At 41.0% G+C, this 107985-nt stretch overlaps 11 protein-coding genes across 14 annotated transcripts; 2 read left to right on the top strand and 9 right to left on the bottom strand.

Annotated features, from left to right (window-relative positions):
* Nucleotides 1–2780: 2780 nt before the first annotated feature.
* LOC117736516 (E3 ubiquitin-protein ligase NEURL3) lies at nucleotides 2781–5777 on the bottom strand. Its single transcript, XM_034541904.1, has 4 exons — nucleotides 5410–5777; nucleotides 4001–4513; nucleotides 3697–3855; nucleotides 2781–3576 (listed from the first exon to the last, which is right to left on the bottom strand). The coding sequence occupies exons 1-4, from the start codon at nucleotides 5438–5440 to the stop codon at nucleotides 3404–3406; spliced, it is 876 nt and encodes a 291-aa protein (XP_034397795.1). The 5' UTR covers nucleotides 5441–5777; the 3' UTR covers nucleotides 2781–3403.
* Nucleotides 5778–7464: 1687 nt separating this feature from the next.
* On the top strand, nucleotides 7465–9100 carry nkx6.3 (NK6 homeobox 3). Its single transcript, XM_034540827.1, has 3 exons — nucleotides 7465–7879; nucleotides 8558–8727; nucleotides 8873–9100. The coding sequence occupies exons 1-3, from the start codon at nucleotides 7465–7467 to the stop codon at nucleotides 9098–9100; spliced, it is 813 nt and encodes a 270-aa protein (XP_034396718.1).
* Nucleotides 9101–11372: 2272 nt separating this feature from the next.
* On the bottom strand, nucleotides 11373–28385 carry inpp5l (inositol polyphosphate-5-phosphatase L). Its single transcript, XM_034542304.1, has 16 exons — nucleotides 27577–28385; nucleotides 23400–23441; nucleotides 23015–23115; nucleotides 22496–22583; nucleotides 19814–19877; nucleotides 17869–17972; nucleotides 17583–17635; nucleotides 16330–16449; nucleotides 15858–15942; nucleotides 15657–15752; nucleotides 15500–15574; nucleotides 15095–15168; nucleotides 14890–15001; nucleotides 13795–13863; nucleotides 13659–13718; nucleotides 11373–12664 (listed from the first exon to the last, which is right to left on the bottom strand). Exons 1-15 carry the CDS (start codon nucleotides 27634–27636, stop codon nucleotides 13677–13679), a joined length of 1185 nt encoding a protein of 394 aa, XP_034398195.1. The 5' UTR covers nucleotides 27637–28385; the 3' UTR covers nucleotides 11373–12664; nucleotides 13659–13676.
* A 1595-nt stretch (nucleotides 28386–29980) lies between these two features.
* Nucleotides 29981–49436, bottom strand: LOC117736762 (glycerol-3-phosphate acyltransferase 4-like). Its single transcript, XM_034542303.1, has 13 exons — nucleotides 49259–49436; nucleotides 47922–48559; nucleotides 45016–45085; nucleotides 44625–44925; nucleotides 38581–38655; nucleotides 38401–38490; nucleotides 34198–34291; nucleotides 33975–34090; nucleotides 33646–33701; nucleotides 33466–33551; nucleotides 33201–33329; nucleotides 32929–33008; nucleotides 29981–31393 (listed from the first exon to the last, which is right to left on the bottom strand). The coding sequence occupies exons 2-13, from the start codon at nucleotides 48087–48089 to the stop codon at nucleotides 31285–31287; spliced, it is 1374 nt and encodes a 457-aa protein (XP_034398194.1). The 5' UTR covers nucleotides 48090–48559; nucleotides 49259–49436; the 3' UTR covers nucleotides 29981–31284.
* A 513-nt stretch (nucleotides 49437–49949) lies between these two features.
* On the bottom strand, nucleotides 49950–53486 carry polr3d (polymerase (RNA) III (DNA directed) polypeptide D). Its single transcript, XM_034541501.1, has 9 exons — nucleotides 53356–53486; nucleotides 52487–52649; nucleotides 52346–52389; nucleotides 52087–52241; nucleotides 51849–51973; nucleotides 51212–51407; nucleotides 50836–51083; nucleotides 50603–50755; nucleotides 49950–50413 (listed from the first exon to the last, which is right to left on the bottom strand). Exons 2-9 carry the CDS (start codon nucleotides 52646–52648, stop codon nucleotides 50297–50299), a joined length of 1200 nt encoding a protein of 399 aa, XP_034397392.1. The 5' UTR covers nucleotide 52649; nucleotides 53356–53486; the 3' UTR covers nucleotides 49950–50296.
* A 4577-nt stretch (nucleotides 53487–58063) lies between these two features.
* On the top strand, nucleotides 58064–61576 carry LOC117736501 (phytanoyl-CoA hydroxylase-interacting protein). Its single transcript, XM_034541876.1, has 4 exons — nucleotides 58064–58234; nucleotides 59850–60024; nucleotides 60118–60235; nucleotides 61030–61576. The coding sequence occupies exons 1-4, from the start codon at nucleotides 58067–58069 to the stop codon at nucleotides 61574–61576; spliced, it is 1008 nt and encodes a 335-aa protein (XP_034397767.1). The 5' UTR covers nucleotides 58064–58066.
* Nucleotides 61577–62650: 1074 nt separating this feature from the next.
* Nucleotides 62651–64131, bottom strand: zgc:77112 (uncharacterized protein LOC406459 homolog). The gene is made up of 3 exons (XM_034541875.1): nucleotides 64025–64131; nucleotides 63871–63924; nucleotides 62651–63634 (listed from the first exon to the last, which is right to left on the bottom strand). Exons 2-3 carry the CDS (start codon nucleotides 63891–63893, stop codon nucleotides 62698–62700), a joined length of 960 nt encoding a protein of 319 aa, XP_034397766.1. The 5' UTR covers nucleotides 63894–63924; nucleotides 64025–64131; the 3' UTR covers nucleotides 62651–62697.
* Nucleotides 64132–65078: 947 nt separating this feature from the next.
* On the bottom strand, nucleotides 65079–68236 carry gins4 (GINS complex subunit 4 (Sld5 homolog)). The gene is made up of 8 exons (XM_034542646.1): nucleotides 67957–68236; nucleotides 67758–67844; nucleotides 67260–67373; nucleotides 67064–67161; nucleotides 66900–66988; nucleotides 66649–66739; nucleotides 66414–66518; nucleotides 65079–66121 (listed from the first exon to the last, which is right to left on the bottom strand). Exons 1-7 carry the CDS (start codon nucleotides 68053–68055, stop codon nucleotides 66422–66424), a joined length of 675 nt encoding a protein of 224 aa, XP_034398537.1. The 5' UTR covers nucleotides 68056–68236; the 3' UTR covers nucleotides 65079–66121; nucleotides 66414–66421.
* A 5609-nt stretch (nucleotides 68237–73845) lies between these two features.
* arid5a (AT rich interactive domain 5A (MRF1-like)) lies at nucleotides 73846–80531 on the bottom strand. The gene is made up of 7 exons (XM_034542395.1): nucleotides 80411–80531; nucleotides 79173–79243; nucleotides 76863–77091; nucleotides 76716–76768; nucleotides 76047–76144; nucleotides 75798–75963; nucleotides 73846–75704 (listed from the first exon to the last, which is right to left on the bottom strand). Exons 1-7 carry the CDS (start codon nucleotides 80478–80480, stop codon nucleotides 74493–74495), a joined length of 1899 nt encoding a protein of 632 aa, XP_034398286.1. The 5' UTR covers nucleotides 80481–80531; the 3' UTR covers nucleotides 73846–74492.
* A 2589-nt stretch (nucleotides 80532–83120) lies between these two features.
* Nucleotides 83121–90916, bottom strand: dbnlb (drebrin-like b). 4 transcript variants are annotated; one of them, XM_034541590.1, is made up of 15 exons: nucleotides 90729–90916; nucleotides 89440–89495; nucleotides 89118–89230; nucleotides 88955–89029; nucleotides 88573–88722; nucleotides 87858–87935; nucleotides 87266–87417; nucleotides 87101–87152; nucleotides 86784–86855; nucleotides 86378–86498; nucleotides 85930–86046; nucleotides 85474–85548; nucleotides 85223–85281; nucleotides 84715–84814; nucleotides 83121–84378 (listed from the first exon to the last, which is right to left on the bottom strand). In XM_034541590.1, exons 1-15 carry the CDS (start codon nucleotides 90809–90811, stop codon nucleotides 84242–84244), a joined length of 1440 nt encoding a protein of 479 aa, XP_034397481.1. In that variant the 5' UTR covers nucleotides 90812–90916; the 3' UTR covers nucleotides 83121–84241. The 4 variants fall into 4 exon arrangements, with proteins under 4 accessions (XP_034397481.1, XP_034397480.1, XP_034397482.1 ...); XM_034541589.1 differs by having other exon boundaries at nucleotides 86378–86501; nucleotides 90729–90915; XM_034541591.1 differs by lacking the exon at nucleotides 85930–86046 and having other exon boundaries at nucleotides 86378–86501; nucleotides 90729–90913.
* A 403-nt stretch (nucleotides 90917–91319) lies between these two features.
* On the bottom strand, nucleotides 91320–98138 carry ube2d4 (ubiquitin-conjugating enzyme E2D 4 (putative)). The gene is made up of 7 exons (XM_034541453.1): nucleotides 97836–98138; nucleotides 96097–96160; nucleotides 95931–95962; nucleotides 95755–95832; nucleotides 95519–95624; nucleotides 94123–94216; nucleotides 91320–93981 (listed from the first exon to the last, which is right to left on the bottom strand). The coding sequence occupies exons 1-7, from the start codon at nucleotides 97857–97859 to the stop codon at nucleotides 93936–93938; spliced, it is 444 nt and encodes a 147-aa protein (XP_034397344.1). The 5' UTR covers nucleotides 97860–98138; the 3' UTR covers nucleotides 91320–93935.
* Nucleotides 98139–107985: the final 9847 nt, after the last annotated feature.

The following is a 107985-nucleotide window of genomic DNA, read 5'->3' as shown; positions in this document are numbered from 1 at the left end:
AGATTCCCATACAGGCACAGGCGCAGTGGGACCGCCCTCCAGTGTTTTACATGCAAGGGAAGAGGAGGCCATTTCCATCGCCATCACAATAAATAGGCCTGAGTGACACACAGATTATAATAGCATGGTCTATTCACTGAAGTTGACCTTTAAATGATTCAGATCAGACACAAAAGACAGTTTTGGGTGTGAGATCCAGGTGGTTCTATTGGCCACCTGACACTTTGTTAGATCCAGCTGCATTTAAGAAAGAGTATTTCTAAGTGTATTTCTCCGCACAAATGCATACACACATATGCGAAGCCCCCCACCCCCACACACACACACACACAAACGCACACACACACACACACACAAAGGGTTGAAGGCCTCAGAAAAGTCTCAGTGTTTCCATGTTCTGTTCCAGCACCAGACCTAATCACCCAGTATGAGGAAAGCCTTGCAGCAAAGCCAAGCAAAGTAGTGCTACTGCTCTCCTTTTACAGTCCACAGTGTCATCAGAAGATCAGTTGTATGTTCTGTAACTAGAGTGTAAAGCGTCTGTTGAGCTCCTGAGAGGTTTACCTTTCTGTTCCCACTCCCATTTCTCCTTGTCCTGCAGACGTCTGCTGGATTCCTGAGTCCCGAAGCAGAAGTCTCAGTTCTGCTATCCAAGATAAATATTTAACAGGTTGGCTGCAAGATCAGCAACCAAAGGTCATACCTCTCTCTTCCTCTGGAGTCCATCTCCACGTTGGACCCAGGAGATGACCGCGTCACACTCCACAGCGTCACCTTGAGCTACCTTCAGGGGGAATCACAGTCCAGATGAAAAACAAGCTTTAAATAGATTTGGAAAGAAACAATTAGCAGTTGCAATTGCAATTTTGATATTTTATTTGATAATGTATCTAATTTTAGTGAATGGATCCTTCCTTCTGGCTGATGTTGTTTGTTTGTATGTCAACATTAGAATCCATACCCTGTTTGCAAAAAGATGCACTCTGCAGTGGACATAATAAGCAGGAGCACACTGCCTCTTAGTGGGCCTGGAAAGAACTGTGTGGAGTTTATATTTTATCATGAATTCAGACAGATGTCGCCAAAGTCAAAGCAATGCCATCCATCTGTAGAAATAGTGTCAAGCACAAAACATCATCGGACTCACACTCAAAATGTGATTTCATCCCAAATTTTAACTGAAGAATCTTGATTGGCACTTAATCCAGGTTTATCATGGATACATTGTCGATACATATCAATAATACAAGTGGAATATTTAAACTGTTATGATTTATTATAGTAGTCTAAGAACAATGCATTATTTCATCATATTGAATTGAATAATAAATGCATCGCACAATTCCCTCCAACACACTAAGCAAAGTAATGCAATTTTAAAGAATTCTTCCATTTGACCTCTCCTCTTTGTTCTCATACTTATTTTTCCCAATCATGGAGATAATATCTGTAAAACAATATGTACAGGTCACACAAAAAAACCAAGCAAGCTGCAAAACAATCTCCTCCATTGTATGTGGCCACTAGGCATTAAATGTTATCTGAAACGTGTGTGCGTCTCATGAGACACATGTTAACAATATGCATTACTGGAATGTATGTCCTTAACAAGAAACCATGAGGGTCACGTTTAATAGAAGACAAACCCAGTGTTTGTATCGGAGATCTTTTTTTTTAACCCCTTCAGGATGATTGCATATGCAAAATAATCTGTGTGTGAAACAGGCGAGATCCAACATTAAGGTCCTTTAACCTAAACTGTCATCTTAATATGATTAAAGAGTAAATTAATTAATCTATTTGACATAGAGTGCACAAAAGGAAAGCCGAAGAAATATGAGTCCTGTGCCAATCAGACCCAATCGAGACATAATTATAGGGACTGCAGATGTTAATTAGTTTACCATAAATTACCATAAATCATAAATCCTCGCTTTTCATTCTGAGATTAATGTTTTAAATGGGAAGTGATGCCATGAACTGTACATAAATAGACAGTAGTGAAGGGGTGGAAAGCAATGCTGAAGATCTGAATGTGATATGAAGTGGAACTTCAGATGAGCTCAGAAGCACCAACTGGGAAGACTGGTTGAGTTAAGACCAAAAGAGAATGGGGTGGAGGAGGATTGTGTCGATCTGAGACCAACATAATAACTACCAGCAAAAAATAAAAGCACAGTTTCCAAATTTGACAGCAAGAACATGATATTGTGGCAAAAGACAGGTGTAACTGAAGAGTGGACTCCCTCAATCAGCTGGTTGAGAAGGATATTATTATATGAAGAATGTGGTCTTTCTGATTGAACTTTTCTTTCAAAACATTTAGTGCTGATGGTGCTAATTTCTTGCACCATCTGTCATTTTGGAAAGCGGGCTGCAGGGAAAGGACACAAACACTGATTCCACTTTCACATTTGAGGAACCATTTGAGGAACATATTGAAGATTTGCTACATGATTTATGCAAATTATATTAATTCTAAATAAAGAGTGTATTCCTAAGTGTGGAGACAGCAGTTTTCTTTATTTATTAACTCGTATTTTAATAATCTTTGTTAAGGCACCTGTTGCAACCCGAGCAATAATTAGTGACTGTATACTTTCAACAGCGTGTTTTATGTTATGTGCTAGTTTTTTCTTTGCAACTTTAATAATGTGCACTTATCTGACAATATGCTCTTATTTTGAACTTGGCAGTTAATTGTTGGCAAAACAGTCTGTACTCAAGGTCAACTTGTTTTATCAAATTGTCTCTTAAATGAAAATCTCATTGAATAACAGTTAACAGTTGTATCAATTTAATAAGCAAATAGACACCGAACATTTATATCAAATATCATAACAAGTTTGAAAATAAGGATAGAAAATACAATTGTGTGATAGACATAATACATTGTATTGATAGTCATATTTTTACAATCAAATAATATGAAAAGATATATATTATTATTTTTCTTTTTACAAAAATAGAGAATATTTCAAGATTTACAACACCAGGGAAGCAAATTACCCTGTGCTGTGCCTGTGACTGTAAATTACATTACACTTTGTGCTCAACTGAGTGCAGATCATTATTTGCCATTGATTGTCTTTGCCAAAAAGTCACATGCTGGCTGGCCTTCATCCATATCTAACAATCACAATAAAAGTGCAGTAAAGTGTCCCACATTCTTTCACACGAGGAGCTCATATAAGCACCTCAACATCCCAGTACATCTCAGTTTACACATGCTGTACAACATTTGCGTATGACGGACGATGGAGTTGAATGGCGTGTACCAAAGGTTGCTGGCTCAGCTTCGATCGGGCAACATTAAGTTGCTCCTCAGAGTTTTTTTTGTCACAGTCACTCAGCAGTTATCCTGCCTGCTGTTTTGGACCTTCGAGCAGCACAGAGACACACCTCAAATACCGTCCACTGAGGGAGCGCTGATCTTGAATCGGCACAGCGGGCAGGAGCCCAACTGTCGGAAGACTCTTGGGGCGCACTGGGTACATAAACACTGGTGGCCGCAAGACAAAGTGACTCTGGCCTGCTTATCCATGCACACCACACACTCAATTACGCTGCCTCCACCTGCAATACAATCAAAGGAATCACAATTACAAGACTGACATTAGGGATAGGTACCGTCTGGTTAAACATGTGCAAAACACTGACATCTGGGAGCATTTGGTTGACCGGACTCTTTCTTACCTGCTGGGGCTTTCATGTCAAATGGGATGCGTTCATCACTGTTTCCAGAGCGCCTTGAGAAAGGAATGAAACTGTTGTGTTTGTCAGCATCAAGTGAGTTCAGTTGTTCAGGTGCAGGACAGGACCGTCTGGTCCTAAGTAGCTTGCTTTTCTTTGAGCCTGCAGCAAAGAGTAATACATCATTTAATTTTTCAATAACAATTCAACATTAACATGGCCTTATCAGCACATGTGAAAGAAATAAGAACAAGAAAAACAGGGGGCACAGCAAACAACACACCATTGTTATATGTAGTAAACATACCCAGGAGGGAAATGGCGCATGTGTGTCCGTAGATGTCTATCATGGCCCACAGCGGCCGGCTGAGATCCACTCCTGTCAGGAGCTTGTGCCGCTTGAGGTTGGTGCTTGTGACGAATACGGAGCCGTTATCAGAGATCCAGAACTCCAGCTCTGAACCTGCTAGGCAATGGGATTCATGCACTGGGGCAGCCCAGTGGCCTTGGACGCCAATGAGGTTGTGGATGGCCATGCTGGGCAGGGGCAGAGATCTGTGCGAGGGCGGCACGTTGGTGAAGCCCAGACGCAGAGCTCCATGCCATTTGAACATATCTTTCTCAACCCTCAGGCGAATCTTCTCCCGGATCTTTACCGGGCGGCTGCCGAACACCAGGCCGTCCTTGAACGTGGTCCTCGTCCTCTCTGCTAGTCGACACCCATGGCTCAAGGTGACCATGTCTCCCACAGCCAGAGGGTGGAAGGTCAAAGGACCGAGGCAGGACTTGCCACATCTGTGTGTCGTCTCTGACCCGACAACTGCAACAAAGGAGCAAAAACACAGTTATTAATCTTGATGTGCGATCCAGGTTTGCTTATTATTGTTTGATTATTTCCCATCATGTAGATTATATCTGTGTGACAACAAGCTGGACAATGTTGCAGTACCTGAATGCAGTGCAGTAAACAATAAACTATTCTGGATTGTAAGAAGTGAACAATAGCATGTCGACTTTTCCTCTCGTCAGTCTGTTATGGTGAGGTGACTTTATTCGATGAACCAATTTCATAATAAAAAATAATCTTTATCATTGAGATAACATTATGATCAAAATGTTTCTATATTCTAAAAGGATGTTATAGTTAATCATTCACTTTATTACAGTAATAAAGTGTATTCTGAATGAGATTATGAGCCTATCAAATTGAAAAACAGTCATTATGAAAGTAACACACACACGTGCTAGCAAGATGTGTCATTCAATACGAAAGTAAATGCTGTATCCTATCATAATTCATTTCAATTTGACAAAGGAGGAGTATATGATTAACGCAATAGAAGCAATATAAAGCCCTTCATTCACCGCTGAGCATTTCCAGTAAATCAGTGTTGGTTCTCACCTAATCCGATTTTTAGTTGTGACTTGAAAAATGCTTGGAAAATTGGGATGTTTTCATGATGCACTTATAAGTAAAAAATATATCGACTTGAACCTAGAACTATTTGTATACAAAAAAAAAAATGTTTTGTCATAAAAGAGTTTTAAAAAAGTTTGTAATAATATAAAATTAATATAAAACTGACTTTATATTAATTATGACTTCTAAAATGTAACTTGACAAAGTGTGTTTATAACAGAGGATCGTATTGACATTTAAAGCGGTATTATAAATACATATTAAGTCACGATAAAACACCAGAATAAAAATCTCACCAGAGGTCCCGTTGGCTCTCTCGTTCAGCATCTTGAAGAGGCAGACAGGACTTCTCTTTACGTCCTGGTAGAAGATGTGCTCTCGTCTGTATCTTTGTGCTCTCGTCTGTATCCTCGTGGGATTGTCATGAAGCGAAAGTGTGCTGGCTGCCTTTTAAACATGCTTAATGTTGAAAGTGAAAGGAGGAGGAGTCTATCAGGGATAGTACCTGCTATTGAAAGCAGGGCATGCAGATTGTAAACACTTTGTTTTCGTTTTTGATTAAATCTGTGTCTTTTAGTGCAGAAATACAAACATACGAGAACGAGATGAATCTGATATTATATTGATGACTATTAGTTTATATTCATATGAATGTAATATTGAAATGCCCTGAGCCCGATACTGCCATTTAAACAAACCCAGACAGCAGGAAATATGATGCAATATGAACTTCTTTAGGAAGGAACGCTGGAAGTCCCCTTTTTTTAAAGAATCATGGAAAATTCCACCAACATATTGGCAATCACTTCCCTGATTGGCTCAGAGGATTTGAGGGACGCACAGACGAGGCGTGCACAGCTTTGTCGCCCTCTACAGGACACGTGACGTGTCGTTTCTTTACTCCTCATTGGTTCGCAGTCACAACCACGTGTCAGGATGAGGCCGTGACTGGAACTCATCAGTGATATCATCCCTCTTGGAAACTTACTAGCTCTCCACTAACTATGACCAAGAAACACGTGAATGTCATCAGGAAATCCCAACATCCCGTCAGCTGATCCACACTGCATGCCACATCTAAAATATATGATCAGATGTAGGCATGTCAGATGTAACACGCCCACAGAAACATGTGAAACATGTTTTTATGAATGTGATGGGGAGATTACGTCCGGAAGTGTTTGAGTCTATGCATTTCTATTCTTATAATACAAGAAAATAATATTCTCTATACATCCGGCAGTTCAAATATGTTAAAAGTTACTACAAAAAGGTAAATAATGTACCCACCCCAATTCATAAAGCATAACAGTAACTCATATGTTATTAACATGTGTATGACTAACTTTGCCAATAGATTTCAAACAAGACATAGTAAAAGAATAACACCATTATTGTCGTTAATATGGTAGAAAATAAAATGTAATTGAGCACAATGAAACCTCAACTTCATAAGTAATGCTCGTGGATAGTCACAATGCTTCAGATTTAGATTTGATATGTGTTTGACGATATCTTTGCATTTACTGAATACATCCAAAGCATTGCATATTAGGGAAAAAACATGGATAACACTACCATAGAATAGTGTTTTACCTGACATGAAGTGGTACATTTGGGTTATTGTGTTCTGTTATGTACAATACAACAATATATATTATGTTTGTTCCCAGAAATAAACCTGGAAAAAGAGCTGCCCTCCTTCTTCTACTCCTCCTACTCCTCCAGGCTCAGCTGCCTCTGCTTCACCACACTTGGTCAGACATGGCAGGCCATCAAAAAATCAACTTGTTCCCACTCCACCTGTTCAAAACACTATTAATCTGCTGCCTTCCAATAAAAGGCTTGGCTCCCAGCGAGGAGCCAATAGAGAGGCATTAAAGCTGTGAGACCCAGGCCAATCCCAGGCTGCATTCTAATGTGGCCTATCTTTATCAAGGTGCCACTCCATTTCCAGATACTGCTTATTTATGACCTCTGAGGAGAGAGCCGGCAGGAGGCATGTGTCTTTAGGAGAACACTACAAATCGGTGACCGCAGGGCTCGCCTGAGACGTCAGATATGGGATTATCACAGACCACGCTTTGGCTGAGAAGAGGTGAAGGAAAAGAGTGAAGAGGGTATCTACTTTTTCTGATATGGAAGCAAGTTAAGCGAACGCTAGGGACTTTGTTAAAATTGCTATTAGTGTTCTTAAATATTTGAATATCTGGAGACGGCGAGTGTGATCCCAGATCCAAGACATCGGCCGTGGGTGAGCAAACTCCTTGTGGGCCCATCAGAGGTCTTTTCCTGTCTGGACCTTATTGGATGTGTTACTGAGACCTGCAGGCAGAGTAACAGTGCTTCCCATGGATCCAAACATCCAGGGGTCTTTTCTGTTTAACAACAACCTGAACCAATTCCCCTCGGAGCTCAAGGCCCCAGTGTGCCAGTACTCAGTGCCCAACTCTTTCTACAAGCTCAACCCGGCCCTGAACAGCCAGCTGCAGGCGGGGACGCCTCACGGCATCAGCGACATCCTGAGCCGCTCCATGATGGGGATGGGCTCCACCGGCACCACCACCCTGCTGTCCGGATACGCCACCATGGGGGGGTTCAGCCCCTCCGTCACCAGCACGTCCATGTACTATAACCGGGACTACAACCCTTCCCTGGGCGGCTTCTCCAAGCCTGGCGCCGAGTGCCCCATGAAGGGTCGCAGCGTGAACTGCTGGGCGGAGAGCGGCTGTGACTGGAGAGGAGGGAGGCAGCAGTGCACAAACAGTGAGTGTCAGTACTGCAGCATGGACTCCTCATCCAACACATTACAACTTCCCTGTGTGGGTCCCTGAGGAATCAACAAGATGTGTCACCTTGTGTTGCCAGTGTCTTTTTTTGACAAATTCAATGTAGTAATATACAGAAATATATAGAATATACCACATCAAATAGGATGTATAATGTAATCATTTGACCAATATCTTTAGTTTGTATCGTTTTGAAAACTGAATAATGCTTAGATTATGTAATATATTATTCAAAATGTAAAAAAAAAAAAACTGAATGTATACATGTAGTGTACATTTTTAAAGTAACTTGTTAAAGTAACAAGGACGTACAGGGCTTGATGAGCGTGCATTTCTAATGTCACATCAAACATCTAAAAAAGGTCCTTTTATATATATGTGGATGATGCTTCTTTTTATTGATCATATGAAATGTCTACAATACTATATCTATATTCAAACAAATAGTTTCTAATTAGGGGATGGACATGATTCAAAAACAGTAATTATGAACACAAATATGTGATAATTATCTTTTTACCAGCTATGCAGAGAACAATAATGTCCCACCCAAAGTATTTCAGTGGGTAAATTGGGTCACTTCTACGTAAAAGAACAAATCTAAAATCCAGCAGTGTTTTTTCTTGAGTATTGTTTTCTCCTTTGATATGTTTAGGTAGTGGTCCTCTGGGGGAGATGACAGGCAGGAAGAAACACACCAGACCAACATTTAGTGGACATCAGATATTTGCTCTGGAGAAAACATTCGAGCAGACAAAGTACTTGGCCGGGCCTGAGAGAGCGAGACTGGCTTATTCTCTGGGCATGACTGAATCTCAAGTCAAGGTAAAGACAACTAATACCAAGTTACAGCCTTACAATGTATATTTTTAAATTGTGTTTATATTAAACATATTACTCCACTGATTTGCACGAATATGGTTCATCGAGGATGACCATAACATGACCCCCCCCCCTCTGTTGTGTCCAGGTGTGGTTTCAGAACCGACGCACCAAGTGGAGGAAGAAGAGCGCCTCGGAGCCGAGCTCCACGCAGGCCGGCCTCGCGGGGCAGGGCGGCGAGGCCTCGGAGAACGAGGTGGAGGACGAAGAGTACAACAAGCCGCTGGACCCCGACTCTGACGACGATAAGATCCGACTGCTGCTGCGCAAACACCACCGGGCTTTCTCCGTGCTCCGCCTCGGGCCACACGTCTGACAGGCTTCCCGGAAGTCACACGCGCGACCGCTTCTCAGCAGACCCGCATGGTGCAATGAAAGTCATCCGTTTTGAATACAAAGTTGAATCATTCAAGCATGTTCAGAAGAGGTCATTTGTATTCATATCCAGCAGAGGGGCATCAAGTGTTTCAGTAGACAAACAGGCTGTACAAATTAAGCTATAGAGACGTTTACTTTTGTATGTTACTGTATCTCTGGCCTGTTCAATGTTACACCGGTATCTGTGTGTGTGTGTGTGTGTGTGTGTGTGTGTGTGTGTGTGTGTGTGTGTGTGTGTGTGTGTGTAGGGGGGCGGGGATTATGATTATGATATAAACCATCAAACACCATTTTGTAAAAATCTATGAAAATAACATTATAAAAACTGCATGATGCTATCGGTAATAATACTAATTAAAAAAAAGAGTAACCTGAAGTTTTTCATCTATTCTTTTTTCGAACAGTTAAAGTTATTATTTTGTGTTTATTTAAATTTGTTAAATAAAGCCACATAAAGTGCCATGGGGAAACAGCTTTACTAACCAAATATACATGCAACTATCCTGTGATATTGTAGGCAATATGGGTCTATGGCTTTAGCCCAGATGTTATTTATTATATAATATATTATTATGATTTTTCGTAATCGTATACCTGCTTTTGAAATACATTGTCTAAATATTTACAAAGCTGTGCAATAAAGTATTGAGAAACATTTATCAGGATTGAGCAATGGCTCAAGTTCCACCATTTGCCATCACGTGACAGTTAAAATGAAACTGCAAGCAAAAAGGCCCAAACGCTAAAGACAGGTGCAAAGGTCAAAGGTTAAATCCTGTGTGATTTACCAGCTGGTACGGCTTAATTGAAGACAATGACCCCCACAAACTGCTTCAAGATAAAATCAATACCAGCAGTCCTGCTCATTCCCCATAAAGGCTCAGTGGATTTAACCTCTGCATGGTACAGACAGCAATTTCTCTTTGATTGCTCAAATCAAATATATTCAAAGCCGTTCTTATCATACATTGCCAATTTGGTAATTATGTAAATGGGGCTCAAGTCCACATAGGAGCTATGGAAATACAAATAACCAAAATTGATCAAGCATTATATAATCTTTGTGATTTGTGAATTTTCAGAAGGCAGACCATGTTTTAGTCTCCATCCAACCTGCTGCTATCTAACCATTGAATCAACCAAAGCATGAAATGCAATAAAGGATAGAATCAGTCTCTTGATTTGTCGATGTTTGAAGACTTTCACTCTGAGCAAGATGTCCTAAAGTCAGCTCATTCCAGCTTTAGAGGGCAGGCTAAACACCTCCTCGTTTTATATGCCATTGTTCTTCTGCCACAAAATGAGCGCAGCTTAACTTCTGGTTGAATTCGATGGAAAATGGATGCCGAACACAGACATATAGTTTGCTTAGTGCAGGGTCAATGTCCATGTCGCATTACTCTGAGATATATTTTATAACATTGAATAACAAATAAACTGTAGAGCGACTACTGGGTTATTCCTAAGAGCCAAAGCTGCCAGTTTCAAAATGTGTTGCAACATATCTTGCATATGCAGTGCTGGTAAAGCCAATAACCAGTGAGACATTTATGGGGATAATATTTTATTTACAAAAATGAAATATGACATTGTAGTGTTTGACCAGAGTTAATCTAAATGTCATACTGGCCTTATAGTCCATTCCAACACTGAACTGCTACAAGTTTATTACTTTAAAAACTCTTGCACACACCACTGTATGTTATTGTTATGGTGAGTACACACATGACAGACAGTCCAAACCTCATCTTAATATCTGTGAATTTATGCATGTATTTTGTAAGTGTATAGAGAGTGGGCTGTTCCACCAAGATGTGTAGAACAAAATAAAACACACAAAATTCAGCTTGGATTGGCTCCAACTGAGGGATAAGAAAATATATAAGTAACAAACCCCAAACATATTTAAAATGTTCTAAATTAGTCATTATTAAAAACAGATCCAAAAAAGAAATCTAAATAATTCACAACTCAAAAATATTATATAGCACAAATATTACTATATATATTATTACATATTAATAAGTAGAGACTATGAATTAACAAAACAAAACAAATAAATTCAAAAGAAAGCCGTGCCTTCTGTGTTGTCTGTGGGTGCATACATGTGTATGAACTAACTATATATATATATATATATATATATATATATATATATATATATATATATATATATATATATATATATATATATATATATATATATATATATATACACATATATACACACATACATATACACACACACACACACACACACATACATATTATAGGTTATAGGTTGTGGAATAAAGCACTTTGTATTGACATACAGTTGGTACATAAGAATATAAAGCAGAAGAACGTTACTTCAGCTTCAACAGGATGAAACACGCTGCTGCCGTGTTATATGAATAAAGTAGTCTGTTTGTTGTTGTTTTTAAAATGTTACTGGCTGTTTGTCCAGTCTACTGTCATTGCTACATCATATACTGTACATTTATCTAAATCAATTCTGGAAGGGATTTTGTGATGTAATCAAGACATATGTGACCTAATTAAAGCCACTGTGAGAAAGTAGAGTAGCTACAAGTACAAGTACATAGAATACGTCATCAGCAAGATACAAAGTTGTGTTTTATCTATAAAATCTGACCAAACTGTGATGTGTAAAGCCCTCGGAGGCAAATTTGTATTGCAGGTAAAACTGGTTTCACAGCTTTCCTCAACAAAGTTTCCCTAGTAACCAACTTTAAAATCTAAAGATCTAAAAATGGCGTAAAATAAAAGCATACACACATAGTCAGTGGGACTGGTCCAATACTTGATATTAGAGATCCTGTATTTTTTTTCCCATTAATTTATAATATTGTTGTTCGTAATGTTTAGCTAAACGTTATCTACAGCAGTTTCATGATACTGGATTCTGATTGACTGAATTAAACTGCTAATTGAACCTCCTCAGTGGAAGGTATTCAGTCCAGTTGGTACAACAATGTCTGACTGACTGAGGACATTTACTCAAATATCTTGGGCCGATAGGGAATGAGTACATGTGTGGTGGGTTTGTCTGACAGTGCCTGTAACAAGAAGGCATTGTGAAGAAAAAAAAAACAATGCAACAATTACAATCAGGAAAAAGTAACAATGTGTTGCATACACTTTCATGTAAAGGGGCGCGTGCACAGTGACACACTTCAGTCTTTACATCAGTTCTTTGTCTCCATGGATACGGGTAGGAATAATGGGAACATCCTCAGTGATGCTGAGCTTTCTGGTAACAGGACTTAAGATCTGAGTGAGGAGATAATCTGGAAAACTGCACCAGAAATCCATACCAGCTGCTGATAAATCAGTGATCGTGTCACTTGCGGTCGACAGCATGTGGCAGTGAGACAGGCAGATGTGAGACACCAGGGATGTGAGGACGGGGGTATGGGGTGAATCCAGACTTGCTGCTGGCTGGGTGGGTAGGTGTGTGCCGGGTAACCATCATGCTGATTATCCTCTGGTACCGACCGAGCTGTAAGGATGGACACACACACACAGTGCTGGGGGTCTATTCAACCAGCGAGATAATGCTTCTTTCCTTTCCAAGTAATTCACAGTGCAGGTGCAGTGGGTGGGACAGAGTATGTTGCTGACAGGATTCTAAAGAGTCTACCCTATTATATGATTATTAATACCAAGCCAGAGCCAAACAAAAGCTATTAAAGCACCTCCCTAACCAAGGAGCTAACCAAACACATGTGATCACAAAATAATCTGTTATGTAACCCCTCTATTTAATTCACTTACTTTAAGATGTAAAATGTTTTAAACTGTAAGCATTGTATATCAAATGTAAGATCTTCTCATATCTTTACTAAAATGTAGCCTGAGAAATACAGAAATACTGCTGTACTAGAATTAACTTGTTCTGTGTCTCAAACACAAAAGGTCAAACACAAAAAGGAAAAGTGGGCTGGTTGCAGGATCTTCTAAGTCCCTTCATTGCATAGACTCATTATTTTTGAAGCCCCCTGAAAAAGGACACTCATGAAAAAGCAGTCAATCCCTAAAAAGACAAATTCAAACGGCAAGACAACAAAAATCATGGCCGTAAAAATGCCAATACGCTGTCCGGCACAATTCATGTCTCTCCGGCCGACTATCCAGATGGTAATTAATGAAAAGCGGGCCAGAAATGCACTTAGTGTGTCGCCACCAGAGTGACAGTGGAGAGGATTCGATAGACATAGATCAGTGAAAGGTGCTGATCGCTTGTGGTCCGACTACGCTGGACACAAAGGAGCGCTTGTGTCCCGCAGGCACTTCATCTTAGTTCATATCTAGACTCCAATGGGCTAGCCTGGGTTATGGCTCTCTGGGGACCTCAGCCAGATTACTGTGATCGCTCTCACACACTGAATCCCCCCCTCTGGAATCGCCACATAGACACACACACACACACACACACACACACACACTTCGACATGCTGGACAGTTTAAACAAACTCACTGGCACATGCTCTTACCATTGAGAAGCAGCCAAGTCAATGGCCATTTGTCTTCAGCAAGAAGAACAAGAAAACCGGCTGCAAGAAAAAGCCACCAGAGTTACGCTACATTGTTTGTTAGCCTGAACAATAGTGACGTTGTTTAAACCATTACCTTGTGGTCTCCCATACAGACATTAGGACCCACTGTGTTGTAGACAATGCTCTTCTCACCGTCGTCGCCCTGATAAGAAGAATAGTCCTTTAGTAACAAAGGAAATACAATGTGGCATCAAACATAAAAGCTTACATCTATAACTTATTTAAGTTGAGATTTGGCAATTGTATGTCATCTGCATGGCTGAGTGTTGTTAGATGTTGGACTACATGATAATATAACGACCAGGCCGAAACATTGGGTTTACTTCAGCCATATGGGATCTGTAGTGCATTCAGTATGCATACATACCTCAAGCTGTTTATTCTGTATATCCTCTCTTACTATTAGCATTACACACTCTGCACTATATCATATTTACAGTATAACTGCACTGCCTACCATGTTTATACTGTGTGTATATATATATATTTGATGTTTTCATTCATTCAATATTAGCAGTGAAAAGAAATACACTTCGATACAAGAACAGTACTGTTTTATAAATGTATTTCCTCAGTCTCACAGAAAACTTATTATATATGAAGCCATTTAGTGCAAATTTTACAACAAAGTCAGCTTGAAACATTAAAAAAAAAATCAGCATTTTCAGCCATTTCTTGAAACTATTGTTAGCTTCATTGGCTAGCTTGTTACAGCTGAAAATCAATGGTCACCGGCGATATTCAATCAATTTGTTGTGGTAAATCTGTCACAGTCATTATAACGTTCCCTGTGACAACAGTAATTATGGGGCGTAGGGATTAGGAAGATAAGGGACATAAAGATGTTGACGTTTCATTTGGATGGATAATGTACAAGCTAATAATACAACCTATGGTTAGCATTTAAGATAAATTACACTAATCTTAAAATGAAGTGGCTAGCCATGTGAGAATGTAAATAGTGTTTGAACAATGGTAGAAAGGTCCACCAGTCACTGAGGCTTATCTGACAACCAATAACCGTTTGGGAAATTGCAATCCTTCATTAAACTGTGTATATATAAGCCTTTTATCTGAGAATATGTTCTGCACTTTGTGTGAAAGCTAACCTGCAGAAAATGAATAATTTCAACTTTAAATACAACGATAGTAGCTTTGACTGACTGACCTTGTGGATGAATTCTTGGACGGTGTGCGACATGAGGACACGATCACACCAGGCAGGACAGCGAGTTTTCATGTACTGGGTCGGTTTTGTGTACTCCTCACTGTAGGGGTAGCTGAGAGAGGGAGACAGAGATTATTGTGTTGAAGGGATAGCAACGGAGGTGGAGAGTTTACACACAGTATGGTGCAGCATGTCGCTCTGTTACCTGGGTGGAAACGTGATGTCCTCTTCCTTAATAACATCATGAAAGGCTGCGACTTCTTCGTCATATTTCAAAAGCTGAGGGATTCAGGCCATTACTGATTAGCCCTACAGGAAATCTCAACACATTAAAAAACGACGTGATGTGAGTGAGTAGAACTTAAGCGCGGGTGAAAACCCAGTTTACTGTCAAAGTTATCACAGTTTTGTTTACCTCAGACTTCTTGTATTTACTCTACTGTCATTCATATGACTGTAATTACGCTGATAGGCCCTAATCTAAAATGTGTGAAGACATGCCAGATAGTTGCTAAGCAGCCTGTTGTATCGTAGGTTATAGTCACAGCACAGAGTTTCTCTGAGGCTGTGGTGTCGCTCATCAATGTGGGTGAAAGGTCAGTGTCCTCACCGCTCTGCCGTTGTCCTCCATGAAAACCGCCTGGTGCAGGTAGGCAAACAGCTTCTCCTCAATGTGGAGCACCACCTGTTGGTGAGGTGAAAGCAGGTGAAGTGAATGCAGCACCGAAAACCAATGTCAGTTGTCTTAACAGAACTGGTTTAATCACCTGGTGGTCATTGTCTTTTTCTTCGCAGATGATCTTCTCCACTTCATTACTGCATTCCTTCTTCACTGTCTGCACATCTGCAGCTATGGACAGATGCTGCTCACAGAATCACAAAAACAAGATAGGGTTGATGTCAATGTGCCAGGCTGATACACATCCTCATCATCTGAGCTTCAGTAAAAAGAAAAATGTGTTATATACCTGGACCAGACTAAGTGTGTCCAGACGGAAGTTGAAATCTCCAAACAGGATAAAAGGCATAGGAGAATAGCGGCTATCTGATATCCTGGAAGGAAAGAGGACTGTATTGCACAGATGTTTGGGTCCAAATGTGTATACAAATTCACATGAATATCATATTATCGTGAGAATATTCCATTCAAAGGTGAGAGTTGTTGTACAGTCCTGAAATACATGATGGTATTAGCAAGGCAAGGCAATGCAAGGCAAGGCAAGTTTATTTATATAGCACAATTCAGACACAAGGCCACTCAAAGTGCTTTACATTAGCCTAAAATGTTACAACATACTCCAATCATAGAGGTCATTCAGTCGAGCAAGGAGTCCTAATGATTGTTCTTTGGCTTGGACTCTGTGTGTGTTTGCCGTCATCTTGAACATTTTACAGTCATATTTTTCATTTTTCATAATTGTGTGCAGCTGGAAGTCTGACCTGTTGATGACATATCTGAGAGCGTGTTTGCGGTTGGCTGAGTAAATGGATGGACTGGAGTTGCAGGCAACGAGGTTGGAAGCATCGTGGAACAGGTGCACATTGACCAGGTCCAGACCTCTGAAGAACAGATACAGACACACAGACACCATATGGTGATATGTGGCAGTTGGAGAAGGAAACAGGAAACAATTAGATAACACCAAAGCCTTACATCTGATAGGTGAGTGTGACTGTCTGTATGTGTGCTAACACGGGTGTCACTCATGAGGAGCTTTCTTATCAGCGAGCGCGCCGGTGTTAAGGCTGAGTCCACAAACAAGCACATTTGCCTATTGTGCCGAGGGTTCGCTCTTTTTCTTTGGCTGTCACTGGAAAACAATTAATGTGCATCCAACAAAGGCTGACTGGGTTGACTCACAGCATGAACTTGTGGCACACAGATTGTGGGCTCCTTTTGTTATTACCCCCAGGTGGCAACTTAACAGAGCAAATAGTGACTACAGTTCCCAGGAAACACGACAGCTGGAGCAGCAGATTAATCCTGGTTCAATTCAGAGCCATATTTAGCTTAATTTACACCAATGGTTTCAAAACTGCTACTGTTCTTACACAAAAATGTGTTTGCAATCAATTCAGTGTCTGATCTGGGTTGGCAGCAGGGCACCATGCTGCATTGGCTATGCATATGAAATAGTTGATACATTTTAATTGAAGGCTTTAGTCGCCAAACAATGTAAATAATTTCAAAGTTGTTGAAACCTCCGTGGGTGACAACGCAGATGATTGAGGTGTTGTCAAAACAGACGCTGTGAGTTTGAACCACTGCAGCACTGAGAGCTCAGTAACAGCTTTAAAGACTGCTGTGTAGAGCTGATCTGAATGGCAGAAATGTGTGATCCACTGTTAATACAACATTATTAATAAAAAGCTGGTTTGAATAAAAAAAAGGTTTTGTAGAATAACAAAATTGATGAATCTCAAATTAAGGTATGACAATCATATTTTTTAAAGAATATCATGTATTGCCACCTGTATTGAAACATTTCCAAAAAAATACCTGGCCTTCCTCTGGTGTTGGAAACACAAAGGAAAACAGACTGTCCTTGGTCACAAGAGAGCTTATTTATCAGAACAGTTTTTACAATAACTGGATTTCCTCAAAGCCGACAAACAACCACATGTGAAAGTTAGTTGAGTCCACGTTTGACTTTTTAAATGAAATCAAGGTACGGTTAGTGCACAGTACGTACTGGTTGTGTATAATCCAGCGGGTCCTCATGAAGCCCTTTCTGGACCACTTGAACTGCAACAGAGACAAATGAGAGTGAGTCACTAAACAGCAGTAAGCCGTGTCTTTGAAGGGCCAAACTGATAATTATTGATTCTTTCACATAATTTGTCTCATAGACAGCCCCTACTGCCCCAGTAGACTCTTTTGTCCCAACATCTCCCTTTGGCCCTCACGTACCCCTTTTCTCTCTCTCTCTCTCTCTCACATGCACACACACACACACACACAGATGCATACATACTCACATCAGGCCAGAAATTCTTTGGGAATTTCTCTTTCTCCACTGTGGTGACCCCGTCCAGAGAGCCCACATGCTTGTTTTGTCCCGAAACTGCTTTAAAATCCTTAACTGTGTGGGTGTGTGGGGGGAGAGAGAGATAGATAGATAGATAGATAGATAGATAGATAGAGAGAGAGAGAGAGAGAGAGAGAGAGAGAGATGGGTGGGGGAGGGGGTATGACATGTAAAAGAGTGAGAAAGCATGCAAACAGAAATCAATAAACTGGTGTTAACCTCATCAGAGCGGCATACGTGATGAGAGGATCTATAAGCAAGCCATTAGACTGTGTTTGGTGAACAACAATCGGTTTGGGCCACACAGCGAGTGGCAGCTGCGGGATGTTTATGGTTCTTCCATAAGCTTTTCTGAGGAGCTTTTTCACGCCTAACGTGACTGGACTATGCAGCAGGAAAATAACAGCTCCACTTTAAATTCAGGTTCTTTGCAAATATAAGCCATTACCTAAACAGCACAGGATGCAAGAAGAATGGTTTATGTTGAGACTTAGAATTACCGTACAAATAAGACAATTATTAATAAATCATTGTAAGTGTCATGCATAAAGAGTAGAGATGCACCGATACTCATTTGTCCGATACTCACTCAAATAGTTGGATCAGGTATCGGTGACTATAGGCAGAGCTGGAATCGGATTCCATTATTTCAATAAATGACAATTCTGTACATTTATATCTGTGTCTTCATTTGTTACATTTTGTATGACAAAGTTTAGAAAGCAATGTTTAAGTCAAGCCTGATGTTGCCTTATACATAAAAAACATTATGCCAGTCACACAGGTTTAATATTCCATAGGGTTGCAAAGGGGCGGAAAGTTTCAGGTAAATTTCCAGAAAGTTTCCGGAAAGTTTCCACGGGAATTTTGGCTCGGGAATTTTGGGAATTTTGAAAAAAAAAGAAAAGTGCCTAAGTTTTTTTGCAAAAGCATATAACAGGGAACTTAAATGTAGTTGAGAACAAGACTATGCACGCCTAGCTCAGCTGGACCCTGAATGCAGCTGGTTGGGAACATTGTCTGCCAGAAACATAAACATAAAACGTTCTGTTGTTTTTGAACGTCTTTGTCATCAGTGTTGTCTGAACGTTTCAGCCCTATGCCTGGCAAGTGTGAGAGCGCCGAGTTGTGTAGAGGCCAAGAGCGGTATTGCAGACAGATAGAGATTTCAATTATAGCTCGCAACATATTGAAAAAAATAACTGAACTAGTTCATTTTTTGGAGCTGTGAACTTAGTTCAACATTTTGAATTATGAACTGAACTAGTTCATTTCAAAATGTGTGAACTATGAACTGAACTAGTTCATGTAGAAAGTGAACTTTCCCAACACTGTTTGTCATTACCTAGCATATTGATTACTTGGTAAACTGAAGCCATGTTCATTTTAATACCAAGTTTATTTGTATACAGTAGACTAACTTTTTACAGCAATGAGGAGGAAGTTGATGAGGTGCAGGAAGAAAGCATTTAGACCTGAAAGGATTCAGGGAAAAACACCCCAAAACCAATTTGGGTTGGGGGGGTCGTGATCATAGGGAATACACCTTTTTTATTCAACGTTCATGTTTTTGTTGTTCGATGAAAGAATAAAGTTCTACTCACAAAATGTCAAAAATGTCATTTTTAAAAATTGTATTAAAAATGTTTGCATGCATTTCTGCTTATGACAAGGTACATACAGTTAAATTACCCCAAAATTCCCAGTTTATTCCTGTTAATTCCCGTGGAAAGTTCCCAACTTTGAATATTCCCGGAATTTTGCAACCCTAATTCCACACAGGGAGTCATACTTTGCTTATTATGCAAACACAATACTCGCCATTGGCAGATACCCAGGTATCAGGACTGAACAAGTTGGATCGGTGCATGATTAATAAGGAGCAACGTTTTTACCATTAAAATCATATTGATAGATGTTTTTCAGTGCCTTGTGTATGAAGTACAAGCTCCCCAAAGCCTGCGGAGAGACAGAAATAAAGAACAGAAGCGTTACAACAACCAAAGAAGTTAAATTATGTGATGAGATTTCTACACGGTCCAAATAAAAGTGAAACTTACTCTTTTAATGTTGTTGCAGACATAAAACAGAAGAAAATCCCTTTAGTCCAACAAAGGTGCCAGGAATTGAGCCTTACATATTCCCATTTTCAATATGGCAGCATTAAACTTCATCAAACTATGGTATTTAATAGTTTTAACTGGAACATTTGAGTCTGATCCATTTAGAACGTTTCCACAACAGTGATCCACAATGAAACCTAAACATCATTTTCTCAACCTCTGAGATGATGAATTGAATTGTTCATTTCCCCATCATGTGAGCCTCGTATTGAACAATCCACAGTATATTGTTACTCTACCCAAGACACATGAAATTTTAAAGAATAGAGACGTTCAAAGTAAACACACACAACTGCACAACACATCCACATACTGCACCCCCCTCATACACACACTTCAGCACCCAATCATCCGTGACATGGGGCTGACAATTTTTAATGTACTAACTGCCTGCTCCACTGATCTGATTAATCATGCCCTGTGAGATCAATAAAGACAGAAAATTAAAACAATTTAAAAGGTATTAAGCAGTAGGCCTGCTGTCTGCCAGCGCTGCCACTGTGACTGGGGGCCGAAGAAAAATCAGCCAGCGCTCAGAGGGCTCAGGGCGTGACGGACCACTGTGCACTCACAAACATCTAGCCAGAGCATGAGAGATCTCTCCCTGAAGAGATCATTTATCATCAGTGCCAAAGTCATCCTCATTTAATAAAATGGAAGTGTCTCTGTGGTCGGCTCCAGTGAGCAGCAATTAGTGACCAACTTGTCCAACTAAGCTTGAGTCATGGAGTCTGATAGGGTTGGTAACTTAAAGCTCAAAGTAAAAGCTGAAAAAATAACGTTTCTGAAAAGCAAGTTAAAGAAATTATAATTTCAGTTAACAATCAAAATTATGATTTTTAGGAGGAGGAGTTAATTACTCTTTTCTGATAATTAGCTCAGGAGAACTGTTCTATATTTTTCCTCGTTTACGTTGGAACACACACACACACACACACACACACACACACACACACACCTATCTTCATCAATCAGGTTTGTGCACAGTTTAATAAAAAAAATATTGACTTACAAGTGATTTTTTATCAAAACACCATTTATACTGGGAATGCATGCAAGTCGGCCCCCTCTACTCCTGCAGCCCCTCTGAAAGGAGAACCCCCCCAAACTCTCTCTTGGCCATATAACTGATGATCCGCAGCCGGGGGGAAACAAATTGAAAATCAATGCGGGTGGCACCGACGAAATGAGAATGAGGCATTAGGAGGGGTGGGGGAGGCTGCAACCCTCTCAGGGCAAACAGTGGAGGGTGCGAACACTCCAGCGCATGGGGAAACTTAGTCCCGGCTGTCTTCCAACAACCCCCCTCACACTTTATTTATCGTCCACAAATAGGCTGGGATCAATAGTTTTAATCTAGAGTTAAATGTATTGACTTTGGCCTGTCTTGCCCCACACCTGGCCATTGACTTTCTCCTCTTTAGTTCACACACCTTCAGTCTACAGATGCAGCGATTGACCCCTACTGTCAGACGTCCAGTGTCAGGGTATCACATGGGAGGAGCAAGGGTTAATAGTTTATGAAATGCTCAGCCACTTTTCATAACCCGGGAGGTGTTGCTCCCAACCAGGGCAGAATTCCAGACAAACTAATACTGACAACCCCGTTAAGAGCAACTCATAACACAAGTTAAATTTGAGAGAAAAGACTAAAAAGTTACTTGTGCTTTGTGAGGTCACTAAAAGAAAAACAGTTGGAGGCAAGAATTGGCTTTTATGATTGAGGGTGAGCCCCAAGACCAGAGCACCACATCACACTTCTTCTCTCGAGACGGAGAAGACGACTATTACAACATTGTTTCATACTATATCCTTAAGATATATGGCCCCCCCCCTACATAGGCCTGTGTCTGAGATTGTGCAGTGCTGGATGAAACCCAACGCATAAACAAGAGCATCCTCTCACACACAACAAAACTGCACTGATACTTCCGATTGTGTAATATTATTATATAGAGTGTTTTTTCTCTTATCTTCATCGCAAATGTAACACAATTGAACATAGAGGACATTCTTGGTTTGATCAAAACATCCCATGATAGCTTTGCCACTCATTCTAAAAAGCAACTTCCTGATAATAATAATGTATTACACTGATGTCCTTTGTGATGGTATTAGAGATGTTTTATGATTTTATTTCATTGTACTCTAATCTCACCAACGATGTTTTTTCATGTCTGTTCTATTTTTATACTTTTCTTCTTTTGGAACTTTTCTGCTAAAATCTTATAACATACACAATCTAATAACTCATATGTATTAACACATTTTCTACTGAGGCCTACGCACACTTTTCTAAAGCGTTGACCAGCAACCAACTCCTACTTTTTACTCATCTGCATCAGCAGCTGAGTACAACACCTCCAACTACCTCTGAGCACTAACAAGGGAGAGGGCTCCATCTGGTGGAGCACATGTGAACTACTTTGACTACGACGTTAGTGTGTTTCTTACCGTGAATCTGTCTTCTGCTTGGAACTGGTTGTCCACATAGATGCAGACCCTGTCAAAGTCTTTCATTTCCTCACTGGACTCAATGTTCCTGGAAACAACAGAGCTATCATGAAGCAATAGAGCGAAAAAACTTTGTTCCCTTTGAGCGAGAGCTGAAGAGGTTCGTCACTTAATTGATTAGATTTAAGTGTATTTTGTTTAACTGATTCTAGCTTTTGAAATGTGAATGTTTGTTAGTTTTCTTAATCGTCTGTGAATATAAACTGAATATCTTTGAGTTTGGGAATTTTTTGTGGCCAAAACAAGCTATTGTTAATCTATAGATCAAAACAATTAAACAATGAATGGAGAAAATAATCAGGAAGATAAATCAATAATGAAAATAACTGCTGTAGCCTTATTTGTAAGCAAGACAAATTAAAAATAAAAAGACTATTTTTGAAAAGCTTGTGATTATATTAAACACATAGTGAACAACAAACTGAGCAACATGGATTATGAGTAGCACATAAGTCCTACCAAAAGAAGTTTTCGGCATGGCCCATGTTGACCATATAGTCCTTTCCTCCCACCTCCTGGAAGTGCAGGGCGATGAACTGCGGGTTGTGGCTGTGTATAGTCTGTAAGGAAGCAGCACAAACAGGTCGTAGTCTACAAGTTTTACGTTAGAGTGATAAGGTTTCAGGGGGGGGTCAACACTGTGTTACAGGATGAAAGGAACTATCCATTAGGGCTCATGTGGTGAGGCGTTGCTGTCGGTGACGGTGTTGATACAAAGATCCGTTTTCCAGAAGAACATGGAGCAGTTCTGTATGTTGGGAAGTCCCCAATGTAATGGGGCCAGAAGCCTAAAAAGAACCAACTGTAACATAGTTGTTATTTACCTGAACTCACGTCAACTTACCTTATACAATTCTTGTAACCACTCATTTTGAATTTCACCCACCTATAAAATGACAAAGAGAAAAAACAATCTAAGGCAGGCAATGTTTCTTGAAGAACTAGTCTAAAATCCAATACTAAATCTGCATTCACTGATTTTGTTTGGGCACCTGGGGGCATTGCAACAAGCTGTAAACACAGAACTGAAATAGTATCACATTGTTAGGATGTTATGGCTAATGTGTTAGCAAAATACATAGCTACAACAACAGCTATTGCACACTTTATCCATATAAACTGTATACTCCAGCAGTATACTGAATACTCCATCAGTATGCTGAATACTCCATCAGTATACTAAATACTCCATCAGTATGCTGAATACTCCATCAGTATACTAAATACTCCATCAGTATGCTGAATACTCCATCAGTATACTAAATACTCCATCAGTATGCTGAATACTCCATCAGTATGCTGAATACTCCAGCAGTATACTGAATACTCCATCAGTATGCTGAATACTCCATCAGTATGCTGAATACTCCAGCAGTATACTGAATACTCCATCAGTATGCTGAATACTCCATCGGTATACTAAATACTCCATCAGTATGCTGAATACTCCAGCAGTATACTAAATACTCCAGCAGTATGCTGAATACTCCAGCAGTATACTGAATACTCCAGCAGTATGCTGAATACTCCAGCAGTATGTATGCCACTGTGAGAGATATAATAATATACTGTATATCTTGTATAATATTTTGTTTTTTTAAGATAAAAATATTCCCGCTTCTTAAAAGTGAATATTTTAGAATATCTTTGAGTTGTGGACTTCATCTTGGCCTATGGAAAACACGGATAGATATTTTTCATAATTTTCTGACATTTAATAGATAAAACAACTTATCGATTAATCAAATATTGACAGCTTAATCGACAATGAAATTAATTGCTAGTTGCAGCCCGTACAGTACAATACTGTAAAAATATACTGGTTAAAGAAGCTTAAGCATTTTAGCTGACAAGCGAAAGTTAACTAGCTATGGCTACTGGTTAGTCAGCATGCTCTATTCCTCACATGATCTTCAAGTGCACTGAGTGACAAACCACCAAGAGCACAATGTGTCAATCTGAGCGCCTCCTTTCACTTTACACATATTCATGTTCCCCTTGTTAATACAAAACTATTGATTAGAGAAGCTTTAATATAATATATTATTATTTGTATGTCTTTATGGAATGATTTTATTTGCCTTTTTGTAATTTTATGTAGCTGTAAAGCACTTTGAATTGCCTTGTGCATGAATTGTGCTCTATAAATAAACTTGCCTTGCCTAATTATGGGGTCACACTTAAACTGCAAACAAATATCCCGTTATGATGTTTTATAGAATGTATATTCGTGAAATAATACATTTACATGTAATAATATACAACAACAATAATCATCATAGCTTCTGACTTTAACATTACAGCCGGTTAAATGGTATTCAGGAAGTCATCAATCATGGAAAGGAAACACTGAGCTATAATTAACTCTGAGCAGATGAAAAATAAAACAATAATTGTCTGGAAATATTATCCTGTGTGTTCCAGGATGTAGACTCATTCAAGTGGCTGCTCCTGTTATAATCTAGCCACCGTCCACACATCCTCTCTGACTGTCAGTTGTATAGTCCATGGCCACTTGACAGCTGGCTATATACTGTTAAACATGTATGACGAAAGCATGCAGATAAACCCTTAAACAAAGCAATCTGTCTAACAGGATTGGGGATGACCGTTTCCTGTTTGGAGCCACAGGTAGAAATCCATTTAGAGCAACACCATGTGGCCGTGTGTAGCTATAAACTGATAAATAACTGAATTTACTGAGCACCGAAAGCCCAAGTACACACTACACAGTGGGTGTGACGAACCCCCCCCCCCCACCCCCCCACCACCACCTGCTAAGTAAAATAATATATGTTAACCTTACAGTGACACTGACGTTAAACGCTTCTTGATTTTCATACCAGAAAACAATATTTTTCTCGAAAAGTGGCTTCTCTACACACCCGTTTCCGAATTTTTCCTGACGCAAAGTAATAGACAATCTTCTGCAGCGCCAGGTGCATTCATACTAGCTGAGAAATGGCTTTGCATAGTGTATTTGCATGGCAGTATGGCAGGGATAACTGCAGCTCAGCAATTATAACCAGAAGGACTCCTCTCACATCATTTTAGCTACGAACACAGTCAGGAACAACACCATTGACTCTGTCCACTGACCCTGATTCCTAAGTTTTAGAGATAAAGTTCATACATCAATTATACTTGTGATGCTTATTACGAGTCAGAGAAACATGTTAGAAACTAGAGGAGGAAAAGCTGAAACAATCAACCAACAAAACAAACAAACACCTCTCTGGTAAAGTCGTAGCACTGAGTCAGGCAGCAACAAGACCGGGTACAATGAACAAGAGCGATCTTAAGCAAGCTTCCCCACCAGCTCTGTTTAAAAGAAGCTGTTAGCTGTCATGAATCCAGCATGATGATAAGCTTAATGCTTTGTTGTTCTAGCTGTCGGATCATTTAAAAAAATGGCTGAAATGTGTATTTGCCAATAATGTGTCCCAACAAGTGATGCGATTTATTTGCATACAGGGAAGCTTTGTGTAACAATGTATTCAATGCATCTGGGTCTATAGACATTACGCAAGCGTACAACAAACAGATGTAATCTCCAGGATACTGCTATGGTGTGCCATTGAAATGTTGCTTGTGCAAGAGTAGCAGACTGTCTCACCGGCTAAACTGCTATGACAAGTCACTCGGCTGCTCACAGTTCTGTAAAGCAATAGGATTTACCCTGTGATGTGCTTAAGGTCTTGCTCTTATTCCAAAGGCCGGGTGAACATTAAGGAGTGTTTATGGAAATAGGGGACCTAAATTAGTAGAAAAGCTCAAATCCCCCGGGGACGATATTCATCTGTTTACATATCTCTCACAGTGGGATCCGACATGTTTAACTTTGAGCCAGATCTGGCAACAGGAAACATGGACCTTAGCCAAATTTCCATGAGTGTGAGAGCCCTCCCTGCAATGTCTAAAGGTTTGTGAACCCACCAGAGGCCAAAAAAGAAAATGTATTGTTTAGAATAGTTCAAATACAGTCTAATCTTTTTAATCCTTTAAAAAGTGGGTTTACATTATTTCTAAGATACAGACATTCAAGATTAGGCTATAAACTCAAACTTAGATTACATCATACATGTATATATGTATAATAGATAATACTATAAACTGACTATTGAGTGGCACGCCCTCCCTGTATTTCAACAGGGATTGATTGTACATGTGCAGTTGGTGAGGGCGGGTACACATAGAGAACTCCACACAGGACTAATTTATATAAAGCCACTGCTGTGGCACATACATGCCCAAATATACGGAATGACATGAGATGTCATGGATATCCAGGGCAACATAATAAATGAAGACAAACTTACAATCCGTCCACTGGGACAAGCACAACATTTGGTGAACATGGGAGGTTTGCTGTTACACCAAAAAGACAAGTCCAATAAGATTCATCGGGAAGATTGCTTTTTGTACTTCATTCACACAGTGACTTCATTTAATCAAATAATTACGAAAAGTGACTGGTCTTCGTTCTAAATAATGTGCATGTTTTTATTCTAACTTGTCAGTGTGTTAAACAAGTAAGCAATGACTTTAAACACGTTGCATATCGGTTCAAGTAGGTTTTCCTCGCTGGGCCTTCAGTGCCAAAGTTCTCTGACGGGTCACAGCTTTCATTACAGTCTCTCCTCTCCTCAGATCGCGGGCAGGTCACGTGGGCCCTGAAAGTTTCGCATCTCACGGGTAAATATTGTTGCCGAGGTCAACTCGTGCTTGTGGCTTTTCTTTAGCTCACATTAAGCGGGCGAACACTATTCAGCACGTGTTGCTGACAGCCGACTGAGAAATAACGCTGAGTAACTATAATATAAGATAGAAAAACGCAATTAAAGTGAGAGGTCACGAAGCGAGTGAAGATGTGCGCGAGGAGTCGACGTCAAGGTAACAACGTGCCTCTTGTTCACCCTCTTGACTAACTAAGTATGTCTCCGTCAGCCTAACGGCATTACGCATAATCCTCTGGCAGCGCTTCGCTCGGGTGTCGTTGTAATGCTCCCGGGTCTACTTACATTGTCAAAGAGTGACCCGACATTTGCGGTGACGAGCAGCACATCGGTGAACGCTTCCATGTTGACGAGTCACCTTCACCGCCGGGGTCCGAGGGAACTCCGAGGCGTCTCCGAGTGACGCGCGTGCAGGCCCTCGCGCCGACTCTCTCCAGGGGGGGTCTTACCACGGCTTACTGTGTTCGCTGCTACGACCGCTCTAAAGAATGCACCGGCGTATCATTGGCGGCGCCGTGTCGCTGCTGCTCCAACTTGTTTGGTGATGGCGGGCTGTCGTCGTATCGGGTCGTGGGCAGATGCCGCAGCGGCGCTCATATCCATCGTCCGGCCGAGGAGCAGCGAGTAAAGTTGAACAGCCCTCGCGCGTGGCTTTCCGACTCCTCCTCTGTTAATTGGACTAGTAGCTTCTTAGCGGACTTAAACCGGCATGGATCTGCTGCTGCCTCGACGAGCGAGCGGTTACACGGTCATCAGCTCCGGTGCTCCGCCTCCGCCCATTTAGCAGTCCGCACGGTCTTCCTTAGGCCAACTTGATCACCACTCACTCAGCCAACGTGTAACCTCTGAAGAGTGTCCATAATATTTGTTTGCCAAAGACACCTGTGCGTCGGGCCCGTATTGCATATTATCTACTCAGCTTGATTGTTATTTCCGCAACATAAACCCCTATTGAATACTGTTCTAATGCAATCATAATATGTAAGACTATATAAAAAGGCCACAATGAATAATGTAACTATACCAGAGCACATTCAACTGAACTGAACTGAAATGACTCAACTCACTACTCTCATTCTGTGTAATCTCAACAGGAAGTTATTCATTTTCTTCCAATGAAATATCCTTTAAGTTTGCTTTCACTTTAATTCTCCCTCCTTGCTGTTGTGCAACTGGGAAACCTCCAAACTACGTAACAAGAGGGGTCTTATCTATATCTGTGCCTTTGCCTCGGTGTGTGCTCATCAGTAATCACTGATATTACCGTTGCATACATTGCAAAGACTGTATTGTCCACGTACTGCTCTTGTGTAAAGCTATGTCAGTGGGACTATAGCTTTACGTGCATGACCTTCAGGGTAGTCATGTTCTCTATAGATTAGAACGACCTGCCTCCTGACAACTTCCAGTCATCACAACAGCAAAGTCAGCCCAATGTTACAACACAGCTACAATATCCGTCTCTACCCAGTGGAGCATAGAGCTTTAATGGTTTTATTTGGAGTCAATGGATCTGTGCCATCCAGCAGTCTGTCTTCCAGCCCAGGGCAAAGCAAAGCTCGCTGGGGGCCAAACACTGGCTCTCCATAGTGCTGTGAGTGAGCTGTTCAACCATGGCAGGGTTTTCACAGCCAACCTTTTGAGCTCTTCTCCCTGCTTCCTCTCACTCCTCCCCTGAGCACTGTGTGCTTTATTCTCTAACGACAACAGATCCATTTGAAACTATTGCAACAGAGCCGCAAAAGAATGCTGCAATGTCATCACCGGTTTTGCAACAAAGAGAGTTAAAGTGGAAACCTCTCTGAAAGGACGGAGGCAGTTTATTGCAGCCAGGAGGAGAGGCCGGGGTTTTGGATAAAGACACTGCAAAAGAATAAGCAGCATACATTCAAAGAAAGAAATATTATTTAGACTGGATCCTGAGTGCATTGTACATGAGGGAATAAATACAAAATATACAATGTTTAAAATAAAGTTTTCAATCCTCATGCAAGGCTGCGTTATAGCAGCTTGGTGCCTGCTGGACGATAAGTCAGACAGGAAGTGGTACCAGAGTCAAGGCCAATGCCAAGAACAGCACGGAAAAGCAGCAGCAATAAATTCTAAAAATACCAAATGAAAAATGCTTTGTTTATGGAAAACTTTTGCCAGTAAAAGAAAAACTGATACGAGGTATTTTTCTTATTTATGGAAACATTTGAACTGTGTTTGTATGTTTTTTTTAACCACAAGTGACTTTTTAACTGCAGTGATTGTACCCGTGTCCTCGAATTGTATTGTATTGTATTTGTTGCTTTATGGACTCATGAGTCTGGAATAAAAGAAATATATAAAAAGATCTTTCACAATTAAATTAGGTACTTAGGAGTGAATGGAATCTTTTAAGCAATGCATAACATATATTGAGTATTTGCAGGACATTGGACTTAAATGACAAATATTTAGCAGTGGGACATGAATTTCAATTGAATGCTTTATTAAATAAATATTTTATTCTACACAATTTATTTTCCTTCAAATACTTTTTAAGTTACTCAAGTGTATATAAATTATTCTACACATCCACCTGCAGCCATGTTATGGGACTTCTGGTTTCATATGCTGCTGTATATTTACCGTGTGCCTGTATCAGAGGAAAACAAACATAATAAACAGTGGAAGAAGCACAAAATAAAACTTAAGTCAAAGGTCGAGTCACATTCTTGAACATTTATTTTGATGAACAGATTTAACACAACCCAAATGACTTCCTGATAACAGTACACTAGAGGAACGAGGACCTCAGGGGGAAACCTCAACTCCAGCCTAATGGGGAGCCCAGACTACTGTACAGAAGCACTCTCCTTGAAGAGGCTGCCAGATGGGCGAAATATCACTGATGGAGAGGGTGGTAATAAAGACAATGGCTTTTAGGGTTCGCTTAAAATAAATAGGCAAGATGGTCTCTGCATGAGCAGGAAGCCAACTTAGAACATGATGGCTAGGGATGGTTAGGGATTGTATTAGTAGGAGTACGTATCAGCTAATTATCGTAACAATATTTTAGTCAGGAGACCCATTGTGATGGTCATAACGTCACTACCTGTGTGCAATGGGCTTTAAAAGGGGCAACGCTAAAAGCATCCCTACGTTCTTTCTGAATGCACTTTAAACCCTTTCACTTCAGTTATGCTTCATTATTTGCTTTAACATAGAGGAATATCTGCATCAATACACAAACCCCCATCCGAGTAAGTGTGGGTGCACTATTTCAATTTCACAATGTGAGAATTTCCACATTCCATGGAAGAAACAGACAACATATAAAGAGCTCATCTGAAATGTAACTCATACAGTGACCAATTATTTTGATACAAGTCTTAATGTAAAACAAAAAGCTTAAAATACAAGTTTTTTTCTCTTGGAAAAAGCCCATAAAAATATCTGAAATGTAACAAAATCTGGCATTGAGCCCCAAATCATGGGCACAACCCAGTCATGCAAAACTCCAACTCAGTCACGGTTTTAGCATTAGAACAAACTAGTTCTTATCTAAAATAACTCTGCTATGTCCCATGTATATTCAGCTCTGTAACTTTAAGACAGTGTGATACAAACATGACAGTTAAATGAAAATGAAAAAGCTGAAACTACCAAACAAAGACAGTAACTCAATGATAGATAATACTACACATTTTCCCACAAAAGACTGCTTACAAGGAAGACAACGCTCCTTTTCTGTGCGTACCTTATTTTCATTTTAATGCAAGCAGGGCTTCAGTCGAGTTATTCCAACAAAGGGAAGCAGACTCAGAATGACCCGCAACAAGAACGCTAACTGAACAAGCCTGGCTGAGGCAGTGACCAAGGAAGCCAAATGGAGTACTGTTGACATCAGAGAGAGATATTTTCCAGTCCCAAGAGCTTCTATAGCAAGGGAGCACTGCTGACTGCTTGTTTAGTCAGGAGGTGCCCAAGTGGGTCTCTGGTCCAGTCCACCTCCACACAGGTCCTTCAGGAGCGACTGCGGTCCTCTTGGGTGCCCACCAGCATTTTACTGTACAGCTTCTGCTGCTCTTCTTTAAAGGTATCTTTTACCTTTCCTCGCTTCAATCCTCCATCCCTACAAAAGAGTTGGAAATAAGTGACGACAATTAAACAATTCACCCATATTCTATTGCTTATTCTGCCTAAGCAGCGAAAGGCATTTCAAATGTTTTGACACAGTAACAGACATGATATGCAGTGTACATATATAAACTGCATAATTACTGCAAAAAATACAAAAAGCACAGGTGTGACCAGTAACGCTACATTAATGCAATAATGCTGATCGATTTAATTGCGGTATGTCAGCACACACAAAAGCAGGGCCTTGGAAACAGAACACTGAAACATTAATGCAGCCATAAACAATCTTATTAGATACAACTGTAAAAAGGCTCTATCATATTGTAAGTTGTTTCTAATTGTCATTGTCAGTGATTGGGACAAAAGATGAGGATATTAGACTGAATTAAAATATTTAAAAGGTTGTGATTAATACAATAACAGATAATAGCAGTGACTTGTCGCCTGCAATACCATATATTCTGAGAGAGCTTCAAATTATTGCAAACTGGTTGCAGTAACTTTTCATATAAAAGTGTCAAAGGAAAGGAATGATAACTTCGCTCAAACTGCTGAGTTGAAACTCCAGCAGAAATACTGCAGCAACCATTATTTAAAAACTGAATAGTCAACAAGATCTTGTATATTTCCAGCATTTTGCATTGATTTGTTTGAGGCACAAGTTTCAGGCTTGGGTCTGCAAGAATAGTAATAGCAAGATATTGACCTGTCTCATGGCAGGTATGTTAACTAGTCGTAGCAGGACACCCACAGGTGGAAACAATGTCATTAACGATGGCCGAGCTCCATTAAGAGGCCCGATAAGCCATCGCAGTGAATAAACACACATTATACTAGGGCTACTAGATTGGACTCTGTTGCTGATAATATTATTGACTACACCTGTGCAACTATCCATTCAACACACACCGCTGGTATGGGTTATCGCTGGGGAGACATGGCATCAAGTGCCGGAGCTTTTGCCGACCATCCTCGGCTTTTTGGAAAAATAGATGCCAGAAGTGAAATCTGGAAGTACATTGACTACATTGCAGACAGTGAAGGAAAGCCCACTGACATACAGAGACCCGTCTGCAAAAACACTTGTTTCAAAGCTACACAGACCAAGGTTTTTTTTTCACCTCAAACACACATCTGTAAAATGATGCAACTCCACAATTGCTCACACTTATGGAAGGAACTATGTAGTCATCTGATCAGATACGCACAATAGGCCTACATAGTCGTGTATAATCAATGCTATGATGACACCATGTAGTTTTCATTAATATCTTACAGTAGGCTAATACTAATATTAATGCCTTAATTAGGTGTTTAAAATGCTGCGCAGGAACAAGCTGGTAAAAAAGGGAACCATATAGAGGTTTTATTTATTACTAATATAGATAAATATATACCAGTATTGTATCGTATTTGTGGTATTATAGCGTAAGTATCGGGTATCATAATATTTATGGGATGTATCGTATCGAAGTTATAATTTTGGTATTGTGACAACCCTATTGAGCTGAATGGGTGTCCTCTTACCACAGGAGGTCGACCAGTCCGCCTTGCCTGGCTATGGCTGCCTTTACACGATTGGCAAACTGGCAAGCATCCTCCCCCTCCTGTTGGAGAAGATTTAAATAAATATAACAAAGGCAAACCAGTGGTCATAAGAAAAAACTTAAAAAACTTAAAAACAATTCATTGAATTGAATTGAATAAAACAAAACAATTGCGCTGTTAATATGTTTATTGATCATCAATCATAGAAAAATTATTTGTTGGGCAGCCTCGAGTTAACAATGGAGTCTCACCTCTCTCGACATGGGAGGAAGGTACCACACACTGCAGACGATGGCCCAGCTGCTCATCATACGCAAAAGGTAGTTGACCATTCCAAACTTGCTGCTATTCCAGAAGGCGTCTCCAAATCGGGGGTCATACTGTGAGGATCAAACACAGTAGAACGACTGATCGATAAGAGTGTAATTTTCAACAAACTGTTAAAAAAGAATGTTAACGGTTAAATTTAGATGTAGCCGGTAAAAGAACATATCACATAAGAAAATAAAGACTCACCTTAATGGCTACAGGGTAGACTGTGGCACCAATCTCAAAACTGCCCTTCTTAAACATCATAACTGATGTGTTGTTAATGCAGGTACCTGGGAATTTAGAATAGTCATAGAAAAATAAATAAGACTGGGCCATTTTTCAGAAAGGTCTTCATACATGTACCAGATAATTGAACAAACTCACCTTCTGGGAAAATGAGAATAGGCAGTTTAGATTTATCTTCAACATGGTCACTTAATCTGCAATACAAGTTGTATTTAGGTTATAATTAAAAATCTCTTTCAGATTCTGAAGACACAGAATTAGAAGTTACAAAAGAACCATTTAGCAACTATAACCAGAAAAGCTAGATTTTGGTTACACAAGTTATATTAAAGAAATTCCAACATTCCACAAATGTGTAACAACTCTTACTAAATGCAACAACAACAACAAATATATATATATATATATTCTGAGGGGTAAAAATGCAATAACAAAAGATGTAATACAAACAAAGGTTGTAATGCTACCTTTTGGCCACCAGATGTCTGTCTTTGACTTCTGAGCGTTCAAACCAAATGTGTGGGCAGGCCTTGACCATGGACCTCTGAATGACCCCCATCAAGCCACCGTGAATTTGGCCAACCTGACAACACAAACACAAACATTGTTTCAACAGACTGTCAGCTGCCATGGAAAAAGTGACCAGTGTCAATGTTTCTGTAGGTTCCTGCTAAGCAGCAATGTAATTACCATAGCATAGCAGCCATCGCTGGCCAGGATGATGACGTCAATAGGTGAAGTGTGGTTGGCGACACAGATACCTCCATTCTTGGGTTTATTCTCACTGTAACAGTTGCGACAGAAAGACTGTTAGGCTGTATCATGAATGCACTTCATGGAGGATTCATTGTCAAGAACTGCAACAATGTTAGCAAGTGTCAAAATACACAGATTGTGCACAAAATGACATTGAACAAAGCTACGTAATTGTTTTATATTCTCCATTAAAATATGTGTCTACATCATACTAGATATTATAAAGGGTTTGACCCCCAGAGCGTGCAGGACCTGACGCTACTGAGTCCATATTACAAAGATAGTTAAGATCTCAAAAAGAGAGAGCAACACTTCCTGTACACTTCCTTCCCGAGAGAAGAGAGGAATACATGTTATAACACGCCAGCCCTTGATGGCAGACATTCAGAAGGCCCCAAGAAATATTTACTATTAGTAACTTCTTTATAATGGTGTCTCTTGTGTGTGTAACATGGTAGTGACAATAAAATATCTTTATTATTTTAAGAGTGTCCATTACTTTTCTAATTTTAAATACTGCACATTAATGACAAGGAAAATCTAAATAATCATGCAATTTCACAATCAAATAAGTAACTAGTTTTATTTTTATAATCTCACTAACAAAAGTCATTTGATCTCAATCTCCAATGTAGTTATAACAAATGCAGTCAAGTCTGTCCTGCAGTTAGCAAAAACAACAGTTGTTATAAACTACAGTTGATTAGCAAATACATAACGCATCAACTTCCTCCTCCACATCCTGTTGTATGTGCCCATCCTCTCTATACAAGCTCCATTTACTATATCATCTGCAGTTCCTCTTAAATTCTGACTGCTAGTTTAAACACAATGTCACAGCCAACAACATGCACTTTGATCATAACACAGGTGCACGGTCTTAAATCCATTCATGATAGTGAAACGTGTGCTTGTAGAATAGATACTGTATGTGAATTCAGAGGCTCAAAGCATTGTGTTTTAAGTAAACAAGATGGCTGTAGTCCTAATCAGTACTGCTGAAAATAAATGGAGAAACACACACTTGACAGAAGTCTGAGTGCAATCAACCAATTACTTGAGGGAACAACCATCTTCAAGAACAATTTACGCTTCCAACTAATTACTTGTATAGGTATCGCCAACTAAGACACTGCATCACAAGTCATAAAGAAAGAGTTGGTCAGAAAAAACCAAATGAAATAAAAGACCACTTCATTAGTAAAGTAGAAAAAACTCTTTCCAAAAAAAAAAAAACAATGACTCATATATACAAAAGGTTTATAGCTCACAAAATACCTGGAACATCAAGAACAAGTGGGAATTGGAATTATACATTATAATTGAAGATCATTTATTTGTGTGTGAAACAACCTTCTGTGGCATTTCGTTGGAGAAACTTCGTAAAAATAGGAGACAGCGCATCTTTTGGGAGTAGGGTTGCAAAATTCCGGGAATATTCAAAGTTGGAAACTTTCCACGGGAATATATGGGAATTAATGGGAATTAACGGGAATAAACTGGGAATTTTGGGGTAATTTAACTGTATGTACCTTGTCATAAGCAGACATGCATGCAAACATTTATAATACAACTTTTAAAAATGACATTTTTGACATTTTGTGAGTAGAACTTTATTCTTTCGTCGAACAACAAAAACATGAACGTTGAATAAAAAAGGTGTATTCCCTGTGATCACCACCCCCCAACCCAAATTGGTTTTGGGGTGTTTTTCCCTGAATCCTTTCAGGTCTAAATGCTTTCTTCCTGGACCTTATCAACGTCCTTGTCACTGCTGTAAAAAGTTAGTTATTATACAAATAAACTTGGTATTAAAATGAACATGGCTTCAGTTTACCAAGTAATCAATATGCTAGGTAATGACAAACAGTGTTGGGAAAGTTCACTTTCTACATGAACTAGTTCAGTTCATAGTTCACACATTTTAAAATGAACTAGTTCAGTTCATAATTCAAAATGTTGAACTAAGTTCACAGCTCCAAAAAATGAACTAGTTCAGTTATTTTTTTCAATATGTTGCGAGCTATAATTGAAATCTCTGTCTGCAATACCGCTCTTGGCCTCTACACAACTCGGCGCTCTCACACTTGCCAGGCATAGGGCTGAAACGTTCAGACAACACTGATGACAAAGACGTTCAAAAACAACAGAACGTTTTATGTTTATGTTTCTGGCAGACAATGTTCCCAACCAGCTGCATTCAGGGTCCAGCTGAGCTAGGCGTGCATAGTCTTGTTCTCAACTACATTTAAGTTCCCTGTTATATGCTTTTGCAAAAGAACTTTTTTCTTTCAAAATTCCCGAGCAAACTTTCCGGAAACTTTCCGGAAATTTACCGGAAACTTTCCGCCCCTTTGCAACCCTATTTGGTAGTGCCCAATAATTCAAGGGTTAAAGAGGAAATTCATAAAATGTATGAGTGGCTGTCCCCTTTGATCAACTGTTAATTGTGTTAGGCTCTATACCATAAGTTATACGTGGCACAGATCGGAGGTTTATACTGCAGATACTTGTATTGATTGCCAAATGATATGAACTGTGAAATGGAAGGATGCAAAACCAGTAACTATAACTCAGTGTTTGCAGAGACTGAAACAGGTTGACACGATTGGACGAACGACAGCAAGTCTGCAAATGGAGACTTTTATACGAAGGTGGACTTTTGTTACATTGTACATCAGTGTTTAACCAAGTGAGATGGGTTGTTCTAACACAACTGTGATATTATTACACGCACATTATTAGTAGTAGAAGTATTATTCTAAGTCTTATTTTTGTGTAATGAGTGTAGCTTGACTGAGTGTGCCACAGCTGTGTGTATAGGAGAGTGTTACCGACGAGGGCTGTGTGCTTCACCTGGGTTCATGTGCCTGCTGCAATGAGGATGAATGTGTGGACAGTCTAACCTCAGGCTTCCTCCCTTTCATGCAGACACTCTGCGTGCTCACTAGCAAAGTGCTAACGCGGCCCGGTTTCTCTTCTCCAAAGATAACTCATTTGGCATTATGTAACATCACATAGACCCCTTTCCTGTCACAGCACGAGCATTGCTGCAGAAGAATGACTGGACCATGTGAAGAAGATGAGCAACGTCTGAGTGGCTTGGGTGTTTTTATATAAGATAAGATACTCCTTTATTAGTCCCACAGTGGGGACATCTACAGGATTACAGCAGCAAAGGGGTTATTATTGTATACAAATGTATGAGAAGTCTCAATCAAAAACAAAGTAGTTTAGAAGGTAACTTCAGCTCAAATGTCATGTCATTCGGAAAGCTACGAGTTGCAACATGCTTTCTCTTAAAAAAAATTGTTTCCTTGTGTAACATCTTTCTGGAAAAAGGATTTGCCAAAAGCAGAATTCTTTACAACATCCAATTTCAAGATAACATTTATACCATTGACTCTACTTTTTTTTGTTTGTTTGCGAAATGCATTTACTTCCAAAAGAGTGAACATGTGAGCATCAGTGCAGCGGCGTGTACAAATTAAACAGGATGTTTGTAACCGACTTTTAAACTTAACTAAGTGCTAGAAATGTGGCTACATGTGATAAGTTATTACGTAAAAGGAAAACAACAACAATAATAATAATTTCAGCGAGAACTTGAGACAAAAAGGCAGAAAAAAAGTAATTTACCAAAACGTTCAGCAACTGCAGGGAAACACTGAAGCAGCAGTGTTAAAAAACAAAAACAGAAGTGCAATCAACCAGCAGCACCTAACCTGCAAACCTTTATTAGACTGATCAACTGATGGCAAAGTCATCGAACTGGGTAGTGTAGGAACATTGCAAAGAACCTCTATGTTAGGAGGAAAACATTGCATATTATTGTGGCTTATAAGCCACAATGAAATTAAATATATACAAGTACGTGTGTCCCAATGGTTTAGTGTGTATGGTTTAAGGAAACCAGTCTCGCTCCTATGAATGTCTTGTGTGTTTGTATAAAGTATTTCAGAGCCTATCAAAGCAACTCCCACATGTGCTCCATCTTCCCTTTTACACAATATGTCTGATACAGACTGTTTGCTAGGAAGTCCACTACTGCAGTGTTCAAATAATACAGTTAATAATACAGTGTGAATCGGGGTTTATACCCGATTAAAGTTACTCGTCGGAGCGAAGGTCCCTTACCTGTCATGGTAGGTTATGATGGCAGTCAGAGCTCTTACACAGATTCTGTAGCACATCAAATGAACTTTCTGACTGAGGAAGTTTTTTAACCTGCAAGAAGGGGCATACGAAAGCATGATGTACTTTGAGTGCCAAATCTATTTATTTTTGATGAATAAAAAAACACACCAGCAGTCTTACCTTCCATTTGGCAGCAGCCCAATAACACATGTGAGGAACACAAGGAGGCCGACACCAGTGAAGGCAAGCGTTACCCTGAAAGACAAACAGGTCGGTCACACTTCTGTAAAAGACAGATTGGAGCATTCCACTTTTTGGGTTTCAAAGTTAAACTAATTAGTATTTTACATTACATTTAGCTGACGCTTTTATCCAAAGCGACTTACAATCATGTTACATTCATACATCGTAGACACAGTTACAGGGAACAATTCAGGGTTAAGTGTCTTGCTCAAGGACACATCGACTAGGGCAGGGTTTGAACTGCTAACCCCCTGATTGAAAGACGGACCTGCTAACACCCCCCCCCCCTCACTGAGACTTGCAGGAAGGCATATTAGGAGATGATTAAAACAGGCCAACAGGCTGACTTAATCTGGATGAACCAATCATCCAGGTTGGAGAAGGTGATGATTAAATTGGACATGGATTAGACCAAATCTAGGGAGGTGATGGTTTCAAGACAAGAATGAGAAAATCTATTAACTGAATGGAAGACTAGAATGATGTCTGTCTGTGCAACGGTGGCCTGTTTGGTTTTCCCACTGGCAATTGGAAGTGAGCCAGTCAGGCTTGGTACTGAGTTACTGTCCCTGTGACCCTGAATGAGGAACTCCCTCTTCAACTCACTGCATGTGGCAACACTTAGTGTTACTGTTGTGTTCCGTAGCAGACACAAACCATACGCAGCCGGTGATAATCTTAAGGTTTATTAATCAAAACCAAAAGCAGAATTTAGTTCAACACAAAAATCATCCTCCTCCTATGAATCGCCACCTTAACGTGGTGGAGGAGTTTGAGTGGCTCAGTGATCCTGGGAGCTATGTTGTCCGGGGCGTCAGCCCCTGGTAGGGTCTCCCAAGGCAAACAGGTCTCGGGGGAGAGCCCAGACTAAGAGCGGTTCAACAAACCCTGATGATAAGCAGCCCACGGATTGTAGCCACCTTGCCCGGACAAGGGAAACCGGGGCACCCTCCCGGAGCCAGACCCAGGAGGGGAGCTCGTCGGCGAGCGTCTGGTGGCCGGGCTTTCGCCCATGGGGCCCGGTCGGGCTCAGCCCGAAAGAACAACATGGAGCAGCAGTCACCCTGTGGACCCACCACCCGCAGGGAGAATTATCGGGGTCGGGTGCTATGTAGACCGGGCGGCGGGCCAGGCGGGAGACCTGGGTGGGCCGATCGCCGGCAGCATAGACTAGCTCTAGGGACGTGGAACGTCACCTCACTAGCGGGGAAAGAGCCGGAGCTGGTGCAGGAGGTGGAGCGGTACCAGCTAGATATAGTTGGGCTCACCTCCACGCACAGCATGGGCTCTGGAACCAAGCTCCTGGAGAAGGGTTGGACTTTGTCCTTTTCTGGAGTTGCCCAGGGTGAGAGGCGCCGGGCGGGAGTGGGGATACTCACGAGCCCCCGGCTGAGCGCCGCTGTGTTGGAGTTTTCCCCGGGGAACGAGAGGGTCGCCTCCCTGCGCCTACGGGTTGCGGGGAGTAAGGCTCTGACTGTTGTTTGTGCTTATGCACCGAACAGCATTTCGGAGTATCCGGCCTTCTTGGAGTCGGTGGGAGGGGTCCTGGAAAGGGCGCCGCCTGCCGACTCCATAGTTCTCCTGGGAGACTTCAACGCTCACGTGGGCAATGACAGAGAAACCTGGCGGGGCGTGATTGGAAGGAACGGCTTGCCCGATCTGAACCCGAATGGTGTTTTGTTGTTGGACTTCTGTGCTAGCCACAGTTTGTCCATAACGAACACCATGTTCGAACATAAGGTGGCTCATAAGTGTACCTGGTACCAGAACACCTTAGGCCGGAGATCAATGATCGACTTTGTAATCGTATCATCTGATCTGCGGCCGTATGTCTTGGACACTCGGGTGAAGAGAGGAGCAGAGCTGTCAACTGATCACCACCTGGTGGTGAGTTGGATCAGATGGCGGGGGACTCGGCTAGAGAGACCTGGCAAGCCCAAACGTGTAGTGAGGGTGAACTGGGAACGTCTGGCAGAGGATCCTGTCCGGGAGGTCTTCAACTCCCACCTCCGGAAGAACTTCTCACAAATCCCGAGGGAGGCTGGGGACATGGAATCCGAGTGGACCTTGTTCAAAGCCTCTATTGTGGACGCGGCTGCTCGGGGCTGTGGCCGGAAGGTCATCGGTGCCTGTCGTGGCGGCAACCCTAGAACCCGGTGGTGGACACCGGGGGTGAGGGTAGCCGTCAAACTGAAGAAGGAGGCCTTTCGGGCCTGGCTGGCCCAGGGGTCTCTTGAAGCAGCTGACGGGTACCGGCGGGCCAAAAGGGCTGCAGCGACGATGGTCGCGGAGGCTAAAACTCGGGCATGGGAGGAGTTCGGGGAGGCCATGGAGAAGGACTTTCGGTTGGCCTCAAGGAAGTTCTGGCAAACCATCCGACGGCTCAGGAAGGGAAAGCAGGGTCTACCCCAGGCTGTTCTCAGCAGGGGGGGGGGAACTGCTGACCCGGACTGGGGACATCGTCGGGCGGTGGAAAGAGCACTTTGAGGAACTCCTAAACCCGGCCAACATGTCCCCCGGAGAGGGGGCAGCGCCGGAAGACTTTGGGGTGGATTCACCCATATCCCTGGCAGAGGTGGCTAAGGTAGTCAAAAAGCTCCTTGGTGGCAAGGCGCCAGGGGTGGATGAGATCCGCCCTGAGATGCTGAAAGTGCTGGACATTGTTGGGCTGTCTTGGTTGACACGCCTTTTCAGTGTCGCATGGGGGTCGGGAACAGTGCCCATGGACTGGCAGACCGGGGTGGTGGTTCCCATCTTCAAGAAGGGGGACCGGAGAGTGTGCTCGAACTATCGTGGTATCACACTGCTCAGCCTCCCGGGAAAAGCTTATGCCAGGGTGCTGGAGAGGAGGCTCCGACCGCTTGTCGAACCTCAGATTCAGGACGAACAGTGCGGATTCCGTCCCGGTCGTGGAACAGTGGACCAGCTCTTTACCCTCGCAAGATTACTGGAGGGGTCCTGGGAGTTTGCCCAACCAGTTTACATGTGCTTTGTAGACCTGGAGAAGGCTTTCGACCGGGTCCCTCGGGGGTTTTTGTGGGGGGTGCTGCGGGAGTATGGGGTGCCGGACCCGTTGGCACGGGCCATCCGGTCTCTGTACGCCTGCAGTAGGAGCTGTGTTCGTCTCCTCGGTAGTAAGTCAGACACGTTCCCGGTGGGTGTTGGCCTCCGCCAGGGCTGCCCTTTATCACCGGTCCTGTTCGTGACCTTCATGGACAGGATATCTAGCCGCAGCCAGGGGCGGAGAGGATCCGGTTCGGGAGTCTCGGGATAGCCTCTCTGCTGTTTGCGGATGATGTGGTCCTGTTTGCCTCCTCGGACCGTGACCTCCAGCATTCACTGGGGCGTTTTGCAGCCGAGTGCGAAGCGGCAGGGATGAGAGTTAGCACCTCCAAATCTGAGGCCATGGTGCTCTGCCGGAAACCGGCGGATTGCTCCCTCCAGGTGGGGGCAAACTGCCTACCCCAAGCGAAGGAGTTCAAGTATCTCGGGGTCTTGTTCACGAGTGAGGGTAAGGTGGAGCGGGAGATCGATAGGCGGATCGGTGCGGCTGCAGCAGTAAAACAGGCGCTGTACCGGTCCGTCTTAGTGAAGAGGGAGCTGAGCCGGAAGGCAAAGCTCTCCATTTACTGGTCGGTCTACGTTCCAACCCTCACCTATGGTCACGAACTCTGGGTCGTGACCGAAAGAACGAGATCTCGGATACAAGCGGCCGAAATGAGCTTCCTCCGTAGGGTGGCCGGGCTCAGCCTTAGAGATAGGGTAAGGAGCTCGGACATCAGGGGGGAGCTTGGAGTCGAGTCGCTGCTCCTTCGTGTCGAAAGGAGTCAGCTGAGGTGGTTCGGGCATCTAGTTAGGATGCCTCCTGGACGCCTCCCATTAGAGGTTTTCCGGGCACGTCCAACTGGTGGGAGGCCCCGGGGAAGACCGAGGACACGCTGGAGGGATTATATCTCCCGGCTGGCCTTGGAACGCCTCGGGATCCCCCAGAATGAGCTGGAAAGTGCTGCGGGTGAGAGGGAAGCCTGGGTCGGCCTGCTGAACCTGCTGCCACCGCGACCTGACCCCGGATAAGCGGGTGATAATGGATGGACAAAAATCATCAAACATTGATGTGGAGGACACGCATTCTCTGCTGCTCATGTATTCAATTCATTGAGTTGGAGCACGCACATCGAACGGGAACGCCGGGTGCAGACGGCAACAAACCGCGGCCGGTAGTCGCCAAGTTCCTTCGATACAAGGACAAAGTAGCTGCTCTTCAAAATGCTAGACACCTAAAAGGAACTAACATTTTGATCAACGAGGACTTTACGGAGGCTGTCTGCAAGAAGAGGAGCGATCTCATGCCAGTCATGAGGGCAGCGTGTGAGAGAGGGGACATTGCTCATCTCTGGCATGACAGACTGATAACACATCCTCCTACAAGACAACGACGCAGTGAGAATACCACCAATCCTGTGAGTGAGTTGGGTCATTAAGCCATCTAACTTTTTACTGCTTGGTGTCATTTTTACTATGGGCTCCAAAAATCTTAATATCCCAGGCAAAGGCCTGCTGATAGTTCACGTAAACATGTGTAGCTTAAGAAATAAGATCCATGAAGTTGTATGATGTAACTAAACAACATCCACATACTTGCCGAGACATATTTGGATCCCTCTTTTGAAAACACAGAATATGGGGTTGATGGATACACCCTGTTCAGGAAAGACCGGAACAGATATGGGCGAGGCGTTGCTTTTTATGACCAGAATAACATTCCAGTAAAAGTACAAGGTGATTTAATGATGTGTGACATTGAGGCACTGTGGTTACAAGTTCACCTGCCACAAACCAAACCTATACGTGTGGGTTGCTGCTATAGGCCGCCTAGTGCGAATATGTCATGCTTAGACTCAATTTGTGAAATGTTGGATAAATCTAGTGATGAAAACCATGTAGTGTTTTTTGTGGGTGATTTAAATATTGATTGGTTATCTACCTGTCCGTTAAAGAAGAAGCTTCTTGCAGTAGCCAGTGCTTGTAACCTAACACAAACTATTACACTACCAACAAGGACGAGTACAAATAAAAATGGGCTAAGATCATCTAAATGTATTGATAAAGATAATAAAGATAAAAGAAAGTGCTTTGCTTATTTAACACTATTATTTGTCAGGTAGTACAGTCCTTGGTCTTTATTCACCTGCTATACAGTCCATTCATATGGTCAGCAGTGGCTAAGAAGGACATAAATAAACGGCAACTGGTTCAAAACCGAGCTGCCAGATTAGCACTCCAGTGTTCAATAAGAACTAATACAGCATACAGTATCTGCACTCTCGCCTGTCATGGTTCTCAGTGGAAATTAAACTTCACCTTGCCTTCTCATGTTTTTCAGAAAGGTAGTATTTAAATCAGACACCTGAATATTTCTTCAATCAGTTTCAATATACTTGTAACAAACATAACCATCACACAAGGAACGCTAATTTAGGTCACTTGATACCTCCTACCTCAAGAACAAAACCTCCTCAAATGTAGTTATTTGTTGTGCAATTACTGCTTGGAATTTACTACATCATCATATATCTCATACAGGTAATAATTTGTCATTTAAAAAACAAGTAAAAGGCGCACCTCAGGCCATTAACCACTTGACATTTTAACATTACTACTTGACTGATGTACTGCACAATATACATCCTACTCCTCGACTGTACTTTCTTTCTTTATTTTTTATTGTTCTGTTTGTACTATTTTTTGACTGTTTGTTTCACGTCATGTTTTGCATGTTTGTATGTATTACGTTTTGTCCTTTCTGTGGACCCCAGGAAGATTAGCGGCCGCTAAGGCGTCAGCTAATGGGGATCCAGTTTAGTTTATTAACTAAACTACTTGTACAAGTGTGAAGTATCCATCGGCTCTGTCTCAATGTGTGTGTAGAGGTTACCTAATATAATATAAAACAACATCCATGTTGGAGGTACGGCTAATACCTGAGAGGCAGCAGGAAGCTGTAGCGGATCAGCAGGCCCAGCCCCCATAGGACGGTCAGCCTCAGGCTGATGTAGTGGAAGTTGTTGTTGCTGCGGGTCAGCAGATTCCAGGACTCCAACTCCTCAGCAGAGAACCGCTTGGTCACCTCATCGTCCATGATGCTCGCCACTCCTCGGCGAGCGAAATAGAAGATGTCAGACATCTCAAACTCAGGGGCTGAGTTCAGGTCTCTGTTGCTGCCGCTCCGCCGGATCTCCTTGATCTCCTCCTCCAAGGAGGTGGGCTCCTTGGCAATGATGGCTGGAACAGTTCAGAGAGAAAGGATATCAGAAATACTAGTCTCTAAAGCAATTACACCGATTGAACATGCACACAGTTAGCACATCTTACCATTTGAGTAGGGTTTGTACAAGAGGTGATTATTTTCTTTTGCTCCTCTCTCTATCCTTAGTGTGGCCCACTATAATGAAGACAGAAATGTGTGTAAGAATACATGAAAATTCAGGATGCTCAACTTACTTTATTAACAAATTAAACAATAACAATTGCTCACACATCAGACTGTTGTTTATTGTGAATTTAAAAACACACCGACATAAAACATTTAGAAAAGGAAGCACAGCCACAAAGTTTCTGTAGCAACCAGCTGACGCTATAAGCAACCTGTTGTGATATCGATCTTTTTCAAATCGAACATACTAGAAACTCACAGCAAATCCTTGATAATGTCCCCGCTGTTTCAGCTCACTTTTTCTCACGGTTATCTCTCTATTCTGAGTGTAGTTGTTAATGTTGTAAACCATCATTGAGCAAAACTTCCACAAAGTTGAGGAAACTAGATTCTGAATTCTCAGAAGTTGACCTCAGTCAATAATATGCATGTCTTCTCTGTGACCACAGCCTTGTTCTAAGACCACATAGGAAATGGCCACTTCTCACTGTACAATATGGAGCTAACGGTGTCCGATGACAGTAGGGATGCCCTGATATCGGTCCAATATGGATTCTATGGCTATATACTTTATATATCAGAATGTTTATTCCTGTTAACAGTTTTGACCAATTTGTTGTTGCATTCAAAAAAGGTTAATTAAAAGTTAACGGTACATTTTGATGGTTTTCTACCAAGTTGCTGGTGTACGTTTTACTCTAATTATAATATAATAATAATAATAATAATAATAAATAAAAATGTAGTAAATTGATCTATGTATGCATTTGTTGCAATTATTTATTTATTTTTATTTTACTTTTGAGAACCAGTTCTCAATTTGGTTTTATTAAGTTGGGAAAGCAAAGTTTAAGTCAAGCCTGATGTGGCCTTGATCCCAGTTGCTTCACACAGTGAGGCAAACAGCTTATTAATTAATAACTGGTATTTGATCAGTACTCAGTATCTGCCGATACCCAAAGCTCAACTCTCTGTATTGGTGCATCCCTAACTGAGAGGCATGAAAAGGACACAGTGTTCTAGCTGTAAGACAAGGATAGAGAGATATCAGGAAACTATGGACTGGGAGGTGTTTCCCTCTCAGAATATAGTTCATAGCACAGCACATGGTTACTTCCAAGATTTAAGTGCACCAAACAATAATAGGGTAAAGTTAAACAAAGCTGAAAGCATGATTGTAAGTATTCTCAAACACAGTAATGGTAGGCATGCAGGCAAGTTGAAAACACTGGAATTGGCCTGAAGCACTTGCAAAAGAAAAAAAAGTTACATTGCTTGCAGAAGTCATGCTGTTCAAAACCTGTATCTCTAAATCAGATTATTTTCAAATGTATGTAGACACACAACTTTTATGAATTTGGGCCACTTGAAACCAATTTTGTGAGCAACTATGTTTCAGAGATACACAATGACAGCCAACGGTCTGAAAAGCAGACTATTTGATGACTAACGACATTAAGCGTTATTAGCATATCAACCATTCGTTTTGCTTTCTTTTACAGCTAGGATACCTTTAAATCGTGTTGTGACAAGTTGAAATACTAAATCAACGTATTCACAAGCAGCTGCAGATGACAAGATCCTTTGACTGGAGAGAGAAGGAGCACCGAGAGCTGCTCCGGGAGCAGGAACAAAACAAAGCAAATCCATCATGATAGCATGAGGCTCCAGAGCTGCATGCCAACAAGGTTTTTACCTTGTTTCATACATTACACGTGTGGGATTGCACCACAAATAACTTAAGCTTAAGTGAGCAGAAGTACTTTGTCAAGCCGATGGGCTCGCAGCAACACAACTAATTGCAAAAAACAAAAATTCCACTGTAGGTGAGGTCTTGGTTGTACACCTAATCAAGCCATAGACACACTTTGTATTGTTTTAGTTCAACAAGCCTGCAATTGAGACCGTTGCAAGCAATGACACATTAAAATAGTACAAACCAAAAAACATTGCTCCAGGTTCGCAGTCTTTACTGCATCTGTCCTTTGACCTTTTCTCTGTGTCTCTTGGTCGTTTCGGCAATCATGAGCTAAGAACATCTCTTATATCTCCCACTGGTCCATTTATTTCTGGCACAAGACCTACTCTCAGGGGGCAGAATGGAAAGTGATGACCGCTTTACTTGTGAAGATACACGAGAGAAACCAGAAGAAGGGAAACTGGATAACCGTCTGAAGTCAAATGGTAAATCTTAAACTGGGCCTCATTGTACAATGCAGCTGATGCATTACTGCCATCACTGGGGATTCAAACTCATTTCTAGAAAGTAAAAACTGCATGTCAGTAATATTACAGGTCTGGTCTACCGTTTTCATCAGTTACATAACAAGGGGAGAATGGCCCTGCGGCTGTTGTGTTAATCTGTATCGGACTGATACAATGGCCACTGGTCGGATGCTAAAGACGAGCTTCAAGCCTGAAGCTGACCAATGTCCTGAAATTCACATGTGAGGCCGTCAAATTTCTAAAAAAATGTTCTCAACCAATTACAGCCATAAAAAGTTGTATTGTATATAGGTAACTGCTTTCCAGAGCAAAAAGGACAGTTGAACTGTAAATACACCTTCGGGGCGGACAGAACGAAAAGCAAATACAGCTCATCCTTGAAGAACAGATATGACATTTTTACTATAAATGTTTTTTTGAACCACAGGGTGTTTGAAACTGTGCAAGAAAATACACACTCCTGGAGACAGACTTCATTGTGTGTATACAGTGCTTGCACTCCACCTCAGCTTTAAAAGTAATCAAATGATGAAAAAACCAAACTACAGTTAAAACTGTACGTTTCCTAATTTCTTCAAATAAACAGACAGTAGTGAGCCATGATGCAGCAAGCGCTTACCTCAAAGAGCTTTAATAAGGTTTTCATGTAAAGACGTCGGATGCCAAAGGACACCCCAAAGATGGCCGGCACGATAATGAAGACCAACAGCAGGGTGAACCACACAGTGAAGGAGATGCCCAGCAGGATACACACCAAGTTGTCGAAAGGGTTGAAGAAGAGCTCCATCTTGAAGTTTTTTTGGGGGGCGATGAAATCTATTAAACTGTTCAAATCAGAGGGCACAGCAGAGGGCAGCGGACCGACAGCACTTCACCTCCTGGCCCCAAGTGGCCCTTATCTTTTGTCAGAAAAAGGCCTTCATCAAGATAACTAGGGGATGGAGCTCCTCAAATTTAACAGAGAATCGATACAAGTAGAAGTGACCAGTGTGTCATTGCCCTCTTGGGCAATATCAATGAATTTCATCATTTTCACCATCAATCACTGTTTTGAAACTCAGTTGAATTCAATCCCAGGAAAGGGAATGTGAAGTCTTTAACAGCGACTGCGCTGCAATAAAGTTGGGTCCTTTTTCGCAGATGTCCTTTGCTTTTTGAGCAAAACCTCCCGCTGGTGACAGCAATGTAAACAATGAACTGGGCACAGCAGGTGGTTCCCTTGTGGTGAAGATCCGGGGGCTCGGCAGCAACACGGACCTGCAAAGATGGACAAAACAAACGATCAGGGTGATCCATCCCACAGCAACGTGACCCCCGTGACCAGAGTACACGCCGTGAGAGTCATTCAAATCACAAAAGCGTGTCCATTCGTCGCCATCCTCTGAACGTAAGGGGTTTTAAATACCAGTATGCGAAGTTAGCACGAGCCTCTAGCTTCTCCGAGAAGAAATGGACACCCCCAATCTTCGGAACAGGGTGACACTTGTAATGTATACCACGGGACAGATAAGTTAATAAGATGACTTTACTGTTATCAGCCACAAAGCAGACACCGTTAGAGGCCTGATGGTGCTAACGAGAGGAACACCACCCTGGGTTAGCTCGGCTCACCGCCACCAGCAGTTAACGGGGATCACTTGGCAGCAACAAAGGCAGTTAGCATACAAGCACGACCGCAGCCCGTCTCGAGACTTCTTTACCCACGCGGGTGATTTAGCGTCTACAGTTAGCTTCTGGCCTCCGAGCTAACGCCCTGCCACCCCCACCGCTGTGCTCCACTTCGTCCAGCTAGCTCGCGCCCAGCCCTCGAGCGCACCGTCCCGGTGTAACGTTACACGAAGTGCTGAGTTAACCGTTTTGTCACAAGCTTGGCTTGGCTGCGTGTACTAACGTCAAGTGTCTCCGACAGATCACATGTAACGCTCCGTGGTTTAATTTGGATAATAGCGAACTAACCTGTCGTCCCGTTACGTCCCTGCGCCGGTACAGTAAGGCTTCACTGGTGACTCACTTGTCTTTGTCTTGCGGACTGTAGCCAAACTCCACCCGGAGAACAACATGGGCAGACAACGGACGGCTCGCTGCTGGCTACGTATTAGAAACGACCGGCCCTCGGCTCGCCATACTCGGTTCTACCACGACACCTACCGGACGAAATGATGTACTGCAGGAACATTTAACTACGTGTACAATGTGTGACCACTGGGAGCGCAATATTCTGATGAGCCGGTGTGCATATGAGGAACTTTGTCACGACTGATAATGCACGTATTACGCTGCAAAGGATACATTCAAATGAAACGGGTGAAAAAGAGAAATTACACAGTAATTAGGATTAAAGCTATTGTGCAATGGACTGCAGATTGTGAAATCAGGATCCAGCATTTTTTCAAGAAGAGAAGAGCATTAGGGTGGGCAATAAGGTGTCCCCTTGTTAAGTAAAAAATACATTTAAAAAAAAAAGTAATTCTTCAATGCTTCCATCAGTAAAAACAAAAGTCCACAGTGTGGATAGCCATCTTACATATCTAAAACCTAAGCAAATAAAAAAAATGTATCTGCTGCATGGTCACAAGAGGTACGTGATAATTAAGTTTTGCTTGTAATTTGAATTGAACAAATACTTTAAAGAATTTGACACAAATACTGGAATAACAAAAACTTTATTTGCACATTTACATCCATGTACAATCTTGTCAAGTCATCTCAGATAAAGATAAATGAAAACGGTACTGAAATTTGGCACACCATTCAACCTTCAAATCATGAATTAACATGTCTAGTCCAATAGAAGAAAGGGAAACCTCAGTTATGTTTCATATTTATATATAGTGTATTTCAATACAATATGATAGTCACTATGAAAACACAAACGCATTCAACATCCATTATACTTGTACTGGATGTCAAGTTCCAACCGTGAACATTTTGTCAACATCACGACCTACCACAAGTGCTTCCAGGAGATTCAGTCTTCCACTGCTCTGACAAACCTCAAGCATTGCTCTCCAGTAGAGACTCAAAGTCTGGGGAGCAAACCATTTTGTGTTTGATATTCCCCAATACAGTCAAGTTGCCTGTTCTTCCCTCTGAATTAATAGACACCAACTCCTGAGAAGACATGGGGGTTCGAAGGGGGAAAAAAGCATGTCAGAAATGTTATTAATTGATATAAAATACATATTTATTCTATTGTAAAATAACAGAAGTGGCCTGTAAAAATGATACTGGAAAACACCAGTTGCGCTGTATCGAGAAAGATACAGTATGACGACATACGCATCAATACTGGGATCACACCTGAAGAAAAGCGCACGATGCTCCGAGAGACACATCGAGTGTCACTTGTCCGAGTATTAGCTGGACCCGGCCAGACTTCCGCACCAGCATCTTTCCCACAAGACCCTCCCGCAGGTCTTTCAGATTGCAGTGGTTGTCTTCAGCTTCCTCCTCCTGTAAGTCAGAACATGGCTTACAAACACATTACCAGAAGATCATCATGTATTTGACATGTGGACGACAACTATATTCACCTGAGATTCTGTTTTCAGAAGCACAGACTGTCCATCCTCCGACTGCACCTCTGTTTTCACCGGCCTGTGCTCCTGAGTTGGAGGCTGGCCGGGCAGCGTGTCAGGCATCTGCATGAAGAACAGCTCCTCCCCTTTGCTCAGACTCCATCGATGCAGCAGCTCAGGAAGAACTTCAGGCTCAGGGAGAGGAGGGGGCCTGAAAGCTCCTTCAGACTTCTTTATTTCGGTTTCCTCTTGCTCCTGTTTTACTGAAGAGGAGATAAAGTGTATTTTGAGAGAGCAGTTGTGTGGACGACATGCTTATTATTTATTTCCTGCTTTCACAAACTAACATACATAATGTAAGCTGCCGACTTGGAAACTGTAGATACAACACCTTCTAGTTTTATCTTGTTACTATCCACTGCATGTTCCATGGGTTCACCACCCTCCTCTTCTTCCTCCTCCTCCTCCTTCTCAATTTTAAGAGTATCGTTACTAAATTCCTCTGTGAATCCCCATCCCGATACAGCAAGAGGAAGCTGAACAGGGCAGCTCCTCCGCTCACTCCTCAGGAGGGGGTCATCTATAAACTGAAAGAATGCAATGGAGAAGAAAAGGTGAGTTCAAGCAAAATGCGAAATAAGGTACCACGAGGAACTTTAATTTTGTGACGATTTTGGCGGTCCCTATGGACAAAAGCGGTAGTATTTCAGATACTAGAGTTCCGACTGCAGGTTCAAGGCGGCAGCAAAGCCGGTTTTGTGTCCGCCTGGTTGGATGTTTGCTGCCACAGGCCCCAGCTGGAGTCTGAGCTGAAGGAGTTTCTGATAAACATGCATGATTTTGTCTAAATTTGTGTGCAGAATCCAGTGACACAGATGAAAAGCACTGAGAATTACTATATAGATAGACAATCTTCTCGCTGATGGTAAGCAGCAAATAGAAGCATCCATATTAAACTGAGACCATTTCATAACCAATTGAGAGTTCCTCACAGTAACTTTAATAAAGATGACAACCAAGGGACTTACAGTATCTCGCTCCAGCTTGGCAAGTATCTCTTTGGTCTCTTCCTCTGTCTCTCTCTTTTCCTTTTTAATATTGATGATGGGTGAAGGTCCCACGCTGGGAGCTTCTCTCTCATTTTCATAACCACCTGTGTATGATAGACGGAGGCAATTCAACAAAGACAAGACACAATCAAGCGTGTGTAATATAGACTATAACTACAGCAGCATAGAGTGAGTGGTCATCCAGCTAAACGCCTACCTTTCTTTTTTACCATCAGCTCTGCCGGCCCCTGCTCAAAAATAGAGTGAGACTGGATGACCTCTGGGCGACCTCGGCCCCTGCCTCTATCTCTCGGACCCCGACCTCGGCCTAGATCCCTCCTGTTTCTCCTCTGCCCGCCTTCTGTTTTTGTTCTGTCATGAGAAAATAACGTTATTAGCCAACAGTCAAAACGATATTTGAATCCATGTTTCTTTTCAGACATCAATTTTTTCCTTTTGAACAGTTGAGAACTTACTCGTCTTTAACTTTCCTGCCAATAATGTTGGGTGTAAAGGTTTTCTAAAAAAGAAAATACAAAAATCATACTTAAGAACGGGAAAAAGGAGAAGCAATCCTGAACAATAATTATTCCTAACACTGAGATATAGCACCGTACCTTCTTCACTCCTCCCAGGGTGAGGTCTCTTGACCGCATTGAGGGGAGACGGCCAGTGGAGATGGCAGTGGGGGGGCGACGGCCCATCAGCATCCCTACACCGCTCCCTCCAGGGGTCGGCACACGTTGACCACTGGCATCGCCAGAGCTTGAATCAGCCATCCTAGAATGGACACGCATGACAAATAAATAAAGACCGTGGACATGATTATTAATATGAATCAAGTTCAGTGGTTCTTTACTGAATTATTGTTTTAGTGTGGATAGAAGAACAGACAGAGATATACTGACTTATTTTGTATTGAAAAGTATTCCTTTACTCAACTAATGGACAGCAGGGATGATGTATTTAATTTGTCTTGTAATTTGTGTTTTTTCTGAGCAGCTTATTTCATTGCACTAGATTGAATACATAAAGTTTCTTAACAGTTAAGCATAGATGAGATTGACTTCAGAGTGCTATACTTAAGTAACGTGCATGTGCTGGGAAATGAATCTGTTGAGAAAAAAACTAAATACCTTATCATATTATTCATATTGTAGTTTCATTTACAGCATTTATATTGATCAGTGTTATTCTGAACGAAGACAGAAGCTATTTCTCAGAAATGGGTTATTTTACAACAGTTTCGGTTTTAATTCAGTGGCACAAACAACTGACAGCTATTTTAACTAATAAAGTCAATGATCACTTTAAACATTTTTATATCTCGCAATATTGAATGATACGATATTACATCAACAACGACAAAAATGCAGTAACACGTGGCCACATTAAAACACGAATACAAGGACACAACACAAGTAACATTGCACTTTAACGTTGTCAATAATAACTTTTGACACGATATGCTTCCCCGGATACTTACGTTATGATTTACTCGGATGTCCAAATTCAAAATCACGTCCTAACGTGTGAGAGAAGAGTCATTACAAGTTGTTTTATGCTAGAGCTGGTTCTGACTCGGCATGACGCACGGCGCCATGACACTTCCGCAGTGTCATCACCCTGTGAGTTCACGTGGATCAGGTCTGCGCAGAAAAACCCGCATGAACATCAAACTTGAAATCCATTAAATTCTCGTATGAATAATTATTATAATGATCTCGGCTTTGGAGCATTTCTTCCTTTTTTCTTTTTTTTACTCGGCTAATATATTCTGAGTTTCATTACGCAGTCAGTGTAATACAAATAATGTAGGCTGATGCTCACGGCTCAATATTTAATGCACTGAATACACGCTTTGAGATGAATTATTCTTCAGCTACGAGCCATATACACATAGGCAACTGTATAAAAGGCTACATAATTGGCCAATATAATGTGAATATGCCCCATTAAAAACACAGTGCCATTAGATTAGATAATAATATACAGTACAGTAATAACATACACATTGCCAATATCAATGTATAAAGAACTCTAGGCAGAGGTCCTGCAGTTTGGTGAGGAATGAGCAGAGTAGGGTAGTACTTTATTATTTTCACTATATCTGTGTTTTTATAGGTTCAATATTTATTTATAGTGGTCTGAGCTCACTTGAGACTAACAACAACATTGTATTCATAAGCTAAATTCACACAATTTCGTAAATGAATTATTCTCTTTAAACTGGTTGTCCATGCAGGTTTTGATTAAAGTTAAAGAACACAATTGGGTTTGGGCCAAATGTATGTGTGACTATTGGTGCTATTGGCAGCACACATGAAACATTTTAGTCATGTACTTATGATGCAGAATTATTAATGTGTGACCTATATAATATTGGTCATTTTGACGAATGGACACCACGTTTGTTCAGTGTATATCACAAAAAAAATATAGTAATGCAAAGCCCTATGTATCAAAATAAATGAATAAGTTGCTCATGTTATGCTCATAAATATTACACCAGCATACTTGTTCAATTTGTGCATGATTTGATGCAAATAAATGCAAATATTATGCTTGTACGTCTGTAAAGTGCAAGTTTTTTAGGATCGAGGATCTCCTGCCAAAGGAACAACAAAGAGAGATAAATCCCAGCTCCAGGGTGGTTCTGAGTTTTGTTCAATGCTCCAGGTCACTCCAAACCGGTTTGTCTGGTCCTGCTGATAATGCATGGACCTTGGGGTTTGTATCCTGATGTGCAGGGGGCAGGTTGTGATGAATACATCCACAAAACTTTAACAGCAATCTACATGTTTAGGCATCATTGAAATACAAAGATTATCTTCCTCTTTAAGGACATTACAAATGATTTATGGAAATGTATGGAGCCAAATTCTCTTCTGAACAGACACGCAGCCCTTAACAAACCGGCTATTCCCACCTCTGGAGCTCAGAGGGTCATTTGGGCCATGGCAGACTGTCATGGCATGACTAATGATGGATGATTGCAGATTAATTACACTCTCAGGGTATCACTTTTATCTGGCTGGCTGGAAATAAATGAAGCTTTTCAATACTGCACAGTCTGTGGAATTATAAATATCTTTAAAACTCAAATATTAAGTGTTTGTGAAAGGGCTGCACTCACACTATGAGTTTATCCTTTTGTTATTTGTCTTTATTATACACCCATATCCATTGTTTAGCAGCAGATTATAGCCATTAATCTGGGAAGGGTCTCTTTAATCTTTCTGAATGAATGAAGTTGTCCCCATGAGGTTGAACCATGGGGTTAAACCAAAAACATCCCTCCGAAAATGAAGGGAAATCTGCTTACTTTGGATTTACACAGTGGCATCCCTGGCCTCCGGTTGTCCTGTGGAGTTAGTCCATATGGCATAACAGTTGGCCCATGTATATTTTTGAGGTCTTGATGGAGCTCCATGTAATTTACTAGGACATCACTGAGTATAATCTCTTTTGCATGCGCAGCAGCCAGTGGAGTGTGTAAACAAATGGTTCACGTTTTTCCCTCGCAGCCCTCATGTCAATAATGTCTCCATATCTGAGAGGTGACATTTATGCAAGTGGTCAGTCTACATTAGTGTGTGTGGATTTAATGCTTCAGGGTTTGGCTTACTGGCAACTGATGTGTTGTGTATGGCTGCCGAGAGCATGATGCTGACGAACTCACTTATGTGAGTGCTCACTGTGGTCACACTCCAGTTTCAACATTCTCATGTCTTGATTCATTTAGGGTTTAATTCACCTGGTGTGGCTGCATATAGGAGTCAAGTAAACATCATCCTGAAGAGCCCAGGGCAAAAATCAGACTGGGAGGGTGGGGGAGGGGGGAGTGAAATGGATGGGGGAGGTTAGAGTGTTTGTGTGACACAGAGAGTGAGAGAGAAACAGACTGAGAGGAGCCTGTGTGTTCGTTTCACCTCCTATTCAGTTTTTCTGGTGGGATATATCATCGACTGCAGCAGACGAGGCAAGTAGGAAATCGGAAAAAAAAGATAGTAGAATTCTACCCGGCTGTTATTTTCTCCCATCAACATCTAACAATTTGAGCCTCAAACGAGTAAGTATCAGCTTACTTATCGATGATTGCAGTGCTCAGAAAATAGATCTATTATATTGTACTCCCAGTGTATGAAGCTGTGGAGATCAGACAATCTTATAACGCGTTTCATTTGTGCATTTCTCAAGTAGGAGACACAAAGTCAGACGAATTCAGTAGTCGGGGTGTTAAGACATAAGTTTTATTTACACGTTGATATGAACGAGCATGTGTGATGACATTTACTGCCAACTTTGGACATTTATTACAACCCACCAAATTTAACACGAGACTGCGAGGATATTGACTGCTTCATGTCATGCTCATTTTCCTAAATGTTAATGGTTGGTTTAATTGTGCAAGGGGATTGTTGTTTCAAATGCACAATATCTCTGTTTAACAGCGTATTAACTGAACTTTGAATATTATAGTTTTTCATTCTGTGCTGTGGCCATTTCAACCTCTTTAGTTGAAAACATGTATGAGAAATTCAGCCTTTTTTCCTCCCTCGTGCAACATCTAAATGTGTAAAGTGTTCTCCTCGGAGGAAAATATGACTTTGAAGCACAGAGTTGCTTTCTGTGCCCTGCTCCATGTGCATGAACGCAGCAGCTGCTTTCATGATGCTGCATCACAGAGATAACAGCTAGATTTATGAAAGAAATGAACTGGGTCTAATTACTAGACCCAGTTGATTGATTTGGAGCAATCGCTATCAAAGATGGTTCTGCAGTAGAGCTAATTGGCTCACATTTCTTTTTAACAGGCTGATATCAGGGATTGTGTGTCTGGTACAGAAAACTGCATTTGAACTGTGTTCACATGTGTGCGATCCCAAAGTGGAACACATACACACAGAGAGACATGGGGGGCTTTGGCCACTCGTCCTGTGAGAATCTCTTCTTGCCCCACTTTCTATCTCTGAAACAGACACTGTGTTTAAAAAACGAGAACGGCAGCTGGAAAATGGACGTGTGGAAACACACGTGCGTGATGCAACAGCCCTCTCCCCGGGCCTCCGCATGAACGAGCTACCGCGCAAATTTCACAGTTCGCAGGCTTTAATGAGCTGCTGCAGCCTGTCCATCACACTGACTGGAGAACACCTTAACAGACCTCTCAGTCAGACGATGACACTGCAGCAGCACATGTAAGGAGCACACTAGCAACAACGTGAGCGTGCTGTGATTGTTTGGACTATTGCTTGAGTTATTTTTAGGCACATATGTGATTTAGCACATGCTCATGTGTGGGAGTGATTTGAATAAAGCTGGTGTTGAGATGCTGCAGAAATAAGGAGAACATGCTTTTTTACTAGATCCGCAATCAACACAGGAGGAGATGATTGCAATTTAAGATGGGTTGAACATTACAAGCAAACTATGGAGACAAACAGGGATGACCGTTGTGCACATGCTGCAGAGACTTACCATCAGTTTATGACAGGGATGGTGACAGTTAATCAAACACTGACACAGGCTCGCCAATAGATTGCAGCCGGCCCGACACTCAAGGCTGTGTGCAGTGGTCCGGATCGAATCACTGATGGGCAACTAAAGGAAATATGATCATACATCACCTGTGGCTGATAGCTACTTAAATCTCCTCTGTTTCTGGCAAAACAGTGTAAAATCTGCTGCAAGATTTCCCTCGAGCTGCAACGAGTTCACTCAGCTCAGGTGTTTTGAAGAGAGTTGCCCTTCAGTCAGGAGGCAAAAGTGTTTAAAAAGTTACATTCGGTTTAAATTGTTGCTAACGGGTGCAGCACGTTTTGGTTTGTGACCCCCTTCACTGAGAATCAGAAGAGGGAGGCTGCAGACGTGGGGGTTGCTGGGAGACTGCTGTCGGTGGATTATGAAATGCATGTATCGAGTTGTGTAATGATGGGAAATGTCAGTTGGGGGCGAGGAAAGGGGGGTAGGAGGCAGAGCAGGACAGTGAAACACAATTTAAAAAAAGGTTAATTGGATTCTGTCTGGGCTAAATTCAGACGTGGTGTTTCTGCTGCACAGTGTCCACTTTGTATCTCAAAATTATATAATCTCTCTATAGCGTATGTTGCCTCCTTTACAAGCACCGTATTACTGTGATTGCACTCTGGTCTAATTATCCTCCTTTACCTCTCGGTTTAATGGCAGTGACAGAAATGGACGCCCCTCTTGCCACCCCCTGCAACATCCAGATTTGTGAGGTCACTTGTGACTCCTTCCGCATCATGTGGGACATGAGCCCCGAGGACAGTGCCAGAGCAACACACTTCTTCATTGACCTGAGCCGCAAAGAGAGCAGGGACCCCAACCGCTTCAAACACAGGGTCTGACAATCTGAAACTGCTGTCCCACCCTATGTACCTTCTTCTATCTTTCCCCAGTTGTATCTGTCTATGCCGTCTGTGTTCATACTCTAGATTCACAACAATCAACTTTCAACATAGGGTTGGTGAAGAAGTCCACCTTTTACTGTATGCTTTTCTTAAATTATAGCAGACAGCATAAATGAGCATTTTATTGAGGTCAAGCTGGTTTAACAGATGGGTCTAACTGCTTATGATATTCGGCATTACTCTGGACACAGAAAACAGTGGTTGCGTCCTTTCAGTCACTTCTAATACAGTCGAATGAGAAAAATGAGTGCAGTCAACAGCTTCAGGCCAGTGACTCACTTGTTCATTGCTTCCTCTTAAAATGGACAAAAGCTGACAAAATGCATCTGCAGCACAGAACAGTTTTTATTTTAACAAATTGCATTCACCACAAATATCGGGCAGCAATGTAGCGTAAAGGTTGACCTTTTCTTTTGGAGTAAATGCGTTTGTCAGGGACTATTCATATCAAGCAGTGAAAAGAGATGCTTTGTATAGCATTTAGCTACTAGCTACTTCCCATCTGCAGTCCATAGATCTCTAGCATGTATAACATATATTGTCACGTGTTATACAGATATGTATTTACCTATTCATTTTTATCAATGGAAGCACCATTGCTCAGGGGATGGCACATTATGTCTGTGTGGTTCAGATTCAAATATTTTTAATAGATTTCCAGGACATTTTTAACAGATCCCCCTGCAGATGAAGAATAATGACTTTAGTGACCCTCTCACTTTTCATCTAGTTCCATCAGGTCAATTCCATAATGACCAAATATCAGCATAAATAATGGAAATCCCATTCGCTTCAACTGTACTTTGTGTTTGTAGATAATTAGCAAATGCTAGCATGTTTACATATACTAAGGTGGTGAACATAGTAAACATTTTACCTGCTTACCTTCAGCATGTTAGCATTGTCATTGTGAGCAATTTTGCATGCTTGCGTTAGCATTTAGTAAGTACAGCCTTGCAGAAACGGTAGCATGGATACAGACTTAAATATAGCTAGAAGATTTGATCTAGATTTTACACATGTTAAAAGCCAACAAACAAATAATGTTGTTAGCATTAGATTGATCAATGTGGTATCTAAATACAGCTTCAGTAGCTAAAGTCTAACATTTATGATCTTCGTTCATTTCAGAAGTAAAATCATGGCCTATTATTGTAGTTGATAATTCAAAAGCTCAGTGCTTTTGTGAAGTCAAGGCAGGGGTCAATCTGAGAGAGTTGTTCCTGAGTGCAAGACAGTCTCTCTGATGTACTAAGAGGCACAAACAAACTTGCATCAGAGATGTTGTCATGGATATATGGGCCTCTGAGCCTTTAGTAATTAGCTGTGCTTCCAAAACAAAGCTGCTGATTTGATGGGATGTAACTCAGTAACAGCAGCTTGGGCTTGAAGTGGAATATAATGCTAATAAGGCAAACTGCGTGGAGGGATATGGTTGGCTAAATAATAGCATTTATATTTGTTTTGAAATAAAAATTAAAACACAGCGGCCTGTTAGTCTTACATCCTGTCCCTGATGTCAACTCCTTTCTTCCTTGTCCTCCAGGATGTGCCAACCAAGCTGGTGGCCAAGGCTGTACCTCTCCCCATGGCAGTGAGGGGCCACTGGTTCCTCAGCCCACGGACATTGTACTGTGTTGCTGTCCAAACTGCAGTCCGGCAGCCAGACGGTGACTACCTGGTTTCAGAGTGGAGCCAGGTGGTGGAGTTCTGCACCGGGGGTATGACATAACATGCCCGTAACACTATTAATGCATTGTATAGACTATGAGAGCGGGAATCAAAGTAATACAATATCACAATACATTTTGCAGACTATGCCATGGAACACTTACAGCAGCTTCTCGACAAGGCCAAGGGCTCTGCAGGGAGGCTGCTGAAGTTCTCTGTGTTTTATCGCAACCAGCACCAAGACTACTTCGACCAAGTCAGGTCAGTGCTGCATTCTTATGTCTTAATTTTATATATAAAGCAATTCAGAGGCAATTAAACTGTGCACTCTCAAGTTTGTACGGTAAGTAGGAAGCTATTGCACACATTTGCTTGAGCTTAGCTAAGCTCAAAGACTGAAAACAAGGGGAAACAGCTTGTTCGGACCAATGGTAACAAACTCTGCCACAAGCACCTCTATACCTCACTGTGCCATCAAGGCACCAGGAAGTCGCTAAGCCAGTGCTCCCAGTAGACATTAACATCTGTGAAACCGCAATTGTTTTTAGTTATTGGTTTTGAAATGATTAAAAGGCAAAGTGTGAAAAGATTCGGTGGCATCTAGCTGTTGAGATGCAGATTGCAACCAACTGAAACCAGTCTGCCAACTCCTTCCTTTCCAAGACGGCGCTAATGTGAGCCAGCGAGTGCAAAACCATGGTAACGCAACACGCTATGTAAATATAAAGGTCTCTTTCTAAGCTTACGAAAACGCAACAATTCTTAGTTTCAGGTGATATACACTAAAAACATAGTTGTGAATATTATTTTCCATTTATGTGAATAGATCCCCCTAAATGCTACATCATGTGCCTTTAAACAAACTTATAGGTGCTGGTAGGTTGATTTTGTGATGTTTGAATGGAGTCTGATTATCGGCTTCCAGTCTTTGTGCTAAGCTAAGTCGACTGCTCGCTGTAGCTTCATATTAGCTTTCAGGGTGGTATTGGATTTCTCCAAAAAAGTATAAAATCTTAAGTATAAAACTTATTTTTTGTCTTCATATCTTGGATTAGTAGGGAATGTGGAGGCCTGATGCGCCCAGCCCTGAAAGACATCAGTGGGAGTCATGGTTCTCCCATTAATGGCAAGCTGCAGGGAGTCTTCTTCAGCTGCAACACAGAGTTCGATACAGGCCTCCCTCCCAGAGACTCCCCTTACGGCCCCTTGCGTTTCCAGATCCCAGCTGGTCACCTGCTGAACCCCAACATCTCACTGTACTTTGCAGACTTCTACTGTATGTACACAGCCTACCACTATGTGGTGCTGGTGCTGGCACCTGTTGGCTCAGAGGGAGATACCTTCTGTCGCACTCGTCTCCCTATGCTGGACTTGGCCTCCAACCCCTTCCTGACATACACTGCCCCCCAGAGGCCAGGGGAGGAGCCTCTGTACTGCCATGCCAGTGACGTCATCCTTGAAGTGCTTTTCTCAGAGTCGGTTCCATTGGATCAGGGAAGCGTGGATCAGATCAGTGGGCACCACCAGCTTATGAGTCTGACAACAGCCAACGCCAAGAAAGACCCGAGCTGCAAAGTGTGCAACATCAGTGTGGGGCGTTGAGTGGGATATAGGACAGACCAGGGAGTGTGTGAGTCTGCAATATTGAAAGACGGTGTTGCACAAGACAAAACATTTGAGACCATCATGTGTAGGTCAGAACGCATTGGAAACAGCCCACCTCTCGGGGTGCGTGCATGCTGCTACCCCTCTTCCCTTCTGCCTGGACTAGTATAGTGATTATTAAATAGAAGACTTTTACAATGTGTATTGCAGAACTTCTTCACAGCTGGAACCAGTAAATGTCCATCCATGGCTGCTGAACAAAACATAATTACAGACTTTCTGGAAAATATCTGCTCCTTATTTGTTGAGAATCATCTGTGCTTTCTGGTGTCTGTGTGTCATTTCACAAATATCTTTTCCTTCTTTCAAATTGAAATTGTTTCCCCTTAAGATGTGATTGATTTCAAAAATATATATATGTTATGTGGTTTCGCTTAAAGAAATGTGTGTTTGATACAACCTGAACATGCAAACGCTGTAAGCATGCCCCTTTTAAAATATGTTGCTACAATTATTTATTGTGATTTCTCTAAAAACTAAAATGCTGCCAGATGTTCTTTAACTTATTATTGCCAAAAGTCTAATATTGATGCTACATTGCAGCTTTAACTCCAGTTGTCATTGTAGATTTTTAAATTGTAGCTCAGTGTCTAAATGTTGCAGGACAGACTTCTGCAGAAATATATGTTGCAATGTGACAGTGAAAGGAGGGCATTACAGGAGGAAACTTGCATCACAAAGTTCTTTACGATCAGTATCTGACAGCAAGCCTCTGCTCTGTAAACAGGGCTGAGCTAAGATTAGCTTCAGTGTCTGTTTGTTGCTGCCCAATAATCTTTGACCTAGATTGAAATCTCAGAAATGCCTAAAGGGAAAGGGATCCCGTCTCTGGTGCACAACAGTAATGCATGCACTGGCGAGTGGCCAGAATGTAGGACATGACAAGAGAAAAAAAACAAAGGCTCACCTATTTGAAACTGAATGCGAGAGAAAACTAGGAAAGAAATTTGAATTTAATGCAAAAATCTGTTTTAAAGACTTTTCATACAAAGCACTATGATGTCACGAATCTTTATGAAAATAAATTCAAATGTAATAAAAAAATATCCACCTCATCTTTACCCAAGACCAATGTTTTCTGTCCGATAAACCTCTGGATAATTTCTAGCTTGAGTAAGTCGTGCCCTTTCACCTACATCCTGCCCGCAACAGAGATGTGAGCTCAAGCACACAGCAATGCTGTAATTCTGTCTGTTGTTATTGTCCCAGAAAGGCTCGCTATGGCCTCTTGGTAAATAACTTAAACAGAATTCTATCTTCCTTTTGGCATCTAGCACTTTAGGAATGGCTATGTCAAATTCAAAGATGTCTGTCTGAGGCCCTCCGAAGCGTTTCTGCAGGTACGTACAGGGCACATCTCTGTAGCTCTGCCAGGAGTCAAAAGTGATGCGTATTTGCACTTCCTTCTGGAAACTGATGTTCCTGACTCGCACGGTACCTTGAAGGGCCTGTTCCGTAACACTGCAGTTCTCCAGGATAACCATGCTCTCCGCCAGCTTGGCACGAAAGGCCTGGAAATCTGCAGAAGGCTGCGGGAAGCCCAGTATGAGCCGTGTTCCTGGGCAGCAGGTACTGACGGTGCAGCAGTAGCCATCCTCTGTCATGCTCCTCAAATCCTGCAGCGATGGCAGTAGGTCGAGGTCAGACTGATCCTCTTTATCAGAAAACACTCGCACTGCTGTTAAAGACAATCCCCGCGAGTCAGCGAAAACCACGTGTTTGTTCTTGATGGAGAGTAAAACATCATCATCATCGTCGTCGTCATACAAGTCATCAAAGGGAAATGGGAGAGAGTGGGTCAGATAGGCTTGGCTTAAGATGTCAGAGGATGGCTGATCTGAAACCGGAGGACGGATGCAAGGGCGCTGGGGCTTCAGGATGGGAACCCAAACATGAGGACACAGTTGTTTACGTTGGTTCAAGCACAGCCTGACAGCAATCTCCGCAAGTCCTGCTGACTGGGCCATTGACCCGAGGCCGACCATGGGCAGCAGACTTCAGACAGAAAAACAGGGATTTAATTAAAGACTGCTGTTGTGTAATTACATTTTTGTAATTACTGTAAATTGTGCTGTTAATAAGTTGCATCAAAGAATGCATCAGAAGATTAAAAGGTCATACTAAAAATGTGATAATAAATACAATTCATCCTATTTATTTTGTAATAATTGAAGGAGTGATGCAAGATAATGCGTCCCACAGCACAATCCCTGCACACTGTGTTTGCTTACGTTGTTGTTCTGGGCATCTCCATACTGGTAGTCTGGTGTTGAGTGATTGGAGTTCTAGAAAATAGGGGAAAAAAAGTAGTATTACAAAAGAGGGAATATTTATAAAGATTTCAATACATAAAAAAATTAAATATACATTTTAAATCTTACTTACAAACTCCCACAAGCAGCAAGTCATTGTCTGTAGTCTCAATCATCCTTTTGCCCGCCAGGAAATCTTGCTATCCTATTTATACAACCTCAGTTAGGGTGTCATGTTGTATACTCCACCTTCTCTGCTCTCCTGACCAATCAGCAACGTACTCTGGTTTTGTATAATGTCGTTTCAGACCCGGTTATGGTACAGATTTCAGATCATTTAACTTCCCCTTCAATTCTGTATTTGACTGTCAAGACATAAACATGTTATTGTAAAATACAATTTTGAGGTTACGATACGGTATATTCCAGTGCCGACTAGGCGATGGATAATGGCCTACTGTATGTAACCCTACTCGACTCTGCATTGAGGAAACTATTCTAGTCATCTAAGGCTCTATTCTCAGACTTGTTAGTGGACACTGAGTCCTGTATCCAAGTAACCCTAACCCCATAGGACACTTACAGGATTGACAAAGGACTCAGCAAGCTCAGTCACCCAACTGAGGAAGCTGTAGAGGCTCAAACCTTAACCAACTTTAAGGTTTGAGCTACTAGGTGGGCGAATCGGGAGAACATGTCTAGACGTGCGCTCCGCCACAAACAATTCCAATGTCCAGGCGATGTATATCTTTTTACCTTTTATTCCGTGATAAAACATTACCGACTTGACACGAGCACGGTCAAAAACTACTGTGCTTCCCATCCATCAACACACCTGTTCCCATTACCTGGCACTTCCTTATATGCCCTCCCCAAGGGAATGTGCCACCCTGTGCTAAAACAAAGGAACTACATGTCCCCATCCACCCAGTGCTTCCCCCAAAACAACAAACCCCATTTTGGCTCCAACAGAAGCTATTAAGGAATCAAGCCAAGTACGTGTGCACATATTGAGTTACATGAAACCAAATGTACCACATACGGTGATACTTTGGTGACTGAAGACTTGGTATGAAGGGGTTGCACTTGTAAAGAGTTGACTATTTAAGACCAGAAAGATGAATGGGGTAAAGCAATGATGTTGGGTGAAGGTAACTGCATTTAAGAAATAATTAGTAAACCGTCAATCATTTACAAGTATATTTATTTTCCGCAAATCAACATTTTCACGGTCTAAAAGAACAGAATAGCATTAAAGTACTGTAAATGCTTCTCCGTATTTTCATGCGTCTTTTTTTCCTGGTTAGATCATCAACACCCCCAGTATATTATTGCTAATCTCCAAATATTACTGGGTTGAAGGATTCTGCATCAGCTCAATCAGCAGTGGGGTTCAAAAGACGACAGTCAGTTTACACGTCGTTCAGTTTTGCAAAGCTCGTGCTCCCTTAGTCCCTTATTAGTTTCAAAAACTGGGCAATTTGTGTGAAGGCAAACAATAAGCACTGATTGCTCCCTTTGAGACACTTACATAATAATGCTATTTCCACAATTATGTCTCGGAGAAGACAGCGCTCCTTATGTCCTTTTAGGGCAAAACTAAAAAAAACACATGCACTCAAAAGAAACTTTAAACTTCAAATGAAGAGATGCATAGAAGTTATCTGAAAACTAACAGGATTAATATTATTTATGACAGTAATTCATATTAATTTAAGTGTGAATGTCATTAAAAAAAAAGATGAACAAAGGAAACCATGTTTTTTCAAACATGCCCATATGCACTATGACGCCAAGTGAACAGATGACATTTCACCTTTGGCTGCATCTCGTTACTGAGCAGCAGAGGAAAAAATAACAATGCGAGTCATCAGGGTAAAACAACAGAATCAATTAGCAGACTAGTTGTGACAGGATTAAAAAGATCCTAAAATAACATCACAGCACTCAAAACGCTGCTTAGGTGAGGAGGGTTCATTCGTAACCAAGCACCTCCAACAAAACAACCTTATATTTGGTGTTATTTAAGAGTTACATGTCTTGAAGATATAGTGCAAAAAAATGTCTGTGTTTGTGTCCCACGAGTTAGTCCGTAATCCTGACAGTGAAAAAGATGAGTGCAAATCCAGATGTAATTTCTGCCGGTTAATGTACAGCTATGTTACAAACATAGGCCATTGCTGATTTTCTGACCTCCTGGAGCCCAAAACATCCACACCAGCAGACAGACCTGTAACAACCAACATTACATTGTGTTAATTGTAATTCAGTGAAATGACAAATCTGCCTTATTGTCAATATATTTTGGTTCTTAAGAGAGACATTTCTTCTATAATATGTTGCCAAGAGACAATGAACACAGCAACAAAAACAGAGAGCTAAAAATGAATCCAGATGTCACTACAAAGCAGTTGCTTATGTAAGATCTGCAGGAATTAAATAGCAGATATCAGTGCTGGAGGTTGAGGGCAGTGTTGAGTTACTGAGAAAGTTGACAGTCAAACTAACTCACTGTTACTTACCTCGACGTTCAAATCAACTGCACGGCTCCAATTGAAACAAGCGGTGCTATAGTTCGATACCTCATTAGATGTTGAGAGCCCTCTTCGAGATCTACAACATACTCTCTGATAGAAGAGAAAGAGTGGAGATAATATCAGTTGTTTAAGTATCTATGCAGAACAACTTAATAGGACTGAATGTGAAAAGGTGACACTGCCATCTAGTGGGGTTTAAAAACAGTGACATAAAATGTACCTCTGATCATCCGTTTCAGGCTCAACCAAGATGTTTTCCTGTTTCTCCTTCACTCGTAGAAACACAAAGGAGTCCAGGCAGGGCTCAGGGACTGCGATTACATTAGAACACGATGATTTAGTGTGACGGAAATATCAGACCGAATACCACCATGCTACAGGAAGTAGTTCAGGTACAAATCAATCTAGGCTGAGCAAATATAAAAAGAGAGCATGTCAGTAAAAATTAAGATAATAACAGCAAGATTTGACCTGCTTTGAGCATATCTACTGTCTGCAGGTTGGGAGGCATGCGCTTTAGTGCTATAGCCTTCAGGTAGGTTTCTGTGTTGGCATAGTACCTGTGTAAAGATGAACAAGTGTCACAAAAACATCAGAATAAACAAACAGCCTCAACCTTGCTCTGCAATACTCACTCTTTGGCGAACGCAAACTCCTCAGGTGAAAGCAGGGACGGATCTCCCTCACCCCGAGACTTTTCTCTCTCCAGGACATGCGGGAAAAACTTTTCAATCTACACATACGTGGCACAAAGATCATGCAATTCTGTCAAAGGGCCCGAAGTGAAATGAGAGCTTTAGTGTGCACAGTTATATTGTTGACCTTACTGACCTTCTGCAGACGAGCGCGCAGGTAGCTGCTGAGAACAAAGCGAATCCTGTCTATTTCCATGCGATGGATGCTGGCCTTTGCGTCGCCTTTCTTCACCCGCTGCAAGTTGGCTTCCTGTTGGAGGAAAATATCAGGACACCATGAGAAATTAACATTTGATGATCTATTTTTGTAACATTTCCTGACATTTATGATGTAAACAATTGACAGAATACCAGCTGGAATGTAGCTAAATACTTTCATGAACATTTTAGGTAAAGTACTTGAGTATATGAAATTCATTACATTTTATTCTTCCAGGCCACAAGAGAGGCAAATATTGTGTTTTTTACATTTGTAGGGCTTCAGAGGACATCATTTCCTTTTCCACCAATGCATAACAATCGATGCTTCCAGCCCTGCGCCACACGGGGCGTGCTGCTTTGTGACATTTCCAAATGTGGGTACAATCACAGACAAACAACCCACAGAGCCGGAGGTACTCTCCGCTTAGTTTACCATGTGACTCAGCTGCTCCATCACACACTCCACCACCTCAGACTTGTTCTCCAGCAGCTCCGGGGAGAACTTCTCGTTCAGCCAAGCCTGCGAGGGACACAGAGGAGCACAGCTGTGAGGACACGGCGGACCAATGAGGGTCTGAGACACGGCGTGTCGCCTTCAAATGGGATAACGGGGTTTAATCACGTCCTCTCACTTCTTCCAGTTTGGCGATCAGCTCCGCCGGGGTCATAACGTCCTCCTGGGTGTCATCTTGGTTGACGTCGCTGCCGTCAGCAGACAAAGCGTCCGACATAGTTTTCTTTTGCGAGGTAAAACCGTTTAACCGAAACGCCAACTCTACGGGGAACTTTTAAATGTCAAGCGACTCTAACGGGGCAGTTTAGGAAAGTATCGCGGAGAGACAAACACCAGCAACACGGCAGCGTACATTTACTGGAGGAACTGCTTGTTTATTCGCGCCACTGCAACTAATCTCGCGAGAATTGGAGGAAAGTTTAATTTCCCCTACGTTTGTTCTGTAAGGCCAGGTTCCTCGCAGGCTGTGTGGAGTGTGTGCCGTCGATGGACGTTTAAAGAGAACAATGGGCATATACATTTAAATGTTTTACCTTATAGACAGTAAGGCTTTCTAACATGGTCGTTGGGTTCATTCTGTAGGAGATAGATTTAAACACAGATTAAAAGTAGTGCTTCCTGAGAGTCTGAACTCAGGGACTGTTAAATTGTTTAAGAATAACAAGATTATATAGTGTACTGTATATAATATTCACTATACACTATTTTGAAAGTATAATGATGGAACAACAAATTACATGTCCACGTAAATATAATTTGATGAATGAAAAATATGTACAGCTGATGACCACAACCATTTTTTATTATTATTTAAACCCACACACGGAAAAAAAGATCCCTCTCCAGTCAAAACATAGAAACCGCTTTCCCACAGAGAATCCCAAAGTCAACATGCCATGTCTTCTCTGCACAATCACCCATGTGTATTTAACACAAATGCATCAACTGCTTGGTTTGTTCCAGCTGTCTTCTTTCAAACAACGCTGCAGCCTGCAGCATAATCTCATTTGTCTGATCTTTTTTTACCACCTCATTGCTCTTGCCTCAGATTTCGTCGTTATTTTCATCAGTACTGATCTTGCGGTCACTTTAGTAACGTTCAGTATTGCACAGTCTCTCAGAGTATCTTCCTCTGGGCTTATCTGGGCTTCATCATACACACAGGGTGTAAACCAGGTCGCACCACAATCTGGAGAGCTACTGTCATTGTATAAAGCAGATAAACAAACACCATTGCCACAGCCACCACGATCATGTCCAGAAGAAACGTTTAGGTTAATGCAGTGCTGCAATGTTTTCAGGATGGTTCAGATTATTGGCAACATGACTAATCTAATCGCTTATTTCAGAAAAGGTTCAGTTTTCTGCTGTTCACTGTGCAGAGTAAAAAACATGAAAACACTTGTTCTATCTATTTTGTAATAATAATGTGACTCCTGTACTTTTCTTATTCTCTGATGACCTACTCATATACATGCAGCCTATTTGTTCCTGCATGATTAAAATACACCATTCCCATAATACTAATGATGTCACTCACTCATAAATCAGGTCACACATTCCAAATCAACTAATAATTTAAAAAAAAGTTTAAATGGTCAACAAACATTTAAAAATCCATAACACTTAAAGACAACATTTCTATTCAAAATATGTTGAACTATGGTGAACTATTTTATGATATGGCTGAGGTTGCTTGTGGAATCCAAAACATATAGTTGCGCCCACAATGTCCAGTCTTTTCATGAAGATCAAGCAAGATGAGGGAGACGACTCTGGAGTATTTTGACAGCATCGCTGGGTGTTGGCCACTATCTGTCATGGTGGATTTATCTAGCCGTCCTCCAACTCTTAAAATGCCATCTTGCAAAGTGGGATTAAGCTTGTATAGCTGACTGTTTCTCTTGACAGACCCACCACGTAGAGGGCCTTTACTTCATCAGGAAACCATTGTTGTCAAATAATTTCCATTTCTGCAACAAACAGCTCAGTGTTTTCTTTTCTATGTCAGATTTGACCTTTTTCATTTGTTGCTGCATAAGTAATTTCCGTCTTTCTGGATCCTTTTTTGACCTCACTGGTGGAGCGCTGTAATTATTTTTATTTTGTCTGTTAGGTGGATTAAAGTTTCCTTGGCTCTCAAAATCCATGCAACTGCTCTCTTCAGTCTGTTCCAACGTGAGTCTGTTCCAACGTCAGGCACTGCGCAATCCCTCTTCTCATCCTACCTCAACGACCACACTTAACGGGTAACCTGGAGAGGATCTGTGTCTGAGCCTTGTCCTCTCACTACTGGGGTCCCTCAGGGCTCAGTCCTGGGTCCTCTCCTCTTCTCTCTGTACACTAACTCTCTCGGCTCTGTAATTCGCTCGCATGGCTTCTCCTACCATAGCTATGCTGATGATCCTCTCGTTTCCCCAATCTGAAACACAGGTAGCAGCACAAATCTCTGCCTGTCGGACTGACATCTCTCAGTGGATGTCCGCACAAAAATTAACCTGGACAAGACTGAACTACTTTTCCTTGCAGGAAAAGGCTCTCCCACCCACGACCTGACTACCACCTTCAACAACTCAGTGTTGCCCCCGACCCCAACTGCCAGGAACCTCGGTGTGACACTTGATAGTCAACTCTCCCTGACTGCCAACATTACCGCAACAATACGCTCCTGTAGGTACATGCTGTACAACATCAGGAGAATACGTCCTCTTCTCACTCAGAAGGCGGCACAGGCTCTGGTCCAGGCTCTGATCATCTCATGTCTAGACTACTGTAACTCCCTCCTGGCAGGTCTACCTGCTAATGCAATTCGGCCGCTACAGCTCATCCAGAATGCAGCAGCTCAACTGGTCTTTAACCTCCCAAAATGTACCCACACTACGCTCTTCCGCGACCTTCACTGGTTACCGGTGCCTGCCAGTCTCTACATCTTCCGTCGCAAACTAAAAACACATATTTTTCGACTATACCTTGAATAGGGAAGGTAGCACCGTAGTAGCACTTTAGCAGCACTTAAATGGCTTACTCAGCACTTTCAAATCGTACTTTCTCGATTCTTGTTGTTCTGAGTTTGTACTCATGGTTTAATGCACTTATTGTAAGTCGCTTTGGATAAAAGCGTTAGCTAAATGAAATGTAATGTAATGTAAATGGGTTGGTCTGCCTTGATGTTGTATCCGGCCTTTTACTCTCCACTAACACATTTGTTTTTTTTTGCTTCCTTTCATTCCACTTTTGAAAAGTTTCTCGTTTTCCTTGCTTTTGAAAACCGTATGTATTTTTTGACGATCCACCTGGATTTGTCCTGGTGTAGCAGATGGCCAGTACGCCACTAAAACTATCAAACTATAGGCTGTGGCAAGTAAGGGTTGTAAGAGGCGCTCAAGCACAGTAACCTGATGCAATACACTGGGGTTATGATAAGGATGGCCCAAAAAAAATCCCGAATGCAAAAATGGTGAACAGTCTAACTCCACATTTTAGTACTATATAGTTCACAGTCTTGTGGCATGTTTTCAGCAATTATTTTCTCACATGCATAATGAGTTTCAAGCTAATCTTAACAAAAAGAGTTAAGACTCTACTTGCCCCAGACTTTAAGATGATCAAACAACAGATGACCATCTACCAGGGGCTTTTTGCTGACCACGCACTTCTGCCTAAGAGCAAAAAGACCGGAGCAGGGAGGGTTGTCAACCCTATATTCAAAGCAAGAAATGACCCTAGTGAGTGGATGTCAGAATAATGTACACTACATACTCCAGTACGGTAGGTGGCGCTATTCGCTTAAAAGATGGACTCCATATGTGAACAAACATTCTCCGTTTCTTATTCTGAGCAGGTCTCCTCATGTGTGGAAAGTTTGAAGGGAGATGAAATTATGTGCATTTCACTCTCCACTGTTTGGAAGTCTTGAAATGGGCATGAAAACTCCCCATGCAGCGCCCCTAACATGAGTGTGATTTGTATACCTGTGGAGGTGATCAGCTGATGCTGTGGCTTCTTTCAGGGTTTGAGAATGTTACCATTTGGCTTGAAGGAAACTGCAACCTTCTCATGAAAGCCTTCACCAGGCTGTACAAGTCATGTGCAAAGAGGCCCTTGCCTTGCTGTTTGGTATTTAGATCATTCATTCGTGCAGTCACATCAACAGCAAATGCAAGATTTGCCCTCCAGTTTCCATCCGAGAGCTCTGGGACGTCCTCGCCTTTCTTCTCTCAAACCTCTTGAATCTCTGCTCTCATGTTTCATGCTCTTTTGAGCACCTTGCCCAGACTGAGCCTCACGAACGGACTAACGTACGGAGATAGAGGAAAAAAAGCATCAACAGTCGCCTTTAAAATAAAAGCAATACAGCTGTATTCCATCTATGATTACTTACACTTCTTGACATTTTAGTCCTAATTTCCCATTGACGTCCCGTGGGCTGGGTATGGCTCGGGGCTATACCCAGCCGTGGTCTGATCCCAGACGTAGTGGAATTTGTGACAGTTCTGATTGTATAGTTTACAACTTCCTGCAACTGAAGACAGACTTGGTAATTGGTCCTGATCATATTTCTAAGTGTCACACCTGTGTTTACGCAGCACCATGCAAACGCAAAACACTCGACTAGAAACTTGGGAGTTGTTTTTGTTGTTACCTCAACTTCAAATGTTTGGAGTTTGTGGATGTGGGACACAAACGTTTTGCGTGGCCGCATAAAAAGCAGTGAGATAAATTACCATGTATCTCACTGTGTTTTCTTCCCTGTACTGTTCTCTTCTTGTTACATTTAGTCTGGTTCTCTTCTCTGACGCCTCCATGCAAAGCCTTAAAATAGGTTCTGTAGCGGCGGTCCATCAACGTTGTACGTTGTCAAGCCGCTAAAGAGCTGCAGACAGTGACTTCCTTTTCGTATGCGAATGACAGGAGATTGTTTAACTCTTTTGCTTTTATCTTTATTTTATGCAGCAAAGCGTTAACTAAATACACAAATCATAAACTCTGTCACACGATAGAAACACTGTATACTCCCATGCCTAATGCAGCTCTTTGTTTTGCACCTGCTGTCATCATGACAGCTTTAAATGATGAGTCAATAATTTACATAAATGCCTTTCAATATGTTTTACATATCTTGGTTCCTGCCCAATGAGCATAATTCAGAAATGTAATTATTAATATTCCGAAAATTCCAATTAACCAATATATATATATATATATATATATATATATACACTTGTGGTGCTTACATATCCGGCTCCTAATGGTTGAAGATTAAACCATTACCAAACAACATAAATTCAAAAAGCCATCAACTGAATCCAATATCAAACTAAACAAACATTCATAAAGCAAATCTAAGTCTTTATCAGTCTTTTTCTTCACATTTCTTCATCTGATTTTCTTGTGTTCACATTGCTTCTCGCAGTAAACAGTTTATCTACAGATCTTAATGATACTTTCAACCTCACATATTAGCGTCATTGAGGGCCTGTCCCCTCACGAGGGCGTTAAGGATCCTCCGTGTAGTACGAACCTGCCGCTCCCAAACTCCTCCTTGGTGGGAAGCAGCTGGCCTGTTGAACATCAATTTTATGCCTTTGTTTTGCATAGTTTTTTTCAATCTGTACCTGGTTCAAATTCTCAATGGTCACTTGCAACTCTTTTCTGCACCAACAGAATGTGTGCCGTTGTCAGAGCGCATGATGGAACCCTGGCCTCTTCTACTTATGAAACGGCGTACGCCATTGATGCAACAGCTGGTATCAAGACTGTCTGCTATCTCTATATGCACGGCTCTAATGGCGAGGCAGGTAAACATTGCACCGTACATTTTGACAGTGCTCCGGCCCCGTTTGGCTTCAAAGGGACCAAAAACATCTACGCCTACGTTGGTGAATGGTGGCTGATCTGGTGTCAGGCGATCTTCTGGCATATTGGCCATATTTTGAAGAAACATTCCTTTAATTAAAAACAAAGGACCAAAGGTTTTTCATACATTTTAATGTTGATTGTTGTCATTTTTCTATGATCCTTTACTTACTCTCTGTCTCAGTACACTTGCATGACAATGAGCTTTGCTTATACTATCTTTGAGAAATGTCTAAACATTGATACATACAGTATTGATAAAGTAGCATTATGTCCAACACACTTCACAATACAGTACAACAAGAAGGTTCTTTGCTTTCAACATAAAGTATAGAAATTGTGCAAGTGAGAACAAACAACTGTGGTTTTGTTTAATTTAACTGGTTATATTTAGGCTAGCTATTGAGAATTTGGCATAATCACAAAAACGTGTCATTGCATAAGCACTGTGGCTTATTGTTTAGCATTTAATCAAACTATAGCAAAACTACGATGCATCCGTTCGATCCACGATTGAACTTGTTTCACTGTGATCCTATACTATATCTCTAGCCATCACTTCATTTGGCCACAGAAGGTCAACACAGTCACACAGTTCTGACATTAACTAGTTCACCACTGGGGGATGGCTGTGAAGCCACATCACCTAAATATGTCTGTGTCGCATACTTAAGCATGTTTAAAACACAAGTAGGCTTTACCAAAATGACTATGAGCAATAGACAAGGAGGCCAGCAAGCTTAAACTGCATTTATGTATTATTATTATTATTGAAGTCTAGAGTTAAAATACCAAGAATCACAGCTTGTGAGGGTAAAAGGGATGCATAGCAGGTAGGGCATATCCATTTTGGGGATTTAACAGAGGAATGGAGTAGGGATATGGGTAAACAACAGACCCCATGAGAGTAGAGTGAACTGGACTCATCGGGACGTGTCGGTATATTAGTTGAGATTGAGGTAGTCTCATTCGGTTGGGGAGAAAAGCAGGATGTAATAGAGGCTGGTGTCGAGAGTATCTCCCTGATTTGTCGTAGCTCGACAGGACACACGACACCGGCAGACTGGCGGTGGAATGGGCCAGACTATGCTGAGTGGGGGGAACCTTCTGTTGCATAGTCCTGGATTTCTCCCTCTTCTCTGTCTGATAAAGCCAGGGAGTCATGTTGTTCAGCCTCTTCGCACAAGTCAGAGACTCGTCCTGCTGCATCAACCTGCCCTGCTGGGCTTTATAACCTGGACGAATAGGAGCGGGCCGCAGAAGCTGCACAGATTTTGGAATAACTTTGGTGAAACCAGAGGTAGATGTTGAAGCCCAATCCGAAGAGGAGAATGACTGGAAAGGTTGGCTGGAATATTTGCCTCTCCCTTTGTGAATTGGCTTCCAGTCAGAGTCTTTATTCTGGACTTTAATGGAGTCTGTGGATTGGGAGCTGATGTCTTTATTCTGTCCTGCAGGGTCTTTGGATATCTGACTACACTTCCTTTCTTCACTACAGCTTGGGATATTTTTCACAGCGCTAGTACAGTTTTGGGAAAGTTGAGAGCCTAATGCAGAATAATCTTCATTTCTTTCTGGGCCATCCTCTGATGAAACAGAGTAAGGGGAAGGGCTGCGTGAAGAGGATGGGGATGAAGCAGGCGGCGAGCTGTCGGAGCATTCGCAGTTCCGGCTGGAAGAAGCCCGGGCCGGAGACTGGGAGCAGTGAATGACGGAGGGCCTTTCTTTATCCTCAGTGTGAGGATTCAGTGGCAAGTTCAGGCTCGCCTGAGCCATCCGCTTTTTTTTCTCCAGAGGAGAGATGACCTCTCCGGCAGCAGACGGGATATGAGCAGCCCAGGATGTGGGGACCTGGACAAGGTGGGCAGAGACAGATTTGCAAAGACCGGTGGTGGCTCGGCTTGGCAAAGAACAGTCTGAGCGGTGTCCATCAGAGGTGGCGGCCCAGGGGTGAGGATGCATCACTGCTTCACTTTGGCAAGCTGCCTCTGGACTTCTTTCGGTGAGTATCTATAAAATGATACAGGTTATGTTTTAGGACACTTTATGTGCTAATACAGATTTCTTTCCCCTTGAGACCTTTTCGTCAATAACGTATGTTACCTCTATCTCTGAGTCCATCTCTCTATCCGACTGAGTCCTTTTCCTCTTTCTCTCAGCCTTGGTGACCTTGCTATCCAAATTTCTCTTATATGGCTTCCGTGGTTTGCTTAGAGGCAGAGGTCGGTCCTCCTCTCCTTTTATTTGTCTTTCAAAGGGCAGCACCAGTCTAAACAAAACACATCTCTGGTTATGAATCAGTTAATATAGTGATTGATCTGACAGGTAAGTTTGAAACAAAATGAAGCTCACTTCTCATAGTGTCTTCGAGTGCAAGTAGCAGCGCTGGTGCTACCTGGACTTCCTCCCAGCTCATCATACACCTTCTTCCAAAGACGCCGTGCTGTCACCTGTTGAATAACAAAGTGTAAGAAAATAAGTAACTGGCAGAGACTCGATGGCTAATCACTCCAGGTACCCTACAAACTGAAAGTCGGCCTAGTTTGTGATCAGATATTGTTTGAAGCTTAAACTTATCTTATACCTATTTGTTTACTCTTAATTTAAAGTGTTTACTTATTTTATTCAAACGTGTTGAGACAATGGATGTTTTGGGCCAAATATTCTCTCTCCTTAGGCATTGAGTTAACTGACAAGTGTGGTTTTCACACACACTTTAATTTTTAGAAGTAAGTGGGCGGCCCAGAGGCAGCAGTGGAGATGGTGGAGAGGGTCAACCCTGTTTAGAGCCCTGGCCTCGCTTTACTGCCATTTCAACATGAGCTGCACGCTCAGATCTTGTCTCAGTATTCAACATCAAAGACAACAGAGCAACGAGAGCTCAAGCACGAAATGTCCTCCAGTGTGGTAAAAACCACCATGTTACAGCACCTGACCTATAGTTGATTTTCCACCTAGAAACCTGTAAACACCCCGGTCGAAGCACTATGAACTATAATCAAATTAACAACATGTACTCACTGAATCATAGCCCCCAAGTTTGTCAACAGCTTTGTAGATCCTCCAAATATTAACTGGGGAAGGAGACACACATGAGAACTTCCTTTTCATTCAAATGCCTTGTGAATAATGTATCATCAAGCACAGTGCTAATGAACATCAACTCACTCTGTTTGAAGCCCAGATGTGGGATCCTTTCTATAGGTGTACCTCTGTCCTTCATAAAAGAGTGCAGACTTGATATAAATGCCTTCTCCTCCATTTGCACTAGCTTGGGCCTCGCTTCTTCTTCTTCTTCTTCTTCTTCTTCTTCTTCTTCTTCTTCTTCTTCTTCTTCTTCTTCTTCTTCTTCTTCACATTCAGTCATAGAGTTATAGAGGATCTCATTGACAGAAACCTAGTGTGGAGAAAACAGGTGCGTTAGAGAAATCATGTCAAATGTTTTGCATGAAAATCAAGTAGCTCAATGTGACATGATCCACTGCACTGATAAAGAAACCTGTTTTCACAGAGACTGGAAAGAAGACACACAGAGTAATCTCATGGGATGCAGATGTTAAAATGAGACATCAAAATCAGAGAGTAGGGTTCTACCGCTACTTTCAATAGATAACCGCTACACATCCTGTCTGGAGAGAAAGCAACAGGCTTGTGGGGTTTTTGGTCGAGAGTTGTCAGTATCACAAATGTCACTTTGAAAAACAAACATGAAGCCAAAAGAGATGTTATATATTTATTAAAGTGTTGTAAACAAACTTTAAATAAAGATGCTGCTTTGTAATTTATAAGAAATAACTGTCAGCATGTTTGCTGTGTTTCTGCAGAACTGGTTTCATTAACAGTGACGATACCAAGAAAACGTATTAGCTGTTACAACCCAGAAATTCAGGGTAAGAAATTGACAATGTCACTATTTGTGGTTTGTAAGAAAGGAGAAATGAAACAGTGAAGACAAGCATCATCAAAATCAACAGTTAGACAGGTTTCAAGAAGAGAAGTATAAAACATTAAAGTATTAGGAAGATAAATTGTTGATGAAGATGATACAGTGTATGTTGTTTAACACAATTATGTTGTACTGCTTTAAATGTTTATTTTGGGGATTTTGCTTTTAAGTTATCACTTATAAAAAACTCAAACGTATTGTTCTTTGGTGCGTGGGTGTATACAGTACGTAGTATAAATAAATGGTAGTTGTCCATTTTTTACTGCAACAATATTATTCCCATTGGTTCAAAAAGCACAAATACTCACTTCTGTTATTTCATGCCGATATTTAAATGTGAAATATCACACGCGTTGTATCAATCAATTTCAAAAGATTGGATGGAAAAAGAGGCCACAATGGACAGTGTCAGTATCTTACTTTGAATCAGGACACCGAGAAGCGGCTTTATTTCTGTAGCAGTCATTGTTCAACAAATCAGCTCAACGTGGTTTCATATTGAATAAAGTTCCTCTATGTGGTTCCTGGTTCCGAGAAGTCGGCCTCCAGAGTGAGTAATAGTGAAGGTGCAGTCCTTTAACCAAGATTACCCCGACTGAGTCACAGTTCAGCCGCTCCACAATGCTGTTCCCAGCCAAATTAGCTCTGACTTTCCACTTCTGTATCACCTGCTTTTCCCACTGCAGATGTTATGTTTCTACTCAAAATGTCCAAAAACCTTCATTTGGCAAATCACTTTTAATGTCTGTATTTCCACAACTGTGATTGGCTGATAAACATACTACAACATTCTATTTACATCTGCATCTAAAATAATGAGAAGGTGGTGCACACGTTAAAATTGCAACATTTTGCTTGGGATCTTGCATAAAATTCACCGGTGCTCAGTCACTTTCAGTCGCTGTTTTCAGATCTGATTCACAAAACGTTGAGGTTTATGCATCCAGTTGCCAACAGGAAACGTCTGCATTCAAAGCCACACACTGTAGACCCTTCGCTGCAGAGCTCAGTTGATTTGCACTAGATACATTTCTTTTGGAAAACTGCGTGGGTGATGTTGATGTCAATGTGTCAATGTGTGATTCTCGCTATGATTGTCTCTGGCGTGCTGTATTGATGCTATCGGCAGGCCACAGAAACCACCAGGCTTTCAACTAACATCAGCCTTGGAAATTTGATGAGCTAATTTGTGTTTCTCATATTGTACCTCTCATTTCACTTACCAGAATACTGGCTCGCGAAGACCTCCGTCAGTTTCACTATGTGCCATGAAAATATTGTGGTGTGTCTTATGGGGTGAGATGTGCGTGGGTTTCATGGCCCTCTCAGGATACAAATCACAATCACATATTCCTTGTTACTCATTTTGCAATCAGCCATCAAAATGAAACAATTGTACTCGCACAATCAGCACTTGAACATTTTTTTTGACACAATCTCAAATTGACAAAACAAAAAAGGAAATGAAAACACAGCTCACTCGGAGCCGCCATGTCGGTAGCCACAGATTAACTGTAACTGAAGGAAAGTACCTGGTTCTCTGTCCCCTGGTGTTCGTCACTGGCTGATGTTTGTTGTGAAGTGCCACTCTGCTCCTCCCGAGCTTCATGAGACACACAGCAGGGACAACACATGTAGCATTTACCTCCAAAACACTATATACTGTGAATGTGATTCCAAAGAACCACAGCCAAGCAAGCAAGCACTTAAAATAAATATTGGTCAACATTCCACATTGCAGAAACATTAACAAGTTAAAAAGTATCTTTAATAAAAAAGTATTAAAGCCAAACATCATCACTGCTGGGAATGTAGTCGTTTTATGTAATTTACGTTATTTACGATTGATCAGCGCAAAAACTAGAAAACTGTAGAACATATTGTCAACCGAGTCTGATATAAAACCACAGTTTGCAAAACCACTTCCTGCTCATGAACATAACCACTTGTATGCTGCACCGTATGATATTGTAACACATGAACTACAATAATGGGAAACAGTGAGATAATCTGAATCAATAAACTGTAACATACGTAACACATAATCATTCCTTGCACTTGATTGTTAAAAAACCCCACACATGATATTACTATTGGTACTGGAATATGAGATATTAATAATCACTGTACATTTTTACTCTTATGGTTCATGCTTCCCTCAATATTAGCACCGTATTAATGCATTTAATGAGGGAAAGGGGAATTTAAGCAAAGAAATATGATTCTTCACAAACAGCTCCAGACCTCGTAGCCAGTCATAATATCACTTGTGTGCAAAACCAATATGCTTCTCTTTTGAGATCACTTGTTTCCTGTGCTGTGGCTTGAACCTTTAATTCTGCTTTCAGAAGCCTCAAACTACTAATTATTGTGTTGAGGAAATACTTTTGTTACACTGTATCATTTCTCTTTTGAACATGTGCTATTAATTTTTATGGTTTTGTGTCTTTGCCAATTAACAAATGCATTAGCTACGGTGTTTTCAACAGATATTCCATCCATCCATCCTTTGGATTATAAGTGATTATACATTCCTGAGACAGTATATTGTTTTCTGAATCAAATTAGTTGGTTTCTTTCACATATTAATGTGTTTACAATATTTCTGCATGAACAGACCTGGTACAGCTTTTCCTATATTGTTTAAAGATGGTAATTTAGTGTTATAAAGTGTTAATATTGATCAAGATCAAGATCTAAAGCTATACATTATTTAACTGATTGCAGTACATACATAAAACCGTACAACAAACATAAAAGTCCTTCTTACCCATTTCCAGAAGTTGCCTTCTAGTTTCTGGCTTGACGGCGTTTTGTGACAGTAATTCACGCGGCGCCATCTTCAACTTCACACCACAAAACAGGAAGCTGTCTCCAAAAAAAAGGTTTCATTGGTTGTTCTGTTTGTCTTGCAGAAAATTAGTCTGGGAAACTGAGTTTTCTTCTTCCTCACTCAAGTCTCACAATGTCTATTCTCTGTTTCATCACCTGATTTTCAGACAAAAAAACAACATCTGTGTCCAATTGTTTGTTCTTTGTCTCCAATTTCAACAGAAACGGATGCTATGCTAACAAAGTAGTTTATTACTTATTTTTGTTGGCTTCTTATGTTTCCAATGTTGTTCGCAGCACATGGAACTGTAATGTCATTATTGTTTTTTCATTATTATTTTGCACATGATAAAAATATATCACCGACGAGACTAATCAACATACATGTTTTTATAGACTTTGTAGTAATTCAGCAAAGTTTGTGATACAATGATTTAAGCCTGGTCACCTTGAGTGTGTAGACCGGACTCAAATCCACTAAAAATTGCTGAATTTAAGGAAGTGAAAGAAACATTCAAGTGTGTAAATGGATAACATCTTCCAGACGTGTACATCATTAAAACAATGTATTTTACATTTTTTTTAAAGGGAAGCGAGGCTGTCCCACTTACTGCCAATGTACATCATTATAATAATCATTATAATAATAATAATAGAACTGCTGTTGTGTAAACCTAAAAGCACCAAAATAGAAACATGTTGCGTGTAATAAAAAAAGAATCTTTAAAGTAGAGACACACAAGCATATAGTTTGAGTCATTAAAGCATAAAGCTGAGTGAGCACAGACTCTCAAAGCCCCATGTAGCACATTAAAGTGTTGAGACTGGCCGCTAGCTTCAGAGACTAAAGACCTCACATTTTAAGGAAGAGGTGAGGACCTACTTCTTTAAAATGGTTCCTACTGGCCGTTGCCTAAAAGATATTGGCTATAAATAAAATGCCAGGACAATGCAGAAGCAGCTTTTTCAAATAGACGAGAGGTAAAAAAAAAAAAATCAGCTATTTCTACTCCCCGTTATGAGTCAGAGGAGGTTGTATCAAGATGTTATGTTCCTTATGGACATATGGAAAGCATCAGGGTCAAGTTACTTTCCTATGGATTTCATGTTTGAGTAAAGAAGACAAGTTGCTCTAGTATTTCTTTTTAACCTTTTTCAGGTATTTCTCAGGTCACATTAAAATATTAATGTATTTTCCCTCCATCGGCCCCACACTCAATAAAATACAATTACACGATCTTGTGAAAAAACACTGACGAGTGATGAAGCTGCACTCGACGCGATCCACATTTCCTCCCCATGTTTTTGATCTACTTAAAAAGGGGTTGCCCTATTCCCCCATCTGTTGCAGATAGAGTATGACATTTCAAAATGATTAACATTTAAATGTCAAAATAAAGAAATATCTACAAACTCTCCAAATCTCAAGAGGGATTTTTTTTGTGGTTTGATAGACACAAAACAAGTTTTTCTTTTTTCTTCTCTTTGCTCAACTAGGTGCACTGCACAAATGGAAGGAGCGTGATATTAAACGGTTTGTGTTCCCACACCTCCCATATGAACAAAAGATGTAGATATAAAATATAGGAATACAACAATAAAAAAATAAAAATAACTTGTGTGTTGTTATATTTTAACAATAACACATTTATAGTTTGTCATACATGAGGCTTCATAGGAAGTGTATATTATTACCATTTAATTGTGACAATGTTTTGCAGAACTCTTGTGATCAATTTGATCTCCTGAAACCAAAAATAAATGTGGAGACGATGAGCAGAAACATCAGTTATAAGACTGAGAAAATCCCCAGCTATTCATTTCAGACTTTCACCGAGATAAACACAAGGTTGAGATGAGGGCAGCACCATGTAAATGACGTGTGGAGAAAATATTGTGAATTCAACACACAAGAGATTTCCTGTCTGAAGTGAGTCACTTTCCTGGGAACAATCTGCAAATGCTGAAGTGGTACGTATGATTCCAGTCATGGTGAGAAACGGTCGTTAACTGAATGAGATTTTCCCAGAATAAATGGGTCTAAAGACGCACCAATTGTTTTAGGGATAAGTACAAACCAACAGAAGTAGATCAGCAAACATTAAAAGAAGAGGTGATAGCGTTTCTAGAGGGCGTAGGTTTATGTGTTATTTTAAATAGGTTGATTAATTTAGTTACAAGCCAATATCAAATTCCGTTTAAAAACAAAATGTGATACAAGATATCTGGGAACTATTTAATGGACTAAGGGGGTCCAAATGCATGACATTTTATTGCAGGAAGATTTAAAAGAAACACTCCTTAAGGAAGTGTGATTTTCATAAAGGAAAAAGGTTAGCAATTGATAGCAAATGTCTTGAACACAGTGAACATTTTAGGACACAGATGTGTTCATTCAGCCTGACAAAGATATTAATAAAGGATTGAGGGAGATTTAAAAAAAAAAAAAATGTGAAAATGAAACTTATGCATTACAGGTGAATTCCCCAGCTGTTGCCTCATTCCAGGAAACTGATTGTAGAGAATATATAATATATATATATATATATATATATATATATATATAGCGCTATGATATTTCAAGCTTTTCTAAGATGTATGCTGCCTAGGATATGCTCAACCTATCTGAAAAGATGTGACAACATGGCTTTGGTTATTTATTTTATTATGAAGAATGTCTGTGCATTACAATAGACTCTGGGAAAACAAACAATAATGCAATGGATACATGATACTCTTTTCTACTCATTATAATTATTTTTCCTTTCATAGTCTGACCTCAAAGCTTTAAAGAGCAAGAATTGTGTTCCGTGATAAAAACTGAAAATATACGAATTTTCAATTTAAATGTAACCGCATTCACTTCCCATCATTATGGCACCGTAACATTGCAAATTACTTATTAGAGATCTGTAATGCACTCAAATTCAACCTCAGACCAGCGAGATCAACACAACGAAAAGAAATGCTGAATTTGTTTTATTCTCTTTAGCTTGTCCCTGAAATGTTAAATATGTTGAAATAATCTGGTTCAGACGACGAAGGAATGAAAACAATAAAAAGTCATTTAAAAAGGAAAGTGAACTGTTTGATGCATTGCTCACTAAATCGACCCAAAGCACAGCAAACGTAATCTGATTTGTTTTAAATATTCACTTCAACCACAGCAAGATCAGTACTAAAACATGGTTTGGAAACCACACAGGATCAATCACATAAAAAAGGAAAGTTCAGTCTGCCGGTAAAGAAAGGCAAAAACAAGGCAAAGGATTATACTGTAGCTCGTACCGCCATCTTTGATTTTTTTTTTTCTTCCCTGAAACGTACGGGAATATTTGCTACAAGTAACAACAAAATTATACCTGAAATAGAACTGAAGTCACTTTGTAAGGAATGTGAACTAGAAGTGCTGTTACTACTGAATTAAAGACTTAACAAAGGCTAATTTTGTACGGCATCACATTTATAGGAAAAGAGATGTAATTTGGGGGGGGGAAAGGGGAGCATTGGTCCGACTGTCTTCACAAATCCCTAAATTATGCCATCAGTTGCTCACAACATCAACAATTTAATAATATAATTGCTTTCTTAAAGACCAGAGATTTCAAAAGCTTCTGGCCCATGATTACCATCCGTTTATTGGTCCATGATGTGGAGGAACGTTTACTCTGTTTTAGCCTGATCAGCTCACTTGTGTGCGAAGACTGACTGTTTTACTGCAGATGTCTTCTGGGGCTGCCAGTGTGCTAATCTGGGGGTGAGGGGTGGGCTAGATAAGCTCCACGTAATTGGCTGGGAACATTCCAAAATGGCCGTCTGGGCTGTAGCCTCGCCACCAGCCCTCGTCTATCATCTCGATTCCGGTGATGATATTGTCGGGATCGAATGAGATCTCTGTGTCATCAGCTGGAGGAGAAGAGCAGTGTCTCATGAACGTCAGCTAACATTTTCAATAGAGATGCACTTATTACAATTTTCTTGTTTAATTCACGACTCATTGCACATTTTCTCTCTTTAGTTGACAGCATACACAACTATTTTTGTTAAGTTGAAAAATTAAGTGAAACATCTACAACAATGGAGTGCGAGTCTGGTTTGAATGGGGTTTTGCCTGAAGACGGCACATCCAAGCTATAACAGGCCGTTAAGTTGCCCTTTAATATTAGTGACAGTTACTTGATTAAATTAAGAATTATTCTATTTACTCTTAAGGTATTGATAAAAAAGAAAAAGAAAACTCACCAGCCTGGTAGTCATACAAGGCTCTGGCACATGTGCCTCTGCGTGGTGTCTCCTCTGGTGTCTCCTCAGCAGTCACCTCATAAGAGTTATTCTCCTCCACCTGGGAATGGAATAAAGTAACGCAGTGTTTAGTTAAGCAATAGTTCACGACAGGAAGTGGTATTATCACAACAAAGCAGACTTCACTGAGCTATTGCTTTTATAAACCTGTCATCAAGTATGGCATTCAAATTGAAGTAGTTTGTTTTATTAATAAAAGGTAGATCAAATAAAATAGGTCTGCTGGGCACATACAGAAGTGCAGAATTTTGCCTGATAACTGCTTTTGTTAGGTAGAGGTGTGTTGCTAGGCTGTTGCTTCACTTTCTCCAGTCCCTGAGCTTCAGTTACCAACAGCTCTGGAGGAGTTTCACACATAATCTCAAACATGTCAAGACCCGCATCAGTTAGCTTCCTTATTATGGTGCTGCATGGAGGAATTTCATGCTCAAGGTAAGTAAACAATCACCTGAGCAGGCTCTTCATAAGCTGTCTCTTGGACGTAGGAGTTGGCAGCCAGTGTCTTCTCTGAAAAGACAGATTACTATCAGTATGTTGTGTCTGGGCCGTCTACCTACCAGCAGGTGGCAGCAGCGGCAACAGTTTGGCTGGAGGGAATAATATGTGCTTATAACAAAATAATATATATGAGAAGCAGATGGGTGGGTTGGAAAGCTGATGCTTAACACCGAGGCTGGTGTTGTGTGAAATGGGTCCCACCTTCACATTGCTCCTGGGGGGCCGCCTCCTGCTCATCATACTCACACCTGGACTGTCCATCATCCACATCAGGCTCTTATCGCCCAAAACACAAGCACAGACATGCATGTACACGGGCGAACACATTCACAAGTCTACACAGGCTGGAAACCACCACCCCACTCAGACACAAGGGGAGTTTTGAAGAGTAACAAGACAATAATATGAAAGTTTCTTAGGAAACAAGAAGTACATTGAATGGAAGCATGACTCATGATACAATTTGTGATTATGGATTAAGGATTATGTAGATTCACACACAGAAACAACAATGACAAATGAAGCATGGAGCTTTAAGTTAAGTATGAAACTGTCACCCAATTTGTAGTGTATGCATTTTGTATGTACTAATTTGTGTGTGTCTGGTGTGTGTGTGTGTGTGTGTGTGTGTGTGTGTGTGCAGGAGGGAGCTCACACCTGTGGCACGGACAGGAGAGGCGGAGCCTGCTGGCACAGGAGAAGCTTGGCGCTGAGGTGAACTGGCTCGCTCACTTTCATACACTGGCTTAGACAGAAAAGGGCTTTGCAGACGCCCTGAGCAGAGACACATATGGAACCCCCAAATCATGCAACAAAAAAAATGGACGAGAGAGAAAACATAGTGCAGACCGGTGGAACGGAAGCAGAGCATGATGGAGACACAGTGTTAAGTATGACTATGAGACAACGAGGCCGTCTGATGGAAAGTTAAAGCTCTGAAAAAGACAGTGACGGAAGGGAATCTCCTCGAGAAAAATCACCACGTTCTTACTCTCTGCTAGCTGAGAGCGAGGCTAAGAGAGCTTTGCAGTAATGCAGAAAGGGTTGTAACATTTAAAGCAAACATATATATGTGGAGAGGTCACTGTGTATGCAGCGCTCATACCTGGCTGGGGGCTGGCAGGGGCAGCAGAGGAAATGTCTGAGTCACTGGGAGTTATTCCCCTCTCTCTCTGCTTGAACATCTCTCTGGGGTTCATAGCACGCTGAGAGATGAGAGAAGCCGCCTCCTTGGAAAAAAGGAAAACAAATAATACACGCAATAAGCATTAGACCGCAGCAGATCATTAATAATGCAGCGAGAAGTGTTGCTGAGAAAAACTACAGACAGTTAGATGTTGCCAAAAATGGCCACAGAGAAAGGAAAGCTCACGCAGCAAAGAGTGGAAAACCGGTGTTAAGTTGGGCTTCAAATGGTTGACATTTGATTAGAAAAACAAACACTTGAATTCGGCAATAAAAAGGGAAAGTAGTTTGGTCAGAAGAGAGCACTTTCAGGAAGGGGAACTCACATTGGCCTTTTCCACAGATTCACCTCTCTTGACTGCTTTCTTCTGGGCGGCCTGGTCCTCCTCCTGCTCCTCCTGATAATGTCGATATCAATGTTGGCACGGCTGGCATTAGCTACCTTGGTGCCTTAACAAGATGTGTGCACTACCAACACTTTTTTAACTATCAATATAATTCTAGATAATTGGGTAAAACTCAATGTGAAATGTAAATTTCACACCGATCCTCATTCACCCTCATTTCAGCATCTGACTCCTTATTATCCATCAGGTTACGTCACAGTTGAAAACCATTCAAAGAGACATCTTGTGAGACTCACCGAGCGTTTCTCCTGCTCTTTGGGCTCAGCGTCCTGCTTCTGCTGGTACTTCCTATAAAAGAAATTAAAATACCATTTAGAAGACCATTTGTAATTGGAACCCTTTAACAGGTGATACTTCATAACGGTCTTAACCACTGTGCATTTCCTTCAGCTGCTACCTACTTTTGTTGGTCGATTTGAGAGGCTCGCTCCTTGTCCCTTTTGTCCCTCTGCACTGCCTCCTTGGCCTCTCTGTCTTTCGTCTCCTTATCCAGGTGCTGGCGCTCTTCGTCTGCCTTGGACCGCTCCTCCAGGCGACGTTTCTCCTCTTCTTTCTAAAAGCCGATCAGACAGGAAGGTCAGCGATGGGTTTGGCATCTAGCAAATATTACCGTCATTAATGAGATTGATTTTGCAATAGTTTATGTAATAAAAGTGCAAGGCAATGAGCACCACTTCCTGGATGTATTTGTGACAGGTATGGTGATGAGCAAAAACTGCAGACAAAGGACCAAGTTACAAGATTTATTTAGCTGACTTACATTTGTGATGGATAAAAACTGCATGCCTTGTATTTTCATACAATCTTTTAAAAGAAATGGAAATGTGTCAAATGTTTCAAAAGTGCAAACTCCTGCAATATTAGAGTTCTTGCAATTTAAATGAGTCAATGACTCAAAAACATGTATATATAACTTACATAAAAATGATTTTAAAAAAAAAGGTATTTGACACCTTCTCATAGGTGAAGTTGAAGTCAAGTTCAGGAGCCTACCTCCGCTTTAGCCCAGAAGTTGTCTTTGTTGGTCTTTCTGATTTCGGACATCGCGTTGGTCTTTTGGTACACTGAACCCTACATGAAGAAAACGACAATTTGATACCATTGTGTAGACATCTTACATTATAAAATAAAAAAACTGTGGAATCCAACTATGAGAATAGTTTGTTAGCTAATTTTACATAAACCTAATCCATCCCTTTTCTTTGTTACCATTTGTTAATCATTAGTCGTTCTCCATTGTCTTTAATTATTAACTGGATGAAAATGTTAACATTTATCTTCTATTCACACGAAATATTCGGTTAAAATATTAAACACACAGTGTGCCTAATTAATGTGTGTGTGTGTGTGTGTGTGTGTGTATATATATATATATATATATATATATATATATATATATATAGTTGTTTTGATCTTTTAATAACTATCAGAACCAATGGTTGCTTTTTTTTACGTAGAAAGAATTTTTGTCGGTCAGCATTTTCCAGGTTTTCTCCTTTGGAGAGTCTGTTTGTTGAGACTTGTTTCCAGCGGCAGAGCTGGCTGAGTGTGTGTGGTAGCCATAGCAAAGAGAAGAAACAAACATTTCCAATGTGTCCATGTTTTAAGATTAAGGAGCCTAGTTGAGATCTAATCCTCTGCTTATCTTTCTAGCATGAAACATAAGCGAACAGGAGGGCACAAGGCAGGAACTGCATGCGCTGCATACCACAGGACCCTGAGGACCGCTGTCCTGGAAGCGGCTGGAAGCTTCTTTGTGGAAGTTGTAGTTGGCTCCAGAGGCTTTGGCCACCTTTTCTATGATCACCTCGGGCTCCACGTCCTCTTCTGCTCTGGCGTTTATTGTGACATGGGCCCCCTGCAACAGAATTAAATAAACGTTCATTTTAATGCTTGCACAAATAGAGAAACACCGACAGTTGTTATCTTGATTCATGCCCATTTTATTACATGTGCCGTTTGCTGGACACTGACACCCATGTCTACTTTATGTTTAGTCTAGTATACATATAACCTCCTCTGCAAACAAACGTAAATGTAGAAATTAAAATGCATATTCGAAAAAGAGACTTAAATTTGTGCAATGTTACCATAAGAAAATTGGCCATGGAGCTGACATGATTTGCACATATTCCTTTCCTGGAGTCCTTCACTCCTTCTCCAGTCTGAAACACAAAGAGTTACTCTTTAAGTTCAAGAAAGGAAACATCAAAGAGGACAAACAAATGTACAATAGTTAAGTGTAGCACAAACCCAGTTGATGAGGACATATTTAGGCAGGCCAGAATTTGGATCCAGGACCCGGCAGAAACCATACATCACTTTTCCACTGTTCAACTCTTCAACCAACTCTTCCAGTCCTCCATCTGACACACAAACAGTGTGGAAAAATCAAATGGTTACTGTGGTTGGTTGTATAACTGTGGACATTTTTCTGCGAACAAATTGTAGGGTGAGAAAGCCGGGGCAAGCATTCCTTTTGTGCTGATTTTTTAGTACCGCATGCCGTACTGAAAAAATAATATCATGTGGAGCTCATAAAACCCTGATAACAATATCTACTCAGTTTACTCACCTCCCTTTTCTGCCAGGCGGATATCATTACTGTTTCCCTCGTAGGTAAACAAGGCCCTGTGAAAAACAAAGGATTAAGGATATTAAAATACCAGCTAAACCGATCACACCGAGACAGACAAGCGTTTGTTCCAGAGGTTGATGTGCACCATTTGATACTAAACAAACCAATGGAAGTTTTGTAAACATTTTAATGAAACCCTCACCCCTATTCCAACAGGATACATTTGACAGAAGTATAGTTGTGTAAATACGATATGTTGCCATTTTAAAACCAAATAAAATCTGTCAGTTTTACAGGTTCTAGTTAATTGGTTAGTTGTTTCAGGAAGTTCATAATTTAATTTATGGCTTTTATTGTTGTGTATTACTGTATTGGGAAATAGTAATAAAGTAATATAGTTGTCATAGTTTGTTTATACCTCATCATTATTCCTAGGGTGTCTTCCGTCTTCCCTTTCCTTGTGTGTATTGTACCGTTTACCCTAAGTGTCTGTCTGTCTGTCTCTCAATCTCTCCCTCTCTCCTGCTGCCAATCAACCCACACACCTGAGTCCCATAAACTCATCACGCTCCTCCTGTACATCTACCCCTGCACGACACTTCAGTCTTTACCAGGACGTTCAGTTTTCCTACGTGGTACAAATGCTACATTGCCCATTATGATTGCAAATAATATTTCATGAAATAGAACTAGCCTCAGTGCTACGACATTTGGCCTCTTCTCATACAGAAACGTACGAGACCTGCGTGTATTGTTGTCACACACAGAGAGAGAGAGAGAGAGAGGGAGAGGAAGTTCCTGGATTTGACTTTCACATGTTGGCCCCATTTAACTTCTGATACCTTACCAGGAAGTGGGTGAGGTAGCCAGCAACCTATTCATCCAATTGCATGAGAAACAGTCGAACACAAACATTGCATATACAAAATACATGTACGACAAATTATTAAGTGTTTAGCTCGCTAGTTGGTTAGTGTGCCTAGTTAGCTGATTAACGACATTACTAGCTGTTCAGTTAGCTCCTCTTTCACACACGTCACACCGATAATAAATTGGAGAAAGCAAAACTCCCACGAAGCTGGCTTTAGCTGCCGCTCCGTGACGGACCGCTTAACGAGCTGTCTGCTGTGGGGCACAAAGTGACATGAAGTCACATGTTGGGTTTATCCATCGCTCGGTGACCGTTAACTTATCGTGACTTGAGGCGCAATGCTAGACAACCCTGCAGCTAACGTGAAGCCGCTCCTCCGAACCCCTAATGCCGCCGAGAAGAGGCCTCTCCTTACCAGTTGGTGTTGGACTTCTCATCGACCACTTCTTTGAACGCAGATGTTAACGCGGGGCCATTTTTGCTGAGATTAACTGCCATCGTTATGCCGAGTACAGCTAGCCAGCTAGCTATCCGGGATGCGCCTTCCTATCCGGAGGAGTGGCGATGATGCTGACTTTCAGCTGTGCAGAACGGGTTCCTGCGGATTGGGGCGCGTGACACTCCGCGAGCGCGGAGCTAGTTTTAATTTTTTTAATTTAACTATCTGCTCTGCATCTGTGGAGTACAATTTCTGGATAATTATTTAGATGTACATCTTTCTCACTTTCGTAAAGCGAGAAAGGAGATATCGGTCTGCGCAATGATTTAGATGTCTGCCCCGCACAAACCTCGCTTGAGAGCTGACTGAATCAAACGCACCCTAGAGCTGTGCATATATACGGTGGCGGAACTTTGAGAAGTGGAAAACAAAACGACTTTATCTGTTTAGTTATACTAGTTCTTGTCATCTATTTCTCATTTAATACCACCAATGTTTAGCTGCTTATGGCTCATACTGATGTTAGTTATCACTTTATCATAAAGGCACACACATATGACGGCAGACAACGGTAAACCAAGATGAGCTTTATTTATATGTTATGACAAGGTCAATAGTTATCTTGTGTAGGCTATGTGAGGACAAGTGGACGTTCATGGTGGCATTTCAAGCAGACATATTCCAAATTTTGAGATGCATGAAGGCTGGTCCTGCTGTTAAAGAAAACCAGGCTGACATTTTCAACAAAAATATTGTTACTGTTCAAGCAGGTTTCCATGTCTTTTGATGAAATGAATCACCCAATTGGGCGATACAGCCCTGATAGCAAATTTACAGTTCATGACAATGTTCTCTCTATATATACAAAATGAGGGTTAAGGCTAAAATTTTAGTCAGAGGTGTTAGGCAGATGAATTGTAACGAAATCCCTGATATCTGGCAAATGGCTGTGAGAAGGTTCACCAGAGTGCAAAGCATGCCAAGCTGCCTATAAAAACTCTATTGAGCACACTGGACAAGTGAAGTCAGTGCCGCACCACTCACATGATGAATTGAGGCTGCATTCATTGGTACAGTTGGAAGATACTCTGCTCTCAAATAAATAGCCAGACGAACAATGCACACAACGTTTTAACTAGTACTATTACGCACGTCATTTTCAATTCTGGTCTGGTAGCAAAAAAGACTTTCACTGCATTTTGAGGATATATTTTCAAAACCTTTTAGCATATACTGTATTTCAAGATGATTCGATTAGACAATTTTCTCTACAGCAGATGACAATGATGACAATCTATATTTGGTGCCTGAACCATGGTGTTAATTCTACAATCGAAGCCTATCAAATGTTCATGCTTTAGTATGGACCTATCGGTATGAATCCACTCAATGCCTCAAAAGCTAAATCTTTTCCCCTTTATAATATCAAACAATTCCCTTTATATTGGCAGCATCAGCACATTATGAGCCATGACTAAAAAAAAAAGAAAAAAAGAGAAAAAATCATAGCATTTCCTAACTATTTTACCCAACAGCCACAATTAATTATATTAAAACCAATATTACATTATGACACATCACAATCTTGTTCAATTCTGGTGAAATGAATGAGAAAAAAAAGTATCCATTACTAAAGCTTTCAAAGATACAATACAAAAGCTCACCAATGTTTCACCGAGAGAAACGGTCAGTGTGGATAGTTAATCCCAAAACAAAACAAACCTTTGCAGACCCGAATAGGAACATAAAGAAATTCTGACAATTTTCAAATCAGTTGATGTTTATAGCAGATGAAACTGTCATGAAAATTGTATTTCTTCACCTCAAGTAACAAGATGCACATGACTTGATATGAATAGGTTCTGAAAAATGCCACGTGTGTTTAAGTTCCCATTTTGAGTATAACTGGCACCAGCTGTAACCAAAGGCCATTTCATCTTAGGAAAACGGCATTGTTTAAAAGCTACTCACATCCAAATGTTGCTAAAAGATAAATGAAGATGGTAATGAAAAGAACTCGAGGGGGATCATGAAAAAGGCCCTCTCCGAGACAAAATGACTAGTTTTGGGACCACATATTTTTGTGCAACAAAGACCGTCAGGGCCTCGATGCATGAAGAACTTCAGGAGTGCAGATCTTTCTTTTTATCAACGAGTCTCTTCAGTGAACTTTGATCAGTACATTTTTAAGGAGGCTGATGATACACAACCTGGTCATTTTTCTCACAATGGGTCACTCCATGTAAAGGCTAATGATTTGGTTAGATACCTGAGTAACTGTACTGAGGAGGTGGCACACGGCTCAGCTATATGCCAAAGAGTAGCTATGTTCATAGCCTTACAACAAGTAATATGTCAAACAGTAGTATTTTGTGCACTATGGATACCAGCCATGGGTGTTATACAGAATATAAGGGCAATGACGGCATGTGAGAAAAATGGGAGTTGACATCACCCTATGTAGCCCCACAACAGTGTCCTCAAAACAAACTAAATACGGTTGCAATTTAAAATGCAGTGTGGGTGATAAGAGACTGATCCTTCTTTGCATCTTTCACATTGTTACGGGGTAGAGACAGTATGTGCCAACAGATCAGCTGCTGGTAATGGTACTGCACCATTTTGAGTTGAACAGGTAACATTCTGCCTCAATTGCACATATACCAAAAATCATAACACAGAAAGGCCACTAAATACATGGAAATACAGCAATAACAAGACATCCAGTGGGACACAGACAGTACCTCTGAAAATAAAGGGAGAGCCAATCTCCAAAACAAATCAAACATGTTGCTTCAGGAGTAGCACAACAATATGACTCATTGACAGTGAAAATGATGAGTATGAATAGCAACAACAATAGTGAAAATCACAATAGCAGGAGTAACAGTTTAAAGTCTGAGTGTGGCGGTATGGACTGTGAAGAGTTTCCGGTATTCCATATGTGAGTGCTTTAAGGAGCCCATCAGGTCCTGCTCAGCAGATTCACACAAGTCATGAAGGACAGCACATGGTAGCAGCTCAGCACATGGAAAGCCAGGTGGCACTGTACCTCATTGTATCACTTCCTCCTCCTCCTCCTCCTCCTCCTCCTATTCCTCACCTCTGTTGCTCATTTGCCTCAAGTTACAAATCAAACGTGTTTCTTTTGTTCTCATTTGTATTTTGATTTGCCTGGAATTTTCACATTGCATACTTATGTGTCCATTCTCTTGCTGATTTGTTGTACCTGTAAAATAGATGAAAAATGTTTGGAAAAGGTTTCAGGTGACCTAGAAAACTAAGAACTTAATCTCCAAAAATAGTAAGGCAATATGACAGCAAGCAAAGCTGAGACATGTGGTAAATGTCATTCTTGTTTTACACTCACCTTTCCCTGTCAGCCTTGTATGTATGGGCAATCTCTGGTACCAGTGGGTCGTCCGGGTTTGGATCACAAAGAAGAGAGCAGATAGACAATAATACTGTGGAAGAATTAATCAAAAGTAATTAGATAACATTAACAGAAACCCAATGTGACAATGACAGTGGATTTAATGGCCACTCTTACGCACAGCCATGTGTGATTTTGACTTTAGATATTCATCACAATAGGGCCAAGCAATATTGATAAAAGGGAATATAAATATACACATGACCAAATAACTTATAATATAACTGATTGTGTTTGTGCCTTAAGAATGATCACATATTTAAAAAGGCGCCGATTTATTCTCTCATACTGTAATTTGTATGCATCCTATAGGACATAATTTGAAATTGAAAAGTTGATCAAAACTTAATTTGTTACAAGATTCCATGCTCTGACTTATCTTTATGACATTTCACATTCAGTCTCACAGTTTAAGATCAACATGAGCCTGGAAAAAGTTCAACTGGGTAAAAATACTTGGGTGTCAACATCACTCTTCCACATGTTGCCTGCTATGAATGGGAAGCGCAGTAATCGGAATCAAGAGGGTTTAGTGATTGAACACTAAACACCATCTGAAAAAAGCCCTGGACTTCAGTCAGAGTACTGAAAGGTAATCAAGAGTGTAACACTAAGTGGTCCAAAAGAGAATCTAAGGTATAATTTTAACTGAAAATAACATACTTTTGACAAAATGGCAATTTTAGTGTCAGGATTGCCACTGTCTGAACAAATAGCAGTGAGTTATTTGCAGCTGATCCTTCTGAATCTGTTTAAGAAGTAAAATGTGATATTTCAAATGTAGGCTGAATGTTTGGTGTTTTTCCACCCAGTGCAAAGTGACTGTGGAAACTTTCACATCCTCGAAAACCAAAGTGTAGCTAATAACATTAAACGGTGTAATATCCATGATTCAGGGCATCAATACAGCAGCAAACAACTACTTGCAATGTAAAGATATAGTGGAGTAATGTCTAGGAATGAAGTTGCTCTCCCTGTGTGTGTGTGTGTGTGTGTGTGTGTGTGTGTGTGTATCAGTGTCTCTTCTTGCCTTGTTGACATGACTGTGCATGTTTTATACTGCTTGTTTGTGTATTTGAGCATGCCCCACTGGCTAGCTCACTGCTGCCACTTGACGGTTACAGCTGATAACACTGTTCCGACCAACGGTGTCATTTTGCTGTCGTTTGTACTAATGCAAGGCAATAGAAATGCTCCCAATCTCGTATATTGCACCTTCAATACAGCTTGCATCACATTCAGCTGTGCGCTGGCTAGTGCTAGTCAACATTCACCACTGTTTTAATAAATACAAATGTCAATACACTAAAATGAATACTGTATTATCACTAACCTTTTGATACTGTAAGTGCAGGTGACCATTGTGATCTCAGTATATCCAGACAAATACTTCCATTGCTGTTGATATTAGGGTGGTAAATTTTTGTTGTGAATGCAACCTGTGACAAATTGAGAAAACAATGTTGTAAATGATACAGTGAAGCCAAATAGCATTTATCACACATCAATCAATGAATATAAAGAGAGTAGAGAAGTTGAAACATGTGACGCATAAGATAGACTACTCACTTTGGGTGGTTTGAAAGGGTAGTCTGTCGGGAAGTGAATGGTGAGGAAAAACACGCCGCTCTGATAAGGGCTGTCACTCTATTAAAATATGAATAAAAATGAAAAAAGTTAGTCAATGTCAGTGTTCTTGTAATATTTAAATCATAATTCCATTGGTTTTAGATAGTTTCACTTACCGGACCCATTATTGTTGCCTGCCAATGAAATACTGGGGAAGAAATATATAATGCATTTAGCATATGAATGCAACATTCTTACACCAATACACTTCTGTTGTAATCTCAAAAAGCTGAAGATAGTACTATGAGGCATATACTGATGCAGCAATTTCATCATACTTACAATCCTCCCCAACTGGTCCAGCAGAGCACTGAGCAGGTGGGTCCTTCTGCAGGTCAGACAGCTCCTAAAGGCAAGAAAATCACATAATGAATAAGCCTTGAATGTATTAGTCAGTTGATGTATTGCAACACCTGGGCTCTCTGCAAGGGAATCACATACACTTTAAGTTGGGTTTGAAAACAAGAGTAGTAGTTAAATTATTATTTATATTGTGTACATGTCGGTAATAAGAAAATACGCCAATGCTTAAGCCTAAACATTAGGACTTGTCAAAATGTTGTATCACGGATTACTTTATTTTGAAGAAATTTGAATTCATCCTAAGGATTCGGAAAAAATAATGTAATATTTATTAATAATGCAATACAAGTTGGATTTAGTGCTGTGACACTGCAGACACAGGTTGAGGATGTATATTACTTTTTAATTCACTATTTGTATTCATGACAAATACCAGCTATATCTAGATGGAAACCCTCGATTTGCAAAACTCTCACAAAATGCTTTCGCAAATTTAAGATAACCATAATGACCAGATCCTCAAAATGACCTAGCAACACAATGTTGAGTGCATTTCAGAGGCAAATAAAAAAACATTCCAGAGAATATGCCCATAAATTTACCAACATGTATAAAAGTGATCAGCCATACACAGGTTTATCAGACAGGATGAGCTACTGGGAGGTCATTCTGAGCAGGTAGCTCAAGTTGTTCTGAATACTGGTTTACCAGTTTGCATAAAATCTAACTGGTCTAAGCTCTTACAACGAATTCGACAAACCAGATATTGACCAAACTCTAGCTCTGGGGTTGTTGCCATGTAAATATCGTTTTGGGACAGATGGCGTCATAAATAATTTAGTCATCAGTACAGTTGGAGATAGATGTTTTGAGACCTAAAAAGGTTACAAAGCTCAATATAAAGAAACAGAAATGTTCTACAGAAATAATCAAAGCAAAGAAAAACACTCGTATTTTAAATTCCCTTTATTGTATCAACATAAAATGTAAATGCGATGGCCTAACAACATAGCATTAACCTACATGCAACGCACTGACCGCAAAACAACAGATGGTTAAATAGAAATAAAGCCCGTTATTTAACATCTCTTGAAAGTAAGCCTATCTATTCTGTTATATAAATACACACCGTGGCCTTCTCCAGTGGCCCATTTGCCATTCCATATATGGCAACACTGACACTAGGGTTCAATTTTGGCAACAAGCAAGCATCTGTTATTCAGGAACTAAAAACATCACCAGCCATACTTCTAGTGACCAACCACGAGGATAAAGACAACTGTCAAGCTAAGAAGTTAAAACCAAATCCTGTAACGCTAAACGTCAGTCAATCATTCAAAGCAGAGGCCTAACGTTAGCTTAGCGCTGCACTACGGCTGGTTTAGAAATGCGAGGCACCTTTACTTAAGTATTCATCAGGGGCTTCACGTACAAAAGATAAATACTCACCTAAGCACAAACAAAACGTAAGTAGCTGTTACAATAATGGCGCTGTTTGAGTTATCAATGGTTAACAGTACGGTAGCGATGCACCAACATGGCCACCAGCGGCTAGCTCGTCTTTGTCTGTGAATTGTTTTAAAAATGAGCACAAAACAAGCGATTCTACGGGAATAATATATACACGGCTACATACTGGTATGATTTTAATAGAGGGCCCCGTGCTCAGAGAACAACAAAAGGCGAGGGTAGTACATTAAATAAATATATTCACTCACCTTCTGAATTCGTTTCAACGCCATTGCATCAATGGCTAAGCTGTGTAGACGGCCAGCTAACAGTTAGCTAGCCCTTCGCACACTGTGGCCGCGTACCTCCAAATCTAGGCTAACGTATAGTCAGGAAATCTCGTCTGATATACAGCAGGCTTGGTTTTTTTTTTTCTTCTAGTTTAATTCAAGCGACAAATTCTGTGTTAAATATTGATCTTTCGTTCGCTTGCAACAGAAACAACGATATATGTTTTCTGTCTCTCTTCTCACCTCCTCTTGGTGCCTGCCTGTCAAACAGGTTGTGGTAATATCGCGAGACTTTTCTTTCAACTCGTAAATGACGACGAGGCTGTCGTTCCAAAATACAGTTTACCAAAAAAAACTGTTTTAACACTGTCCACATCACAAAATCAAAGTTGCATTACCTCCAACGATAAAGGCAGATAATCACAATGGTAATTTCAACAAAGCAACTGCACGTTACTTATTTTCTCCAGTCTGTTTGCCACTTTATCACATATGCTGCCTTCAATAAAAAGTGATTGTCTATTTCAATGTATTTTTTAAAAAAAGCATCAATGTACATCATCATCCTCATCATCAAGTTTTCAGCACTATTACAAAAGCTGATAATTGAATGTTATAACGACAGGGTAATAATACATGGCCCAAACAATAATTGAGGCCAGGCATCCACCAGATGTCACTATTTGAAAAGAACAAAAACACACAAAGATATGTCCAGAATGGATAATGTACAGCTTTGACCAGAAAACGTGTTTGCAAGATCTTATGTGTCATTTATCAAATCAGTTGCTACATACTCGGATTAAATTAATTAATTAAAACTTTGTTTTGAAATTAATTTGCTCTAGTGCAAAAGTGTATGACAATGGAGCAGCAAAGTACAATAAAGCCAAACACATGTATTATGTACGCGAACACAAGACTAAAGAAAAAGACTATAGAATTGTTCATTCAATACCCAATCATTGTAAAGGCATATTCATCTGAGTCAGCTGCATGCTCTGGTTTCTGCACAGCCTTGTCTTGCAAAGCCTCATGAGCTTCCCTTTATATGTCTTAAACAAGAGTGAAAAAAGAGCTCTCATTATTTTAGTGAGTATGTATGAATGGGTCACAGTGTTCATTCTTCTTAAATGGCTGATTCACTGTCAGGTTGAGGATCCTATCGTCAATGTGACACTGAGAGGGACCATTTTCCTTTGGAAAGCTGAAGATTCCTTCAGATAATATCTTATTGTTTGCTCATCTCTGTGCTCTCAATGACCTGCCTGTCCTCGGGGCCTGCCTGTAATCAGATTCAGCCAGCAGCAGAGGTAGCAGTTTGGGTCTTGTGCAGCAGGGGCCTTGTGTTCCGAATTTGTCTTCTTGGAGAGGCCATTTATCAGCATGAGGTTTTCAGACACAGTCAGGCCCACACGTTGTTGGCTTAAAGCCTCAGTTCACAAAGTCTCCCACAGTCACTCTACTGTAGCTTCCTCTGAAATCTCAAATCACATTGTTTTGCTTGCTACTGTGTGCTTTAAAGTTACAGGGTTTGGAGTGGACAGATAGTGAACCTACCTTGTAAATGTTCAAAGCAATAAGCAAGATATGTTGTGGTTTCTTTAAAGCAACATATCACTGGCCTGTATGGGGAATTTCCCATCTATAAGCAGAAGTTGAGTTTTTAGTTACAGGGCTAGTGCCCCAAGTTCCAAGTTGATGTATGAGCCAAGGCGTGAGTGTGTCAGAGCTGGGATGATATGGGTGGGAGTAGGAGCTAAGTTGACCTGTCTCATGAGGAATATAGCCTATAGTGCTGTTATTTGAAACCATGAACCGAACAGACTCCCGTGATCTGTCTCTTTGGTCACATGAATCATTATTAGTTGAAGTTCCATTGTATAACAGAAAGCATTCCACTTATTGCTGCAATTGTGCTCAAGCTGAGTCTTCGCTTAAGTATATTCCTCTCGATGGCACTTTTCCCATGGTTGCCATTGCCATGACAAAGCACATGGTCACTGTCATTTTCAAAATTAACTTAAATGGATCTAGCTAATGTCTAAATTATCCAATAAAAGCACAACCAATTAATGCTGAGCACAAGCTGGGTTCTCAGTCCCCAGAGGTGTTCTACCTTCGGTCAGTCTATTAGCTTTCTGAGGACTCTCTTATGGAACAAAGATCCATTGTTCCCATATACTAAGAGATATGTGTTCACTCCTTGTATCAATGGTCTTGATTTGATTATACACTCAGGCAATATCTGCAGGCAGTGCTCATGTTTGCAGTGAAGTCAGCACTCTGCACAATCAAATAATTCTTGAACTAAGCAACTGGAAAAAAAAAAAAAAGGGTTATTATGTATGGAGCAATCTGTGTTTCATGGCTCATTTCCTTCGCTGTGATTTGATTTTGATTGTCATTTTTAAGGTGGCCTTTGACCTAGAACATCTCAGAATTATTCATCAAATCTTCCTTTTGCTTTTGTGGGTATTTCTATTAGTTTCACAACTTGGATCAATAAAAGAAAGTCCATTATAAGAGAATTGTGAAGCTTACTATAGTCTTCTTCTTGTGTTTCCAGTATTAAAATAAGCTAGTACATGGTGAATGTTTTTTTGGCCAACAAGGTTAAAATGATGCAATCACATAAACATTTATAGCTTCATGAATCTGCTTATTAAATAGCACTATATGCTTTAACTGTGGCTGTGACATTGCAGGTTTTTTACTGGTCTAATTGCATAGCTAGTTATGGGATGTATAAAGCACAACAATAATACTTCATTAGTGTTTTCAAAAACAAAACCTGTTAAACGTGATGACTTGTTTGCTAAATAAGTGTACAAAAACAACTTTTGAAGAATGGTCCCTTTCAAAGGGCATTTTAGTTTAAACAATAGCAATGTGTCAGTCTTAAAGTTTATCATATGTTTTGCATGTAATATCTTAATTTGGAAAGTAAGTTCATCCGTCTTTCAGATGTAGTGACAGTTTTCCTTTGAAATTTACTAAAGTAAAATAAAGAAATGTGATGGTAAAACTTGGGTAAACGCACTGTGGATTAAAAAAGTATTACCACATTAAACATTGTTGTTATGGATTCATCGTCTCCAAAATATTTTTGGGGGTTATTCTTTTAATTCTTCTCTGATTATCAGGATTTAATGTATCTCTGGAGAGAGCAGAATGAATGAGATCTGATCCAGTCCCCTGTGTCCGTCACCTCTGATCCACCTTATCAGATGAGCATCATGTGGAGCACAGACACAAAACCACACATATAGTCATAAAGAACCAGTAATCCTTTGGGGTTAAGCACTTAAAGAGAATCCCCAGAGCCCTCTGTGTCTCTGTGTTGCTCCACAGCTCTGGCACAGTGATTGACAGCTCTGGAAACTGTTTTACTGTGCTGCTCTTGCAATGAGTGGTCTCCAGAGTCTAGGTAATAACTAGTCTTGAGTGTTGACTAATACGTTTAGCGGCGACTCTCCGTAATTAAATGTGTTCCAGCTTTATGAGTTCTGATGCAAAATTCAGGTTTTCCCAGTTTGCTGAGCTTCCTTGACAGACAAAGGAGGGATTTCCTCTGAAACAGACAGGCAGTGGCAGCACCAACAAATGGCTTGGTACTGTTATCAAATAGAAAGTCTGACTAAATATAAACTTATCATCTGCAGCCTGAGCCTGTGCAGAAATGAAGGGAAAGCAACAGTTGAAACAATGCCCTGCACAAAGCGAGTAGACTCATAAAAACATAATGAAAGAAGTAATAAGTAGTCACAGCATGTGGTCATTTTTGAGACCTTGGTCAAAGGGAAATATTCTTGTTATCTTGGTACTTTTGTTAGGGCCAAGCACATACACACACACACACACAAACACACGCACACACACAGACATGCATCTCTCTAACTTTTGCTACATGATACAGAGGTATTGAAGCGGCCACCTGTCGCTGGACATTTTACCGTGTAGAGGTGTGTGGTTAGTGTCTGTGACTGTGTGTGAACGTAAGTGACTGGTACATTGGGGGCTGTCCATCCTGCTGCACAATAAACAGTTTGTTTCCCAGGAGCACCCCTCATGTTCCTGTTGTTGGCTCCATCGTTGCTCACTGGGAAACGTCCTGGCCTCTATTGTCCAGGAGGTCGCAGGGTCACAGGATGCTCCTAAAGACCCAAAAGTGGAGGTTGGTTAGTGAGGCATGATAAAGAGCTAACCCCCCTCCTCCACACACGCACCACTTATAAACAAAACATTAAAATTTCTTTTTTTCCCCCTCTCTTGTCTCACCAGCTTTCATTCAAAATCTCAGTCATTATCAAGAGTTTCAGGAAATGAAATCCGAACAAGGCTTCTTCGACTGACTATACTGAACATCCTGATTGCCTTTCGTATGTTTTTCATGTGTTGGGCTCTATTCCTTGCGTGTATTCTTTACATATCTTTAATGGTGGATTTAGTTCACCAGCTTTCTCCATACAAAAATGGGAAATTCAATTCAAGCAGCTAAGGCATATATCATTGAAAAAAAGAAAAATACAGGCAAGAAAGGAGCGGTTGTATTGTACCGTTTTTACCACACAAATGTTATTCTTTAACCACAGGCAGAGCTAAAACACTGGCTGAAGCTATGGAGCAGATACATGCTTGTGATTGTAGTGACATTTTTAAACAGACTAGCATATAAACAGACACGTAAATGCTGTTTTTGCAGGCTGATTAAATATGTCGCCTCATAACAGCAGAGGTTTATAATAACAGACACGCCATGCTGCCATAAGGGAAACTTTTTGCTCCTCTCTTTACGAGCTGACAGCACACTCTTAGGTGTGTATCAGTTTGAACTATTGTGTGAAACAGCAGCAAAGCAATATTTCCCTTTGAAGTAACATTTGTAAGGCTTTTGAGCAATGGTCTAATTTTTCTTAAGGGCGCTTGAACCGAAGTGCTTTAGGGTCTGCAGCCGGTACCGGAGGAATGAGTAGACATGCTATTCTGAGGACATTCACGGGGACACATCTATCTTTTTTATGGAGCTGAGCTAACTGGAGCTTTGAACAATATTCCAGATGCTTCTTGCATTTCATTCTATCAGCCTAATACAAATGGATCGCTATCCACAGCACCTCGACAGCAACAAGAAGGCTGTGATCCTTTATCAGTCCCCAAACTTTGTTCCACATCACATTTGATGTATGGTGCAATCAGATGACAGATAGCATGACAGATAGCATGTTGATTCACACATGCTATAGGTTAAATTACACATTATTTCCAAACTAATTATTGCATGTTTGCAATAGTGGATGTTTAAGCAATGGAGGAAGAATCATTTAAATGTTTAACTTATTATTTATTTATTCTGCATACAAAATCTTATTTTAAGCAGCTATAATCCACATTTCTATAATAACAGTGTGTCAAATGACCATGCAGAAATGTGACAATGTGAAAAGGGTCGCTTATAATAATAATAAATAGATTTCACCTGAATCTACAGATCCCTCCAGCCTTACAGAGCTTTGTCGTGAGTTTTCAGTAAATTGTTTAGCTGTCCGGCACACAACGTTACTGTTTAGGCTCACTCTCACAACTCTAAAAACTCCCCTTACACTACCTGCTCAGAACCAAACAGCAGACGACACGGTCAGCAATTAGCTGCTGAACATAGTGGAACATTTAGCCGCTAAAGAGACAGATATTTCCCTCAGTAGTTAGTACAGACAAAAAACAGATCCAAAAGAGAGTGAATATTGGACAGTGCATTTACTCTTTTGCTAATTTTAACTATGTTATGTGGGGTTGGATAGTTTGTTCTGTCATAATGTGACATATGTGATCATGTTTTTCTACTTATTACATTCAACCACTGCATGATTGTGTTTTTTTTAATGTATTTTGTTTAGCCTTGTTGTTTGTATGTATGAAGACTTGGAGTGTCTGATGTAAAATAAGAAGTTAATAAAGGTAACATGAGCAACAATAGGTGCACACTTGGCCATCTTCATTCTTCAACACACAGGCAATTATGAACATAATGCTCATAGCTTAAGTTACATGTTATGAATCTTCCTTGAGGCCTGACCCTCATCTTGCCCTGTCATATCAGGTTAGGAGTTATACTGGAACGGGGACGTGACAGCTGGAAATGGTTTGAGGCTCTCCGGATAGTTTGTTTTCAGATGGCGCTGCAGGGAATGGATGAGATACACATGCAGGTTAGCCTTTAGCTGTCGTGCTTATGGGCCTCATGGTGATTAAACTGTTACTGGTGATAAAGTCTGCACAGTAACATATTTACTCTGCTCCTACTGCTCCTTGTAAGTATGAACTGGCTGATGTGAGCTGTCCAGGTATCCCAGTAATGTGTCACTATCATGAACTTAATTAGACTCCTCTGCACTTTGAGCACTTTGACCTATTGGGGGATCATTTCCTGGCCTGTTGTGTTTCTCAGTCTGCAACTGGGGTTCTGGCATATTTTGTGTTCTCACTTCCCAACCCTTCTCAGATGGTGGGGTGCTTTTTCCTTTCTTTATGACCAAATAAATCTGACTGGTGCCAAAGAAAAAAAAATGGGATTAAAATTCCCCTTTTGCTGTCTTGAGAAGCCCAGCTGCACTGCACTGTTTGTTTTCCACAGTGCAGTCTGCAGCTGCAGAGTCAAGCATTATAGAGAGGTGGGCCAAAGCAAAAAAGAAAATACTTTTTTTATCGCCATGTATACCGTCCAATTCACTGAGTGATCATTTTGTTGTGGAATTGGAAAGCAAGAACGATCATCTTAATGTAGTTCAACAAGCTCTCTGTTTACATGTAATATCTTCAAGGTGGCTTTCTTCACTTGGAGGATTTCCTACAATAGCACTTGATCTTAGAGCTAAATCCTTCTCACCACAGTCTATGTCAGAAGACCCACCAGCCTCACAGCACTTACATATAATGAGGAAGCACATGAGGGACAACACACATAGTGACTGAGGCCAGAACACAGAGAATGATATTAACCTAGATGGTTTAAAGATGATGTAACTCGACAGAGCAACATGAACAGTGTTTTCTTTTTAAAGCGCACAGTTATTTAACACACATACAGCAGCAGCTAAGTGCAGGTTGTCATTCACCCAAGAAGGAATGATCTGCAGCGAAGAGAACGAGTGACGATGATGCAGAGATAACACAAGGAAAAATGTGGTGCAGGCAGGAAGACATGCCTGTGAGTAACATTAACCCGGGCTACGGGACATTTCAGGTGATTCTCTGAAAATAATGTCTGAATGTAAATGAGCATGACTGCCCAGCAGCTTTATGAGAGGTGCCTCTCTCAGATGAATCACTCAAAACTTGCCTTAACCTTGACACCAGGAAGAGAGGGAGCTGCACTTTGCTTAATTATGCAATTTATCTTGGATTTCTTTTCCCCCTCTACAATTATGAACATTTTCAGTTCGAGACCGGTACATCCAGATCAAGATGACTCCCTGCAAAGAGTACACTACCAGCACATCAATTTATTTTTCTTCACAGTAACCCCGCCTCCTGTGATTGTGCACACACTACCAGCTGTAGACATTCAACTGTGAGGCAACCTCCAGCAAAGGATTATAGAAATTCTATGGAAGAGAGATTTACACACCAACACATAAAGTTGATGGTTTCCAGACCCTGTGCATTATTCTGACTGTGTGCTGGCCATAGCCATTCTATAGCTAGAGAGAGTAAAAGACAACACTAATAATAAGTAATCCATGTGAAAAACAAAAGTCCCTCATTGTCTGGGAATAACTTTATCTCCTCCCTGTGGATATGGCAAAGACAAAAAAACAGCAAGTACACTAAAAATATGCAGAAGACTTGTGTGCATGTTTCCCAAGGGCCAGAGAAAGGAAATAGACTGACAGTTTCTCCCTGACCTCTTTACTACCCCCCTGTAACCTCCTAACAACCCCCACGGGGGATCCTGTCTCTATGTGTAAAACAGACAGTCAAAAAGCATCCTGGAAACTTTAGAGCCACAAAAACAAGGGGACATGAGGAAGTCCAATAAGCTTGTATGTAGAGGGCTCAGTCGGGAGATAATCTCGAGGCCACACAGACCAGGCGCCAAGCCTATAGAGCCTAAAAGCTCTGTGGCGCAGCAGAGCAGCGTGGTCATTGTTGTCTTTGGAAAGTAAGCAGCTTCAGTGAGGCCAGTGGTGTGAAAGCCACCTCTCTTCTTGAGTGTCTGCTCCAGACCCTGTTGTTGACATGCAGGGCAGGTGCAGCTGCTCTAGAACTGCATCAAGTAGAACCCCCCTCAACACACATACTTGCACAGACACACAGCGCTTGAATGTCACAAGACAGGGTTATATGGACAAAGACAAATCTACCGTTTTCTTTAATATCTCTGCAACAATCAGCGAGGCACTGCTGAGTTAACACAGGGCCCACAGAGATGAAAACAATGGTTGGATCTTCTGGCTTGAAGATGGCTATGGGAAATGGTAGGGATGCCAGGGCTGATAAGTGACCGAGGGGCTCAAGTTACTTCCAGCTGGTCTGCAGCCGTGCATGCCTCTGCGGAACGTATGGTTCACGCTTAATGCAAACCATTTCATTTGCGTGAAGCTCATAAAAAAAAAAATCTGGACGACATATTAAATAAAGTCAACAGCCTCTCACTTAGGCAGGGTTTTGTATCACAGGAAAGAATCTCCAATCCTCCGAGGAGCGCTGCAATGCATCCTCAGCTGAGAAAACACAGACAGTTGAAAACTATGACCTTGTGAGCGATAATGTTAACTGGATCAATAAAACCAGGCGATAGCAGAAAGTCTGGATGCAGCATGTAGTACAGAGTCTGACTCAGGCTTTGTGGACAATGATGGTAGCCACAGAGCTGTGCATGGTAAATAGTATCCATGAGGACCTGCTGGCATTGTTGGCTCTGCTTGCTTTTTCCCTTAAGCCATAAAAGACACATTTCCAGATAGACACAGCAAAATAAACAGTATATTTGTCCTCTTGTATTTTAAATGATGGAAAAATTAAAGTTAATATTTTAAAAAGCCTGTAAAAGATTAATAGTACTTATTACGGACTGGATTTTTGTTCTGTAAAATGAGTTTTTGCTGAAAAACTAGCGCCACAATGCATTAGTATCACCTCAATACCAGTAAGGGCCTCTTCCTGTCCATTTGGAAAATATAAGTACATTTTCAAGCTGCTGCACACTCCAAAAGGAGAGTGCTTTTGGCAGGCTTTGAAGTTCTCAGAAATAATGCTCCTTAAAAAGCATCCTCTGCAATACAGAAAAACATGAACATGTAATTTCAGTCAAGAGGCGTGAGCGAGCACTTCTTAGCAACCATGTAAATCTGAACGGGAGGACTCGGACATGGTTGAATGTCTTTTAAGTTTCATAATGTTGCAACCCTTTGTACGAGCGGCTTTAAATTAGCTTTTTGCAAAGGCAATATTCATTATTCAATCATTAAATGTACGAGTCAAAGCAGTTCAAGCACTGCTCATATGTGTTAATTCATCTGAATCTTACTCAATTCACTCAGTCAACATCCATTTCATTATAAAGTTGTATTTGAGTGTTTTTGGTCTACCAAACACTTCATGGACCCATTCAGTAAAAGCTACTACAAATGCAAGAAAATGCAAGAGAGAAAGAGAAAGGCAAGGGAACAAAAGTTTGCAACAAAGTCTTTATTTTCTCTTCTCTGCACAGTTTAGTGTTTCAGCTACACCCTTAAGGCAGTAAAAAACTGTCATCTAATCATATCCTTACACAGTCTTAAAATGCCATATACGCCCCTACCAGCCTGGAAAGGAGCCATTTCTGTGGATTAAAACGGATATGAGGTTATTTTTGTGCGATTCATGATTGCATGAGGCACTCCCATCCAGACTTAGTGTGATGACTGAAGAGGTGAGCTAATATGGCACAGTGGTGATGCAAAATAGTTGTGTAAATCCATCTGCAGTGATCCTGCCCTTTGTTGAAAAGTCAAATGTTTAGTTTTCGTTATGTTGAATCTGTTGATCCTTTGGTGTTGTCTGAAATAAGGCTGTACACACTTTATGTTTATAAAATGATGTCATAAGAGAAAATGTATGGATCTAATGGAAAAACTCAACATCAATG

Source organism: Cyclopterus lumpus, chromosome 9 (genome assembly GCF_009769545.1).
Source record: "Cyclopterus lumpus isolate fCycLum1 chromosome 9, fCycLum1.pri, whole genome shotgun sequence".
Classification (NCBI taxonomy): domain Eukaryota; kingdom Metazoa; phylum Chordata; class Actinopteri; order Perciformes; family Cyclopteridae; genus Cyclopterus; species Cyclopterus lumpus.
This window is presented reverse-complemented; position numbering and strand designations above follow the sequence as displayed.

What these genes read in the sequence shown, in the direction of transcription:
- LOC117736516 (XM_034541904.1), bottom strand. Translation starts at nt 5,440, where the DNA reads ATGCTGAACGAGAGAGCCAACGGGACCTCTG. An exon ending in GAGAGCCAACGGGACCTCTG is followed by an intron (nt 4,514 to 5,409) that starts GTGAGATTTTTA and finishes CCTTTGTTGCAG; the next exon opens with TTGTCGGGTCAGAGACGACA. An exon ending in TGACATGAAAGCCCCAGCAG is followed by an intron (nt 3,577 to 3,696) that starts GTAAGAAAGAGT and finishes ATTGTATTGCAG; the next exon opens with GTGGAGGCAGCGTAATTGAG.
- nkx6.3 (XM_034540827.1), top strand. Translation starts at nt 7,465, where the DNA reads ATGGATCCAAACATCCAGGGGTCTTTTCTGTTTAACAACAACCTGAAC. An exon ending in GAGGCAGCAGTGCACAAACA is followed by an intron (nt 7,880 to 8,557) that starts GTGAGTGTCAGT and finishes TGATATGTTTAG; the next exon opens with GTAGTGGTCCTCTGGGGGAG. An exon ending in TGACTGAATCTCAAGTCAAG is followed by an intron (nt 8,728 to 8,872) that starts GTAAAGACAACT and finishes TGTTGTGTCCAG; the next exon opens with GTGTGGTTTCAGAACCGACG.
- inpp5l (XM_034542304.1), bottom strand. Translation starts at nt 27,636, where the DNA reads ATGGAAGCGTTCACCGATGTGCTGCTCGTCACCGCAAATGTCGGGTCA. An exon ending in CTATCAATATGATTTTAATG is followed by an intron (nt 17,973 to 19,813) that starts GTAAAAACGTTG and finishes ACACCCACACAG; the next exon opens with TTAAGGATTTTAAAGCAGTT. An exon ending in TCTGTATGGGAGACCACAAG is followed by an intron (nt 13,719 to 13,794) that starts GTAATGGTTTAA and finishes TTTTTCTTGCAG; the next exon opens with CCGGTTTTCTTGTTCTTCTT.
- LOC117736762 (XM_034542303.1), bottom strand. Translation starts at nt 48,089, where the DNA reads ATGGAGCTCTTCTTCAACCCTTTCGACAACTTGGTGTGTATCCTGCTG. An exon ending in AGACATCTGGTGGCCAAAAG is followed by an intron (nt 33,702 to 33,974) that starts GTAGCATTACAA and finishes CTTGTATTGCAG; the next exon opens with ATTAAGTGACCATGTTGAAG. An exon ending in TCTACCCTGTAGCCATTAAG is followed by an intron (nt 33,330 to 33,465) that starts GTGAGTCTTTAT and finishes TGATCCTCACAG; the next exon opens with TATGACCCCCGATTTGGAGA.
- polr3d (XM_034541501.1), bottom strand. Translation starts at nt 52,648, where the DNA reads ATGGCTGATTCAAGCTCTGGCGATGCCAGTGGTCAACGTGTGCCGACC. An exon ending in CCCTGGGAGGAGTGAAGAAG is followed by an intron (nt 52,390 to 52,486) that starts GTACGGTGCTAT and finishes TTTCTTTTTTAG; the next exon opens with AAAACCTTTACACCCAACAT. An exon ending in TAACAAGATAAAACTAGAAG is followed by an intron (nt 51,084 to 51,211) that starts GTGTTGTATCTA and finishes TCTCCTCTTCAG; the next exon opens with TAAAACAGGAGCAAGAGGAA.
- LOC117736501 (XM_034541876.1), top strand. Translation starts at nt 58,067, where the DNA reads ATGGACGCCCCTCTTGCCACCCCCTGCAACATCCAGATTTGTGAGGTC. An exon ending in CCAACCGCTTCAAACACAGG is followed by an intron (nt 58,235 to 59,849) that starts GTCTGACAATCT and finishes CTTGTCCTCCAG; the next exon opens with GATGTGCCAACCAAGCTGGT. An exon ending in GGTGGAGTTCTGCACCGGGG is followed by an intron (nt 60,025 to 60,117) that starts GTATGACATAAC and finishes TACATTTTGCAG; the next exon opens with ACTATGCCATGGAACACTTA.
- zgc:77112 (XM_034541875.1), bottom strand. Translation starts at nt 63,893, where the DNA reads ATGGAGATGCCCAGAACAACAAC. An exon ending in GAGATGCCCAGAACAACAAC is followed by an intron (nt 63,635 to 63,870) that starts GTAAGCAAACAC and finishes TTCTGTCTGAAG; the next exon opens with TCTGCTGCCCATGGTCGGCC.
- gins4 (XM_034542646.1), bottom strand. Translation starts at nt 68,055, where the DNA reads ATGTCGGACGCTTTGTCTGCTGACGGCAGCGACGTCAACCAAGATGAC. An exon ending in TGCGCGCTCGTCTGCAGAAG is followed by an intron (nt 67,162 to 67,259) that starts GTCAGTAAGGTC and finishes ACGTATGTGTAG; the next exon opens with ATTGAAAAGTTTTTCCCGCA. An exon ending in AGTAGATATGCTCAAAGCAG is followed by an intron (nt 66,740 to 66,899) that starts GTCAAATCTTGC and finishes ATGTAATCGCAG; the next exon opens with TCCCTGAGCCCTGCCTGGAC.
- arid5a (XM_034542395.1), bottom strand. Translation starts at nt 80,480, where the DNA reads ATGGCGCCGCGTGAATTACTGTCACAAAACGCCGTCAAGCCAGAAACT. An exon ending in ACCAGGGGACAGAGAACCAG is followed by an intron (nt 77,092 to 79,172) that starts GTACTTTCCTTC and finishes TCTCCACACTAG; the next exon opens with GTTTCTGTCAATGAGATCCT. An exon ending in AACTTGGGGGCTATGATTCA is followed by an intron (nt 76,145 to 76,715) that starts GTGAGTACATGT and finishes GTTATTCAACAG; the next exon opens with GTGACAGCACGGCGTCTTTG.
- dbnlb (XM_034541589.1), bottom strand. Translation starts at nt 90,811, where the DNA reads ATGGCAGTTAATCTCAGCAAAAATGGCCCCGCGTTAACATCTGCGTTC. An exon ending in GAGAAGTCCAACACCAACTG is followed by an intron (nt 89,496 to 90,728) that starts GTAAGGAGAGGC and finishes TGTTTTTCACAG; the next exon opens with GGCCTTGTTTACCTACGAGG. An exon ending in ACTTCTGGGCTAAAGCGGAG is followed by an intron (nt 87,418 to 87,857) that starts GTAGGCTCCTGA and finishes ATCGGCTTTTAG; the next exon opens with AAAGAAGAGGAGAAACGTCG.
- ube2d4 (XM_034541453.1), bottom strand. Translation starts at nt 97,859, where the DNA reads ATGGCGTTGAAACGAATTCAGAAG. An exon ending in TGGACCAGTTGGGGAGGATT is followed by an intron (nt 95,963 to 96,096) that starts GTAAGTATGATG and finishes TTTCTTCCCCAG; the next exon opens with TATTTCATTGGCAGGCAACA. An exon ending in AGGCAACAATAATGGGTCCG is followed by an intron (nt 95,833 to 95,930) that starts GTAAGTGAAACT and finishes ATATTTTAATAG; the next exon opens with AGTGACAGCCCTTATCAGAG.